The 141,712-nt window shown below is 43.4% G+C and overlaps 8 protein-coding genes across 8 annotated transcripts; 6 read left to right on the top strand and 2 right to left on the bottom strand.

Moving 5' to 3' along the window:
• Positions 1–4,003: 4,003 nt before the first annotated feature.
• Positions 4,004–18,942, top strand: LOC129346176 (keratin, type II cytoskeletal 6A-like). Its single transcript, XM_055003482.1, has 9 exons — positions 4,004–4,704; positions 6,505–6,719; positions 8,279–8,339; positions 8,891–8,986; positions 11,295–11,459; positions 12,566–12,691; positions 15,772–15,992; positions 17,069–17,103; positions 17,212–18,942. The coding sequence occupies exons 1-9, from the start codon at positions 4,120–4,122 to the stop codon at positions 17,571–17,573; spliced, it is 1,866 nt and encodes a 621-aa protein (XP_054859457.1). The 5' UTR covers positions 4,004–4,119; the 3' UTR covers positions 17,574–18,942.
• A 15,069-nt stretch (positions 18,943–34,011) lies between these two features.
• LOC129346010 (keratin, type II cytoskeletal 6A-like) lies at positions 34,012–48,110 on the top strand. The gene is made up of 9 exons (XM_055003258.1): positions 34,012–34,639; positions 37,805–38,019; positions 38,828–38,888; positions 39,646–39,741; positions 41,212–41,376; positions 42,914–43,039; positions 44,548–44,768; positions 46,532–46,566; positions 47,494–48,110. Exons 1-9 carry the CDS (start codon positions 34,088–34,090, stop codon positions 47,760–47,762), a joined length of 1,740 nt encoding a protein of 579 aa, XP_054859233.1. The 5' UTR covers positions 34,012–34,087; the 3' UTR covers positions 47,763–48,110.
• Positions 48,111–51,162: 3,052 nt separating this feature from the next.
• Positions 51,163–59,529, top strand: LOC129346419 (keratin, type II cytoskeletal 6B-like). The gene is made up of 7 exons (XM_055003771.1): positions 51,163–51,654; positions 52,730–52,944; positions 53,652–53,712; positions 54,700–54,795; positions 57,771–57,991; positions 58,537–58,571; positions 59,408–59,529. The coding sequence occupies exons 1-7, from the start codon at positions 51,163–51,165 to the stop codon at positions 59,527–59,529; spliced, it is 1,242 nt and encodes a 413-aa protein (XP_054859746.1).
• A 1,652-nt stretch (positions 59,530–61,181) lies between these two features.
• On the bottom strand, positions 61,182–69,726 carry ETAA1 (ETAA1 activator of ATR kinase). The gene is made up of 6 exons (XM_055003257.1): positions 69,581–69,726; positions 68,355–68,486; positions 67,354–67,430; positions 66,179–66,297; positions 63,976–65,945; positions 61,182–62,248 (listed from the first exon to the last, which is right to left on the bottom strand). Exons 1-6 carry the CDS (start codon positions 69,699–69,701, stop codon positions 62,136–62,138), a joined length of 2,532 nt encoding a protein of 843 aa, XP_054859232.1. The 5' UTR covers positions 69,702–69,726; the 3' UTR covers positions 61,182–62,135.
• Positions 69,727–71,130: 1,404 nt separating this feature from the next.
• On the top strand, positions 71,131–87,914 carry LOC129346011 (keratin, type II cytoskeletal 5-like). The gene is made up of 9 exons (XM_055003259.1): positions 71,131–71,630; positions 75,221–75,429; positions 78,064–78,124; positions 79,027–79,122; positions 79,730–79,894; positions 80,960–81,085; positions 84,108–84,328; positions 84,947–84,981; positions 87,090–87,914. Exons 1-9 carry the CDS (start codon positions 71,199–71,201, stop codon positions 87,332–87,334), a joined length of 1,590 nt encoding a protein of 529 aa, XP_054859234.1. The 5' UTR covers positions 71,131–71,198; the 3' UTR covers positions 87,335–87,914.
• Positions 87,915–94,739: 6,825 nt separating this feature from the next.
• Positions 94,740–104,645, top strand: LOC129346132 (keratin, type II cytoskeletal cochleal-like). Its single transcript, XM_055003426.1, has 9 exons — positions 94,740–95,210; positions 96,945–97,153; positions 99,292–99,352; positions 100,304–100,399; positions 101,074–101,238; positions 102,139–102,264; positions 102,976–103,204; positions 104,275–104,295; positions 104,392–104,645. Exons 1-9 carry the CDS (start codon positions 94,740–94,742, stop codon positions 104,643–104,645), a joined length of 1,632 nt encoding a protein of 543 aa, XP_054859401.1.
• A 3,290-nt stretch (positions 104,646–107,935) lies between these two features.
• LOC129346420 (keratin, type II cuticular Hb5-like) lies at positions 107,936–123,179 on the bottom strand. Its single transcript, XM_055003772.1, has 9 exons — positions 122,733–123,179; positions 119,326–119,534; positions 118,648–118,708; positions 117,584–117,679; positions 115,004–115,168; positions 113,281–113,406; positions 112,296–112,516; positions 110,011–110,042; positions 107,936–108,225 (listed from the first exon to the last, which is right to left on the bottom strand). The coding sequence occupies exons 1-9, from the start codon at positions 123,177–123,179 to the stop codon at positions 107,936–107,938; spliced, it is 1,647 nt and encodes a 548-aa protein (XP_054859747.1).
• Positions 123,180–127,952: 4,773 nt separating this feature from the next.
• On the top strand, positions 127,953–139,364 carry LOC129346421 (keratin, type II cuticular Hb5-like). Its single transcript, XM_055003773.1, has 9 exons — positions 127,953–128,432; positions 130,086–130,294; positions 130,926–130,986; positions 133,963–134,058; positions 135,695–135,859; positions 136,953–137,078; positions 138,201–138,421; positions 138,979–139,010; positions 139,099–139,364. Exons 1-9 carry the CDS (start codon positions 127,953–127,955, stop codon positions 139,362–139,364), a joined length of 1,656 nt encoding a protein of 551 aa, XP_054859748.1.
• Positions 139,365–141,712: the final 2,348 nt, after the last annotated feature.

Here is a 141,712-nt window from a genome sequence, read left to right on the forward strand (position 1 = left end):
AAATCTGCATGAAACGTTTAGCAATGTTAATTACCAAAAGATCAAAGTGATAAATCACATAATATGATTCCATTAAAATGATAGCAAAGATCTATTAAAATGATAAATATTAATTATACTCTGAAATAATAAAATTGTACTTACAGTACATACTGAACAAATACTTTTGTTTTTGGAGAGTGGCTTTTTTGGGAGAAGAACAATACAGAGCTTTATACATACATTTGTCCTTTATGAAAAATGATGCGGTTCTCAAAGCTCTGACATCTAGTGTATATTTAGGAGCTATAATGTACTTGTGGAGCTCTGAGGTACTATTCGGTTTTCCTCAGTCTCGCAATTCCTTTTAAGAGCTACTGGGAGGAGAGATGGACACGAACCGAAATATGAACCAAAATTAAGCATGAACCAGGCTGGTTCGTGGTTCGCAGACAGCGGTTCGTCAGATCCCATTTCTGACGAACCGCCACAAACCTTAGGCTGGTTCATTTGGTTCATTTTTTGGTTCATGACTGCAGACAACCTGGTGCCAATTTCCTAGGCACAGCTTCCTAGGCAACAGGGGATGGACTTCCTGTAGACCTTCTGCTGACCCGGAAGTGACCTTCTGCTGACCCAGAAATGATGATTTTCTGACCCGGATGTGACGTTTTCGTGATCCAAATGAACCGGTTTGCGAACCGGTTCATGAAAGTTTGTGGTTCGTGAAATTTGACGAACCATGAACCGCATGGTTCAGGTTTTTTCTGGTTCATGCCCATCGTTTCCTAGGAGTACATGGACCTGCCTTGCCCTCAAGGACTTCTTTTTTTATGCATTTCAGTGGAAGGGGAAAGCAGTGCAATTCTCCTTTTTCCAATAGGCTCTTTGAAAAACTCAGTAGCACCTATAAGACTAACAAAATTTGTGGTAGGGTATGAGCTTTCATGAGCCACAGCTCACTTCAGATGTGGCCCACGAAAGCTCATACCCTACCATCAATTTTGTTAGTTTTAGAGGTGCTCCTGGACTCTTGCTCTTTTCTACTGCTACAGACAGACTAACACAGCTACCCATCTTGATCTTGGAAAAAAAGTACGCATGCTCCTAAGCCCTGTGTGCACATGTGATATTTAAGTAGCGGTCAAGCGGCTATCTTGGTCAGTCTGCCTTACCACTGAGGCAAGGCCCTTCACAGCAGTTGAAAAAGCAGTAAGAATTTCAAACTAAGTTAGTGCACGCACTAACTGGTCAGATTTGATTCCAGTTTTTAATACATGTTGGCCTCTCCCACAATGGGTGAATAAATGGCTAGAAGGGACAGAAAGAGCCATTTGCAGAGAACACCCAAGAAGTAAGGGCCTTCCCAAGGTCGTTCAGTTTTTCAAGATTATAGCACCCCCTTGCTACAATCTAGGCTTGCCCATGCAACTGAAGTGTTGCTCCCAAAAATACTAATACACAATAACAGATATCATTCCTAAATGAGCCTCAGGTGCGAATGACTCACACTATTGGCAGCAGGCGGTGACAGGAATGCCTGGAAACGAAACAAATTGTGCAAACACCTTCAGATTTTTCCGATTGCTGCGCGAAAAGAATTTGGCCCTTGATTCAGGTTCTATCAAGTCTTTCGATAGATGGAGAAGGGGTGGGGGGAGAAGAAGCCTGCTAATCTATGAAAGAGATCGCTTTTCAACAATGAGACAATGCTGATGTTCCCACCATGCTAATGCCTTTCAGCTATTCAGTCTCTGGGCTTGTATCTCACAGGTCTGACGACGCAACTCTTACTCTTATTGCAAGGTTCTGCAATCCTATTCATTCCGCGCAGCCCTGCATAAAGCTGCAATGAAACCAGAGACATCAGCATCACGAAAACATGCTGAGGCAGTCAATTTTTTTGTTCCTCTATTTGAGTAGCGCAGAGCGGCTTTCATGGGACTCCAAGGTAGTTTTCCATCCAGACATTGAGCAAGTAGAGGTTTGTTTATCCTTGAACTAAAGAAGAGCACCAGATGCTTTTGAACTGTGCATGCAGCCACTTCATCGTAATCCATTAGAACTGAAGAAGCAGCTTCTATTCAAGATACATGAGCAGGCATCAGAATCCAAGTGCTGAATTATGCCATTGGCCACTTATTGGGAGTTCAGATACATTTCAAAGGGACCATATTTCTTAATTCAATATTATTTCCTTAAGGTCTTTCCATTATATATAAAAAAGGCTTATGATACACTTTGGGAAAGGACACAGATGTAATGATTTTTCACAACAGTTCCCTTGGACACTTAATGGTGCAATTTCCCAACTCTGTGCTCTGGGGTCATACTGCTAGCACTACTGTGGTTTAAGAATTAAATGTCCTTTTTTTTAAGAAAGGGAAGGGTTAAACTGAGCTCAGACTTAGTAAGTAGAAGATGTTGCTTGTTAAAAGTTAATTTTTCAGTAAGGTAGGGACCTTCTCCAAAACCAATTGCAAATCTTCTAAATAAAAAAAGGGTTTAAAAACTGTATATTTAACGGGCAATATTAATGTAAACATTGGAGGGGGTGTTCCAAGATGAATGTTTTCTTCTAAATTGCTTTGATAAAATAGCCTGGTTTTCTCCTTTAAAAAGTTACTTTTTTAAAAGTTCAAGGAAACAAACCACGATATGATCATGGGACAACACATTCTTGGAAATGGCTGATGCCAACCATTGAATTTGCTCTTCATTCTTTCTTAGCAAGTTTGTGAAGGATCAACCTTTCTGGGAAGAGAGTAAACCCGAATGACATTTGACCACTTTGGTCCCTCTTGCAGTATGCATGTCAGAGATGTTGTGCTGTTTTTTATACAGAGTAGTCCATTTAACCTACAGGTACAGAGTTGAAGAGTTCACAATGCAACATTCATGTTATGCTTAGTCCTGATCCTGATATAAAGTCCCTGTCCTACAAAGCTACGATTCAGAAGAAAAGTAATCTTACAACTGATTTGATCCTCAGTTTCTCCCCTCTCAAAATACCAGTTTATGAACCCAACTTTCATAGGCACCTTTATAAGCACTTATAAGCACTTGGAAATCTTAAGCAAAAGTAATTAATAAGTTACAGCTGTTACAGCTGAGCACTTGAGACTTCTAAAGGCAATGAAATCCAGTTGGATGGAGTGTTGGAACTAGATTCTCCTCTAAAGGAGAAACCATCTCCTGCTCTGAGTAACCTCTTTGCATAAGTAAGTGGACCTTAACAACATGTACTTTGCATGTGGAAGAACCTTGGTAAAATCTTCTGCATCTCAACCCAAAGGAGCTCAAGTCGATGGGCCAGGAAAGAACTTTCCTTGCTTGAGATCTTAGAGAGCTGCTGCTAGTTCAAGTAGAAAGTTACAACAGAAATCTCAATGGACTGAAGAGGCAGTTTCACACGCCCTGTCTAATTCATAGTGAAGTCAGCCATCTAGGAACTATGAAGCATACACAATAAAAGTTGATTATAGTAAATCACACAACAGAGACCAAATTGTTGCATATGGAAAACCCTTCGGACCCATCGCCCTGAAAAAGCCAAAAGAAGGGAACCAAGTTGTACAGAGGTCTGACTGCTTTAGCTCCTGTTCTGTCTGAGATCTCAGTAAAGACCTTGGATGGGTGGAATAATGAAATCCATATGATAACATCTTGAGGTGTTCAAATCTTACAATACTGTCTTCTCCGAACCATGTGCAAGTAGACTCTTACATGAACAGTTGAAAATCCCAAGTATGCAAACACTGTGGTTATAATCTCATTTCCCATTTTGTTGTAATTTATGGCACACCTTTCTAGAGAAAGGGAAAGTCCATATTCCTTCAGTACCTTCTTGCCTGTCTGCAGACAATGTCTCTCTACCCCTCCCCACCCCCTGTGCTTCTTACTGTCGAGTAGGCGTGTTTAATGAGACAAGTTGCTGCAAGGCACATCAGGCCTATGAAATCTCAGATTGCCTTGAATCTCTTGCCAGGATTTTTTCCTAAGCACATAAAAGGGGAGATTTCCCGCTCTTCGGCATCAGAGGGGTTTTGCCTCCTTCATTCTCTGCTCTTTCTCTGAAGCTCTGCTTTTAGCTGAAACTTTTCCTTGCCTTTTCCCTCCTCTCTGAACAACTCCACCACAATGAGTCGTATCTCCTACAGAACATCCTCTGCAGGAGGCAACAGGGGCTTCTCCTCTGGTTCTGCCATTGTTGGTGGTGGCGGCGGCGGTGGGAGATCGAGTTTTAGCTCATACTCTGTTTCTCGTGTCGGAGGAGCAAGAGCCGGAGGTGGCGGTGGCTATGGATTCGGTGGTGGCTTCGGCAGTCGAAGCATGTACAGCCTAGGTGGAAACAAACGAATTTCGTACGGTGGAGGTTTCCACCGAGCAGGTTTCGGTGGTGGATACGGCGCTGGTGCTGGGGCTGGCTTTGGATATGGAGGTGGCGCAGGTGGTGGCGCAGGTGGTGGTGCAGGTTTTGGTTTTGGTGGACCAGGGTTTGGAGTTCCTGGTGCTGGCTTTGCAGTGGGTGGTCCAGGTTTTGGTGGAAGACATGGACCAGGGTTTGCAATTTGCCCACCCGGTGGCATCCAAGAGGTGACTATCAACCAGAATCTCCTGCAACCACTCCACCTGGAGATTGACCCAGAGATTCAAAAAGTGCGCACACAAGAGAGGGAGCAGATCAAGACACTTAACAACAAATTTGCCTCTTTTATTGACAAGGTAAGTGCCTCGATTAATGCCTTTTGAATGTTCAAAGCTTTACTAAATCTGAGGGGACTCATCACATAGTCCTTCCAATACAGTGGCTCTTTGAGATGATTTATAACATGCCCAAAGTGTTTGGTCACCATGAGGCCAGATCATAAGTAGAGATGGGTAAGAATGGGCAGCTACTCCACTTTTCCTAAAGTAGTTATGCACATGCATTGTTTAGTTACTTCATCCTTTGTGGAAAGAATGGCTCTGTAACAGACAAGCATAGCATCTATCAGGAGGCCAACTGTGTGTCATCATGAACTTCTAGCCCATGAGTTATGACACTTTGAGGAAGATGCGTAGCTCAATGGTAGAGCATCTGTTTTGCACACACAAGGTACCAGATTCAATCTCAAGCATCTCCAGCTATAAGGATCAGGTAACGGGATACAGAAGATCTCTTACTGGGATCTTGGAAAGCCGCTGGCAGAATGCTTTGATAAACCAATGTTCAGACTCAATATAAGGCAGCTTCATGTGTTCATTGCCTGGAAAATAAGTGCCTTCCAGCAATATAGAAATGGGCATCTCTGTCTTATGGTATAATTGAAGGCACACAAGTTGCCACATAGACAGAAGAGAACACTGGACTTAGTTAATTATTTGTTAACACCTGTTTAAGAATGCAAAAAAAAAAGTCCATCTTCTTGCCTGATGTCCTTGAGCCATTTCTGTTTCCCCTGAGATTGTGGATTTTTAAAGCAAAGAGAAATTTCATAGCAGTAAAGCAGGGATATCCTTAAATCTCTGCTTCACAAATAGAGAAGCCAGAAACAAGTAGTTTATTTATTAAATGCACCTAAAGAAACAGGTACTCTGGTACTAGAAACTGTAATTGCTCCTAAGTTATCTGTTTGAATCAACAAAGTATGAGGTTTAGAAAATAGCATATTTTTTTGTCCCCTCAGAAAAGAGATCTTTTCCAATATGTGTGATAGTCCTTTATGATTTTTTGGCTATAACTTGCTATTAGTTTTAGTTTGCTAATAGTTTGGATGATGTTTTGCTACATGCTTGATATTCAAGGAAACCGTTGTGAGGGAGAGATTTAAAAATGCAATGCAGAACACGCAACAGAAAAAAAAATCATGCGTTTTAAAAGGCATGCACACCTCAGTCGGTTTCATTTCACTTGGGCAAAAGATTTCCTATTGTCTTTCTGACAAAATTTGAATGGGCGCCTGTTGTTGATGGTTGCCCTATTAGCTGTCAATATAATTATGTTGGTGTGTGTTTGCAGAAGATGTGGTAATAATGATTCAGTCCCAAAACAGAGATTGCTATTATAATTTAATTTTAATTAATTTAATTTATTATATTTATATTCCACCCTCCCCGCTTTTGCAGGCTCAGGGCGGATGTTCCTGAGAACTTTTCAAAATTCCAGCTATAACTTCGCTATCCATTCTCCTGCTTCCATTTCCTTCTCCTTCTATTACTTTTATCCCTTATTATACCCACTCTTATTATTTTTACAGACCTCCAATAGTACACATGGCACTTTGCAGAGGAACAGAAGCAAACGATAAGTCTCTGCCCCCAGGAGCTTGCAATCTAGATTGCAAACAGATGTATGTCAGCTTCCTTTCAGCTGGGGAATGAAAATTAAGGCTCCACAGAAGAGTTGTGCTCCTCATCTTTTCTCTCTCTCTCTCACTCTCTAACTCACTCACTCTCTCTCTCTCACACACACACACCTCACCCTACTGGACAGCATCCTTTTTGTTACTGTGTTACCAACTCTTTAACTACTCTCTCTTGCAGGTCCGATTCCTGGAGCAGCAGAATAAAGTCCTTGAGACTAAATGGGCGCTCTTACAAGAACAGGGATTAACAGTTCGACAAAATCACATGGAGCCCCTTTTTGAGAAATATATTAATAATCTTAGACATCAACTTGATAATCTAGTGGGTGAGAGGGGAAGGCTAGATTCTGAACTGCGAAACATGCAAGACATGGTGGAAGACTTCAAGAACAAGTAAGCATCTTCCGTCTCATGAATGGGAACATTTCATTCTATCCTATGTGCATTTCTTGCTGAATATACAGCCCAATCTTATATTTCATCAAAGTTCAATTGGACAGACTTCCAAGTAACAATAAATTGGACGCAGAGGGTGCATATATTAATTGGCTAGCACATTCTATCCATCTTGAAAGCAAGCAAAAATTTAAATATTTTGTTGATTGGTAGAAATCCTGTACACTTCCACTGTACCCTTTGATTTGGCAAAAAGTGAAGTTACCACTTTTTTGGACGGGGGTAATTGAACTTTAATCTTATCCTGCTTAAATTGATCCAAACAGACATGGTTAGGGCAATGCATCACTAATATGCATATTCAGATTGGTTTAAAATTACATAGGTCAGCAAATTATATCAAAGTTGTTCCTTGCATTTAACCAAACCGCTTTGCTGGCCAAGGTTTAGCAGAGGTCAAGTCTACGCTGCATGCTAGTGTACTTAAAACGTTAGAGAGACAGACATTTCCTAACTTCTGCTGATCACATGCAATACTGTGCAGAAATCCCTGTAGAGTCTTCCAAGCCCCACCCTAGCACTGTCTATCCAAAACTTTTTGAAACCCATTCGCTGGAAGGCAAACTGACTACAAAGGCTGGCGTCAAAAGAGCTTGCAAAGAACTTGCCAGCCACAAATCCTTCCAGTCTTTTTTTCTAGTGGATGCCAAAGCTGTCCTGCCTCCTTGATGGCTTGAACGGGCCTGAAGTCATGATATTTCATGACTGCATGCATCTAAAGCAACAAGTTCCTTTTGCCAAGCTTAGCTAAAGAAGCACGGATTAAATTAAATCCATGCCATGAGTTAGTACTACCTATCGAAACAATTGCAAATACAGGGTTGGATGCCGCCAGCTTTTTCACTCAATCTCACATAATTTCCCTCCTTACTACTGCCGCCATTTCACATGGTTTTTGTATATCTAGGTCTCATAATCCCCAGCATAGACCTTTTGGTGGTCAAAGGGGACCCCTTCCTCTTTCTTTCACATGCAGAAAAGCTGGTTGGATCCAACTCATAGCATTATATCAATGCCAACCAGTAACTGTAAGGAAGTGGTCTCAAAAGAGATGGGTCAGTAAAGAGATAGAGACCATTGACTTTACTACTATGTACTACCTGTTGCTTGAACAATGATCCTACTGGGTAGTTTCTATGTTGTTTAATATGTCAGTCTCAGAATTACTATGCTCCGTTTCAGCATTTTGTCAACTCTGTACGGGATTTCTGCTGACTTTAAATCTTTGCAAATTTGCATGTATATACGCTATTACATTGTTCATTGAAACTTCTTTGAAATTGACTGTACTGACTCACACAAGTGTAATCTGCCTTGCATCTCAATGAGAAAGGCGGACTATAAATAACAAAAATTAATTTTTAAAAAGAAAAGCTGGCTGAATTCCAACATACTGGCTGGATTCATTAGGCTGCCTTTATGCTCTTGCTTCTTTCTACGATAGATGCCTGTATGAAAACATACTGATACAGTCTTTCTTTTGGCTGTTCCAACAGATATGAAGAAGAGATTAACAGGCGTACAAGTGCAGAGAATGAATTCGTCGTGCTGAAAAAGGTAAGAATTGCTTTTGTAATAATTGCCTGCTTAATACTAAGTTAAATCAATTGCCCAGAAGCTGTGAGCCAAACTACAAGTGACGCCTGACACAGGTTGGACACTTGCCAGCTTCCCCCAAGTTTTGATGGGAAATGTAGGCAGCTTGGCGGAATGTTGGACAAGTGACAGTTGAAAAGTCCATTGGACAGCAGTCGGAGAGCCAAGCTGCAAGACCAGGATGCCTACATTTCCCATCAAAACTTGAGGGAAGCTGACAAGTGTCCAACCTGTGTAAGGCGTCACTTGTAGCTTGGCTCTGAGAGTTCTGAATTACTGATACTTTGCAGTGTCTCTGATGTACCGTGATATTTCTACTGCAGATGTTGGTGGTTATCCTTCTACTTTCTCACTGAGCTCTGACACTTAAGGAGCCAAGGAACTATCCAATGCTCATGTAGTTAAACCAAAGCTAACCAATATTTGGAATGCTGGATTCTTCAAGAGATGAAATGAATTGTTGGCTTTCTTAGGTTTCTGAGCGGAAATTATTTAACTCATGTTTTTTGCAGGATGTTGATGGTGCCTACATGAACAAGATTGAACTTGGAGGCAAATCAGACTCACTGAATGATGAAATTGAGTTCTTGAAAGCGCTATTTGATGCGGTAAGCCTCTTACCTCGGGTACCCTGAATTTTTATCCCTAGAGATGAAATTAACATATGAAGTCAGACCACTGATCCATTTAAGCCAGTAATGTATACTTTGATCTACAGTTTAGGTGGGTAGCTGTGTTGGTCCACAGTAGAACAGCAGGATTTGAGTCCAGTGGCACCTTAGAGATCAACAAGATTTTCAGAGTGTAAGCTTTCCACGGTCATAGCTCCCTTCTTCAGACACATGTCCAAAGAAGGGAGCTCTGAATCTTGAAAGCTTACATTCTGAAAATCTGATTGACAGCTCCTTTTATATGGACAGACAAAGGTCTTTGCCAGTCCTGTTAACTGGAAGTGTCATGGATTGAGCCTAGGGCATTCTACCTGCAAAGCTCAACCAGAGGGCAATGTCCTTCCACCAAGGAGTTCAGCGCAGTGTAGGGAGTTCTCTTCTGTATCCTTGCAACAACTCTGTGATTGTGGTTAGGCTCAGGGCCAAGCTACAAGTGACGAATGACACTTGAACAGCAAGTGTATTTCTCCCTGTTTACTTGCCTTCCACTTGCGCTCCACGCGATCCACTTGCCATTCAAGTGGCATTCATCAATTGTAGCTTGGCCCTAAGAGAGAATGACTGGGTCGTCACCCAATGAGGGCCAAGCTACAAGTGACGAATGACACTTGAACGGCAAGTGGATCGAGTGGAGAGCAAGTGGATGGCAAGTGAACAGGGAGAAATACACTTGCCGTTCAAGTGTCATTTGTCACTTGTAGTTTGGCCCTGAGTAAGCAGGGATCTGAACCCAGGGCTCCCTCATCCAAGGCCAACACTCTAAGGATTACACCACACCGGCTCTAAAGACTACACCACAACATGTGCTTATTCAAAATAAATATGGTACTTCTGTTCTGAAAATATGTTTCCTGGCAATGCTAAAGGGCAATGAGAGAATTTCATATCAAATCTGGTTTGTTGTTACTCTTTAGATTTTCTTCTATGGGAAATTTCAAATCATATTTTTCCCCTTTGGACATGCTACAATTCCCAATAGGTCCACCCCCCACCCTCCACCCACTTTCTACTTGAAGAGACATATGGATTTTGAAGGCAAGTAGAGACTTAATGACATCAATTATCACCTCCAGCTATTATTGGATCAAGACGAATAAAACTGTCTTTGAATAAAGTAACTTCTTTGAGACGATATCTAGTCTGAACTTGAGGGCTGCAAGTACTGGAAATTCCACCCTTTTCCTTGGCAGACTATCTAAATCTTATTAATCACTCCGATTGAGAAACATTTGCAATAAATTGAATCTGTTCATTTTGACTTTACCTTTCAGAGACTGAGTTACATAATCATAAAATTCAGCAGTAGCACCATGGAGACCATACAGACCAGACATGGAATGTCAGTAGACATTTAAGTTTTGTCAGTGTAGGAATTTAGTGTCAAATGGCATGAGTGTTGCAGCACGGGCCCCTTCCCTCCCACCATCTTTGTACAATGTCTTCCAAAGTGTCTGAATTGTAGGTTAGGTTGGAGATATCAAAAAAGCCAAGTTCTATGAACTATGCAATGACGTTGTTTCATGGTCACAAAAATGTGAGAAGTTAAAGATTCAAAGTGTGAGTGTTCCAACAAAAGGAAGGGAAGTCCCTCTGCACCTTCCATGCAAGCTTCAATAAAGATCAGAGGAAGAGTTTGGGAGGCTTACAATAGCACACACAGAGCTCCTTGAGTGACATCCATTTCTGAGAGAGAATGCAAATGTTTCAGAGGAACTGTAACCACTGGCTAGAGATGTGCAACAAAAGACTATTTAATCAAAGACATCAAAAGAAATTCAATAAGGCTTGAATGAGCTTCACAGCATGGGTGGGGATTGTCTAGTCTGTAGCGGTGTCGGCTCCATGTGTGGAAAGCAGCTTCCAACTCAAGCTCTCTTTTGTTGGATATAACAATGCATGCAACCGGTTCAGACAAGCCCTATACATTTTGCTTTTGAAATAGTACTTTGAAGGATAGCTTTACACTATGGAGTGTACCATTGATGAATTTTAAAACAACAATGTTAACTAACAACTTCCTAAACATCTTTTCCTCCATCTCCGAAGTCCCTACACAGAACAAAATCCATTGCATGAAAAGTTGACAGCATTTTCAGTCTAGAAGAACTTAGTTAAGATTTTCATTTCCCCAAGTCGTTTTCAGCAGTATGCTAAGCGGACGTAGCTTCAATGGTCTTCAAAGCGGCTACCTTTCTTCAATCTGTCCTATACATATTAACTCAATCAAATTTGGTCTTCCTTACAGGAATTATGTCAGATGCAGCAGCAGGTATCTGACACTTCTGTTGTGCTATCGATGGACAACAACCGAAGCCTGGACTTGAACAGCATCATAGCAGAAGTCAAAGCCCAGTATGAAGACATTGCCAACCGGAGCCGTAGCGAAGCTGAATCATGGTATCAAAGCAAGGTGAGTAGCTATGCCAATAAATTGGCAAGAGTCCTAGAGTTACCACCAACTTTCTAATAAAATGAAAATAGAGGGAAGAGTATTTGGTCATAAAAATCCCCCCCCCCCATTTCGCTCCTCTTCTTCCTTTCATTTGCACTGGAATTCCTGTAGATGCTCGCTTAGATCTTGTGTAACATTTCTGCGGTTTTGACAGCTATTTTTGCTTAATCCCCCCTCCCATGGCAGAATCCCAATCCCTGCAACTCATTCCTTTAGGAACAGCATTTTGAGCAATCTTTTGGCCTACAGGCAGAGGGCAGAGATAGGGAAGTCTCAGACATCTTTCCATGCCCAGAAAATATGGATGGATCCAAGATGGCAAATTTCCTCTGAACAGGAACTTGCAAATTTTCCTGGAAGGCTATCTAAACTAATCTAATCTAAGGAAGAATCCCTTCCCATTTCCACACAGTGATAGTTAGACCAGGAGAGAGGAGACAGCCCCATGCAACGCTTCTTCCAAATGGAAATGTTGGAATGCAGCATCTTGCCACTGTAGCAACTCCCAATGCTACAAAGAAGAGGAAGAGGCATTGCAAAATATGCGCAGAATGGCATTTGATCACACTGAATGTATTATATGTGGGTCTGAACCTTTGGAACTTTGGCCATTTCTGGCACTTGGGCATGACCAAGAAATAGAACCAAAGATGGGATTATGGCCGATAAAAATAAACAATTCGTTGTGTCAAAGGTCATCAGTGGCAGGGAGCAGGTTTACTACATGCACTAAAATTATTCATACTTTAACCCTCTTCCATATTAATTTAGTCCACTGGAGAAAATTACAGTTGCCAATTCTGGGTTGAGAAATTCCTGGAGCTTTGGGGTAAAGCCTGGGGAGGGTGGGATTTGGGTAGGGGAGGGACCTCAACATAGAGTCCCCCCTCCAAAGGTGCCATTTTCTCCATGGAAACTGACTTCTGCAGTCTGGAGATCAGTTGGCATCCTTAGAGAAAAGTCAAGGTATCTCTATGTCGGTGCCAGCTGAATTTCCTTTTCCCCATTATGATAACCATATGTCTTGAATTCTCGGCTGTTTTGTTGTTGTTCCTGAATATCAGTATGAAGAGCTGCAAGTCACTGCTGGGAGACACGGAGATGACCTCCGCAACACAAAGACAGAAATTTCTGAGCTTAACCGAATGATCCAGAGGCTGCGAAGTGAAATAGATGCCTTGAAGAAACAGGTACCAATGCAGACTTGTGTCTGGTTGTGTTGCGTTTTTCACATAGAGGCCTAGGACATGATATTGTGCGTTTCGTAGATGGACAATGCTTTCTTCCATACAATCACTTACAGCCATTTGTTTTGAAAGAATCAGGCATCTTCTTTCAAGGACAAAGAACAGCCGTACGTCAGACTAGAATAATCCCTTCTTATGAATACACTAGTTTACTATATGAGCAATGAAATACACATCTCCCTCCTCACCTAATATCATTTAATTCAGCTTGGTTTCATAATCTAAATCAGGTTTAATAATTATTTCTCCCACGTAACCAAGCTGTGTCTCTCAACCAGTCTGTAGTGCCGTGCTGAATAATCATCCAGATAGTATTATTCTCATTGCATAAGCGCCGCAGGGAAACTATGAAAAAGAATAGAATGAACCGCAATGGCTTGTCTTTCCAATACCTCCTGGGCATTGCAAATGAGATCAGAGATCTCCTTTATTCCCCCCTAGGTATTGCTCTGGTAGGTAATATATAAAAATGGTTCCCATCATGAAACTTTCACACAAAGTGATCTAGCTTCTGCAATCTCCCCTTTGATTATTAATAAAATGTTAATTTCTCCAAGGACAGGGAATAAACTTCTTTATCACATGATCAACAGACCTCAACAGGTCTTTAACTAATCGAGTCTTATTGCTCTAATAAAAGGTCAGCTCTCTTCATTCCCTAGAGATGTATAGCAAGGCTTCCTTTTCTGTTTGACCTTTGTTTAAGCAATCTGTTCCCCATTCTGAAAAAAAAAAGATGACTCCCATTCTCCAAAATTAGCTGACACTAAAACTATTGTAGTGTACGCTGCATTGTATATATTGTACGCTGACAAGGCAGTAATTCCGTCTCAGATCAGAAAGGGAGCCTCTAGCAGGGCTTGCAGAATTTGCAAAATGTTGCAGCAATATTTGGAAATTAATTGTGATAAAACTAAAGTTCTGTACAAGGAATATAAGCACCTGGAAAGAAGTTTCAATTGCATTGCACTAAACCCAGCTTTATAAATAGGGTTCCCCCTCCCCATGAAACCAAGCTTTGCCTGATAGTGCCAAAGATAATACAATTTTCATTGTACAAGTGCCACAGGACATCTATGCAAAAGGCTTCAGCAAGCCACAATTACTTGCCTTATAATGCCTCCCAGGCAGTACAAATGAAATCAGGGATCTCCTCCTCCACTTTTCCCTCGGTAATGCCAGGCAAGCAATATGCAAACTGGACCACACCCCGAAAAGTTCACTCAAGGAGACGCTGCTTCTTTAACTCCATCTTTGAATATTCTTGCCCACAACGTCATCATAAAGCAATACAGAAGGCATGAAATGCTGATGACGCTGAGAAAACAACTGCTTCCAATGCGATATTCGCTTTTGGAATAATTCCCATCACTCCACTGAGACAGAAATAGTCATGGGGGTACATTAAGGGACTTGTGCAAGCATAACATTTACACAGGGGAAATATGATCCCACAGGGTAGGTCTACTCACCGTGTATATATAGGTGATCCTTCTGAATGTGGGGAAAGAGAGCAACCCATATCTTAGACTGAGTCAGGCTACTGATCTATTAAGGCCAATCTTGTCTTCTTTGGCTGGCAACTGCTCTCCAGGATCTCGGACAGAGCTCTTTCACATCACCGACTACCTGAAACCATTTAACTGGTGATGCCAGACTGAGAGCCAAGCTACAAGTGACGCCTGACACAGGTTGGACACTTGTCAGCTTCCCTCAAGTTTTGATGGGAAATGTAGGCGTCCTGGTCTTGCAGCTGTAATGGAGAGCCAAGCTGTAAGACCAGGATGCCTACATTTCCCATCAAAACTTGAGGGAAGCCGACTAGTGTCCAACCCGTGTAAGGCGTCACTTGTAGGTTGGCTCTGAGCCTGGGGCCTTCTACATGTAAAGTCAAAGGCCCCAACTGTGCCACAAAGCCACATTTCTCCCTCTAAAAACAAATTTATTTGATTTATTTATTTTATTTGTATTTCTATTCTGCCCTCCTGCAAGCGGGCTCAGGGCGGATCACATCACTTAAAACACAATAAGCAGCAATAACCATACAATTACCCATACAATACATAAAATTCATAAAAACATTACAAAAATCTTTGTCAGGTTTATGATGATGATAAATAAATAAATACCAGGATGGCAGCCATCACTGTGGCTATTTGTTTCACTTTACTTGGAGAAAACCCATCGGCAATAACTGATGTCATTTTCAGGTGCAATTAAGCAAATTGCAAGACAACGCAAACCTGGCCCACCTGTGCAGGTGGAATACCCCCTTATGCAGTGGCAAACTCCTGTACAGCTTTTATGCCTCTGTATTAATGCTGGATTTTTCCCAGAATTATTTTTGATGATGGGAAAGAAGTATTCTTCCCCTCCAGCTTCATGTGAATTGCACTGCAACCATTTTATTTATTCATTTCTTTATTTATGTCATTTATACACCACTCTTCTCCCTAGAAGGAACCAAAGTCATTCTCCTCACATTCTTTTTAACTTCACAACAATCCTGTAAAGTAGGTTAGGCTGACGGTGTGTGACTGGCCCAATATCACCCAGCAAGTTTTCATGGCAGAGAGAGGATTTGAACCTGGGTCTCCTCGATCCTAGTACAACACTCAAACTACTACACTGTGCAGTCTAAGCCTTCACAGGATCCAGTCTGAAAGCATTGCCTGGGACCTAAAGTCAAACATTAAGTGGGATCCACCCTGTAGAAATGTGTTAATATAATCGGCAGAGTTGGGGGGAAAGAATCTTGATTTTTCCAGAGGTCAAAACCGCTGCCAGAAGCCTTGAATAACATTGGCTATTTAACAGAAGAGCAGGAATCACTCCATGAATGGTTTACCATTCCTCCTGATTGAGGCCAGTGAAAAGAAACTGGTATCTAACTGTAGGTTCCATTGCCTTAAAGGGAATCATTCCCAGTATCAGGAAAGAAAGGGGAAAGACCAGACAGCACTAATGATCTCAGAACCTGTTTGTTCGTTGCATGACGGCTCCTCCTCTGTCCTGGTTTGCAGTGTGCCCATCTCCAGGCAGCCATTGCGGAGGCTGAGGACCGTGGTGAACTGGCCCTCAAAGATGCAAGGCAGAAGCTGAACGAACTGGAGGAAGCCCTGCAGAAAACAAAGCAAGAACTGGCGAGGCAGCTCAAGGAATACCAGGAGCTGATGAACGTCAAGCTGGCTCTGGATATTGAGATTGCGACATACAGGAAGCTGCTGGAAGGAGAGGAGAGCAGGTGGGTTGAGGCTCAAGTGAAAACGGTCTTGATAGTTCAACGGTTGCTGAGCCCAGGGCCCTCTCAAGTCATTTCTCTTCTCATTTTCCAGCCCACAAATGTCCATGCCCTTCATTCACCTTCAGCAGAACCTGCTGTTCTGCTGTCTAATACTCTCCGTTCCTCTATATTTTCAATGGTCCTTCTTTACAGTAATCTGTGTAATTATATACTTTATGTACTTTGTCTTTCTTGAAGGATCGGACTCAAGGGCCCGACCCTACTATACACAAAAGTGCCCTCTTGGGCTGATCAGAAGGGATTTGGGGAGGGGGACTAGACCCAACACTGCAGCTGTCCCCTTCTAAACAGCTGGTTACTACGAGCTAAGCTACAAGAGACGAATTACACAAGGACATGCATGTGAAGGGAGTCTCAATGTTAGCTGGAAAGCTGAGTTCTAAAAGACAGACTGGAAGGCTTAGTCAATTTCCCCTCTCTACAGAGCCAGCAAAGATCCTTCCTCAGAGGGTTTGTTTATTTCCTCTTCACCTCCCCAAGGCTCTGTCAGTTTCACCTCCCCTTCTAGGAGGAGAAGAGGAAATTAACAAACCCTCCGAGGAACTATCTTTGCTGGCTCTGTAGAGAGGGGAAATTGACAGAGCCTTTCAATCTGCTTCCCGGCTAACACTACAACTCCATTCACATGTGCATCCTCGTGTAAGTCATCTCTTGTAGCTTAGCTCTACTTTTCTAGCAAGAATTTGTTCGTGCTGCCCTGGTCCCCCAGGACTGGGTAGAGAAACCCTTTTGCAGGGCATCCAATTGCATGTATGATTCTTCTTTTGGGAATCTGCATGTAGAAGCAAGCCCATTTCCATATACACATACATGACATTAGCAAAATTAAAACACATTTTCTTTAGAACTTTAAGAGAGTAACATGAACATGTGAAAGAGAATCCTATTTAACCGAGAGACAGATAACATTTCTGATTTCAAAATAGAGTCTTGATTACATTAAACATATGTTTTGAGAAGTTAAAGCATTTGCATAATTTTCTCCTGGTAATCCTTCCTTTCTTTCCTGCTTTTAGATTGTACAGTGGTGACAGCGGAAACGTGAGCGTCTGTAAGTAGCTGTTCTCTATTTTGCATTCTTTTTTTTAAAAAAAGATTCTCTGAAAATGATTATTCTTTTAGAGGGAACTTAACAGCTTTTTAAATATATGTTTTCCAGCTGTGGTCAGCTCCACCACTGGAGTCGGTTATGGAGGCGGAAGCGGCCTTGCCTTGGGAGGAGGTGGCCTAGGAGGAGGACACGGCATTGGTTTTGGAGGCGGCAGCGGCTACGGCATTGGTGGCGGCAGTGGCTACGGCGTTGGTGGCGGCAGCGGCTATGGCGTTGGTGGTGGCAGCTATAGCATAGGAGGGGGAAGCGGGTTCGGCACTGGGGCTGGTTATGGAAGTGGGGTTAGTGTAGGAGGTGGCAGCAGTTATAGCTCTGGAGGGGGACGTGTCTCCTCTGGTAGTGGAGGTGGAGGAAGCTCAAGCGTGAAAATCGTATCAAAAACTACTTCAACCAAGAAAACAGTCTATTAAAGGTTGACCCTCCCCCTCCCCGGTCCGAACGAGAGCACATTGCCATTTGCAAGTGAAACTCTCCAATCCAGTATGTAAATAGCTCTGCAAGGCTCCTCCCCTCTGACCTTTCACCTTTTCCGTATGAGACTGGCCATTGCATGGATCCAAATATTGGAACCCGGGTCTAGTGAGAGCATTCCATGAGCAGAAACAAACTTGCGGTTGTGGATCAGCTGTACCTAGTTGTGTACAGTGGGATAAACAACCACATCTTGTGAATCATGTTTAACATTTTTTAGAGAAAGGTTAAGTTCAGGAACATGAGGGGAGTCTGCAGTGGGAAAGGGAAATCAGTGGAAATTGCCAGTTTAGTCTCAATCCAACCAAGTCTTTAAACAAACCATGCAACCCACCCCTTCCAGGAAACCTTTGCTAACACTTAGGGCTCCTTCCAAGAGGATGATAGGGAGGAATTTTCCCTGTCTTCCACAACTAGCAAGTCGCTGCTGCTGTCTTTCTCTGGTCAACAACACAGCACAGACATCCTGATCCACGGGGCAGAAGGTAGAAGGAATATACTCCCAGTTCTTTGAATCTTCTAGTTGAATTACAATGCAATCTTAAGGAGATGGCTGTTGTGGATTTTCCAGGCTGTATTCGTAGTTTTTGATACCATCTTAAGGAGAGTTCTTCTAAGTCCACAATGAGTTTTGAAGGGTGCAACTCAATTTAGGATTGAGCTGTTAAGTTCTCTAAGACATAGCCCCTTGATAATTGATCACCTCTATCTGATCAATGGCTGTATTCCATGTGAAAGAGGTCCTAACTTGCTGGTTGCTGCTTGGTTAAAAAAATGCCCCCCTCCATTTTAGAAAGGCATATTATTGACTTTAGATTAATCATTAATCACTTTGGGTGACAATAGAATTTATGCCGATACTTAATTTTGTTACTGAATTAACAGCTTTCATATTTTTCACTTACTAGGCAATAGGTAGTGGTGGGAGTTTCCCCGTTGGCAGGCTTTAAGAACATGCTTTTGGAAATCTTTCTCCTGTTTGGGCATGTTCTTTGTCATTTCATTGAAGGCAGCATAAAGCTACAGCCCCATAAAATCATTACACCCTTGCCAAAAAGAACACCCGAGATAAGATCTGTTCCCATCTTGTGTTCCAGCACGCACAGGTATCATTTCCAATATAGGCAAAAAGAGGTTTGGTTCTTTCTTGGAGGGGAAAGCAAATGTGGAAAAGGTGATTGCTTCTGTTGCTTTTGTTTTCTCAACTGTAACACTGATTTTCTCATGCTTCATCCAAATGGGTATGGGACTTTGTCTTTCTACCATGCAAGGCTGCATGACAAATAAAAAGCAATTGTCATTTTTAAATGTGCTGTTTCCAGGTTTTTTTTTCTGGGAAAAGAGGTGGTGGAACTCTCAAGAGGGAAATGAGGAAGAAACACACGGGATTCTTTGAAACCATATTATTTTCAAGCACTATTGCCGAGTATTTTCAAGAGGTGCTGGACCTCCGTTCCACTGTGTTCCCCCTGAAAAAAAGCCCTTGCCGTTTCTATTGTTATGTTTTCTCTCTGAGGATAGTTTCAGGTAGGTAGCTATGTTGGTCTGAAGAAGGGAGCTTTGACTCTCAAAAGAGCATATCCTGAAAATCTTGTTCTCAAAATTAAACGGCCTGGATAGCTGACCCCAAAATGCAAGGCATTATAAAGGAAGCCAAACGGGCTGACCTCCAAACTACAGGAATCAGTTCCCCATAGGCTTGTCAGTCCTCCTGCCCACAAGCTCTGTTGCCTGCCTCCACTGTGGCAGCAGGAGAAAAATAAAATAAAAATATTGACATTGCTGACATCGCTGTATCACTTCCGAGTAAGCTACCCTTTGTCACCAACATCCCACACGTGCCCCTTGTCCCTGCTCCCAGGCCTGGCCGCTGTAGTTTCCTTGGAGAAAACAGCAGCTTCAAAGGGTGGACTCCATGGCATCGCATCTCTGTTGAGCTCCTTCTCTGCCCCAAACTCCACCGTTTCCAGACACTGGCCACAGTCTCTTGGAACGTCACAAGCTGGAGTCAGCATATCTCTAGCCAACAGAGTGGACACAATCAAAAGGAGAACTTCTGTAGCCAAACTTTGGTGTATGGAGGACTAAAAATGTATTTTTTTACTGTACTTTAATGTAGGAAGGAGTTTGTCCCTGGCGCAATTTTTTCTAAAAAATAAAATCCTCAGATTTTACCCTTCTTTTCTCCCTAATGGGGACCCAAAGTAGCTCACAACATTCTCCTCTTTTACATTTTATCCTCACAACAACCCTCTGAAGTAGAGCTGAGAGCATGTGACTGGCCCAAGGTCACCAAGTAAGCTTCCATGAATGAATGGTGTTTGAACCTGAGTAACCCTGAATAGTCCTGGTCTGATACTGTAACCACTACACCACACTAGTTCAATATGAGACATATTGAGACAACATGAGACATATTGAGATATATTGAGAGCCAGTTTCGTGTAGTTGTTAAGAGCAGCAGGACTCTAATCTGGAGAACCAGGTTTGATTCCCCACTCCTCCACTTGAAGCCAGCTGGGTGACCTTGGCTCAGTCACAACTCTCTCAGAGCTCTCTCAGCCTCACCCACCTCACAGGGTGATTGTTGTGTGGATAATAATAACACACTTTGTAAACTGCTCTGAGTGGATATTAGTTGTCGTGAAGGGCGGTATATAAATTGAATGTTGTTGTTGCTATATTGGGCAAATTCCCTTTCCTCCTCCCCATTTGAAAACTGTTTTGGCTGCTCCGTGAAGAGGAGGGTAGAGCTACAGCAGTCACTCACTGCAAGCAGAAAGAGCATATAACCAGAAGCCAACTGCAGGTGCTGACTGAAGTGCGCACGTGTGGCTTTTAGAGACCAGATGAACTGTACTGTGTGGGTGTCATCCAGCGAGTCCTTCCTTCTCCACAAGGAGTCCTACTTGACACTTTGGGGATTTGGTTTCATGTTGACATTTTCACTCTATGACACAGGCAAAAGAAATATCCAAGCCAAGTATGATGGGTGAGTAACTAGCAAAACAAAAGGAAACTCTGAAGGCTGAAGGGCTTTCAGGTGTTCTATCTGGGCAAGAAGAAAAGTAAGAAAGAAAAACAATCTTCCCACAGAAGGATGCAATGACTATTTTCTTAAAAGAAACCTGTTAGGCAAAATCATACAGGGTAGGAACCACACATCAATCATGCACAATGATTTGCAAATAAATGCTAGCATTTGAGTTAAGTGGATTTGGCTGCCTACCGCCTATTGCTGAAAGTTACTTGTGCTTGCAAAAATTCTAGTTGGGATGCAAGCCAATGCTTAACCGATAGCACAAGGTTTATGGTGAAGATAAAAGGGGAGAACCGTATAGCCTGCCTTGAGCTTTCCCAAGGGCCTCTATAAACCTGTTCATTCTTCCAGAAAAGAACCCACGTGGTTTCCTCCAGTTAGCTTCTGGTTATAACGTTTCCTTGTAGATTCCTCCTCTATCCAGTCTAGTTCTCTTTCAATTATAAGGCTGATTCTTCAAAATGGCTTTCCATTTGGAGGGCACTTATACTGACTGGGAGGTGGAATGGCATGTGTGTATATGCGCTGTCAAGTCACAATTGACAGATGGTGATGACCACAGCAAGGGGTAGTCAAGGCAAGTGAGAAGCAGAGGTGGTTCGCCAGTGCCTTCCTCTGCAGAGTCTTCCTTGGAAGTCAGTGGAATGGTATGGTATCCGATCTCAGAAGATAAGCCGAATTGGTACTTGGATGGAAGACCACTGGGGAAGACAGGGGCACTCTTCACAGGAAGGAAAAGGTAAACCACCTCTAGCCCTCACTTGCCTTAAAAAGTGACTTTCACCTTGATTGCACACACATAAGGTTGCAATTTGACAGTTATTTTTAAAGAATGTGGTCGAGGCCTCTTTCATGGGGCTTTTTGTTGAGGCTGTTTCTGGCATCTGATAATGTATTGAGTTTCTAAAAGAGGTGGGCATGAACAGAAATACAAACCAAAGTTTGTCACGAACCAGGCCATTTGTTTTTGTTCGTGAACCTGCAGTTCGTCAGAGGGCATTTCTGACGAACCGCAATGAACCGCAACAATTTTTAGGCTGGTTCGTTTGGTTTGTTTTTCAGTTAATCACTGCAGACAGCCTGGTGCCGATCAACCAGTTTCCTAGGCAATGGGGGAGAGGAATGGGCTTTCTATAGACCTTCTGCTGACCCGGAAGTGACATATTCATGAACCAAATGAACCGGTTCGCGAACCAGGCAATTTCACGCTGGTTCGTAGTTCAGGAAATGCTACGAACCACAAACCACAATGAACCACCATTTACTCTGTTCATGCCCCTCTCTAGTTTCTAAACAAAATGAATTTATTGATGGATGGCTGTATTTACTTGGATGGTTTTACATTATTTTTCTGCCACATTGACATTATGTTAGCTAACTTGAGTCTACAGAGAAAAGTGGGAGACACATATTTAAATAAACACATAGAGAGACAGATAAAGGCACACTTAATTACATTTGGCTATGTCACTCTTTTAATTACAGTTTTGAAACTGTGTAGAGTTGAGCCTGCTGAGCTGCTGCGGTCTATGCAGTCTATCTATGTGCACACCCCTTATTGATCCTCAGCTTCAAATATCTGCAAACAGGACAAAAAAAAAGGATAAACGGTAGCATTAAAGTATTTTTCAGATGAAGAACACTGGGTGTAGATGCTAAAACATTTTATAAGCTCTTAAGAAACAACAAATTCACAAGATTTGTCAGCCTCAGGGCAAGCAATCAATTTTGTCTCACGTGGAGAGGTTAGGGCCACTCCTTGGTAAGTTCAAAGGCACATTTTGAGATGCGAATAGCAATAGGTGATCAGGAAAATGAGATTAAAAATTACTAGTTCCATTCCAGGCAACTGTCATGACAGACAAAGGGCTGTGTTACTGTACAATCTGAAAGGGACATTGATATTATATATGAGACCACATAACATAGTACAGAAATATGCACTTGGGGAAAATGACTGGCTTTTTCTGGCAGAGTGAAATACAATTTCCTAAAGTGCCCAATGAGTCAAAACTGTTGCACCTTCACTTCAAAGGTATTAGAGAGTGTGACTGACAGGCCCCTCTGGGCTAGCGCAGGACTTTCACAACCCAGGTCATGGGAAAGCAATGGAAACTGTCAAGGATGTATATTGCAGAAGAGCAGCAAATAAATGGGAAAAGTATGACCTTTAGGGTTCTCAACCAATGGAGCGCATGTAGGACACAGAAACAGTCTAGGTGGAATGCAGGATTTTTATAAGAGTTACTAAGAATTCAGTCTCTCTCAGAGTCTCTCTACACGAGACCTCTTACACAGGGACTCTCAAGTGTAGGGAGACTTGATGTTTGCCGGGAAATATAGTTTAAGAAGACAGAGCCTTTCACCTCTCTATATGAGGGTAGTTTTAAAAGACAGAGCCGGCGGAGATCGCTCCTCAGAGGGTTTATTAATTCATCTTCACCTTCAGGAAGGCTCTGTCAATTTCACCCCTCCTTCCTGGAGGTGAAGATGAAATTAACAAACCCTCTGAGGAGCAATCTTTGTGGAAAGTGTGGGGCATGTAGCTATACCACAGCCACAATTTGAAGGAAGGGAGTCTGAAGAACTGGATCCTAGTGTAAAATGGAGCGTTCCTTACACATGTTGCAAACTTCACAGCAAACATGTTCAGATGCCAAACAGCACGCTTGAGAATATTCTTGGTGTCACTTAACAGAGATTTTGATCTGCCTTAACTGTCAAGAGGTCTTGCACCTGCTCTCCAACTTTGTAAATTTAAAACATAACAACAAGCTATGAGCATTCTATTTTTTTAAAAAAATTATGACTTGGGTAACCAGCAGTACAAACTTAAGCACAGTTATCCTTCTAAGCCCATTAATTTGAATGGACTTAGAAGTCCATTACTAACTTGACTTACTAACTAGACTTTGTATTGAAATGCAAGCCAGCTATCTCCCGTAAGCATTCTGTACTCTAATTGCACCTTGAAATATTTCTTTTTTAGTGAGGTGGTAGCCAAGTATGAAACCTTTAGACACTTCTTTCCATCCAAACACATATACTGTAGGTTCCACATGTTAATATCTGATTTGAGTCCTCCTACGAGTAGCAATAATGGCTTGGATGCACCAGAGCATTTTTATAGATGCATGGAACTGTCTTGCTCCACCCTGCTCCACTACAAAATGCCCCCCTCCCCGATGCTGTTCAGGAGGCCGTTCCCTCAGGAGCAACACTGAGGGTGCATTTCACACTGTAGTAGTAAAGGCAGGTAGCCCAATTCTACCTAAAGGCACCAAAGTTCCAATAAATATTGCTATCAGTGTTATGTGCCATCATGTTGCCTCTGACCTATGGTGACCCTATGAATGAAAGACCTCCCAAACATCCCATCATTAACAGACTTGCTCAGATCCTGCAAACTGGAGGATGGGGCTTCTTTGATTGAGTTCAGCCATCTCATTTTAGGTCTTCCTCTTTTCCTCCTGCCTTCCACTTTTCCTAGCATTATTGACTTTTCCAGAGAATCTTGTCTTCTCTTGATGTGACCAAAGTACGATAGCTTTAGTCTTGTCATTTTAGCTTCTAAGGAGGATTCAGGCTTGATTTGATCTAGTCCCCACTTATATGTCTTTCTGGCTGCCCATGGTATCTGCAAAACTCTCCTCCAGCACCACATTTCAAATGCATCCATTTTCTTCCTGTCAGCTTTCTTCACTGTCCCTCTTTCACATCCATACATAGTAATGGGGGATGCCATAGTTTGGATTATTTTGATCTTGGTTCCCAGATTCTCTTGATCTTGCTTCTGATCTTGCTATCAAATTCCAAACCAAAAGAAAAAAGAGAGTTTTATTTCTTCTTCATTTCAGGTCTCTGTGCCTAAGACCTTAAGGACTTTGGTCTGAGAATGCAGGCAGGTATTGGCCATTGACAGGAGAATTTGCTCAAAGCAACATGCTTGCACTGTGTGTTTTATACAGCGAACAGTGTTCAGCAACCAGCAGTTTCTAAGACAATCCAGGGTGTTAGCCGTACATCATCAGTCACTCCCAAACTTGTAACTACATCTCGCAAATAGTTGTGCCTTCTGTCATTCGATTTCCCTTACAATTCCTGTCTGATTAATGGGTGCCACATCAAGCCTCCCCTTCACAAAAGGTTGAATAGAAAGTTTGCTTACCTTTTTAAAGCCTGATCAAAATAAATTGTTCTCTTTATTGCTCAGTGATGGTGTATGGAAAAAAAGTCTTTGCCTCCTTCTGTGTTTATAATAAGAAATGGAAAGAGCCCCTATGTTCAGCGCAAATAGCTCAAATAAACAAACCATTACCACTGCAAACATTATCCATCAGTTTATCCGTTTCAAAACCTTGATTAACCACTTCCCAACTGTTGCTAGATGCTACTTTCCTTCTAGTCAGGAGTCCAGGTAAATTTTGACACAACCAAAGAGATTTTGAAAGAGTGAATTCATGGTTCTTTGCTAATGAGGGAAAAATAATGATGTTAACAGTTAGGGACCATAGACTTCATCACTATATTGCCTTACGTATTATCAGCTGCTTTAAATATGTACTCCTCTGTACCACCCACACTCCATGTTGTCTAATGTTAGTCCTAGAATAGATTGTTCTGCTTCAGTATTTTTACTGCTTTGTATTGGATTCTTGCTAATACTATGTCTTTTAAGCTTGTAACTATTTACCCTATGGCATTGTTTATGGAAATGTCCTTGATACTGTATGGAAATGTCCTTGATACGGATTGTATCAATGCAAAAGGTGGACTATAAATGACATCAATAAATAAATAAAAATAAAATAATGATTTTTAGCCCTCCCTCCCCACGAATGGGCTCAGGGTGGGTTACATCAAAAATAAATACAATTTAAACATCACAATAAAACCAACAATCATAATACCCATTAGTGATAGCAATAGCAATAGCAAACACAACTGTGCTTATATACCACTCTTCTAGACTGATTAATGCCCCACTCAGAGCGGTGAACAAGTGAGTATTATTATTATCCCCACAGTGCAGCTGGGGAGCTGGGGCTGAGAGGAGGGGCTGACCCAAGGCCACCTACTGAGCTCATGACAGGAGTGGGATTCGAACCAGCAGAGGGCTGATTTGCAGCCGCACCACTTAACCACTGTGCTACAGCAGCTCACAAAAATAAAATATACCGTCTGCAATCCCCAACAGCCCCACCTTTTCTATTTTATCTTCACAACAACCCTGTGAGGTAGGCTGTCTGTGACAAGCTTTCACGGCAGAACGGGGATTCAAACCTGCATCTCCCAGGTCCTAATCCAACACTCTATCTAATACACCCCATTGGCAAGGACAGAGAAGCAAGGGCAGATTTAGACAAGATAAGGTCCCAAGCTTGATCAAATTTAAGAGTCCTCACAGCATTGTCCTCAACATGGTAATTTTGAGTAATTTTTTAAAATTATTGTTTAGAGGCCCTTCATAATCTGAGGCCCTAAACTGTAGTTTATTTAGCCTGTGCTAAACCCAGCTTTCCACAGAGCTGTGAACCCAATTTTCCACAGAGGCATCAGATGGTCCCAGCGGATGGCAATGGGTGGCAGTGAGCATGGGACAAAAGAAGAAAGAAACCTTCAGGGCGCCAGAGTTTGTGATGCCTCCACGTCCAACCCCCAGGTTTATGCCTACCCCTGCACTTACCTGTACTGTCCATTTACCCACTTTTTAACCTCGAGAATCAGCATTAGGAATATGTCTACAAACTGCAGAAGAAGCAGGTTTCACTGCAAGTCTCAGCAGGCAGCTATTTTTGGCTCCATTGTTCCACTGCAGAGAGGAAAAAATATGCAAAGAGGAGAGAAAGTATCTGTCGCAAGGGTATATAATTATGCGATTTGGTGAGCTTTTTTAAAAAGACTCCCCCCAAAAAGTGTATAGGGTTAGGAGGCTGGATGGGAAGGGTGGGACACAAAACCTCAAAGCCCACATACCTGGGGTGAGCCCAGTTAATCCTAACCACAAAGGCATGCAGGAGCAAGAAGGGATTTCACTTCCTTACCTCCCCATGATCCCTCGAAAGCTCAGGGCAGCTTATGTGGCCTCTCATCCAGGTGCTACTTAGCAGCAACAGTTTGTTAACCTCATGCACTTCTAGGCCATGCACTGCATAATTCAGACATTTCCAAGGCTTTCCAGGCGAAGGAAACCCCCCACCCAGCCCTTCACATGGCTGCTCTCTTGCTCTCACCACTGCCCTCTCACTCACCATTGCACTGTCTCTGCTGCGGCTGCCTGTGGCCAAATATTCCGGCCCAGCAGAGTTAGGTTCCTCGGATCCAATCTGGGATTCTCTAATGTGATCTGGCATAGATTGCACACCCCTACAGAAAACCCAAGGGCATCCAAGCAAGTTGCTTCAATGGAATAACATACTCATTTATGGAAGGACCAGGGCTCATTTCGAGGGGGAACGCGCAGGAATGCAGTTCCAGCAGTTCCCCAAAGAGGCCACATGCCAGGTGGCCTCGCTCACCTGACTCTCGGCCATTTGGGGCCTGTTTCAGCCTGGATCGGGCCTCTGACGGGTGGTGGATCACTCTCTTGATCAGCAGCGGCCTGATCTTGACCATTTTGGGCCCCTTTTCGGCCATTTTCAGCCCCTTTTTGGCCAGGATTGGGTCCAAAACAGCCAGGGTAGGTGATGCCAGGGGGTTTGGCACATGCAAATCAGGTATGCTAATGACACACTTCCGGTGATGTTAAGGGGCATGGCATATGGTAATGAGTTATGCTAATGAGTTCCTCCAGCTCTTTTTCTATGAAATGACCCCTGGGAAGGACTCATGAATTCTGCAAATTCCCCTTCCCATTGCAGACCCCTCTTTGCTCCCTGAGCTGTTCCTGAGACTTTGCTGACAGGAACAAACTGGGGTGAGCTACAGCCAAAGGAGGTTGTGGGAAAGTCCTGCTTGACAATGTTTGTAGACAATTCAATACATGCACCATTGCCAGCAAAATCAAAACAACAACAGCAACAAAGAAATGAGCCATGTTATGTACATGTAAAGAAATAAAAAGTATATTGAAAACAAGACAAGTTAATTTCTCTAGGGAGAAATTCAGACAAAGAAAATTGCAGAAGCATAGAGATGAAGCATAGTAAGTAAACTAAGAGGTTAGGCCCAAAGCTTTGTGAAAGGGAAGCCCCGCTGTATGAGCAAGCATAGCATTGAATGAAGCTGTTAGCATTACACTATTTTCATTCTTGTAATCTGCCAAAGCCCAGAAAGATGAACAATAGGATTGCTGTTGGTATGTGTCTAGGAAGGAGACAGCTTGTATAAACAGATTTGGCATGATTCACCATTTCCTTGAACAACCTGGGAAGCTGATGTATTGCACATGCATCTTTTAAAAAGGTGACCCCCACCCACCCTCTACTAGGCACATCCTGGATTATCTGTTCTTTAGGTATTTCAGTTTCCAAATTGCCAGGAATCCAAATGTAAAGAAGTCTTTAATGCTAAGATGAAGCCAAGCTATCAAAGGTTATGATGTTTGCATTGCTGGCAATTTCAGGCAAACAACCTTGCCTGCAGTTTAAGTGCAAGGGCCAGGGCTTTTTTTCAGCTGGAACGCGGTGGAACGGAGTTCCGGAACCTCTTGGAAATAGACACATGGCTGGTGGCCCCGCCCCCTGATCGCCAGACAGAGGGGAGTTTAGATTGCCCTCTGCACCACTGGAGCAGCATGGAGGGCAATCTAAACTCCCCTCTGTCTGGAGCTCAGGGGGCAGGGCCACCAGCCATGTGATCATTTTCGCCTAAGGCGATTTAAACTTTTAAAAACTCCCCCCGTGTTCCAGCTGACCCAAAGTGATGTCATTGGTCCTGGGAACATGTGTGCGCAAAGTGTGGTACCAGGGGCACCACCTCCCGCCAAGAGTTGCTCCCTGTGCTTGCAACCCACTGAGTTCCACCACCTCTTTTCCCAGAAAAAAAGCCCCAATGTTACCTATATATACTTCCTTCTCTATGGCAAAAAAGAGGCCACATCAATCAACAATATAAACCTCCCACAGACACTCAAAGGAATGACAGTGAAATCCTAAGCAGAGTTACTCTATAGAGATGGGCACGAACTGAAATACTAACCAAAGTTTGTTATGAACCGGGCCATTTTTTGGTTCACAAACTGGCAGTTCATTGGAGGGCATTTCTGATGACCCATGACAAACTACTATGATTTTTAGAGTGGTTTGTTTGGCTCATTTTTCGGTTCGTCACTGCAGACAGCCTGGCGTTGATCAATCTGTTCCCTAGGCAATGGGGGGGATGAGCTTTATGCAGACCTTCTGCAGCCCTGGAAGTGACGTACTCATGAACCAAACAAATGGGTTTGCGAACCAGGCAATTTCATTTCGGTTCATAGTTTGTGATGTGAGACAAACCATGAACCACTAGAAAACACCATTTTCCCGGTTCGTACCCATCTGTATCACTCCAGCCTAAGCCCATTGAAAGCAGTGGGCTTAGACTGGAGTAATTCTGTTTAGGATTTCACTGTAAGTCTCCAAGATTTGTTGATCAATCAGTTTCTCCCTTTCGAAGATTCTTAATACTTTTTCAAGACTTTTAAGAGGGTTTGGGATTGTCAAGATAACTGGGAACAGAAAGCTAGGGTTGCAAGGTTAGACTTGGTAAATGAAATAAATTGCTTAAAGACTATTTGTCCAGGGGCAACTCCAGGTTTATGGGAATCCTGAGAAAAGTGAATTTTGATGCTCCTCCCTAGCATACCACTACTCCTATCACCTCCTCCTCCACCACCCATCATCTTCTTCTTGACAGGTATGGGAACAGTGATAGATGATAGGGCCCTCCTGAAGCTCTCAGGATTTGGTAGCTGCCCCATAATGTCAGCCTCTGACATCAGCCCACTCCCAAGTCATTAGGCAGCACATTTTGTTTTTAAAACACATGCTAACACTTATTAAAACAGCAGACAGTAGACATTATCTTGGAAGACGGACTCCGCCTGAGCAGAAGACAGGAGCTGATGTGACTCAGGGGTGCATCATTTTTTTTTTAAAGTGTGTATTTTTCTTCCACGCTACTTTTTTTCAAATGCAAAATTAAGCAGATTGGATCAATTAATTGACCGAATTATCCCTTAAAACTCATATGATTAATCAACTAAGATTTCTTAGATTCCTGAGAGTCAGTTGTTATATAGAAATTGGAATATTGGATTAGAATTAGGAAACACATCATGAAACGCACTGGGGCTAAATCCACACTTACCCGGCACAGCTCTAAGCAGGCGGAGTGAGAGCGTCTTTCTGGCGCGTTTTATGACATCGCACCACGAGAGCGGCATGATGGTCCGATGACGTCATAAATCATGCCAGAAAGACTCTCTCACTCTGCCTGCTTAGCGCTGTGCCGGTAAGTGTGGATTCGCCGTGGGTGACCTTGGCTCAGATTTCCTCTTAATCTAACCTACTTCCAAAGGGTTGTTTTGAGATAAAGTGGAGCGGAGGACAACCCAACAAAGGACCCATCAGGGCTCTCAGGGCCAAGTTCAATTTGGAGGGGGGGTTGACAACTTGACAAGTTAAAAAAAAAACTACGCAAGCTATGTGTGTTAGAAATAAATTCTATTAAAACTAGCAACGGCAACAGTTGATCAGGCTCTCTTGTCCCTAGTGCCAAATTTAAGACAATTTCAAGCCAGGAAGGAGACAAGATTCCAGGGCTCTTCAGAAACAAGCGGCAGCTTTTATTTATTACAAAATATGCAACACACATACACACTCACCCGAATGACTGGCCAGGAGAGAGCTTATGAAAGATCTCTCGTAAGAATCCAAATGGCTGATTGATCAGGAGAGAATATCTTGGAGGGATATTCAGAAATGTCTAGCTTTTATACTCCTTACTTCTTTTTCTCCATCTCTGCCTTCTTGTCAAAGAGGGTCTTGCCATGTGGTCTTGCCTTATATAGTCTTCCGGTCATCAGTTCAGGCCCTGTGGCTCAAAGGTGTGACCTTGCCTCCTGGCCTAGTGACCCAGTTGGGTGATCTTAATTAGAGATAGGCATGAATCGGGGGAAAAACAAACCATGTGGTTCGTGGTTCGTCAAATTTCACGAACCATGAACTTTCACAAACCTGCCCCTGGTTCACAAACTGGTTTGTCTGGTTCATGAAAATGTCACATCCAGGTCAGAAAATCATCACTTCTGGGTCAGCAGAAGGTCTGCAAGAAGTCCATCCCCTGTTGCCTACGAAACTGATTGATTGGCACCAGTCTGTCTGCAGTGACGAACCAAAAAATGAACCAAACGAACCAGCCTAAAGTTCATGTTGGTTCGTCAGAAATGGGATCTGACAAACTGCTGGTTCGCAAACCATGAACCGACCTGGTTCGTGCTTAATTTTGGTTCGTATTTTGGTTTGTGCCCATCTCTAACCTTGACTCGTAGTTGTTTTGTTTGTTGACCTGCATCTTGCTCATGTTCTTTAAGACCCCCTTCCAGCAGGGAGCTGACAATGGCATTTTTTAGTCACTAGAGTAAAGGTCATCTGGAGACCTTTTTGCTGCTGGTATCTTTTACTCTTTTCATCCCATGCCTTCTTTTAGCCTCGCACACTCAGCGCACACTGACACTCTCATCCTTTCTCCCATTAATTCTCTCGTGTCTACACCTGGACAAGATTGAGTGGGGGAGGGCAGGTACATAGAAATATTTCTCAAGCTGCCAGCTGCTCTTTATTCATTGTGAAATCTTCCACTCAGCTCACAAGAAGCTAAATCAAATGGACAGCCTATGCCACCCACTCCATATTGGAAAAATTCCATCCAAACTTGTGCTTTTACATGTTTCACAACTTCTGGCCTGTTAGCTAATAGTGGGCCAAAATTTTATATTTGACACATGGACAGCTAGTAGAAAGGTGCCTCAGGAAAGAACAGCCACAGCGACAACAGCCCATTGGAGAGGAGCATTCACGTCTCCCTCCTTCATTACTTTTCCTTTCCAGTGACATCTGTGAGTGCTTACACCTTTTTTTTTTAAAGGTCAGCAATGATAGGTGTGTATTTTGCAAGCACACAAAATGCTGTCATCTAATAGGGTTGGAAATGTTCTTCAGCTTTGTTAAATTACAGTTTGAACACCATGGACCAAGCAAACTCCCTAATAGACACACAATTCCCTTACATAATTTTACCTCCTGTCAACTTATAGGTGTGCATTGTAACACAGAGATGCTGAGTTGGCAGGATGCTCCTAAAAGAATATAATTTGGCCTGTTGGATCAGACCAAAGTTTTGCTTAGTCCAGGGTCCTGTTTGCTCACAGTGGTCATCAACAGGGCTTTTTTTCAGCAGGAACGCGGTGGAACAGAATTCTGGAACCTCTTGAAAATGGTCACATGGCCGGTGGCCCCGCCCCCTGATCTCCAGACAGAGGGGAGTTTAGATTGCCCTCTGCACCACTGGAGCAGCACGGAGGGCAATCTGAACTCCTCTCTGTCTGGAGATCAGGGGGCGGGGCCACCAGCCATGTGACCATTTTCTCTGAGGGCAACCCACTGAGTTCCACCACCTTTTTCCCCAGAAAAAAAGCCCAGGTCATCAACCAGATGGAAACACACAAGCAGAGCATGGAAGCAATATCCATTGTCCAAGAACTGGGAAAACTTTTCCTCTGTGATTTTTTTCCTACTCCCTTTTAAAGCCATCTAAATGTGTGACCACCAGCACAGCTTCTGGCTGTGGATGCCATAAACAAATTACGTGAGGGCTGTCTGTTGTTCGTGTTTTGTGCACAGGCGGACAAATCCAAACTGTGTACTGAGAAAACTCAAACTTGCTTTCAGAACGACTCCTGAACACTAAGCAAAAACGAAGACGAAACATTTCAAAATTCTAAGCATTTTCCAAGTTGGCAGTCCAGATTTTGAATTATGACATAGCAATTAGGGTTCCCAGTTCCCTTTACCTTATCAACAGAAAGGGGGGGGGGCGGCACTTACTTTTTTGATATGCTCATGCCCGTGGTGCGATGACATCACTTCCAGGAGTGACATCATCATGCAGACCCCAGGAGTACTCCCAGGTGGCCTGTTCCTACGCCTTTCCTCCCCACCAGCTAGGTGAGTGTTGTCTACTGAAAAAGCCATCAGATATCACCAATGATATTTGTTATTCAGTATTTATTGGATATTTGTATAGCCAGAGGGCTGGATGCAACAATTTGCTCACATAAGGATCACAAATCTTCCCCTACTTCCCTCTCCCCCACAGATAGGTGATTCCCACAGTTACGGGAAGTAATAGTCATATAGCATAGAGGGCTGCAGTGAGGAGAGGAAAGAGGGTGAAATCACTGATGGAAAAGGCTGTCAGGGTAATTGAACCTCTTCCTTCTCCATGCAGGAATTACTGAACATGGGCCCCACAATCCCGCAGTGCACTGCGACAGAACCATTGACCCAACCCGGAGAATGCCTGGAATATGCATGCTATAAAAATGTACTGAGGATGGGGATGTAGTGTTAAATTTAAGAGTGATCATCAGTATTGTCTTGTTCAATTGGAATAAGCTCCTTTTTTGCATGCCTTATTATGAATTTAACTTCCAGTTTGTAGAATAGGTTTGTAAATAGGAGTGTTTGGGTAGCTAAAGGAGGGCGATGAGACTAGGCTATTTCCATGATAAATCTGATGGATCCCTCTAGGAACATGATTTCAGTGGCCATTTTAAGCTTGCCTTTGAAGGGGAGACAAGAAAATTGCACTCCTCAGGAGGAAATCTTTGCACCTGTAGAAAAATGCAGGCCTTTGGGTTCTTGGATTGATGTTTGAAAGCGATTGTGTCAGTGCCTGTGTGTGAAAACACATTACGGGGACTACAACATTTCCTGGATCCCCTTTAGATTTGTGCATTGGTTATTCTGCATGTCCGTCCTTGCCTCGAATTTTTTGGGAGGAGATTGGGCAACAGGGCACCTGGTTTCACAGGAAAGCCTATCTACCTTCTCGTTTGCCAGTGAGAGTACAAATTGAACTCATTAACATCGTCTTCAGAGGCCAGGGAAGGTGATAATTATTTCAAAATGGTATAGTAATGCTTGCTTAGAAATGAAATTGGTACAGTCGTTCAGATTCCCCCCCCCCCTCTTTTTGAGATGGGTGTGTATGTCTGGGTGATGTCACCATTCCAGTAGCCTCAGGCATGCCCAGCCCCGTTAATCACAACGATGATCCACAATGTTCACAACCAATCCCACTTCCTCAAGAATATAAATAAAAGAAGAGCCCTTAAGTCCTGCAGAATACAAATACACTGGTCTGCTTCCATTGTGTGCTCTCTCTCCCCTTCTGCATTTTCATTCTTTCATTTGCTGCCTTTCTCCAAAAATGGCTTATCAATCCTCTGTAAAGATTCAGAAGAAAGGCTTCAGCAATTCCTCTGCCATCATTCCTAACTCGTGCCGCACCAGTTTCAGCTCCAGCACTATGTCCAGAAGTGGAGGTTGTGGTGTTGGTGCTGGTTTGGGTAGAGTTGGTGGAGGTGGCGGCGGCGGCTTCGGCAGCCGAAGCCTCTACAGTCTAGGTGGATCTAAAAGGATCTCTGCTGGTGGTGGTGGTTCCTGTTTCGGCAGTGGCGTTGGTGGTGGATATGGGTTTGGTGGCAGCTATGGGTTTGGTGGTGGTGCTGGTGGCGGATATGGGTTTGGAAGTGCCGTAGGTGGGGGAAACTATGGCTTTGTCGGAACTGGTTTCGGCGGAGGCAGAAGCGGTGCTGGTTTCCCAGCTTGCCCACCTGGTGGAATCCAAGAAGTGACTATCAATCAGAACTTGTTGGCGCCTCTCAACCTGGAGATTGACCCCAACATCCAGAGAGTCCGTAAAGAGGAGGGGGAGCAGATCAAGACACTCAACAACAAATTTGCCTCCTTCATAGATAAGGTGAGTAATAAATGCTTTCTCTTATGTCACTAGCATGAAGAGTTGAGGATGCAATCGGATGTGTCCTGCTACAACTCCTACAGGGTCACCTGCTGCTGTTCATATTAAACTGTGGGCCCAAGTAACATGTTCAGTACATGAATTCCAACATCTTATTAGTTCTGTTCCTATGCCTCTATAATGCCCGTATGTTGCAGGTGAACCATATCTTGACATGGGAATAAAGTGACTGAAAAAGTTTATACAGCACTTACCAAATGTTACTTTTTTTTAAAAAAATTGAAAGCGGGTTTTGAATGTTTCTGTTTGGAAAGAATTGGAGTATTCTGAAAGAAGAAAAATTAGAAGGTTACTGAAATGTCTCAGAGGTACGTGACACATCCTTTCAATTGTTTAACTTCAGTGTGGCAGGCTAGTTTTCAAGGCAAATGACCAGGAACTATGAAGTCATTTGGCAACAGCTCTAACCCAGCAGTTAATACAGACATTATCTGAGTACAGCTCAGAGGTCTTATTTACAGGTGATACATTGCAAGGTTGGAGGAAGAGAGGAGTCATGACTCATAAGTAGTAGTGACGGAAACAGGAGGGTCAGGTAGCAGCATTGAGAGAATATGCTTGTGCAATTCAAAATTTCATTCATTCATTCATTCATTCGTTCGTTCGTTCGTTCGTTCGTGTCCATAATTTGCCTCAGTACAAAGTCCAGGGGCAGGCAACAAGATAATAATTGTAATAATAATAACTGCGCTTATATACTGCTCTTCTAGACAGATTAGTGCCTCACCCAGAGTGGTGAACAAGTTAGCGTTATTATTATCCCCACAATACAGCTGGGGAACTGGGGCTGAGTGGAGTGGCTGACCCAAGGCCACCTACTGAGCTCATGACAGTAGTGGGATATTAAAAACCAGCTTTTAACTGTTTTGTTCTGTGCGTGTTTATTTGGAAGTAAATATGCAGAGGATTGCAGTCTAAAAATCCTGCTCAGAATTTAAATTAAGATCTATTGAATAGTCCCAATAGCGAGATGACTTTCAGTTGTCTGTCAGCTTAACTCACGTCCCAACAGCCCTGATGAATTAAAGATGTTCTTTTAAACTTCACTATACTTGGTAGAATTTCATAGGTGCGTTAGTAGCTCAAGAATACTTCCTTAACACTCTTCCTGTATGAGCATTTAGCAAATCGTATAGATAAGAATGGGCTCTTGATTAGACCTGCACTTCTTTTGCTATTAATTAAAATCATTATGAAAATAGGGTGTTTCATTATTATTATAATTATATGAATGTGAAACAAATTCCCCATCTAAACAGCATATGTGGAAAAAATACTTTTCCCCCCTTTCCTTCTTTTCCATTTTCTGCAGGCTTGCCTTTCTCTGACTCTGTTGCTTTCACTTTTCCAAGGAAGCTAGCCTTTTCCTAATAAGGACATAAGCTGCTTTCCTTAAGGGGAGGGAAGAGAGAAAGGCCATTGGCTTTCTTGAAACAATGCCTTTTGGAATTAATAAACAGGGACAAAAGAAATGAAATGAAATCCCATGCACAAAATGCAGCATTAAAAATTCCTGCAGGAGCTTAAAAACAGCCTAAACGCAATGCACCTTAAAACAGGTCACAGGAAATAGTTCTCAGGCCAAAGCATACTAAACAATAGATTTAACAGACCAACCATTCAGTTCAAAGCCTAGGTTAAAAGAAATGATTTCAGTTAGCCTGGTGCCAGCAGGAAACTGGAGGGCGTATTCACTCACTCAGGGCCAAGCTACACATGACGAATGACACTTGAATGGCAAGTGGATTGAGTGGAGGGCAAGTGAACAGGGAGAAATACACTTGCCATTCAAGTGTCATTCGTCATGTGTAGCTTGGCCCTCAGGGTCAGGTGACTTCTATGGTCCTGTCTAGAGGTATTTTGGACCATGCACAGGTTCTTCTACTAGCTGGTCAAGGCTGTTGCATACAGCCAGACCTTTGCTAGACTTTTCAGTGCCGGAGCAACTTTTCTGGATGGGCCATCCACTTATCCATTAGGCCTTTCTGCCTGGTAAAGCAGTGTTATGTTGTGGCACAAGCAGTTTTCTTTTAGACAGAGAAGAAAGAGGTTTGTGTTTAAATGCCTACGCTTGATTTCAGATTTGTTTCAGCTCTGTTACAGATTACTGTGATCAAAACCTTATTACATTGTTTGATCAGATGTCCTGTGCTCTTGATTGTATGTGACTTACAATAGATAATCCACCTTGAGCCTCATTGAGAAAGTGGGATTAAAGATAGATAGATAGATAGATAGATAGATAGATAGATAGATAGATAGATAGATAGATAGATAGATAGATAGATAGATAGATAGATAGATAGATAGATAGATAGATAGATAGATAGATAGATAGATAGATAGATAGATAGATAGATAGATAGATAGATAGATGTCGGCATGGAGACTCTCTATGCAATGTGAAGGGTACACACGATAAGCAATGCTAGGCTGTAGTCTATGCTTGAAGCTATCATGTAAAATATTTATTTTACCTAAAATATTTATAAACCCACATTCCTTCCAAATAACTGGGACACAAGGCAGGTGATAGCAATAAAATTAATGTATTCTAAGAACAGCAGAATTAAAACAACCAGCAGGGGGAAAAACCCTGTCTCATCTCAATGACCAATAGCTCTACTACAGTTACAAAGTTGTTGTACAACCCCTCCAAAATTGCAATGGAGACATAAATCTTTTAATTTCCTGGAGGGAGGGGGGGTCCACAACATAGAAGAAGAAGCCCACAAATGGGCAGCAGCAGAATGTATCCTTGATGGCATCGGGAGGGACTACAAAAAAACATTGCTGAGCTGGGTGGAGCATCTTCCTTTCCTCCACCTGAAGGCCATAAGATGATTCGCATGAAGTTTTTCCTTTTCTGTCTCACATTGTTCCATAATTTAGCTCAGCACTGAGTCTATTCCTGCTGAACTCCAATTTATCTAAGAGAATTTTTAAAATTAATTCCAGAATTGAAAAACATGCAGTTTACTACTACAACTTCCCCTTCCTTGTTTATGTACAGGGATGCTCATGGATGCCTTGATAAAACACTACAAAAAAGCAATTTTCTTGTGATCATGGGATTAGTAACATTTTAGATCTTTTTGCTTCCAGGTGCGTTTCCTTGAACAACAGAATAAAGTATTAGAAACCAAGTGGGCGCTTCTTCAGGAACAAGGACAGAAAACTGTCAGAAATGACATTGAACCTTTCTTTGAGGTTTACATCAACAACCTCAGGAAACAGCTGAATAACTTGGAGAATGACAGAGGGAAGCTGGCTGGAGACTTGAATAGCATGCAAAACCATGTGGAGGACTACAAGAACAAGTAAATCTCTCTCTTACTGTTTTCTTCTTCTTCCTCTGTACTTCTTTTCCATTTCTGCATGGGTTCTAAAAACAGTTTAGGGGGAAAAACAGCAAATGGCTGTTTTATTTATCACAACTTGCCCACTACTCAAAATGACAGTCAGTTCATGTGTAATGTCTATCGGGACCGCCTCTCCCTGTACGTTCCCTGGAGATTGCTCCGATCAGCGAATAAACATTTACTTGTGGTCCCCGGCCCTAAGGAAGCCCGCCTCGCTTCAATCAGGGCCAGGGCCTTTTCAGTCCTGGCCCCAGCCTGGTGGAACGCTCTGTCAATGGAAACCCGGGCCCAGCAGGACATATTATCGTTCCGCCGGGCCTGTAAGACAGAGCTGTTCCGCCAGGCGTTTGGTGATTGAAGGGGGCGGTGCCATGTCGGCCTCCCACCTTTGGGGTGGGGAAGGTTCTCCCCACCACTGCACTTTGTTAATTTGTTTTATTATTTGTATATTGATTTTAGTTTTTGTTTTTATCTATTTTAACTGTTCACCGCCCAGAGCCCCTGGGGATAGGCGGTATATAAATTGAATAAATAAAATAAAATAAAAATAAAGTCACATATCACCAACCTCGAAAGTCCCTGTCCAGGAATGCCCCAAGTCACCTACCCTCTTGTGATACTAACATTAAAGGTTAGCCATCACCTTTAGTTCCACCATCCAAAGAATAAGATGGGAAACAGCAACTCAACCAAAACTCCTTTGAGAGAGGCCACCTACGCTCACTTACTTGCTAACCCTCCCCCCCTTTGTTTCTCTTCCTAATAGATATGAAGATGAGATCAACAGGCGTACAACTGCCGAGAATGATTTTGTAACCCTTAAGAAGGTGAGTGTCTCTGGTCACCCCCAATTCTGTTCACTGTTTTTCAGGAGCGATAATTTCACGGGAGATCTTTCTTTAAGGCAGTGTTAGTGTGGGAGCATCTGTCCCCCAAATAGTTTATATCTTTGCAAAGAAAACGACAGGTTCACAAAATAGTGGGGTATTGCTGTTGTCAAGAAGTGATTGGTTATGCAAGTGTCCATCTTTTAGCGGGGGGGGGGAGGTAAGGTTCTATCAGCACTTTTACTCTTAAACATTCCAGAGTAGGAAAACTCAGCTTCTAAGCTATTTCAAAATTTTGAAACAATGATCAAAACATGGGGAAGGTGCCACTTATGATTAGTGATGTCATAAGTATTGTGCAATAGATGCCTGGAATGGTTGTAAAATAGAAGAGTCCAGTAGCACCTTTAAGACTAACCAACTTTACTGTAGCATAAGCTTTCGAGAATCACAGCTCTCTTCATCAGATGCATGTGACGCATCTGACGAAGAGAACTGTGATTCTCGAAAGCTTATGCTACAGTAAAGTTGGTTAGTCTTAAAGGTGCTACTGGACTCTTTTCCATTTTGTTATTTTGCTATTACAGACTAACATGGCTAACTCCTCTGGATCTATGAAATGGTTGTGTACCTGCATTCCCCATAGAGCACACTAACTGAAAAACTAACACTAATTAATGCATAAAATGGGTCACTCTTTCTCCATTATACCTTCTTCCTTTGTTTCTGATCATCAACAATAAATTGCCCTTTTTAGGATGTGGATGCTGCCTACATGAACAAAATAGAACTTGATGCCAAGGCAGATTCCTTGAAGGATGAGCTCTGCTTTTTGAGAGCCCTGTATGAACAGGTAAGGAGGACCCGTCCAATTCTTTTTCATTTTGGTTCTGTGCCATATCGTTAGAATGTATAGACTGAGCAAAAGACGAGCTGGCCATGAGAATTATTGGCTTGTATCTAGCCACTGCACTCTGCAAAATTTTCTTTTCCTCTAGGCTTGGAGCCTTCCTCCCATAGAAGTGGCTTTTCTGTTACAGGAGGAACCAGTTCTGTTGGAAGAAGGCTCCATAGGCAAGAGGAAGACTTCAAACTTTGCTGAACAGTATGGTAGGATACAAGCTCTTATTCTGCCGTGGAGAGCTGTCGGGTATTATTTAGGGTTCGCTGGACAGCGCCAAGAAAGGTGTCGATTTAGAGTTATCAATTGACTATAGTTGTCTCCCAACTATAGGCAGATTTTGCCTGGGTTAAATTTGCTTGGGTAAGTAAATGCAAAAGAAGCAAAGTGGAGAGAACTAGCAATATTTTGCACACCAACAGTGCTGCCGCTGGGTTTCTGCTACCATGGAATCTGAGACTATTTTGGAGGTTCCAGCTCAAGCAAAATTTCTGGAGAACTTCAAAGGGAATTAAGAATTTCAAAAAGATGCTTTGGCCATGAAGCTTCACACGTTCAGCATGGTGGTTAATAAATACTGATATTACATGAAAAATTAATTGATCTTCCCAAACATATCAGAGCAATAACACCCACCTTTGTAAATGTGTAGGATAAGCAATGTAAAATGCAAAAATAAATGTACATATTCAGGGTGATGCCCATTCTATCAGTCAAATGAAATACTTCATAAATGGAATTCAGCATCCTGCAGATATCATAGTGCCAGTTTCTCTTTCGAGAGGGAGAAAAGCTGGAATTTCAACAAGACAGGAAATTAACTGTTGGATTTCCAATAGTTACAGTGTGAGGTTTAAGTGTCCCGTCAGCTCCTTCATTCCATTTCCTATCATTGGTACTGTTTTATTATTCTGCTCCCAGCAGTCCACGTAGTTCCTGTCATCATCATATATTTTTTCTTTATCCATTTCCCTGACATCTTATAAAAACTCCAAATTCTTTCAAAACAAAAATCTTAGAAGCAGAATACATTATACAGAATTATCAAGTAAATGCAAGTTTACTAACTTTGTATGATTTGATACGATTGAGAGAAACTGTTGTTGTGTTCAGAATGTTTCTAGAGGATATAATGCAGGGATTTTTTTCAGCTGGAATGTGGTGGAATGGAGTTCCGGCACCTCTGAAAACGATCACATGGCCAGTGGCCCCGCCCCCTGATCACCAGACAGAGGGGAGTTTAGATTGCCCTCCGCGATTTAAATGGCGATTTAAACTTTAAAAAACTCCCCCCTTGTTCCAGCTGACCCAAAGTGATGTCATTGTGCAGTCCGGGGAGCTGAGTTCCACCACCTCTTTTCCCAGAAAAAAAGCCCTGATATAATGTATTTTTCTAATGGGATATTCCTGTCTCATCTTCAGGAACTTGCACAAATGCAGGCCCAAATCACCGACACTTCTGTGGTTCTGTCCATGGACAACAACCGCAACTTGGACCTTGATAGCATCATTGCTGAAGTCAAAAGTCAATATGAAGAGATTGCAAACAGGAGCAGAGATGAGGCTGAGTCTTGGTACCAAAGCAAGGTAAATCACCATGAAATAAGAAGAAAACTCTAGAATTCATTTCTAAAGAAGCTCCAAGAGGCTAGCAGGATTGCCAGAGGGCCACGTTGCACCCAAGCGGCAAGGCTGAGGCAGAGGGCAAACCACCTGGAAGTGGCAGATGCAAGAATTGCTAGGAGGACAGAAAGGGGAGGAGCAGAGGAGAGGCTTAGCATTATGCCATCTGCCCCTTGCAGTTGTCACTCACTACCATTCCTGGATGGTGGCAGAGGAAAGATGTTTTCCCCTCCTTCCTAGGTACCAGCTGCTGCTGGGCATCAGTGTCACATCTTGGTGAGACAATTTTAGGGCATAGGGCCAAATCCTCTGGCTTCACCCTGGGTGGCAGGGACCACCAGGGCATGCCTGGACAGGTGCCACACCTCCTGCCCTTCCATGGTGCTCAGCAGGCAGCCTGCAGATGCATACCATCCAGTGGTGAGGGGCCATTTGATACAGTAGAACCATTGCTCTTATGCTGTGCCAATGATCCGACGGCTGTAATCAATAAAGTTGTGACCCATTTAGATCAACCAATGGTGTATTCCTTGCCGGGGAGCACTTAGCCTACACGGATGCAATTCTATCATTTATTTAAATTTTTAGGAGTGCAGTAAATCTTAGCCTGGTCCATATGTTGGTACAATGGTGGCTGCTGTGGTAACAGGTAGCTTGTCTGCATAGTGTGGCTGGTTCCCACACAAGTTGTACACCACCACTGCCTTTCTGAGAAACTCAATATTAATTAAGGAAACAACATTAAATAATACATTGGGCGCAGAGATGAATTAAAGAAGAGAAAGGCATTATCAGGGACAGGTCTATTTCAGAGGTTTAAGATGTCTCAGTGGCCAGGAAGAAACAGTTCTTTCTGCTGAGGGCAGGCCAGCTCAGCTGGTGATAAATACAGCCTACCAGCCACGGACTGCAGTCTGCTTCATGCTCCACAAGGCAGTCCCAGGGCAGCAGTAACGTGGCATATTTTTTGAGCTTCTGACGGGCTTGCGGGTTGCATCCACTGTGATAGTCACAGGTTAGGGAGACCCGCCTTCCAGAGCCCAGTGCCAAATCTTCAGCACCAAAAATCGAAGGTCATCATTTCTCCTTCTCCTTAACTATATTCACGGTTGTGCAGTCATTGCAGAGTATCTTACTCCTGTGTGTTATGCCATGACCACTTCTGCTTGTGTTCAATAACACCAGTGCGGCTGGTTTGGTAGATCAAATAACAAGTTATAAATGTTTTAAAATTTAGAAACTTTGCTGATAAAAATTTACAGAATATTTTTGCTCTGTTGTTGAATATTATGGAGTTTCACTTTTCTACCTCCAGTATACTGAATACTTCACTAGTTCAAAAAAAAAAGAAAAGAAAAAGGAGAAGCATATGCCCTCATACTGGATCCTATGCTGTTTAAAAGGATTATTATACATACTGAGTTAAAAGAGTAATTTTTTTCTCTGAATAAAATAAATATTAACATTTTGATGGCGTTTTTATCCCCCTTGCATATATCAGTATGAAGAGCTCCAGGCTTCTGCTGGAAGACACGGAGATGACCTCCGCAATACGAAGCATGAGATTGCTGAAATCAACCGACAAATCCAGAGACTGCGGGCTGAGATTGACAACGTGAAGAAGCAGGTAAGAGTCTCACGAAAATGCTCGTGTAAAAATACGTCTAGCGTTAGGCAAGAAAGCAAACTATTCTTCCGTCATTCATACTACACCATGGAGCTGAGCCCATCCATGGACAACAACTGTAGACAGGACCAAATGTTGTGGATAGTCCACTTTATATGCACTAGAGCCCCCACTTTTTTATAGCAGCTCCTCCCTCAGGTGAGAGAGACACCATGTTTAAAAGTTTTTAGGAGGACTTGCCAGGCCATTTTATTTACTAGAGTTTTGATAGGGTGTAATCTGAAGGCTTTTCCTTAGAGAAGGGGGTAAACTGGGATTTGACTGTACTTCCTATGTTTTTAAACTTGACACTGTAAGCCACCTGGACCCACAAGGGAGAGGAGGCATAGTAAAAAATATTTTGATTCTATCAGCTGTGACTGAAGCACCATCTTTCTCCTTCCTTAGACGTGGCTGATCTGGCCACAACGATCCGTACTTTTATAACCTTATGGCTGGATTACTGTAACATGCTGTGTATTGGGCTGCCCTTGAAGACAACTGGAAGCTGCAACTGATCCAACCTGGTTATTTTCAGGGGCAGCCAATGGAGAAAAATATTGTTTATTTTGAAACATTTACACTCACCTGATGGGGTATACAAGATCGTATTTATCATTTAGAGTTTCCATTCCATCCTTCATCTCAGTCATAGAGTTGTATCGCCCCAAGAACCATACAACAGCATCGCCGTTCGGACCATGGTTCGAATATTACCATCAGCACTGTTGATATTCTGATGACAGAAAAATTTAGTTGTGTGGTTCTCTTCACACAGAAGTGCAATATGAAGGGAGAGATGGGAAGGTTGCCCGTTGTTGTCCCACCATAGATACAAGTAAAACCATTGGTTATATTTTTTTATATAGCATTCTGAAAATGATGCTTTTTGGAGTAACAAACACAAGACTGGTCCCTTTCCCAAGGCATTTGCAATGCAATCAGATGTAATTGACATGTTATATCCATAAAATTTAGCTATCTTAACAGTATAAGATGAATGAATGAATGAATGAATGAATGAATGAATGGATGGATGGATTTATTTCGGTCCACAACCAGCTTTAAACTAATAAAATAAGACATTCTCTTATTTGGTAAGTATTATATAAGTTAAAACTTCAGTTAAAATAATACAAATATAAATATTATCAAATCTAATTAGCATACAGTATAAGATATATAAGGTTATTCTCTGTTGTGTGCAATGTTCAGCCGTGGAGTGCATACTGATATCATTCATAGAATGTGACTGCTCATATCTCTCTCATTTGCCGCCTGTTGTGTTAGCTTAACCTTGATATGTTTAATTGGCTCTGATAATATGACCTTGTATCTGTAATTCATTCTCAGTTATATCGTAACTCCTATGAAACATCAATAGGATATGCTGTAAATCTTAGAATCAAAAATAAAAATTGGAAAAAATGTAATAAGACACTTCTCTCCCCCCCCCCCTGCCCTTATAGTGTGCCAACCTGCAGGCATCCATTGCGGAGGCAGAAGAGCGCGGGGAGCTGGCCCTCAAGGATGCAAGGCAGAAACTGGCAGAGCTGGAAGATGCTCTTCAGAGAGCCAAACAGGACATGGCTCGGCAGATGAAGGACTACCAGGATTTGATGAACACCAAACTATCTCTGGATATCGAGATCGCCACCTACAGGAAACTTCTGGAAGGAGAGGAATGCAGGTCAGTGACACAGTCTTAGAAACTGGGTTCGTGCTTGTACTCCTTTTTAGCTAACTCAGAACAACTAGTGTTTCTGGCTTCTATATTCCTAGTCACTGCAGTACATTAAAATCCCATTTTTACATTACATCTTCCCCATTCTGATTCTGGCAGTAAAAGGATCTGCTACGAAGGGCCATATAAACCCATGGCTGGACCCCTTGGCTTTCAGGTATCTCAGACCACCACCTTTTTTCTTTGATTGCCCTTGGCCATGTGTTCTGCACATATGGCCTATATGCAGGTCTCTCCGATTATTTATCTAAAGTAGGTAAAGGTAAAGGTAGTCCCTTGTGCAAGCACCGAGTCATTACTGACCCATGGGGGGACGTCGCATCACGTTTTCTTGGCAGACTTTTTATGGGGTGGTTTGCCATTGCCTTCCCCGTCATCGACACTTTACCCCCAGGAAACTGGGGACTAATTTTACCAACCTTGGAAGGATGGAAGGCCAAGTCAACCTTGAGCCGGCTACCTGAACCTGGCTTCTGCCAGGATCGAACTCAGGTCGTGAGCAGAGCTTGGGCTGCAGTACTGCCACTTACCACTCTGCGCCACGGGGCTCTATTTAGCTATTTATCTAAAATAGCCTATGTATAAGGCACCTGGACTATTTTAATGACTGTTTTAAGATTATTGATTTTATAGTTGATGATTAATTTATTGTATTTTATGGATGTTGTGAGCCACCCTGAGCCTATTCGTGGGGAGGGTGGGGTATAAATCAAATAAATAAATAAATGGCCCCTCCAGCACTTCGATCTGTCACCTTTCATAACTCTGAAAACTGGAATAGAGATATGGACAAGGCACACAATATTGCAGAGTGGTAATGTTTATAAATACAAATACAGTATGAGAGTATATATATGGATACATAAATATGTACAAGTCTTGCTACGGCGCAGAGTGCCAAATGCCTTTAACCATCAGCACTCTAGGGCACAGGTGACAGCGCCACTGAAATAAAATATTGACGTGCCCCTAGTCTCTTTGTGGCCCCTAGGCTTCAGCCTGGTCGGCCTTATGAATGATACGGCCCTGCTGTCATGGAGTTCAAACGAAGGAGGACTTGTGCTCCGGAAGCTATGAAGCACTGGGGAAAACTGTTCCCACAAAAACACACTTCGCGGAATGGTGTTGTGGAAAACACAAGCTCCAACAACCTTGCCAATGAACCCTGTGCACGAGATAACTGAAAAGGGGTGGGATATAAGAAATTGATTCTACATTGTGGTTAGCAGAAAAATTCTCATAGGAGCTCAGTCCAGATGCCATAGTTCCATCTAGCCAATTCTAGCTCTTTTCCACTTTGTCCAAAAGGCGAGGGCTCCATTTTTCCAACATGCAGGTTCCTGCTTTGCGGCTGCAGCCATGCAGTTCTCTTTAGCACTGACCAATAATTCAGATAACTTGAATGGTTTTTTCCTTAGGGAAAAGATCCAGTGCAAACGACTTTGCGGTCTATGAAGGCCATGTCAGGCATTCATTCAAGAGTTTCAGGTTACTAACTGAAGAGTCTACTATGGACTGATAGAATTTGATAGAAGGCCAGATAAACATATATGTACCACACAACTGCCTATCTAAGGAGGAATTCAGGCTCTGCCAAATGAACTAGGGCTGCCCTCTGCTATTTTGGCTAATTGGTTAAAGACAGTGCTATCCCTTTTGAACCATCGTCAGATGTTTGAATTCTCATCTCCCTGTTTTTTTCCTGGCAGGTTGGGAAATGATCAAGCCAACTCAGTCAACATCTGTAAGTATCTTGCGCAATATTCCTGTTTGGGGGCTCACATCTATGCAAGAAGGTTTCCTTGGTCCTGCTTGCATGGACCGAAGGGTACTGCCACTGTCCCATATTGTCACACGTTTCCCCCATCCATAGATGTCTTATATGTGGCCCAGAGGGCCAAGGGGAAAAGGAATCCAGAGCAAACCAAGCTGAGCAGCTCCTGCCAAGTCACAAGACAAACAAGCCTATATGAAGAATAAAATTTGTGGTGGGGTATTGGCTTTCATGAGCCACAGCTCACTTGGTATCTGAAGAAGTGAGCTGTGACTCAGGAAAGCTCATACCCTACCACAAATGATGTTAGTCTTATAGGTGATACTGGTCTCTTACTCTTTCCTACTGCTACAGACAGACTAACTGAAGAAGTGAGCTGTGGCTCATGAAAGCTCCTACCCTACCACAAATTGTGTTTGTCTTATAGGTGCTACTGGGCTCTTGCTCTTTCCCCCCTTTTAAAGCTATCTGTGCTTGCAGTGATCACTATGGGTCAAGCTACAAGTGACGAATGACACTTGCCTGGCAAGTGAACAGACTCACGTGTATTCCTCCCTGTTCACTTGCCATTCACTTGCGCTCCACTTGATCAAGTGAACTGGGAAGAATACACGTGAGTCTGTTCACTTGCCAGGCAAGTGTCATTCGTCACTTGTAGCTTGACCCTACATCAGCTGTCAGTGAATTCCACAATTTAATTTCACTAGTGCTGATTGCAGAGCTGCACTGATGCATAGCCTAACTCATGAGGCCGCCCTGGTTCAAGGGCCCACGTGCCTGACCTTACCCCTCTGTTTGCCTAGCATAGCAGGCCATGGGATCTTTCTCCTCCCATTCACTGATTTCACTCCACTGAGGGGCGAATTCTCAACGAGCCGTGTCCTTTTCTTTCCCCAGCGGTTGTGTCTTCGACTATGGGACGCAGTGGAGTTGCTGGCGGCAGTCTAGGCTATGGAGGTGGAAACAGCTTCGGCCTGGGAGGTGGAAGCGGATTCGGTGCTGGAGCAGGGTGCATGGGCCTTGGGAGTGGACTTGGTATGGGAGGAGGCAGTTTCAGTTCTGGGAGTGGAAGAGGCATCGGCGGAGGGGTGAGCCTTGGCGGTGGCAGCTGCTCTAGTGTGAAATTTGTCTCAACCTCCTCTTCTCAAAGAAGCAGCAGAAAGTAAAGTGCAAACTCCTTCAGCCTCTTCAAAAGAAATCTCCGCTGGTCTCTGGTGCTGAACTGGATCTCACCAACGTCTGTCATGCTACAAACAAACTTCTGCTACTACGGTGTTAAGAGCTTGTTTCGTCATACATGGCAAAACCCCAAACTCTGCTTTATGGACATTCCACTGAGCTCTGCTTTGATCACATTTTGCCCAAATATGCAACCTGTCCTCCTTTATTTTCCTCAGAATACATCCAGAATTTGTATAAACCAGACTACTGTTTGTTCTTGCTTAAGTTGTTTGGAGCCCCCCCTTCACTTTTTGTTTATTATTGTGTCCAATAAAAATGCATATTGTAATGTATAGTCTTGGCTGGTTATTTTGACACCTTCAGTCCAGTAAAGCTGCTATAGCACAGCACAGAGAAAGAGGCAGTTCTGCAGATATGAGAGGCCAACACCACGCAGGATTTGTATGTGATGGCAAAAATCTTGAACTGAGCTTGGTAACTAATGGGGTAGTCAATGAACTACATACATGCTCCACCTAGATCCTGCTAGTAATTAAGCTTTGGTGTTCTGCACCAGCTGGAATCTGAGTTGACTTTAAGAGAAGACCTATGTAGAGTGCACTACACGAGTCTAATCTCAATATTAACGTGGCACAAATCCAGGCAGCCAGATCAGCCACATCAATGCTGGGGGCCATCTTCTAGGCTGCGTTGAGCTATGCAGCTGCATTTACTTGCTTCAATAGCAGCCGTGCTGGATCTGTACAACCCCTAGGCTCTGAACCAAGCCACCCTCCCTGGAGCTTCATATTCCAAGGATGTGTTTGGAATTCTAAAATCCCTTGAAGCATTTGGGAATCCAGGAGCCATAAGTCTCTGCAGGTGGACCAGTGTAACGGTCCCCCCCTTTTTGGGGGGGGAAGGCTCTGTCAATTTCTCTTCTCTTCAGAGCCAGGGAGATCCCTGCTCTGAAGGTTTGTTAATTTCCTCTTTGCCTATGAAGGCTCTGTCAGTTTCACCTCCCCTTCTAAGAGGAGAAGAGGAAATAAACAAACCTTCTGAGCAGCCATCTCCCTCCTTCTGTACAAATTGACAAAGCCTTCTGATCTGGTGTGGGCCTGACACTATTTGAGAGAGGCCTAGGGCTGCCAAGGAAGCTATGGAATCCTGGGTTGGTTCGGATGAGGAGCATTCAGCATGGATGTTGAAGTCACTTAGAACAATCAGTCTGTGTGTCTTGACAAGTCGAAGCTTTATCACTGAGCCACAATCCCTCCACTCTGCTGTGGAAGCTCACTGAGAGCGGAACTACAAGTGACAAAAGGCACAGATTGGACACTTGTCAGCTTCCCTCAAGTTTTGATGGGAAATGTAGGCAGCTTGGCGGAATGTTGGACAAGTGACAGTTGAAAAGTCCGTTGGACAGCAGTCGGAGAGCCAAGCCACAAGACCAGGATGCCTACGTTTCCAATCAAAACTTGAGGGAAGCTGACAAGTGTCCAATCTGTGCCTTTTGTCACTTGTGGTCCCGCTCTGAGTGATCTTGGGCCAATCGCACACCCTCAGCCTAATCTACCTCACAGAGTTATTGTGAAGATAAAATGCAGACAAGGAGAATGACACCCAAGGTCACCCAGTCAAATGAGGTATATACGAAGTAACTACATAATAAATTTAGCTGAAGATGGGGTCAGAAAAAGGTAGGTTGGAGGTGGGTGGAAAGGGGAGAAGGAATGGGCTGAGTGAACAGCTCATGTCTGATCAACATCTTCAAAATGGTAAGATTGTCACACACATTCATGGTGAAATGTGTGGTAAAGCTACTCTGAAAGACAACATACAGAAACAAAAGTAAGAAAAAGTGATTTCGTCCCCAATTGAACTGGGAAAAGATATGTTTAATCTGTAGGAGGTCTTTCCTTCATAGGGTCGCCATAGGTCAGAGGCAACTTGACGGCACGTAACACAATCTGTAGGAATCTCTCTCTCTTAGATGTTTTATTTAGTTCTGTAGAATTGTTTTTGCAAGAAAGAGCGGGTGACTGGGAAGAGAACGAGATTGAGTCATTTGCCAGTTATAAGAACTCTCTGCACTTCTGAGAATCCAAAAGGCAGTTCCTCCCCCAGGCCTTAGGCTATTCTCAACAGAAGCAAGAGTGGAGCTTTCTGTGGGGGCTTTAGCAAAAACAAGTGAGTGAATGCAGCCCTCCTTATTTTGGGAGGATCTGGGAGACCCAGGTTCGAATCCGGCTTTGTTGTGGAAGCTTACTGGGTGACTTCAGGCCAGTCACACACTCTTGGCCTAATCTATCTCACAGCGTTGTTGTAAGGATAAAATGGCAAAAAGGAAAATTATGCTTTGATTCCATATGGGGTATATATAAAGTAAATAAATGATAAATATAGTGGAAGATGGGGGCAGAGAAAAGTAGGTTTGTTAGTAGGTGGAAGAGGGAGAAGGAAACTAGGAAAGTTGAGGATATGGGGACAGCAGGAGGAGAGGGAGAGGAAATAGTGTAGGGACTAGGGTACGGGGGAAATGAGATGCCCCCACAAGTCTTTAGACATCCCCCTCTATGTAACTGGGCCCAACGTGGCTGGCACCACACAACTTGGCTCAGCCCTGTGGCTAGCACCATGCAACTGGGCCAGACTTTTTCCAGGGAGAGGCTGCCTGGGGAAAGGAAAGCTGAAGACAGGAGAGCAAATAAAGGTAAGTTGGCTAAGAAGGAGAGGAAAGCAGGAAAGGCGGACCGGCTATGGGGGCTTTCAGGAAAGGGAAAGAAGAAATTGTAGGAAAGGGGGAAAAGAGATGTCGCTGTAAGTGCTTGTGGGTCCCCACCTTGTTATATCTAATTCTAAATATTCTCCCCATAATAGGACTGCCAAGCACTCACCAGGGGCAAAGGAAGCCCTGTCCTGGGCTGGCTTCCATTTTCACCACCACTCAGAGTAATGGTGAATTTTTTTTAAAAAAAATGGCAGTTGATCCAATGGCATGGCTGAGTTTTACCACAGAATTTGTTGAGGTAAGAAATTAGAGATGGAAAATGTGTAGTGAGACCACATTCTTCATGGGCTTCAGTGAGTTTAATAATAAAACACTTCCGTCTTGCCTGACAGCTAAAGTACAGGTAGAACTCATTAACATTGCTAGTTCCCAGGAGAGGTAATTGTTCTTACCGAATGTCAGTAATTAGCAAATAAAATTGCTTATTTGTGTTTTTTGGTACAGTGTGTGTGGCTGGACTTGAATACCCAGCCCATTAAATAAGATGAGCCACATCATTCACAGCCAACCCTGCTTCTTCAATAATGCATATAAAATAACAGCTCTCGTCCTGGACAACGTGCACACCTTCTACTCTGTGTTCTTTCTCCTTCTGCGTCTTCAGTCTAGCTAAAATGGCTTACCAAACCACTGTAAAGACCCAGAGGAAAATCTTGAGTAATTTTTCTGTTGTTGTTCCTAACTCTTGTCGCACTGGCTTCAGTTCCAACTCTGCTTCTGGAGGATGTGGGTCTGGATCGGATTTGGGTAGGGTTGTTCGTGGCCGTGGCTTTGGCAGCCAAAGCCTCTATAATCTAGATGGATCTCAGAGAGTTCATGGCAGAGCTTTTGGAGCCTGTTTTGGTAGTCATGTTGGTAACAGATATGAGTCTACTGGTGGCATGGGGGCTGGAAACTTTGGGTTAGTTGGATCTGGTTTTGGTGGTGGCAAGCGGGCTCTTGGTTTCCCAGTTCAGCCACTTGGTGGAGTCCAAGAAGTATCTATCAATCAGACTCTACTGGCACCTCTCAACTTGGAGATTGACCCAAACATACAGGAAGTTCGTAAAGAGGAGAAGGAGCAGCGCAAGACACTCAACAACAAATTTGCCTCCTTTATAGATAAGGTGAGGAAGGACATTTCAAATACTTTCTCTTTTTATTTCAATGGCAGACATAGCTTAAGATGGCAGCAGATAATTCCTGCTGCAACTCCTATCATTGTTTCAGCTACTGGTATGAAAAATGAAAAAAATGAAATGGAAATACACCCAGAAATCACTGTTTTGTTTTTATTAAACAGCTTCTGGTACGATGAACTAAATCCATGAAACCAAATTGTAATAATCCCCTTCCACCAAAAAGGTTTTGTGTTTCATTTTGGTTCATATCTTGCAGCAGTGGTGGCAGCAGCGGGCAGGCCCTGGGCCTGCCTGGCAGCATCTTGTTTTCCTTAAGGGCATTCACCAATTGGATCCCAAGGGGAGAGAAACTTTACATTATTAATTAAGTCTGTTGGTAGGAAGGAGTAATGTGTGTGACATTGTTGTGTTGTGTGCTAATGTGTGAGACAGTGTTGGAAATGTCAGAACATGAATGCAACATTTTTTCATAAGTGGTGGACTTGCAAGGAAATAAGAAAACATTGGATAAAGATACATGAAGAGAACTCAGTGGATCAATGGTTTAGAGGGAGCACTGTGTTCTGTGTGATTTTGGTGCCATTAAGTGCAAACACAGCTGCCCCAAAGAGCCTGGAGGCCCTTGCTGTAAAAATATGAAACTCATGATAACAAAAAAATACAAATGGATTAGATCCAAGCTGGCAATGCCCCTGCCGAAAAAAAGCCCAATAATGGTACATAGTTCATTTGGAACCCATGGCTTCAAAACTGAAATGGATTTTTTTTCCAGTGCACACTCCTAGTAGCAGCTACTAGTGTTTGTACTGAGGTTCCTCAAAACACTCTTACATAATTAAACATGACTAGGATACCCATTGCACAGAAGTCTTATTTTGCCACATTACATTACTTCTTTCCTATGTGTGATAGAAACCTGCATGGAACCACAGTGGCTTCCATACAATCTACAACTTGTCTACAAACAACTGTGTTAGCATCCCACGTTTAGGCTTAAGACTGCACTGGGATTTGTCTTTCACAATATGTTATGTTACATTCTGGATCTTTGCTTTTCCAGGTTCGTTTCCTTGACCAACAGAATAAAGTGTTGGAAATGAAATGGACGCTGCTTCAGGAACAAGGCCAGAAAATCTCAAGAAACAACGTCAAGACCCTTTTTGATGCGTACATCGGCAATCTCAGGGACAACCTGAAAACCCTGAAAAAAGACAACGGGAGGATGGTTGGAGAGCTGAACCAGATGCAAGGCACTGTTAAAGACTACAAGAACCAGTAAATTCTTTCTTTCCTGCTTGCTGTAACTTCCCAGGCCTATATTGCTTCAGAAACCCAGTCCCCACAAGCAAATTATTGACAGCTGTTTCGGAAACAAGCACGTGGAGGCAGATCCATGTTGCAGCGGTGGTTCGCAAGAAACGCCTGCCTTAGCGATGCTGCCCAGATTCATAATTCTTTGGTTCAGAATATGAACCTCAAGGACAAATAATCCTCATTTTCAATATGAGGCAAGCATTATGGCTCCTAAATTCTTCTCCAACTCAGATGTTAATTTGAGAGCGGAACTACAAGTGACAAAAGGCACAGGTTGGACACTTGTCAGCTTCCCTCCAGTTTTGATGGGAAATGTAGGCAGCTTGGCGGAATGTTGGATGAGTGACAGTTGAAAAGTCCATTGGACAGCAGTCGGAGAGCCAAGCTGCAAGACCAGGACGCCTACATTTCCCATCCAAACTTGAGGGAAGCTGACAAGTGTCCAACCTGTGCCTTTTGTCACTTGTAGCTTGGCCATGAGTCAAAGTAGAACTTCTTCCTCCCGTTCCCATCTATTTATCTGGCGGCGGCTGTTGTTGCTGGTGAATGGGGTGATCTTCTAGAGGAATCTCTTGGATCAAGCCATTCTAAAATTCTTTCAGTAATGTGGTCTGGTCTCTCTCATTTAGCTAACAAACCTTGTTTCTCTTCCTGGACTGCCATGACAGATATGAAGATGAGATCAACAAACATGCAACTGCAGCGAGTGAGTTTGTAACCCTCAAGACTGTGAGTATCTCTAGATAGGAAGGGGATTGCTTTTCTGTGAATGGTCTCCCTACTCCTGCTCACTATTTTTCACTACTTTTTTTTTTAATAAGTGATTTTTTGTGCTAATTTTAGAGGGTAGGAACACATACCCCATAGCAGGAGAAAAGAGCAAGAGTCCAGTAGCACCTAGAAGACTAACAACATTTGTGGTAGGGTAGGAACTTTCGTGAGCCACAGCTCACTTCTTCAGATAGTTCAGATTCTTCAAGTATCTGAAGAAGTGAGCTGTGTGGCTCATGAAAGCTCCTACCCTTACACAAATTTTGTTAGTCATATAGGTGCTACAGGACTCTTGCTCTTCTCTACTGCTACAGACAGACTGCCCTGACTAGATAGCCCAGTTGAGCTTGATCTTGTTAGATCTCAAAAGCTAAGCGGGGTCAGCCTTGGTTAGTAATGGGATGGGAAACTTCCAATGAAGACCAGGGTTGCAGAGGCAGGCAATGGCAAACTACCTCTAGTAGTCTCTTGCCATGAAAACCCCACCAGGGGTTGCCATAAGTCAGCTATGAGGGCACTCCCCACCACACAGACAGACTAACGCAGCTACCCATCTTGATCTACATACCCTATAAACATCTAAGTTTAAATTATATCTATATAAAGAAAGTAAAAATTACTCCAGTTATCAGGTCATTGGGCATTTTAAAATGTAAGTGGTCCTCCTATGCTTGACTGTTACAGCTTGGAACCGTCTTCCGAATATTTTTTAAATTAAAAAATGTTAAAATGCTCACAAAGAGGGGATGGTATCACTCTTTCTTAGAGAAGACACAGACACTAGCCAATACACGCCCATGACATTCAAGTCATCACAACCCATATGGCAATTACTCAATACAGAATAAATTTGAATGGACATGCATACCAAATCACCCTGCCTTCCCCTATCTTGTTCCTCTGCTCTGACCTTTTTGATTTTTTTTAAACGTTTGATTTTTTTAGGATACGGATGCTGCCCACATAGTAAATGCGGATCTACAAGCCAACATAATGTCTTTGGAGGAGGAGATCAACTTCCTCAGATCCATTTTTGAGCTTGTAAGAATTCCTATTCCTTTACATCTTCTTAGCTATTCTGCCAAGATCAGTTTTGAAGTCTTTTGTGAGTAAAATCAAGAGTTCTATGGGATAGATGCAAAGTGATCCATTGACTGACATTGTCTTCCAAATACAGATTGGTGTCACCAACTTTTCCATAAAAATAAAGGGTTGGGAGATTTACTTGGAAGCTTCTTATAGTGAAAAAAATTCAAGGAACTTAAAGAACATTGAGTATGGCACCTTCAACTTGTCTTTTCCTGTGAAGATCTCAAAGTATGCTAATAGAGATAAAAGTTTTTAAAATATGAACATCTGATATCATGAATACTGAAAAACCAAAGCCCAATATTACATAAATTATTTGGGAGGTAGAGCATCTTTTTGCAGGTCTCATGTTGAATTTCTGGTGTCTCCACTTAAAAGGATTAAGAGTATGATCTAAAAGACCTTTATATGAAATCCTGGAGAACTACCACCAGTCAGATTAGACAATATTAACCTCAGTAGAACAATGGTCTGACCTGATATAATCAGTTTCATGTGTTGTCCATGCATATTAAATGCATAACTCAGTTTTGCATCACATCCAAAAACCAATAGCATAGTAGCCCTTCCTAACCTCCTCAGGAAGGCTGGTCCACCACATAGGGGTCACTACTGAATAAGTTCAGGATCAAGTAGACGCAGTTCTAACCAGCCTGCAAGATAAGACCTGTAACAAACTTTGATCCACAAAGCAGAGTGTCACAGTGGGAGAAGTGGGCCTGTAGATAATAGGCTATAGGCCACACACAGCTTTACAGACGATAACCAGCCCCCTGAATTGATATCAGAAATAAACTGGTAACCAACAAAGTGTTTTCAAAACAGGTGCAATATATTGTGGTTTGCTCCAGCTAGTTAGGAAGCGGCCAAATTTTGCATTCGCTGAAATTTCTGAGTTGTCTTTAAAGGCAGAGCATACAATAGTCCATCTTCAAGGTTACTGTGGCATAAATCTGTGTGGCCGAATGGGCCCAGCCAAGGTAGGGAGCAAGTTTCCATGTTAGGTAGAAGAAGGTATCATTAGCAGCTAAGTTAACTTCTTTCTCCAATGAGAATGCTGGATCCAACATAAAAGGATTTTCAAAACGCTAACACAATTTCTCAAAGGAATTCTGGATATTCCTATACCAAACCTATAGCCCCAAATTTCAGAGATATTCTGATTTATAGTTTCACCTTTTGAAGATCTTATCCAATGTAGCAGTCCTGAATTTCATAATTGATCTCCCCAATATCTTGTTTTTGTGTTTGTGTGTCATCATCACTAAGGTTTGAAAGCTTGTAAGACTATGTTGTTGCCTAGCAATGACCACTGAGATCAACTTGTTTCTTAAATTTACAGGTGCTGTGGTTATTTGGGGGGTGGGGGGAGGGTTAACCCACCATTTAAAAAAAATAGATTTCTGCAAACCTGAAGCATTTATCATGATTGTAGAAATAACTTGACTTGTCTCTTCATGGCTCCAGTCTCTGGATTTAAATATCCACAGATTTGGCCATGTTGACAATTAGATATATTGATGACGATATCTGACACTTAAATTATCTTCAGGAAACTAGTCAACTGGAAAGGCCTATCACTGATACTTCTGTGGTTCTTCTTATGCCCCAATGCACACAGCAACCTTTATTGTTCCCGTGTTCGGATGCCCCTTTCTCAAAGCAGTTACAGCTGTAGGATATAAAGATAACATTCAATACAAAAAGTTCATGCATAATAAATAGTATTAATTATTAAAAAGTTATGCTTGACTAAGCTGATTGTGTTTCCGCAAGTCTTGAATGAATTATATGAATCTTAGACCTTTGGTGGTCTCTTTTTCAATAGTTCACGCCGTTTAAGATTGTTTCAATTTATTGTTGTTTGCATATATTGTAAATATCTTTATTTACTCTGGGAGCAGCTTTGTTTGGAGCTGATGTAGCTAGCTGCTGCATTTAGAGTAATATTAACAAATTTAATAAAGTTGTGCATTTCACTTTTCATATATTTGAGTCATTACATTTTACTGGGTTGCAGTAAGTTGGTCATGGTTTGGTATTTAGATAGTGTTTTCTGTGTCTCTCTTGATTATCTGGTTACTATAGATTTAGGCAGTGCTTTTTTGTTTTTAAAAAAGGTACCCGTAAACCAGTACTAATGAGAACAGTCACAAAAAAGCCCTGGATTTCTGTGTGACCTTTGATTGTTGTCTATTACTGATATAGCATCATCAATGTTTTTCAAACAATTATATGCGCCCTACTTCTCTTGAGTGGTGAGAAGTTTCAGGGCTACCACTTGGCTTGATTTCCCTTGGAAGACATGGCGCTGGTGGGTTATGGGATCTACGTAGTATTTGCTTTATTTAAAAATATGCAAGTCAAGCACAGGTGGAAGGGCAGAGGCATAAAAGAAAGCAGATCCTTCCAAGGGAGATCCAGCATCATCTAGATTGTTTGTATTGAAATCTATGACTGTTTCTTTCTCTCTCCCAGAATCTAAAGTGCTGCCTTTTCTTCTCACAGCCCCATCCACTAGCTAGGCAGGAATTTCAGAGATGTATCCTATTTCTATCCTACCACTCCACTGAGCAACGTTTATTCATTTATTAAAGTATTTACACCCCAACTTTCCATTTGGCACAAGTTTGAAGTCTTTCTCCAGGCTTTCTTCTGTTGGAGGAAAAAACTACATTTAAGTTAGAGGAAGGCTACTTAGAGGAAGGTTGTACCCACCTCACCACCTCCGGCCTGGACGGGCACTTTGCCAGAACCATTCCCCAGCATTTAAAGGCCACTGAGATGTCCACAGCCACGTGACATTCCTTTCGTCATAGGACAGCCTGAGCCACGCTGATCAGAATCCAAGCTGCAGCAATACCCTAACCGAGAGACATGTCCCTAAAATGGAGATCCATCCATGCATTTTTTTTTCCTTTTCATAGTACGCCAACTTGCAGGCAGCCACTACAGAGGCAGAAGAGCGCGGGGAGCTGGCCCTCAAGGACGCAGGGCAGAAACTGGCAGAGCTGGAAGAAGCTCTTCGAAGGGCCAAAAAGGACACAGCCAGACAGATAACGGACTACCAGGATTTGATGAACAATAAGCTGGGCCTAGATATCGAGATTGCCACCTACAGCAAGCTTCTGGAAGGAGAGGAAAATAGGTTGGTGAGACACAGTCTTAGCCACTGGACTCAGTATCCTCTAGGCAGTACTTATTGATGAATGCCATCGCCAGCTGGTCCTACTCCTCCGATTGCTTGCTCCCCACCCAGGAGATTCCCCTGGATCTGTTTGTAGAAACATCTTTCCTTTCCGTACTTGATCCACTGCAAGTTTTTAAATTCTCACTCTGAGGCCAAGTTTAGGATTAGATTCTGGGCCGCTCATATGTTCTCACAAGTTGTGAGGACATAACGGAGGAGAACAATGCAAGTTACTGGGGAGAAAGGCTGGCTAAAATTAAGTAAATAAATAAGGTTTCCTTGAGGGGAATTATGGGGTACAAGAATCCACACACTGAGTATTAAAGAATCCATATTGTTATAGGGTATATGGATAAAACTGATTAACAGGCCATAACTTCACCTCACGGTCTATGAAGACTGCAACTTTTCGGCTGCAGTAGAATGCTTTGACACTTATTTTAAAATATGTCCTATTTAAAATTTGCACTTGGTTTCCACTTCTCTGTTATGTTTCCTGATAGGTTGTCTAATGATGGAGTGGTTGCCGTCAACATCCGTAAGTATCCTGAATATTCCTGTTCAGGGAATCACAGCTTCATATTAAGCAAGGTGGGTTTCCAAGGCCTGTTTACATAGAGAGGCTGGACTTCTCATCACTCATCCCAACAGACTTCCTCTCGACCCAAACATGAAGCAGCCGTATTGATGCAACAACACGGCTTCTGCACTGAAGCATTATTCTCGTTTAGCTGCACTAGTGCAACGGTGTGTGATTCAACGACTCTTACACCCAACCCTTTTCCTCTTTTTGCCTTACCTAGTGGACCGTAGGACATTTAACCACCCATTCATGTATTTTAACCAGTTAAGGAGTGAATTCATAATGAGCTGCGTAATTTTATTTCCACAGAAGTAAAGTCTTCAAGTGCAGGGCACCAAAGTGCTTCCGGAAGTTCTGGGAGCGGAAGAGGCATCAGAGATCTGAGCCTTAGAGGTGACAGCGGTTCTAGTGCAAAATTTGCTCCTTCTGACAGAAGCTACAGGAAATAAAAGCCCGAATTCCCTCCGCCTCATATAAAAACAAAATTCATGATTTGCCCAGCCCCAAGGCTAACCAGTTACTCCAGAATTCTGCAGACTTTACAAAGGATACAGCCCGAGTCTGTCTCCGGTCTTTAACAACCCTCCATCATGCGTTTCATGCAATCAAATAAAAGTAATTCTAGGCATATATAAAGTGTAGTATGTGAATCATCTCTCAGCTCCTGTCAGTCACAGTACCTATTTGAACAGCTTTTGCAAAGCACAGTTTCATCATACTCGGAAATGAATAAAACACTGCTTTTCCATTGATCCATTAAGAGTCTGCGCAACGTATTTCTGTCATTTTAGAACCATCCAGCACAGATATACCCTTGTCTGCCCAGTTTCCTCCAGCCCCAGAAGAATCTTTCCGAATGTTAAAAAGGGAAGTCTGTGTGCTTCCTGACAAAAGATTCAGCTCCCGCAAATGAAGGGGAAACGACGGGTGCTAAAATCCACCCTAGACGATACTGAGGATACATGATCAGAACCACCTTGGAGAAATTTTGGAACAAAAATCCAGGAGCAGGAACCTTGATAGCAATCAAATCCGTAACACTTGGGGAGGAAGAGCTCTCTCAAGCTGCTATTAACTCTGGTAGGGAAAAATGAAGGTACCAATAAAGCTAAGGCATCTTGTGCACAAAAAGAAGTCTGTGGCTCCAATCAATAGTTATGCAGATTTTTACTTCTGTACATTGTTTTTGTTTGTTTGTTTGGTTTAAAAAAATAAATTTAAAAGTTGCAAAAAAAAAAAAAAATAGTTATGCAGATAATGGGGGAGATAACAGGCCCGCTGCTCTACTGGTAAAAATCGGTGAGAGGGTCTCCTGTGATCACACACAAAAAAAGGCTGTGCTGGGAGAAAAGGAACCTGTATGGACAAAAGCCACTTAGGATGGGGCTGTAATAAGGAGGGGAAATTGACATACTTGAGCAAGAAAATTCAGCTGGATGCAACCCGCTGACATACAACTGCAGGCAGCGCAGAAGTCACTCCGTTACAAAAAATACCGCACTGAAGCAGCGTTGTATATTTCTACAATCTAACAGGCTGCTGTGAAATTATATACATACTGTCCACCAGGTTATTAAATATGCTGCTTGATGTCCACGGCCTTACAAACCCAAAACGTATGTTCAACAGTCAATGCACAATTTGGACTGGAACAAATGTGAAAGGGTTTAAACTAAGCCTACCCACTCACCCCTAAACACTTCTAGGATCTTGTAAATGCAGAGGTGGGGGGGGGGGGGGAGAGTTGTAAAAAAATTGGTCTGGAACCACTGCCCTACTCTATTCCCTCCACCCCATTTTAAAGACTAAACTATGTCAAGAGTTTTTGATCAAAGACCCACAACGTAACTTGGTCCTACAGACTTCTTGCCTGTTAACAAAGCCAGCAGGGAAACTGCACCTCTTAAGTTGTGGCCATGGGATATAATCGAGCCAGTGCGTTTTCATTCATTTCCAGAGCTCACATACACTTGTTTGCAGAATGGGAAAACGACGGGTGTCTATGACCTAAGAGAGTGGCCTGTAGGGACAGAAATGAGTCTCATATCTAAAAATTTGAAAACCACAAACTGGTAAAAAGGGGAGGACGCCTGTGAACCACTCAAAACTACGGCCTATGAAATCAAGGAATTTCCAGTCATTTATTTCGCCCCTTGGCAATAGCCCCTGCAGGTAATGTCTTGTTACCTTTGGAGGGTTTAAGCTACCCCCTTGTCAAAGGTTAGGGAACAATTACGTATTTCTGCGTTTTAATTCACATCCTTTTTCCCCATTAGGTAGGAGCAATAGTATGCACTTGTAGAATATGAGCACTCTGCTCAGCTTCTCTTGAACCCGGAGCAAGGCTCCCCCAAACCTGCAACACACCTCTGCAGGTTGCTGAGAGCAGCTCAGCTCCAGTCCACTGAGGCCTCTGCTCCTCCTCAAGCTAGCAAGAACGCTACAAGACCCAACTAACCTTTGCTTGCATAAAGGGAAGTCAAATCACACAAGCAAGAAGTGGTGCTGAGCAAGGCGGCGAGGGTCCCTTCCGACGGTCTAATTGTGGATTAGAGGAAAATACTGTTGTATAAGAAGCTGCAATTTTAATCATGATTTACAAAATGCACATTACTTACAGAGAAACCCTAGGAAATTCTGCTATGGCATTTACAAAACCAAAAGCCTTGTTCAGCACTGCTGATGTTCCAAAATTAAAAAAAGGGTCCAAGCTGTGAACGGCGGTTGCGGTTCGATATGCTAGCCTTGGGGCTGCCTGTTACAAAGTTTGGAATAGGTTTATCGAGATCTGATAGAATACACATCAGTACACAGGATATGGGTTGCAAAACTGCGGCAGGCAACTTCTTAACGGTCAAGAGCTGGGCTACCTTCCAAACCTACTAGTCCATTACAAAAAAAATCTTGAGAACTTTCATGCAGCCTCAAATAAAAACTGACAACAGTATTATCATTGATAGGGGGCAGTCGGGTGTCCACTGCACTGTTACTCCAAGTCACAAAACAGTGAAACCAGGCCTTGGACTCGACAAAGGATGTTTGCAGAAAGGAAGATTTTCATCATTCCTCTCTCCCACTGCAAATTTTCAAATACCCCTCCCCGCTGCTCCCAGCATTTTCAAATTTTCAAATACCCCTCCCCGCTGCTCCCAGCATTATTTCATGGGTATTTTGGGGTGCACTGGAAGGGGGAAGGAGGGGAGCAGTGCTCTGTGGACAGAAGTCCCTTGCATCTGCGGAAATCCTATGTCGTTTCAAAGCCATTTGCTAGACCCGTTTCCCTGAGAACAGGGTTACCGTTCACAGCTGTAAACAATAGTGTTTCCAAATAAAAAACAACCTTAAAAAAAAAACCAGCTTCTTGCTTAATAGGTCAATACTGTTATTTCCCAGAAGCAGCAAGACAGGCACCGGGGAAGCATCACAGATGCAAGTGCAAAACCCCTAAGGCCCATTTCGAGTCTTCATCCGGATTCTTATGTCAACGAGTATTCCAGATCCAACTCAGACAGACTGTACTCAGGTGGGTGCTGTGCTTTTCAGCAAGGCCTGCATTTTATATTTTCTTCGTTCAAGAGCTTCTTGCTTTTTCCTTGCAATTTCTTCCTGAGAACACTTCCTACTTTTCTGTTCTGTAAAAGAGGATGTGCACATTAGCAGCCTTACATGGTGCAAATTCTACGGCTTAGAACAAGGAGCCTTCATAGCCTGAAGACAAACAGGCTTACTTGCCTACGACAAGAAGGCTAATATATTAGCTTTATCTATGACATTTTATCCCATCTTCATTCCAAAGAGGTTAGAGCAAGTATACATAGTCCTCCCATTACCTTCATAATCATTCTGAAATCATCCTGAAAGCCTGCATAAACCTAGTTTCTTCTAGGAATATGGATCTTTAAAATTAGTATCCAGATTTCTGTGCATATTCTGTAAAAAGGATAGATAGCCTTTTGGGGTAAGTAACCTATTACGTCCAAGTACAAAAAGCCCACCAGTGTCTACCTATAAAGATGCTGGGTCAGCCAATGAAAGGAGAGAGGACAGGCAGGGAAGGTTTGCACCTGGCGATAGGCACTGGGAGCAAGCCTGGGCTGAGGTAAAGAAAATGGTGCCAATGTAGGCAGGACCTGAAAAAAAGCACACCCTCCCATCCACATGCGGTCCAAAGGCGCTTTTGGCCGTGACCTTTCCAGAAAGGTCATGTTTAATTGAGGTTTGGGAAAAATAAGAGAAAAGCAGGAGATAACAGAACCAGCCAAAAAGGCCTGTTATACAGACGGTTTCAAAAACAGCACTGTCGAAAGGAAGCCAAGGCAGAGCAAAACCTCTGTGTGGAAATGGCATGGAAGGCAGCCTCAAGCAGAAGCCGTTTCCATCACCTTCCCCCACACCCCGGCCACACTAGGATTGCTTGAGCGGGGGACCTGTGCCGTGCACCGAGCAAAATGGGTCTCGTGTGCGGCTGTCTGGCAAATGTGCTGTGCACTGCCACCTTTTCTTAAAAGTATACACTGCATTGTGCAAATGGCACACAAAAGTTGGGCAACACTGTCCCGCTTTGTAACACATTGTTCGCAGAAAAAGGTATGAAAAAGCACAGCATGTAAACAGCAGCATGCAAGTTCCACTGATTTAGTTTTCAGACCCCAAAGCTGAACTGAAGATGAAAAACCCTAGGTGTCCAGTTTATCCCACCCTTTTCTGCAGGCTCATGCGTGTGTTGTCCTCCTCAACACCACACACACAACCTACTATGTGGCTTCCCAAATTTGGGGAGAGCCGGGGGTCAGCGACACAGTACCTGTTTTGCACGCACAAGGCCCCACGTTCGATCTCCACTTAAAACAAGCAGGAAGCAGGTGATGTGAAAGACCCTCACCTAAGACCCTGGAGGGCTGCAGCCAGTCCAAGCAGACAATGCTGACCTTGGCAGGCTAATGACCCGGTATAAGGCAAGACCCGTCATATAACAGGATTAAGAGAAAAAAAAAAACCCCGAGGATTTGGAGAAATATACCTAGAAACGTTAAATCAATCCTGACAAGTTGTCCAATGCTTTCATTTGATGAAGTCAAAACTCATCCATTTGATCTTAAAAAACAAACCCAAAATGCAAAATAGCAGAGTCCAGTAGCACCTTTAAGACTAATCAACTTTACTGTAGCATAAGCTTTCGAGAACCACAGCTCTCTTCGTCAGATGCATCTGACGAAGAAAGAGCTGTGGCATTTGAAAGCTTGTGCTACAATAAAGTTGGTTAGTCTTCAAGGTGCTACTGGACTCGTTACTATTTTGCAACTACAGACTAACACGGCAAACTCCTCGGGATCTATGACTGTAGTGCTAAGAAACCTACCTGTTCCTGAGTATGCAAAAGAATCCGAGAGGTGCCTCTTAAAGGTGGGCTTTGGGTTAGTTTGTACTGCTGTGTGTAAAAGGATGTTTGGTCCATTCTTGCTTTCTCCTAAAGCCGCAGGGGCTCCACCAAGGCTGCTCGTGGTGATACTACTACGATCCAAAGTGACAGCTTGGGAACTACTTGTCTTTCTGAACATATATTTTGATTTTTCATTAGATGCTTGATTACTACTACTGTTCTGTAGCTTCCCCATCTTACATGTCACATTCTGACACTGGTTGCTATTATTAGTGTTTAGGTATGTGTTTGCAAGGGGGACTGAGCCACTTCCAGAAGCCAAGCTTTTGTCAGGCACCAAATCCGACCCAAACAGTTCCCCTGGAATGCTCACATTTTTAAATGGCGCACAACTGCGCTGAACGCAGGGGTCTGCAGAATTCTCACTCTTCAGTAATGCTGTAGCTGTAAGCGGAGCATTCAAAGAGAACGTTTTCCTGCCCATGTGGCTCTTTTGGGGCTGTGGGCGATGAGCTAGTCCTTGCTTAGGTATCGGAAGACCAGGATCTGTCTCCAACTTGGCAGCACTCACTACCATCAACGTAGCTTTCACATTCTCTTTTGCAACATCTTGGCTCTGAGTATTTCTCTCCACATCATCACATACCCGATACAGCAAGTCGTCGTCTTCGCAGTCTGCACCCCAAAGACCATCCGATTCGCAAAACGAGTCTAAAACTTCATCCGAGATTCGGGGCCCATTCCAGTCGCCAAACGATGAAATGAGTTTCTCGGGCCCTGCCTGAAGGCAAGCCAATTCCTTCTGGTCATTAAGCTTTGATTTAGCAAAAGGGGCAGAGGGTTCACTGGAAATAGTGGGCATATTCCTTCTGGACTTCCCAACCAGTGGTTGAGAGAGATTAGCACGCACTGAAACGGAAGGTTTTTTTCCAAGAATGCTGGCACTTTTAAGCCGGGTAAACCCTTCCGTCACACTTTGAGTTTCAGCTTTCACAGGAACGGAATTACACCCGGAAATGTTGTTTTGGCTGCTTTTTGAAACGGAACTTATTGCATCGTTTCTCAAATGGAAACCACTCTGCTGAGAAACAGCCCTTGTCGCCCCAAACTCATGGATTTGCTTTTGTAGAGAGAGTGAAGCTGAAACATCATTAGAGGGTTTCAGAAAGGCACAATGAGCAGAGTTAGGTTTGTCAGAATGTGGCGCTCTCTCTTTGGTTTTGCAGCTTCCACCAGGCAAAGCACCGAGGGAAACGTTTTGTGGAACACTGATCAGTTCTGGGTTCTGGGTAATCTGCATTACAAACGAATCGTCAGACAGCAAGTCGGCACCCCAGTCCTCGTCACTGACGACATTACTGGAGACAGCCGGTTCTGTCTTGGAAGCAACCGTACTTGGAATGGTTTGTTCAAGCACCATTTTAGTTTTTTCAGCTGGAATGGGTACTCTACAGGTTGAAGCAGGGACTGAACCTTGTCTCTGATCTGCATCTATGGCCACAGATCCATATATACCTGCCGTCTCCTCTGTGACGAGCTCTTCCGGCAGAAAGGCATTTTGGCTGTCGTGAAAGTCGCCGATTGATGAATTTGGGCTTAACCGGCCACTGCATTTCTGGGGAGAGCAATCAAAGAGGGCATTCAATGCTATTTCTGCATCAAGATCTATGGGCTTCTGACTGCTGCGTTCACAGTGCTCAGTTGTCTCAGCATTCTCCTTAGCTACTCCAAACTGCAAGGCAGCACCAATCTGAGGGCGTTGTCCAAGGAACTGTTGGTTTCCCGCCTGTGTGTTGCCTTGATGTTCAACTGACACCTTTGACTCTGACGGAAGGTGGACAGCGTTAAGGCAGGAGGCATCTTGCTCCTGGATGGCCTCTGTTAGGTTTTTATCGAACTCCTTGGCCAGTTTCATAAGCTCCTCCTCTTTGTGTTTCAGATGAAGACCTCTACATGAAACATCAGCAGGGGAAGGGAGGGGAAAAAAGGTTAGGAACGAAGGTCTCTTGAAAGCAGCTTACTTACAGGTTTTATAGTTACTGAAGGATGTGTACTTTTCCCCAGTGCGATTCAAATAAGGCACCAATTTTCCCTGGTGCTGGTTAAACAAGATTCCAAAATGATATTCTTCTTTTCTGCAAGTCTATTGCTGGTTTTGAAAGATGTATATTCCCCCACATACCTTGCATTATTTACTTTTGTTCTAGGTCGCCCTTTTGCTATTCCAGGAGTACAGGGAATGGCGTCGTCACCGATCCACATCCCAAGAAGTGAACCTTCATGGCAGGAAGGTTTTTCCTCCTGAAGAATGACAGAAGTTGACACTTGTGAACACCACAAGAGAGTTATAAAGAAACGTACAGAACTTGTTGCGCTAAAGGTGGGGTTTACAAACTTCTCTGCCAGTCTTATATAGCATATCACATTGGCGTTTTCACAAGCGATTTGAACAGGCATGTCAAATGGTAAGCCACAAACTGATGGATCTTAACATTAACAGAAATTTGTTTAAAATTGGATTTGTACTAAATGAACCTAAGATATAATTCTCAGTGCCTCTTTTGAAACTTTTCTCGATATCCATGTGATGAGGCTGAGAAAATCTAGCGGTACTCCCCATTCTAAGATTTATGTGTTGGGTTGCCAGACTCAGCTGATGGGGATGCCCCACAGCAGCCTTAGGACTATCCACAAACCAGTTTTAAATGACATTTTATGTCCAGCAAGATATTAGTTGATCAACTGCGAGAAACAGCAGGCCCATTAATTTAATTGTTCCATCTCTCAGGTTACACACATAAGTTATAAAACATAACCAAGCTGAAAAATTCACATGGCACAATGAAACAAAAGCGAGTTGCATCCAGTTGAATAATGTTTACTCCTAAGTAACTTCAAAGAATCCTCAGGAGCATTCTATCAGAAATGGCTCTGAAAGCTTTTGCCCTCACGGAATATGCTGACCATTTCACTAAACTGTACATTTTATGTTGCATTTAACAGAGAAGTCTTTGCAACACCGTGATGTGCAAAGACACCCTTAAAAGAGCAAGAGAAGACTACACAGAGATGGTGACATTTTCCAAACAAAGAGTCTCCAGCACTTCTATGAATTACGTGTGATATTCCATCTTACAGGAATGCAACACAAACTTTAAAACTTCACAAGAAAAACAGGACATTAAATTATCACAAATGTAGCCGGTGGAAAGCAAGAAAGTCAGTACTCTGATCACAGACAATATGCATTATGAACAGGGGAAGAGAGCTATTAAATAATTTGTATTATATAATACATCTTACAAGCCTCAAGAGTTATTGTGGAAGGAACTGCTCCCCCACACTGACCATAGTTACCTGAGGCGCAATCCGATCAACAATTTCTGAAATTTCAACTGTAGATCGACCAGCTGCCTGCTTCTTTCTTCCACTACCTAAAACAGAAAAGTCTTTCTAGCAACTGCCAAACACAACAGGCATTTCCCAGACCCAGTTCAGCAAAATGGGTAAGCATATTTATTTTAACAGAATTCCTAGCCTTAGGGAACAATTCTTTTTTTTTTTTACTTTTATTGCAGTTAAACCATTACAACATACAAACTTACACATATAACCAAAACATTAACCAGTACAAAACTATTTTGATACAGGAGGGAGTTAAGCACATACAGTTAGAACTATATAATTCAACAAAACTTATAAGCTATAATGTAAAGCTTCTAGAGAGAGTTATTGTTTGGAGTAATTTTGATCTAAGCTGGATGTTATTTTTATCAACATATTCAAAAAATGGAAGCCATTTTTCCATGAACTTGGAGTTCGCAGGAAACTGTTCAGCTATGTAAAGGTCATTATGAGTTTTTCCATTATGAAGTGATTCCACACTTTTTCAAACCATGAATCCATGGAGGGTGCATGATCTTTCTTCCAAACCAACGCTATCTCATTTTTTGCTACTATGAAAAGAGTTGCAATCAATTCTTTTCTAATCATAGGTATTGCTAAGTCTTCCCACTGATTTAAAAAAATGATTTTGGGATCCAGAGGGACCTCATACCCTGTAATTGTTCTGATTGATTCAATCACTTTCTCCCAATAACTTTTTATAAAAGCGCAACCCCACCAACAATGGGCAAAGCCTTAGGGAGCAATTCTAAACAACTCTACTCAGAAGTAAGTCTCATTCAATGGAGGTAACACCCTGAAAGGTGTCCTTAGGATTGCAGCCCTACAGTAAAGAAAATTTAAACCTTCTACTATAGCATTGGCATTTTTTAAAAACACACTTTTTACCATACATTTCCAAATAATTACTTGCTGAAGGACAAAGTTTATATTATGATATATTATCAACTTACCTAATTTATGTGCAATTGGAGAGTGAGGATCCCAGAAGATCTCTTGTTGTATGTCAGCTTCATTAGCAGGAGAACTGAATGTTGGTAGGCAGGCTCTAGATGGTCTCTTTGGAGTCTTATAAGAACATATTTCTACACAAAGATGAAAAGGATTTTGCTTCCAAAAATATGAGCAAGAATGCTTAACAGCAAACAATAAACTAGTTGTATGAACTAATTTTATCAGTTATGGTTTCACAGTCGTGTTTATTGTATCATCCCAGGAGCACTGTGGGAGAGATGATACATAAATTATTCGAAATAAACAAACAAGTACACATGAGAAATGACCACTTGATGACATTCAACATGGGGTATGATTTTTATCGGAGGTTTTATTGGGCTGGAACCGAAGCTGCTGCAACAGGAACAATGTTAAGACAACAGCAATGTTCGCAGCAACAAAACAAAACCAGGGATGTCCAAGAGTGTGAATGTGGGTTACTGCGTACAGATGAGAAGCTGCTTGTTCAGTGCAATCCTAAACAGCTAAGCAGCAGTCTAAGCCCATTGACTAAAGCAGAGCAACGGCTGCCTTATGCAGTGTAATCCTATGCAGAGTTACTCCAGTCTAAGTGCATTGACTTCAATAGGCTTAGACTGGAGTAACTCTGCATAGGACTGAACTGTTTGTTTTGGAAATAGCCTGCAGCGTCCTACGGCTGCCTTATGCAGTGCAAGCCTGTAGAGTTACTCTTAATCTAAACCCCTTCACTTCCAGGAGCTCAGACTGCAGCAACTCTGCACAGCATTGCACTGTTTTGCAAATAGCATGCCCTGCAGCGTCCTGCGGCTGCCTTATGCAGTGCAAGCCTGCAGAGTTACTCTAATCTAAACCCAATGACTTCCAGGAGTTTAGACTGCAGCAACTCTGCCTAGGATTGCACCGATGGAGAAGGAGGGTTCCGTTAGGAGCACCTTTCCGGCGGGGAGAGAGGAGGGGCAGCAGGTGGGGAGATGCCACGCTGAGACAAAAGGGTTGCCAACCTCCAGGGGGTGGCTTGAGTAGCGGGAGAGGACCCCCCCCCTCGTGGGCGTGGCAGAGAAAAGGTAACGGCTTCCATTGCTAAGGCTGCGACCTTCCCCGCGCCGCTTCTCGCGGCCTCTAATCCCGGGCCGCGACCGGAGCAGACTTGGGGGCAGAACCGGGAGTGGGACGGGGGGGGGGGAGAGAAGCGGCCCCTCACCCTCCGTTTTCCCCGGGGGGCTCCCTCTATCTCGGGCCTTCCGCCGGCCGCTCCGCTTCGCGGGGCTCTTCGGCCGGAGCTTCTCCTCAGGCGCCGCCGCCCGCCGCCGTTTACTCGCCATCCGCCGCCCCTTCCAGTCAGCCCGCTCGGCGCGCCTCCATTTTGCCCCACCGCGCCAGGCAGACGCTGATTGGCCGAGGCCGGCTCTCGGCGAGCGCTGATTGGTCGCTTTAAGGAAAAGGAACGGCGCGCCGGCGCTGAGGGGAAGGAGGTGCTTCTGCAATAGCCCAGAGAAAGAGCACAAGAGCCCAGTAGCATCTCTGAGGCTAACAGAGTTTGTGGCAGGGTGTGAGCTTTCATGAGCCACAGCTCACTTCTTCAGATAGAAAAGAGCAAGAGTCCAGTAGCACTTGTAAGGCTAAATTTGTGTTAGCGTATGCGCTTTTGTGAATCACAGCTCACTTCTTCAGATACCAGTAGAAAACAGCAAGAGTCCAGTAGCACCTCCAATGCTAACAGAGGTAATGGTAGGGTGTGAACTTTGGTGAGCCACAGCTCACTTCCTCACATGCAGCTTGCATGTGAGTCCATCTGTCCTTAATGTCTTGGAGTGATTGCAGATTTTGCAGATTCTCCACTCTCCAAGACAGAAGGACAGATGGACTCACATGCAAGCTGCATCTGAAGAAGTGAACTGTGGCTCACCAAAGCTCACACCCTACCACTAATTTTGTTAGTCTTAATGATCTCAAGACCTGAGTAGACCTGCTTAGGAGTGCACACTCAGGACTGATTTAAACATAATGTTAGATGAGGAAGAAGTCGCCATCTCTCCTTCCACTAGATATGTTCCCAAACAGAATATACTTAGATCTCCTTCTTTTTCTCACTTCCACAGTCCTTGACGATATGAATCCTTGAAGACGGTGATTGGCAGTAATAGTTTTGGGGAACCCTAGATCCAATGACTCATACAGGTCCCATTCCATGCAATTTTCCATAAAGCCAGAACTATCTAGCAGCAGTCTGAAGAACACCCCTTGTTCCTACAGACAAACTTGAATTAATGTGTTCTCACTTGTGAATCTGTTTAATGTTGGGTGTTGTACCTGGATGACGGTGGAATAAGGAACACACACCCCAAGAATGTATGAGAAACATTGCCAACGGTGCTGCCTCAGCGGCATTACTGTGGGCAGTTCCATTCCCATCAGGTTCAAAAAAGACCGTTGATTATACGAGTTAAAAGCAAGGCCTTAGGGAATCTCCGGCATTGTTAAAAGTCTCTTCTTTTTTTCCCCCCACAAAAAGTATAGGGTTTGAAAATTCCACTTGGTTTTACATGTCTGCAAGTTGCCAGGACATTACGTTAGGTACATTCTGGGTCAACCCAGTGATTAAAGGGATGGAAAAGACGGGCTTCTGCCAGGCATACCAAACTGATTAATTCAGCCCAAAGACCTGTGGCCAAACCCACCTCCCAAGACAGATAAAAAGCAGGAAACGGGCACATTTCCCAGAGGATCCTTTCACGTTTGTGGTCCAGGAATCTTGCCTTATCTCTTTCTCTCCCTCCCTCTTTCTCTCTCGCTCCATTTCTCCATTGTGCTCAGAGGCAATGGCTCAAAAATCAGTTAGAGTCACTAGGAATTTTAGTGCTTCTTCAGCTGTTATGCCAGGAAGCCGAACTGGCTATAGCACTGTTTCAGTATCCCGGGGAGGTGGTGCAGGCTTTGGACGCGTCGGAGGGGGCTTTGGCAGCAGAAGCCTCCACGGTTTAGGAGCAAGTAAAAGAATTTCTGTTGGTGGCTTTCGTACTGCCAGATCCGGATATGGCTACGGCTTGGGTCATGGAGGAGTTGGGTACAGAATCGTCAGTGGGTATGGTGGCTATGGAGCAGGAGCTGGTGGCATCCATGAAGTTACTGTCAACCCAAGCCTCCTGGCCCCTCTTAACTTGGAGATAGACCCAACCATCCAGAAAGTTCGCAAGGAGGAGAAGGAACAGATTAAGACTCTCAACAACAAATTTGCTTCCTTCATTGACAAGGTAAGATGCCTCCTGTTGCCATTTTTAAAAATTTCCACTACTCTGATACCTGTTCTTTCCACTTCCTGTTCTAATAATATAAAAAGGTAAAGGTGCAAGCACCGAGTCATTACTGACCCATGGAGGGACGTTGCATCATGACATTTTCTTGGCAGACTTTTTGTTACGGGGTGGTTTGCCATTGCCTTCCCCAGTCCTCTACACTTTACCCCCAGGAAACTGGGTACTCATTTTACCGACCTCGGAAGGATGGACGGCTGAGTCAACCTTGAGCTGCCTACCTGAATCCGGCTTCCGCCGGGATCGAACTCAGGTCGTGAGCAGAGCTTGGACTGCAATACTGCAGCTTACCACTCTGCGCCACGGGGCTCTTTGATAATATAGGCTAGCTATAAATTCTAGCCTTTTATTCCCTCTTCCTCTAACAGTCACCTTTTCTATAACCATTTCACAGATAAAAACTGGGATACAGTCATCTACTGGCAACATCTCTATTTTCACACTAAGGATCACTGAACTCTCCCCCCTTCACATATTGCTTAAGGCAATATGTTGCACCCATTTACTCCAGAAGCACCCAGCCTCCAAAGAAAACCCTTTTAAAGCAAGCTGATTGATATAGTTTGCTTAAGTTATTTTTGTTGTAGATTGTTTACTTTTACTGTAGATCTAGTTGTGCTTCAGATTATGTGAAACGTTTTGAACAGACGCTATGTAAGGAAGGGAAGGGAAGGGAAGGGAAGGGGTGAACTGGCATTTTGTGCCCCTGTACATGCACCTAGACCCTGACTTGGATAGTCCAGGTGAGCCTGATCTCGTCCGATCTCAGAAACTAAGCAGGGTCATCCTTGGTTAGTAATTGGATGGGAGACCTCCAACAGAGACTAGGGTTGCAGAGCTAGGCAATGGCAAACCACCTCTGTTAGTCTTTTGCCATGGAAAACCCCACCAGGGGGCGCCATAAGTCAACTCTGCCTTGAGGGCACTCTCCACTACCACACATGCACTTAGAGGCAAAAGAAGCCCACAATATTCCCACCAACCAAAGAGTTAATTTCCAGAGACCCAGGGGAGCAAGCTGAGGCCTGAATAGTGCTAGTGAATATGAGAGGACACTAACAACATTTAAGGTTGCCTGGAGAAAATATCCTTTTAGGAGACCCGTAATGCGTGGGACTGGGGAGCTGTCAATAACATCACCTGGTGAAGAACAGCCTATTAAGCCTGTATTAAAGGGATGGTATTTTCCTTCAGTCCAGCTGGGAACCACAGCAATATTTTTAACAAGTATCTTCAAATGCAAAATAGGGACCCTGATTTACTAGAAACTAGCATGTCAAAGTGTGGAGGGCCAATAGGGACAGATGGAGCGCTTGCCTCCCGTGATGCTGTTTAGCAATTCAACATGGGCCATAATCCAAAGAGCCATCTAAGGTTACGCTCAGAGGAATTCTTAACTTTTCACTCTTAACAGCAGATCTTCCTGTGTTTATCACACTGGGAAGGGGGCGTGGCTTCGTGGCAGGGCACCCGTTTTCTGTGCAGAAGGTCTCTGAGATTGCCAGTCAGAAATGACAGCAAGGGTGAAGTTGTTGGGAAAGAACTTTCTCTGCTTGAGGCCCTGGAGAGCTGCTGCCAACCTGATCCAGCAGCTAGATGGACCCATGGGTTTGACAATGCAGTAGGCTACTGGATAGCAGAAATTTGAAAACAAGGAGAAATCGGATACCAACTAAATCAATCATGGAATTCCCCTGAGCTTCAAAAAACCCCAAACTATCCCCAAAAGTTTGTCATCTGGCAAAAAGGACATACTGTTTGAAAACTATAAATCCCAATTTTTCTCAGATGCACGAAGAGAACTGTGATTCTCAAAAGCTTATGCTACAATAAAGTTGGTTAGTCTTAAAGGTGCTACTGGACTCTTTTTGATTTTGCTACTACAGACTAACACGGCTAACTCCTCTGGATCTATTGTCATTATTGTTGTTATTAACTTCATTTATAGCCCGTCTTTCTCACTGAGACTCAAGGCGGATTGCAAAATACAAAAAGCAATTAAGTCAGACCCTAATAAACAATGCAGTGGGACTAGGATTCTGTGTGTACCTCAAGTCGGACTCGCAATAGATTTACCAGGAAGAGGGTTTCCATGCAAGTGAGAAGCAGAGATGGTTTGCCGTGGCCCGTTGCCTTCCTCTGCAGACTTCCTTGGTGGTCACCCATCCAAGATCTGATGAGATCCAGCTATAGCATGCCTCCTTCCTTCCCAGGACTAGGATTATGGAACTGGAAAACAAAATGATTGCAAAAACTGTCAGGAGAATATAACATTTTACAAGGACCTCCGAATTACCTTGTTTCTATTTACTGACCAGAAAAGAAGAAGAAAAATGGCAAAAGACATTAGGATCTTTGAAGCAAGTTGTTTGTAACCCTCAGAGCCTTGCATGCAGCAGCCATAGTGGCAGTAAATGCATATAACTCAGCTAAAACATGTGCTGTCTAGGTAACTGGGTCTTCGATGCATTCAGAGCTCATTTGAGGCAGAAATGTTCAACCTCTAAGCACACGCACAAAATAAATTCTCTGTCAATAGAGACTTATTTCTTCACCCACAATACATTAAGCAGTTACAAAATTATTGAGGTAAATTTGCTTCCTTGTTCTTTTTTCCTATTAAAATACAATGTTTTCTCTCAAGCCAGCTAAGGATTTCAAAGCTATGCAGAAATTTGAAGGGGGGACTTTCCACTCATCATTCATGCTTTTAACCACTGTTCGTGCTTCATACAATGTTTGATCTTGAGTCCAGCCATCTCGTTTTAGGTCTTCCTCTTTTCATACCGCCTTCCACTTTTCCTAGCATTATTGACTTTTCCAGAGAATCTTGTCTTCTCATGATGTGGCCAAAGTATGACAGCCTCAGTCTTGTCATTTTAGCTTCTAGGGAGAATTCAGGCTTGATTTGATCTAATACCCCCTTATTTGTCTTTTTGGCTGTCCATGGTATCTGAATCCTCCAGCACCACATTTCAGGATATTATAACTCTACCTCTTGACTACAGGTGCTACCTGCTCATACCTGGAAGCCTCTCTGTTTCCTTGAGGGCTAGAGACTTGCTTTTTAAAAAAAGGCAAATCTTGATTAGATTGAGCATCTGAGTATGTGTAAAAGTTCCCATGCGTGTTATGAAAGGAAACTGACATGGTTAGATGTACATGTCTAAGGACCACATTTCCCCAAAGCACTACCCCATCATTCCATTTGGCTGCCCGTTCTAATGGTCTTACACTTTCTCAGTTATCTGATGCTTAGTCACTAGTTACAGATGTTTATGTCAAGGTTTGCTTATCCCTATACATTTTCCATGTAAAATGCTTGCTAGCCAATTCATTGCAATCTGTTTAAAAGGGAGGCGAAAGAAGGCGGGAGAGTGGTGTTAGTAATAAGTTTGTAATAATTGTCAGTTGCCTAGTGAAATGCAAACATGCCAATGTTTTGCAAACATTATTAAATGACATAATATGCTTAATACAAATTGCAAAAATGCAAATTACATAATATGCTTAATGTTGGATGAATTCAGGTTCGTTTCCTGGAGCAACAGAACAAAGTGCTAGAGACTAAATGGAGCCTCTTACAAGAGCAAAAAACGACCCGGCACAACATTGAGCCCCTATTTGAGGCGTACATCAATAATCTTGGAAGGCAGCTGGACAACCATGTGGGAGAGAAACAACGATTAGACTCAGAACTGAAGAATATGCAGGATGCCGTGGAGGACTTCAGGATCAGGCAAGCTTTCAGGGGCGGGGAAGTAATCCACTTTATTTCGAATGTTTCTCTATTCCGTGAAATGGCTAAAATAAGATGCAATTTTCAGTTTAAGATTAAAATACAAAATGGATTGAAACAAAGGAAGGTGATGCTCCTAAAAACAAGGACACGGGTGAGGAATTAAAACAGCCGGGGAGGAGAATCCAGCATTGTCTCCCATCAGAAGGTTGAAAAGGAAACATTGATCTTTGTACTGAAGATGCAGAAGAATAGTTTGTGGCGGGTGTTCTCTAACCTGGGTCCCACCACAAAAAAGGCTCAGTAGTCTTATTTACCTGGCTTCTAGAGGCAAGGAAACACAAAGCAGTGCTTGAATATCAGAGGGTCTATCCCTCTTACCTTTTCAATGGCCCTCATTACTGCTGTTAGAAGGCTAGAGAGGGGACATAATTTAGTTAAGGGGCCCCATATATACTTTCACCCATTTCCATCTAAAGTGCAGCTGCATGGAGGGGAGGAATTCTTCCTTCCTTCCTTCCTTCCTTCCTTCCTTTTTCACCTACAGCAAAATTCAAGTTGAAGGCGAAGGTCTGAGATGGGAGTTTAATGAGAATTTCAACCAAAAGCAAGTTTTGAGTCTAGTAGCACCTCAAAGGCCAACAAAATTTCCGGGGGAATATACTTTCAAGAGTCAAAGCTCCTTTCATCAGAACTTTGATTCTTGAAAGCTTATAACCTGGGGATCTTGATGGTCTTGTAGGTGCTCCTGGACTCAGATCTTGTTTTTTCTGTTTCAGACCAACACAGATGCCCACCTGGAACGTTTTCAATGGCTTTTCTCATGGCGGATGCTTCTAAAAATTAAGTAAAATTCCCCAGCTGTCCATTAAAGAATCCCACCTTGATGAAAATCCCAATGGGAGTTGTCTGTCCTGTGACTTCAGGTCCTCTGATGTCACTAAGATGGCATTTATCAGGTTCTCCTCTGGGTGTGGCATTAATGAGTTCTACCTTCAGTCCCATCCAGTGCTTCCAACATGAGAAGAAAGGCACAAGGGAGATCATAAAGATGTTCTTTCACACAAGGTAGAAAATTATAGGAGCATTAAAAGCAACTACCTTTCATGAGACTGGCAGGTGGCCTTTTCCACTGCTTGGCTCCAGGGATCTTGGGCGAGTCATGCATGCCTACCCAATGAGAGAACTGTTTTTGCCACATCTTCTGGCAGCAATTGAAAAGCCAAAAGAAAGAGGACTTGCTTTGGCCTATCCTCATAGTCAATAAAACTAGTCTGGGCATTTAATATAACATAAGAGGGCATTAAAAGCCAAAAACATCTCAAGTTCCTATTGCTCTATTTTAAGAGGTGTTATTGTCCATATCTTATTTCAATCACAGCAGGCTGTTGCAATGTCTATGTTGTTTATATAAATAATTTGAAGAGAAATTCTCGCAAGAAACCACAGAGTTCTTGAGCTGCCCAGTTCTAGCAACCTTGGGCTCTTTTGTACACTCGACTTATTCCTGATTGTATTAGCAGTTAATCCCCAAGCGTTGGAATCAGTTTTGGTACATGGGGAAACCCAGAGCAACAGTGGCTATGTGCTTTTCAAACCACTCTGCTTTTTCTGGAGCCAAAAGTGGCCAACATTACTTATAAGAATGTGCCTTACGGCCAAACGAATGACACAGGTTGGACACTTGTCAGCTTCCCCCAAGTTTTGATGGGAAATGTAGGCAACTTGGCGGAATGTTGGACAAGTGACAGTTGAAAAGTCCGTTGGACAGCAGTTGGAGAGCCAAGCTGCAAGACCAGGATGCCGACATTTCCCATCAAAACTTGAGGGAAGCTGACAAGTGTCCAAACTGTATCAGGCGTCACTTGTTGCTTGGCCCTGAGTGATGGATAAATGCACTGTGAAAAGTGTCATGTATGGTTCCCATTGCTGCTTTTTCTAGTCTGGGTGATTTTTCTGGGTGATTCCGCACACATTGAATAATGCACTTCCAATCCTCTTTATAGATCATTTGGAACGGATTTTTTTGTGTGCAGAACAAATAATCCACCTCAAACGATTGAAAGTGCATTATCCAATGTGTGCGGAATCAGCCAATATTTGGCAGGAGTTATTCATTGGGCCAGAGCTGCTATTTTATCTTTGACCTGGTAAAAGACCTGGAATTTGTCTTTTACATGATAGATTAAGACAAGAGAGGTTATCTTGGACCTGATGCTGAGAACCATATACTCGAGCAAGCCCCTCCAACACAGATTTGCTTACAAAGAGCTCGTACTAATATGTTCTGCTAATTAGCTCTTTTTAAAAGAAGCAAAATAGTGTAAAAGTTGAACTTAAATAGGGTGAAACTTAATATTATTGCCTACAAAATCACCAGTGATTGTAGCTTGCCGAGTGACCTTACGAGGGTCACTCTCTCTCAGCCTAACCTTGTCTCACAAGATAGGCAGCCCTGTTCATCTGTCCTGTAGCAGTGGAAAAGAGCAAGAGTCCAGTAGCACCTTTAAGACTAACAAAATTAGTGGCAGGGTGTGAGCATTCGTGAGCCACACCACACTTCTTGAGCCCGTTCTTGGGCTCATCTTTCCAGGTTTCTAATGAAGTCTTCCATTTCCCTTTTCTCCTTAACAGGTATGAAGAAGAAATCAACAGGCGCACTGCTGCAGAGAATGAGTTTGTGGTGCTCAAGAAGGTGAGTTCTTTCAGTGTTTTGGGGGGTGAGAAATCCAACAATATTCTTACCTATCACATCATCTTCTAAGTAGTCCAAAGAGTTTATTGTGTATAGCCATAGGCCGTCACAATTTACCAAACAGATCTTCTAAGTAAACTAAGTAAGTGTGGTGCAGGGCATGATGTAAGAGCCAAGCCCTGTGCCTAAAATGCTGTATTTTAATATTTATATCCACCAATTGAGAAATGTTATTGTATATGGATTATGTTTATTTATAATGTTTTATTGTTTTTAAACTGCATGTTACAAATTGCATGCTGTTACACTGCCCTGAGCCCGTCTGACGGGGAGGGTGGTCTAGAAAAGCAAAAAAAAAATAAATAAAATAAAAACTTGCAACAGGACCCCAGCACATTTCAGAAGATGCTGAGCAATGTTCTAGCGGTGCCCACTGCATGAAATGAAAGCATAATTTAGAACAGTGCTTTTATTCTTTAAATAAAAGAGGTGCTGCTACCCATGCTATTTGCTGTCTTGGGGGCACAACCCCACAGCCTGGCAGAGGTGCCATTACTGCAGAAAGAGGCGCCGGTACTGCATATCGGCGCATACCACATGAAAGAAAGAGCCCGGATTTAGAACCAGAGATTTAACCTTGGACCTTCTTCATGCAAAGCAGGTGGGAGGATGCAATTTTTAAGGAATGCGTTCATCCATTTCCACTGTTTTAACTGAAGAACGGCATGTAGAGTTCCCTGGAACACAATTTTAAAGCTGGAATGAGAACAGTCCATTCTGCTCAGGCACCTCAGGTCTCCTGGACAATCACAGATGATCAAAGAAGTTTGTGCTATTGATTGGCCTCTGCATATGCTGCAATGTCTGATTATTGATCTTTTTGCTCCTTCTTCCTTTTCCAGGATGTGGATGCTGCCTACTTGAACAAGGTTGAGCTGGAGACCAAAGTGGATTGCCTCACTGATGAGATCAATTTCCTGAAAGCTCTCTATGATGCAGTAAGTTTAATACTTCACGTTTCTCCCCTTTAGCGTTGTTGCAGGCTAAACTTGTATCTTGACCTCCCACTAGAAAAGGGCACAAATCGAAATACGAACCAAAGTTCGTGATGAACCAAGCTGGTTCGTGATTCGCGAACCAGCAGTTCGACAGAGCCCATTTCTGACGAACCACCACAAACTTTAGGCTGGTTCGTTTGGTTCATTTTTTGGTTTGTCACTGCAGACAGCCTGGCACTGATCAGTTTCCTAGGCAACAGGACTTCCTGCAGACCTTCTGCTGACCCAGAAGGGGCCTTCTACTGGCCTAAAAGTGACCTTCTGCTGACCCAGAAGTGACCGTTTGCTGACCTGGATGTGATGTTTTCACGAACCAAACGAACCGGTTCGCAAACCAGGGCAGGTTTGTGAAAGTTCATGATCTGTGGTTCATGAAATGCGATGAACCATGAACCACACTGTTCGGTTTTTTTATGGTTTGTGCCCATCTCTACCTCCCACCTCTTCCAGTACTTCCTTTCTAGTAAGTAGCAACATTTCTTCTTTGTGGACATAAGTTTGGTAGAACTTGACATTCCAATATCTTTCAACCTCCTTTTTTATTTAGGAAATAGCTCAACTGCAGTCACAAATTTCTGACACCTCTGTCGTTCTCCAAATGGACAACAGCCGAAACCTGGACCTCGATAGCATCATTGCTGAGGTCAAAGCTCAGTATGAAGACATTGCCAATAGAAGCAGGGCTGAGGCAGAATCCTGGTATCAAAGCAAGGTAAGAAGGATCGATGTTGTTAGATGCTGAGCAAAGATAAACTTGAAAGAAGAAGAATGCAACTCTGGAGACATGGTTGGATTTGGTTTGGGGTAATAACACAGCATCTTCCATGGGAAATGGTTGTTATTGCGGTGCCACATAATGGGAAATATTAATTTTCTGCCAATTTTTGTGGATTATTATCAAAATGTAAAATAAAACAGAAGTTACCTTAGAGACTAACAGAATCTGTTCCAGCTTTTGTGAGTCACTTCATCAGATTCTGGAATAAATTTAGTTTGTCCCTAAGATGCCACTGGAATTCTGCTTTATTTTGCTGCTACAGACCCACACAGCTACCCATCTAGAATTATCATCAACATGTAAGTATTCACACACACTCAACTCTATCCAGGCCAGTGTGGTGTAGCAGTTAGACTGTTGGACTATGACTGGAGATACCTGGGTTCAAATCCATATCCATGTAACTCATTGAGTGACCTTAGGCCAGCCTCTCTGTTGCAGCCGACCTACCTCACAGGGTTGTTGTGAGGATGAACTAGGAGGATAGGGGGAAAACTTTATGCTGCCCTGAGCTCCTCAGAAGAAAGATGAGATAAAAATGTGATTGGTAGATAAAAACTTAAACATCTCCTCAAGCACTGTCCAACAAAGATCAACAATTAAATTTAGCAGTAGGGATGAAGCAATAACAGCCTTTTTTTCTTTTCAATTTGTATTTTGTTGTTCTCATTTTCAGATCACCTCATTTTTTTTACTCTCCTTGATAAGTTCTCTTTCTTTTATGGCATTTATATAGCATTTCAACATAGTATGAAATTTATACGCAACTGATGCAGAAATATTATAGAAAGTGTGTTAAATGTTGATGATGTGAAACTAAGGATTCACAAGTTTGCTTTTTTTCTCAAAGGATAGCTAGTTGAGATGTGAATTGCTTCAATGACGAGATCAATGGTGATATTTGAATCCAACCAGATAGCTTTTGAAACTTGGTTTCATTCCAGTTTAGGAATTCAGTTGCATTCACCTTGTTGGACTTATCTCCCTCACCTCTCTCAGTATGAAGAGTTGCAGCTCACAGCTGGCCGACATGGAGATGACTTGCGCAACACGAAAACTGAGATTTCAGAGATGAACCGCATGATTCAAAGACTCCACTCTGAGATTGACAATGTGAAAAAACAGGTAAGAGTTCTCATTGCATTTCACCTAAACTAAGTCTCCGTATTCCGATTTTGAGATACTTGTCTGAGCAACTGAGAGAAACGAAAAAGAGTATGGAATATGGGGAGAAGTCTGCTCCTGTATTATTATTGTTGTTATTGTTGTTAACAACAATAACAACATTCGGTTTATATGCTGCCCTTCAGGACAACTTAATGGCCACTCAGAGCGGTTTACAAAATATGTCATTATTATCCCCACAACAAAACACTCTGTGAGGTGGGTGGGGCTGAGAGAGCTCTGAGAGAGCTGTGACTGACCCAAGGTCACCCAGCTGGCTTCAAGTGGAGGACTGTGGAATCAAACCCTGCTCTCTAGATTGGACTCCTGCGCTCTTAACCACTACACCAAACTATTAATTAGAATTAAAACACATTCATAATAAAACTAGACCAAATGAAAAAGGCAGGACTATAGCTTTCAAAATACAATTGATTTTTTTAAAGAACAAATTTTCTAATATATTTTCTTAAAATGATTAATTCGGAATTTTGTTGAGAATTAAATGAGAAGATCAAGATGGACTTAAATACAACACTGAGAGCTAATGTACAAGAGATGAATTACATGAAGAAGCTCACGTGAAGAGAGTCGCAATGTTAGCCAGGAAACTGAGTTTTAAAAAACAGATTGGAAGGCTCCGTTGATTTTCATCTCTATAGCGCCAGCAAAGATTGCTCCTCAGAGAGTTTATTTCCTCTTCACTTCCTAGAAGGGGAGGTGAAACTGTCAGAGCTGTTTCAAGTCATTAGGAGAGCCAGTTTGGTGTAGTGGTTAAGAGCGTGGGACTCTTATCTGGAGAGCTGGGTTTGATTCCCCACTTCTCCACCTGAAGCCAGCTGGGCGACCTTGGGTCAGTCGCAGCTCTCTCAGAGCTCTCTCAGCCCCACCCACCTCACAGGGTGATTGTTGTGGGGATAATATTAACATACATTGTAAACTGCTCTGAGTGGGCATTAAGTTGTCCTGAAGGGTGGTGTATAAATCGAATGTTATTATGTTATTATTATTTGCTGTGAGAAGAATGCATGTGGATAGTTCATGCAATCTGTTTTAGTGTTTTCAAGACACAGATTTATTTTTAAGAACATAAGAACATAAGCAAAGCCATGTTGGATCAGGCCAGTGGCCCATCCAGTCCAACATTCTGTCACACACAGTGGCTAGAAATCCAGTGCCATCTAAAGGACTGTCAGTGAGGCCAGGACACCAGAAGCCCTCCCACTGCCTTCCTTCCAGCACCAAGACAACAGAGCACCACCTCCCCACAAAGAGAATACCATCTATCTCCTGTGGCTAATAGCCACTGATGGACCTCTGCTCCATATATTTGTCCAGTCCCCTCTTGAAGCTGGCAATGCTTGTAGCTGCCACCACCTCCTGTGGCAACGAATTCCATGTGTTTATCACCCTTTGTGTAAAGTAGTATTTTCTTCTATCTGTTTTAACCCGACTGCTCAATAATTTCATAGAGTGCCCATGAGTTCTTGTATTGTGAGAAAGGGAGAAAAACACATCTTTCTCTACCTTCTCTAACCCGTGCATTATCTTGTAAACCTCTATCATGTCTCCCCTCAGTCGTCTTTTCTCCAGGCTAAAGAGCCCCAAGCGCCTCAATCTTTCCTCATAGGGAAAGTGTTCCAACCCTTTAATCATTTTAGTTGCCCTTCTCTGTACTTTTTCCAGTGCTATGATATCTTTTTTAAGGTGTGGCGACCAGAACTGTACACAGTACTCCAAATGAGGCCTCACCATCGATTTATACAGAGGCATTATGATACCGGCTGATTTGTTTTCAATCCCTTTCCTAATAACCCCTAGCATAGCATTAGCTTTTTTTATGGCAGTCGCACACTGTGCTGACGTTTTTAGTGAGTTATCTATCATGACTCCAAGATCTCTCTCTTGGTCAGTCTCCGCCAGTTCAGACCCCATCAACTTGTATTTATATTTTGGATTTTTGGTTCCAATGTGCATTACTTTGCACTTGGCTACATTGAACCTCATTTGCCACATGGATGCCCACTCTTCTAGCCTCGACAGATCCCTTTGGAGTGCCTCACAATCCTCTCTGGCTTTCACCACCCTGAACAATTTCGTGTCATCTGCAAATTTAGCCACTTCACTGCTTAATCCCAATTCCAAATCATTAATAAACAAGTTAAAAAGCATTGGACCCAATACCGACCCCTGTGGCACCCCACTGCTCACCACCCTCCACTGTGAGAAGTGCCCGTTTATACTCACTCTCTGTTTCCTATTAATTAGCCAGTTTTCGATCCACAAGAGGACTTGGCCCTTTATCCCATAGCTACTGAGCTTACTTAGGAGCCTTTGATGAGGAACTTTGTCAAAAGCTTTCTGGAAGTCAAGATAAACAATATCTATCGGGTCTCCCTTGTCCACTTGTTTGTTCACTCCCTCAAAGAACTCTAACAGATTGGTGAGACAAGATCTTCCCTTACAGAACCCATGCTGAGTTTTCCTCATCAGCTTTTGGTCATCAATGTGCCCACTAATTTTATTTTTGATAATAGTTTCCACCAACTTACCCGGTATTGACGTCAGGCTGACTGGCCTGTAATTTCCCGGATCTCCCCTGGAACCTTTTTTAAAGATGGGGACAACATTAGCTACCTTCCAGTCCTCAGGAACAGATGCAGAGTTTAATGACAGATTACATATTTTTGTGAGGAGATCTACAAGTTCACACTTGAGTTCTTTCAGAACTCTTGGATGTATGCCATCTGGGCCCGGTGATTTATCAGTTTTTAAATTATCTAGCAGTCGCATAACCTCCTCTCTCGTCACCTCAATGTGACTCAGGTCTTTCAAAACCCCTCCCAAAGTCAGTGCTTGTCTCTCTCCCCCCGGCCTCTGCTTTCCTGATACATGGGGTCCAGATATTCTACTTGGGACACCAAGGCCTGAGCTTGCTTTTCAAAAAAGCCCATTAGAAAAATCTCATCTCCTTCTTTTACAGTGTGCCAGCCTTCAGACAGCCATTGCTGATGCGGAGCAGCGGGGCGAGCTTGCCCTTAAAGATGCCAGGATAAAGCTGGCCGAACTGGAAGAGGCTCTATTGAAGGCCAAGGCTGACATGGCCCGTCAGCTGAGGGAGTACCAGGAGCTGATGAATGTCAAACTAGCCCTAGATATTGAGATTGCCACGTACAGGAAGCTGTTGGAAGGAGAGGAGAGCAGGTGGGTGGAGCGTAAGATCTTGTGCTGAATAAAATATCCTGTTCTGTGTTGTGTAGGGTTGCCAGGTACTTATACCATCCCAGAGGGAGCGGGGGGATGGGGGGAACGAGACCTGGCGCTTATCTCATGACAGAGGTGAGATCTTCTTCGGCCCCAAATTGGCCCCAAACAAAGTGCAGGAACGCTCCTACGGCTGGTGCAATGACATCACTTCCCAACGTGACCCGTTGGGAGCACTCGCATGGCACACATTCCTGAGATGCCTGCCAGTGGCGGGCAACCTCTGGGAGCTTGCCACCTTTCGCCACTGGCGGGTCAGCGGGCAAGGTGGCAAACTCCCAAGAGTTTGCCCTCCACTGGTGGGTGCCTGGGAACCCTAGTGTCATGAAATCACTTCAGGGAAGGATGTTGGCTATTCCACAATATCATTTTAATGCGGGAGCAATGCCTTGAAGACGTAGATAAAGACTGTTAATGCTTCCAGTGTTGTTCAGGCATTCTAATGATAATCAGTTATGCCATTATTAGATATGCCATTATTAGTGCTTCTGAACCACCACTACCCCGTCTCTAGCTTTTAGTTCTAACAATAACATCCCTTCTTGTCTCCTTTAATAGGCTGGCTGGAGAGGGTGTTGGTGCAGTAAATATATGTAAGTAATAACCAACTGAATCACAGAAACTCAATGCGATCAAGTTATGAGCCTGTGAACTAGCACTACATAGGTTTTATATCAATGCAGTTGCACAAGGATGTGCAAAACCCACTTGTGAAATTTTCCTGTTCATAGCAATTTTTATGTCAACTCAGACATTTTTCCTCAGAGTGAGTAGATAGTGGTTGCTTGCTTCTACACCTTCGTTCTAAATTTTGCTTTAAGCCTACACTGAAATGCTCTCAGAACTTTTGGTAATCCAAGCAGAATTCTTGTGAGATTCATTCAGATAATTCACTGGAGGAAGAATACTTAAATCTGCTTTGTGTTTTCACTTCAGGTGAATTTTCACTGGCGATTCTAACTTCCAGAGATTCCCTGTGAATAAATACATTGCTTGCTGGATCAGGCCCAAGGTCCATCTAATCAAACTCTCTTGTTTTCTAAGGGTGAAAATTCACAGGTCATCATCATAGAAGTAAATAGGAGCAAGCAATCCTGATATAGTTTATTTTTATATTTTTGTCAATGATTTTCGATCCTTGCTTTTTGGCTGTTGGTTTTGTAGATTCATGTGAACCGTGTACAGATGGATAGTTTTTATATGCAATTTGCACTTTATTTGTACGTCATATATCATGTTTACATAGAATATAGGTATAATGCTGAGTTGCTAATTCACTTAAGCTGCCAAGATGAGAAAATCAGCTTAGGTGGAAGCTGCCCTCCCCTGGCATCCGGTAGTCAGATTTATATTATATTGGATATTCCATTCCTACCTTTTATGGCTAAAAGCCATCAACAACAGTCGTATCCTCCACAAACTTCTCAAATCTGTTTTTACAAACATACTTTGTGGTATCTGGGGCCTGACCAGAGCTATCTATTTCTGATGAACTGGCCAGGAAAAATAATAAAAAGAATACAATATGAAAGAATGTTATCATGGAATTGAAAATACTTCAGAACGCTGTTTGGGGTTAAGCATGTTGGACCTTGCCCTATGCAATGAGAGGGTAATTGTACAGCCTTCCAAGCTGGGAGAGGTTGCAGTGGGGGCTTTTTAGCCCTAAAAGGACAAGTGGTACCATTACCTGAACCAAGAATCTGCTACTAGAAGGAATGCTAGATGCACCCTCCCCCCAAGGTTTACATTCTGTTCCTTTCCGAAGTGCAAGTGATGGATCACAGGACTTGCAGCCAGCTTATAAAGTAGGGTCAGGAAAGGAAAAGTAAAGGAGGGGGTTAAAAAACTGTGCAATGGAAACAGCTTAACTTTGGGATCAATGCTGTAAGGGGTACCGGCTTTACCGCTTGACCAATAGAATACTCTGCAGTGGATAATGCACAAGCTGGTGAGCTGGCAGTGCACACCCACAGTTGTGTGTAGGATTCAGCTTTTAGGTCTCAGCTAGATGATGTGTGTGAGACGAGTCAGGTTGGGGGGTCCCCAACTGCAGTCAGTCACGGGGAGCTTCTCAACGGGCCACCAGGGCTCCTCGTGGCTGTTTTGGCTGAGGACAATGGCACGGGAGGGAAAGCTGAAGCCCCTTCTTCCCTCCATGCCATGCTCATCAGCTGAATCCTGGCAACATTGATTCCCTGATGTGTGACACAAGTTGGGTTGGAGGACCCCAACTTGACTCATCTTTCACATATCATCAGGTTGAGCCCTTAGTATGCTGGTAAGTGCTGGGGTAATGAAGCTTGTCAGCTCATTTAAATGTGGGACTGTACATGTGGCATCCGGTGCATACAGTCCACTCATCACGGGTTGTGGGCTAAGATACACAAGTTTTTTTCCAAGCGGACACCAGGCATGCACTGAGGTGATCCTCCAAGCTACACAGGCACCTGTGTTCCATTGAACTTGGATGAAACATGCATAGTATTGCCTTCTCCAATTACTTACAAGTTTAGTAACTTGTAGTGAATGTAGGCTCCAAAAGAGAGGAATGAAACAAACTTGCTAGTGCTCCATCCTTGCTTCCAAAGTTGGTGAGATGCATCTCCTATCACCATAAGTCGGCTTATGTTTTTAGTAAGTTCTGACTTCCTTCTGTTGCTCCACAAACTTCTGAATCCTTCCTGTTATCTCTTTGCAGCGGTGGTCCACTCCTCCGGAGGAATGAACTATGGTGGTGGAAGTGCTGTTGGCCTTGGGACAGGGATGGGCCTCGCAGGCGGAACCAGCCTCGGCTATGGAGGCGGCCTCAGCGTCGGCGGAAGCAGCTTCAGCTCCAGCAGTGGGCGGGGGTTAGTTGGGAGCATGGGCTCAGCCAGGGGAGCCACTTCCAGTATGAAAATTGTATCCAAAACCTCCACCTCCAGAAAGAGTTACCAGAGCTAAAAACTTCAGCTAAGATCCGGGCTGCCCCTGGGGTGGAGTGGGCAATGTAGATGTGATGTCATCAGACAAATGGGTTAGAACTGGTTTGTCACTAAATTCCATAAAGTCTGTAGGATGCGGGATGTGATTTAAATGGGAGGGTGAGCAGGGAGACTGAACTGTTCCTCCCATCCACGCTTTTCTTCCTGAAACCACTTCTCCTTGGATAGGTGGTTTCCCCCCGCCCCTCCCTATTGGAGTTCCAAGACCGGAAGCAAACTCTGCCAAGAAAAAATGGTGCAGGGGAGAAGTGGTTTCTGAGAGGGGAAGGTGCCAAAGCGAGAAGGGTTGCATCCTCTTGCTCCCAAGTGCTGCCCTTTCAATATTCCTCCCTCCATTTTTATAAGAATCTGACACAACCTCTATCCGACATACCAGGCATGTTGCCGTCACATCTAACTTGCCCCTCCACCCATACCTGCAGACTTTGTACGTCTCCTCACAAGTCCAAAGGAGTTAGCCATGTTAATCGGCAGTAGCAAAATAGCAGAGTCCAGTAGCACCTTTAAGACTAACCCACTTTATTGTAGCATAAGCTTTCGAGAGGCACAGCTCTCTTCATCAGATGCATCTGACAAAGAGAGCTGTGGCTCTCAAAAGCTTATGCTACAATAAAGTTGGTTAAAGGAGCTACTGGACTCTTTGCTACCTCCTCACAAGTGATTCCCATAATCTGCATATGCTGATCAAGATCCTGTATGAATACTGCCAGCATCTCTCCATGGACCAAATGTAAGACTTAAAACTCCAGATTCAAAGCCCTGCTCAGTTATGTACATGCCAAATCTCAGTTCACCAAACTGCAAAATGGAAGCAATTCTGACCTACTTCACAAAGTTGTTACCATTAGGTTCTGCGAGATAAGGATTATTGTTATCTTGTAATTATAATGAAAAACTAGCAGCTCTTCAATTGTGAACTCTATTCCTGCTATATTTTAGGCTCTTTCCATTTACAGCTATGCCAGGGAGACCAAGGCATGTACCGATCCGATTATATAAAAGGCAAGCCGTATTGGTGATGACTCACCTTTTATCCTGGTGCGCCTCCAGAGGGCGCTGCTGCGGCAGGAAGGCCAGGCGAGGTGGTCCTTCCCTCTGGAGGGCACTCCGTTTTCTAGAGCCCGTTTTTTAAAAAACGAGCTTGGTTGCTAGTCATTCATAAAAGATCTTTTGAGTGGTGTGCATGCACAAGGGAATAATCCTGCATGCGACTTCTCAGATGGTCTCTGAATTACCAGTTGCACTCTTCTAATTCATAGCTGTGCCACAGAACTGTGTGGACGTACAATTCATATAAGATATCGGTGACTATATGCAGACACACTGGGAACTAATGAGAACGCATGAAACTGCCTTATCTGCCCATCAAGATCCGTTGTTGTCTTCTCTGACCGCAGCAGCTCTTCAGGATCGCATCTGATTCTTTTACTTGAAGATGCCCCGCAGATGTTTCACCACCAAACCACAATACCGCCTATGTTTGGTGTCTTGTGAGCATCACCTCATGTCTACAAAAGGAATCAGGTCTTCAGCAAAGAGTTGGCATAACATATTAGCTAAGAGATTTCCTGACAAATCAAGACGTTCCTGATTCGAATCCTTCCTCTACCGTGAGCTCTCGTCAGGTGGCATTAGGTAAACTGCCCCCTTTTCAACCTCATCTGTAATATAGTGATTGTAGTATCGCTTTACGTTACAGGGTTGTTGTAGGGGTAACAGAAAGACAATACATGTGAAGTGCTTTGGATATTCTGTAAAGTCTATACAAGGATTATCACCTGCCTCTGATGCTGTTCTACCATCTCCCCATTTTTCTGCTGTTTAGCAAAACTAACCATATAAAAAAACCCAGATCAATACTTTTCATATCTCACATCATCTTTGCAATATAGGATGTAATAAAAATACATTTATTATTAAGTGGCAATAATTGCTACAAGCCAAAGTCGAGCACATTTCAGTGGGAGACTTCTGGTGCAGTCCTAAGCAAGTTACTCCAGTCTAAGCTGATTGATTTCAGTGGGCTTAGAGGGGCATAACTCTGTTTAGGATTACACTGTAAATCTAGTCACTTCAGTGGCTTAGAAGGTGTAACCCTGTTTAAGATAGCACTGTTATGGTATATATAGCCAACGAAACTTAAAAGTGCGTAATTTTGGTAGAATCATGCCCAGTATAAGAAGATATTCCATGTCATGAAGGAAATTGTATTTGCTGACACTTATTCTTTTTTTCCCATGTGGAATAATTTCCTGGAAAAAGGAATAAAATAAAAAGTTGCATGGGTATTTGAAATAGAAAAGAGTCCAGTAGCACCTTCAAGACTAACCAACTTTACTGTAGCATAAGCTTTCGAGAACCACAGCTCTCTTCATCAGATGCATCATCAGCTTTCGAGAGCCACAGCTCTCTTCATCAGATGGGTATTTGAGTCCTTCAAAGTACTGGATCTATTAATATTTTTCTCAAAAGTTCTTTAGTTTCAGAAAACAAGCCTACAAATCCCATTCTGGTCTCACAAACAGATTTGTAGAACATACTTGTAATTTTAGGACAATCTCTGTTGTCTTTACAAGCTGTAAAAACACACTTCAAATGTTTTTAAAAGCGAAAATGTTTTGAGACTCAGGAACAAGATTGGGAGGGAGTTGTATGTTACCATTTCGAAATAAAAATATTAGGATTATTTTGTGTTGTGTGTGTGTTTCTTTTAATTCTTCAAACCTATACCTTACTTTTTTCCTTCTGTAATCTCCAGAAGAACTGGCCAGCTGATTTTACCAGTATATTATGCAAAGACTTATACTGGACAGAGAAACAGTCAAAACCAGAACTTTCTCATTCATGGTTATCACATAGCAGAATTACTTCTTGGAATCCAGTTGTCATCTTAATGTTTTGGCTCCATGCTTCTTAAAAAACTATTTCTGTTCTGATAAGAGACAAAGAAATACAGTTGGTCTGTCATGAGACTGTCCAGTTACTTTATGATCATCTTGGAGTCTTTCAGAATTCAAGTAATTTCCATAATAAAATGGCAGTCAACCCAAGATGGGTATGTTTATTGCGGCTTTGGGATGTAAGCAGAATTCTGACCAGGGCTGGCCAGTTGACCAGAGGTCAACTTTGTATCCATGCACACTAAGGCTTTACTTGTCAATTAGTTCTCCATATAGTTCTCTGAGTATGTGCAGAGTGCCTTTTCCTGCACCAACAAAGAGCCAACTTGCCACTCAATGCATCTGAGATTAGAGTTGTTAAGAGGCATTGTTTTAATTCTTCTCTGCCCAGTCTCTCCTTGAAGTCCACAATCCATTTCCTTTCCTCTTTTTAAGGAATTTGAAATCTGTTTTAAAATCAATTCTATTTTGATCTAAAGAGGAATTCAAAGAGAAGAGGGGCAGAAAGGGAGGTTTTAAAAAGGTACAGGTAGTCTGTGCAAGCACCGAGTCATTACTGAACCATGGGAGGACGTCACAATGTTTTCTTGGCAGACTTTTTGTTACGGGATGGTTTGCCATTGCCTTCCGCAGTCATCCACACTTAACCCCCGGGAAACTGGATACTCATTTTGCCGACATTCAGAGGCAGACAGTGTCTTCCCAACCCTCCCTCTCCTCCTAACAGAGCACCCTGTGGAGTGTAACATCAAAAACCCTGTAAAGGCTGAAGTTAGAAAAAGGTGCATAGAGGTATAACAGAAAACTACAAAGAGAAAAGAAAGAGAAATTTTTCTTTTGAAACAGAAAAATTAGAGGAATCCATGGCTATATCTTTAAAAAGTGGTTTTTGGAAGAAGAAATTCGCCTTCCATTCTCAGCACATTATAGAAATTAAGAGTTGTCTGTGTCCCCCCTATTTATTATTCCTGGAGCATGAACCCTGAATAAGATACATTAACACATCAACAGAAAAAAACCCAGAAGCAATGAAATCTTTAGAAACCATGCTACTAACAGTCTGATCCTATGTTAGGTAAGGAATACATACAAGAAGGCCGGCAGCAGCACAACATTGGGATCATAGGGTTGCTCACCCTTTGGATACCTGCTCCAGAGTCCAGACAGTGCAGTGTTGCTGATTAAAGGTAATGTGTCAGACCTCATTCAAGCCAGGTGTGAAGGAGCACAAAAGCAGAATTCCCCTCCCTGCAATCCCAGAACCAGTGCCACAAAGCCAAGTGCTAAGCCCCATAGGGTAGGATCTCACAAAGGGTTTCTTCAGATGGAGTTGGGTTGCCAGTCCTCCCCTCTAACAGCAGACTTTCAGTCCCTCCTTCATGCTGTTCTTGGGTGGGGGGGTTCCCTGTCAACTAGGAGCAGCATTTGTGGATGCACCGGAAATGAGGAGGCATGACAGTCACGTTCTACTGAATAGATCCAAAGGAGTTAGCCGTAGTCTGTAGTTGCAAAATAGTAAAGAGTCCAGTAGCACCTTTAAGACTAACCCACTTTATTGTAGCATACGCTTTCAAGAACTACAGCTGCATCTGATGATGAGAGCTGTGGTTCTTGAAAGCTTATGCTACAATGAAGTGGTTTAGTCTTAAAGGTGCTACTGGACTCTCTACTGTTCTCCTGAATGAAATCCAGTCCATTGTTCAAACAGATTGCAGAGAATTCATTAGCATCTCCCCATTCTATCTTCCAGGGTACTCAGTGATACATCAGCATAGGCCTGGGTGGAGAAGCGGCATCACTGTAGTCTATAAGGACTCTATCCCCTTAGTATGGTCTCCATCAAGAACACTACTGGTTATGAGGTTATGCACTTAATGTTGGGACTGAGAGCCGAACCACACGATACAAATTACACGCAAATGACACGAAAACTTACTTACACGTGTTCCAATGTGGTTTTCAACTACACGCTCCAGGACTGCAGGACCTCCATCGAACCCGTGTTCACGGTGGCACGGGTTTTCTCCGCGTACCTCCAAGATATCCCATCATGCATCTCCACTTTGCACAGATAGGAAGCGGAAGATAAAGGAAATAAGGACACTCTGCATTGCCGATTTACTGATCGTGACCATGTACACGCGCTGTCACGGCTACACTGGAGCAGAAAATTTTGAATGTGAGCCTGGACCAGGACACGTGCTCATCGATAGAATGCTGGACACGGGCATTTGGGGTAAGACAGGACTCCTGACACTCGCTCAGTCTCGTGTAATTCGTATTGTGTGGTTCGACTCTGAGAGACAGGACAGGGATTCTTTTCATGAACCACCCACTCTTGTCCTGTTTCTCCTGCTGCTAGATGGGTTTGTTTGAAGGCCCCTCTTCCTTTACTCTTGCATTCATCTCCATGGTGAGACCGTTTCCAGCCTTCCAGCTAGAGTCCCCATCCCTCGGCTTCAGTCCCTAGTGGTGCTTCCTAGGGAACACTGGGGAGAGCGGGGAAGGGATGACAGTTATTTGTTTCGGTGGTGAATCTAGAACTCAAAAGCAGAAGGGAAGTGAGGGGAGCCACTCTTAATTTTGAATCTGCCTTGGATCAATTGGTTGTTTGTGTGTATTTATAAAGCCACCCAAACCTGCTAAGTTGCATAAAGCAGCTAAAAGGTAACGTACGTCTGCCATAGGCATACAGTCGGCTAAAGATGGAGAATAAGGAAGGGAGCCGTAAGCCAAAACTGCTTACGGGATGTTTTCAAGAAGCAAAAAGTGGTGGTTTACTGTCAGTCAGATGTCCTGCATGAGCCAAAGGCCATGGTGTCTCAAAAAGGAAAATGCAATTTGCCATGCACAAATACATAGACATCTCCCTGCCTGAGCTAACAGAAGTGGTCTCAGGGGTGATGTTGAGGCTCCTTAGACTAGTTGTCCTGGGGGACTTGAACATTCATGCTGAAAGTGTCTTGTCAGGAGTGGCTCAGGAGGATTTCATGGCCTCCACAATCACCATGGGCCTGTTTTAGATGATAACTGTCCCTACACATTGCACAGGTCACACTCTTAATCAGGTATTTTGTTTGGGGCAGGAAGAATATGATCTGAGGGTAGAAAAATTGACTACTATTCCATTGTCATAGACAGATCACTATTTGCTCAGGTTTAGACTTAGGGCCAAGCTAGAAGTGGCAAATTACACTTGAATGGCAAGTGAACAGACTCACATGTATTCCTCCCTGTTCACTTGTGCTCCACTTGCACACCACTCGATCACATAGTGGAGCGCAGGTGGAGCACAAGTGAACAGGGAGGAATACATGTGAGTCTGTTCACTTGCCATTCAAGTGTAATTCGTCACTTCTAGCTTGGCCCTTACAGGGATACCAAGTCTCGGCAGGGGTGGGGGATCTATGAGAATGATCTTTTCCCTCAGCCAGATGGATCTGGATGGTTTTCTGAGGACTCTAGGGGATTTTCCTGTTGATATAACTGGTGCTCCTGTTGAGCAGAACAAGTGATGACGAGCTGATTCAGAGCGAGTAAGAGCCCCGTGGCGCAGAGTGGTAAGCTGCAGTACTGCAGCCCAAGATCTGCTCACGACCTGAGTTCGATCCTGCCAGAAGCCAGGTTCAGGTAACCTGCTCAAGGTAAACTCAGCCTTCCATCCTTCCGAGGTTGGTAAAATGAGAACTCAGTTTCCTAGGGGTAAAGTGTAGATGACTGGAGAAGGCAATGGCAAACCATCCTGTAAAAAGTCTGCCAAGAAAACGCTGTGACGTCCTCCCATGGTTCAGTAATGATGTGGTGCTTGCACAGGGGACTACCTTTACCTTTTTAACCTTTACTGCAGTTGATCAGAACATGCAGTTCTGACCTTTTATGAGATTGGTAGGTAAACTCTGAGTAAATAACTAGAGGGTCAGGCTCCATATTTCAATCAGCACACCTGGATTTGGGTTCTGACCATGTGTTTTAGCAGCCGTCAGAGATTCTCGGTCCCAAAGCTTAATCAACAACATATTGCTTCTTTCCCACATATAAAATGAAGCAATAGCCCTTTCCTACCTTGAAATGTGCTGGGCACATCAAAAGAATCCTTTTTTTGCCTTTCTCTTTTAATCATCGCTATTAAAAAGGGAGGTTTGCAAGAATAGTTTTTATGGAACTGGATTTCCCGGCCCTTAAATCAGAAGTTATGGTTAGAAGTGCTTTTAAGTATAGCCCAAGTCTCTGTTCAGCAAAACAAATAAGCAAGGTGGTGTTACTCAATAGCCCAAGCTAATAAATAGAATTTAAACAGCTGTTTGGCCAATCAGACAGCTAAGGGTCGCTCATCGGATGAATAAAAAGGTGGAGTTCTAATTCTGGTTTCAGAGAGAAGCGATCACCTGTGGACACTCTCCTGTCTGCTCCAGCACTGAGAATCTGAAGCCACATTATTGTCCTTTCCACTGTCTTTCAGCCACGATGTCTACCCGATCCTATCATGTCGGTTCTAGGGGTGGTACTTCAATCAAGAATTACAGTTCAAGCTCAGCTGTTGTACCAAGGAACATGAAACGCTACAGCGCTGTCAGCACCATCTCGTACAAAGCGGGCAGCGGCATGGGTCCCAAAGGGTTAGGTTTCGGCAGCAGGAGTCTTTGTGGAGTTGCCTCCTGCAGGCCCAAAATTGCCGTCGGTAGTTATCGGCCGTCAAGATACGGATATGCTTTGGGAGCTACTGGTCTTGGACACAGCTATGGTTCTTCTAGCTTTGGTTACAGAGTTGGTGGAACTGGTGGCCCTTGCCCACCTGGTATCACACCTGTCACAGTTAATCCTCACCTTCTCCAACCACTCCACCTGGACATTGATCCCAATGTCCAAATGGTGAAACAGCAAGAGAAAGAGCAGATGAAGACCCTTAACAACAAATTTGCTTCATTTATTGACAAGGTGAGTTGTGAAGTCATATAGGGTTTGTTTGTAATAACGTGAGATATTTCTATGAAGAAACTGGAAGTAGCAATGTGTCTACATACCTTTAACATATTCCAAGGGGGAGAAAAGTAGATGTCTGTGAAAGTACACATAGCATGTAAGCTTTAACATGATTTTTTTGATAAACGTCATTCTTTAATGGTCGTAGATCCGGAGGAGTTAGCTGTGTTAGTTTGTAGTTGCAAAATAGTAAAGAGTCCGGTAGCACCTTTGAGACAAACCAACTTTATTGTAGCATAAGCTGTCGAGAACCACAGCTCTCTTCATCAAATGCATCTGACAAAGAGAGCTGTGGTTTTCGAAAGCTTATGCTACAATAAAGTTGGTTAGTCTTAAAGATGCTACTGGATTCTTTAATGAAGGGCCTTGCTACAATGAAAGTCACTTTTGTGTTGTTACAGAGTCTGTTGCATCATTTTTAGAACATATGAAGTGTCCTTATTTAATCTGGTCTATCTCACTTGATATCATCCATTCTGATTGGCCCTGGTCTCAGAAAGGGAAAGGGTTTTCTCACATCTGCTTCCAGAGATTTTGGAATTAAAGATGCCAGGAAATAAAGCTTGGACTTTCAACACTCCCTCCTTTTCACTGAACAATAATTCCACCCTTCTAATTTATAAGATTTCACCATGCTGTCTCATGGGGTGTGTGTGTGTGTGACAATTGTACACATCACAGATGATCGCTCTAGCAACCCCAAATTGGGGAGATGAATTTGTTAACTGGTGGAAACGAGCAAGAGTCCAGAAGCAGCTATAAGACTAACAAAATTAGTGGTAGGGTATGAGCTTTCATGAGCCACAGCTCACTTCTTCAGGATATCTGAAAGGTATCACAAAAGCTCATACCTTACCACTAATTTTGTTAGTCTTTTAGGTGCTACTGGACTCTTACTCTTTTCTGTTGCTACAGACAGACTAACATGGCTACCCATCTTGATCTGTCTTGTTAACTGGTGGCAGCAGTTTCTAGCAGCCATAGTTTCTGGCAATTAATTTGTTTGTTTTCCCTAGTGACCTTCTGAGAAAATAATGTGTATTTGGAGTGACCAAAGAACTGGGGACAATGTGATTCTTCCACCCATGTGGAATGCAAATTTATATAACTATGTGTAGTATGGCTGAGAAACTGAACTGGGGACTTTTATCATGCAAAGCATATGTGTTACAGCTGAGATGTGCTCCCAATTACTATGATTTTCAGCATTTTTAAATTCTTCTCACACTAGCAAAGAGATTATATCCTACATAAGAGGGAGAAAACTGGCATTCTGTCAGCCAAATTGGTATATTTGGAGCACATCTTGAAATGCCACTCTAAGAACTGACAGATGTTTTCTAATAACTTTCGCATCATGTATGAAATGTTATGAGTTTTCTGTACAAAAACAACCCTGAGCAGTGGGGGATGGCAGTGCAGAAAACATGAACTACAGATGACAGACATTACAGATGGGCTAAACTGGTCATTCCCTCTTCCTAGTTAAAAGTGGGAATTGTAATTCTGTAATGAGAGACTAGGGCTCTCTCAACAAACTTCTTAGCGTATCACCAAACTACGGTTTCTAGGATTCTTCAGGGGAAAGACACAGGAGGGAATATGGGAGGATGTGATCTTTCAGAGGTTTAGGCTTTAATTTATTTTGATCATATGAAGCTAATTTTTTTCTGGGGTGGGGGGAGCTAGGTCCGGTTCTTGGAACAACAGAACAAGGTGTTGGAGACGAAATGGAACTTACTGCAAGAACAGAAAAGGGTCAGGAGCAACATAGACCCCCTGTTTGACAGCTTCATAAGTAACCTGAAGAGGCAGCTGGAAGGACACGGATGTGACCGAAGTAAGCTGGAAACAGACTTGACCAATGCAAGGGATGTTTTAGAAGATTACAGGAGAAAGTAAGTGGAGAGCTAGATCTAAACTACTGGATGCTAGTTCAATATAGTTCTGTTTATGCTGCATGACATTCATTTGAAAAAGAGTTACTGGCGTACAAAGATCCAGAGTGCATCTGACGAAGTGCATCTGACGAAGAGAGCTGTGGTTCTCGAAAGCTTACGCTACAACAAAGTGGGCTAGTCTTAAAGGTGCTACTGGACTCTTTACTGGAGTTCAAAGAGTAATCTATGAATCAATTTTTCAGAATATGCAGCACTTAAGAGGATGGATGATAGGAAGTTGATTGAACTAAATGAAATCCCTGCCCCCCAAGTCTTGTCACAGCATCTGTTTACACTTTGCTTATGTAAGAGTTGTTTTATCCTTGGGAGGGATGAGGTGATACAAGGGGAAAGAGTGACGCTGCAGATATGTGCCTGACAAAAACATCATCTAATCAGAATAGCTAACTCATCTTCCTACAAAACAGAATTGTCCCAAACTTGCATTTCCACTTTCCACCATGGCTTTTGGAAGGCTTTAAGATTCTATAAAAGTACAGATCTTCTTCATGTAAGTTACTTTTTATGCTCGCACTGTGCCTGCCACTTTCTAGGAAGTGGCTAAGGCATTGCTTGCACATGCTGTAAGGCAGGATGGGGAAGATACAAGCAAGTGTGCACATTTGTGTATAAAGCAGAGGGGTCTGTTTTGAAGCTTGAAACATCAAGCCAGACCCCAGTTTGGGAAGTCAACCAAGGTGGGAGGAAAATGCTGAAAGAAGTGGAATGTAGAAAGGTAAGATGAAGAAGGTGGCAAGGTGAAGCCCTCTTCACATTAATGCCAAGGAAGGAAGGAAGGAAGGAAGGAAGGAAGGAAGGAAGGAAGGAAGGAAGGAAGGAAGGAAGGAAGGAAGGAAGGAAGGAAGACGCCCATTTGAGATTTCCAAGAAAGGGTAAAGCTCGCTCACACTTCATTTCATGCCAGCCTGAATCTGTGGTATAAGCAGGGCTGTTTTTCAGCTGGAACATGGTGGAATGGAGTTCCAGCACCTCTTGAAAATGGTCACATGGCTGGTGGCCCCACCCCCTGATCACCAAACAGAGGGGAGTTTAGATTGCCCTTTGTGCTGCTCCACGCCACTCCAGCGGCATGGAGGGCAATCTAAACTCCCCTCTGTCTGTTGATCAGGAGGCAAGGACACCGGCCATGTGACCATTTCCGCTGAGGGGGATTTAAACTTTTAAAAACTCCCGCCTTGTTCCAGCTGACCCCAAGTGATGTCATTGTGCAGTCCTGAGAGTGTGTGCACACTTTGTGCTCGCGCACGTGGTACCAGGGGCACCACCTCCTGCCAGGCGTTGCCCCCTGTGCTGGCAACCCACTGAGTTCCACCACCTCTTTTCCCAGGAAAAAAGCCCTGGGTATAATGGAGAATTTATATTCCCTACAGAACAGAATTTCTTTCTACTTTATGCTCCATCCCCATCAGCAAGTGAGGGAAGTTAAAACCAGAATCTTTTCCTGTTGAACCTAACAGAAAGTGTTATTAAGTGGATTTCCTAACACAATGAGATGTAATTCAGATGTGAAATAACCCAATACATGTTGTTAATGGAATGTATCAAGACATCCAGCTTCCCCTGTGTGCTCCTGCGTTATTCCAGGAATGATGTCACTCCTGGTGTGATGCAGAAGTAATGGTTCATGCTGGGGGGCTGATTGAGTGAAAATGAGCCCCAAATTTAGTCTTTGGGGCCGATTTTCACATAATTGGCCCATGGCACAACCCATTTCTTCCATGCAACTCCCCCCCCCCCACATCCCCTCATCCCCCAGTTTTGACACGCAGGGGCCTGGCAACCCTAGCGATACCTTGTTTGGGGCCTTGAATTAGTCTTTGGCCTTGTCTCTTCCATTGGCTGTTTTTACTACAGAGATGTTAAGGGCTGAAGGATCGAGGTTCCTAAACCAGGAGAAAGCATCTGGATTATCCACAGCCATATTTCCAGTCCTGTACAAAACACTAGACGCTAATAGTATGGAGAAAAAGTTATGTTGGGCTACAAAAACATTGCCAAGGATTGCTGCCTTGTTCTAAATTCAGAATATTTTTACAGCCTAAGAATAGTTACAAAACGATTTGCCTTCTCACCAGGTATGAAGAGGAATGCAACCGGCGAACATGTGCCGAGAATGAATTTGTAACACTTAAAAAGGTGAGTTGCGCAGAGGTGCACAGCTGGGAAAACTAAACCCATTCTGATGTAGGCATCCTCCATTTACTATTTGTTTTTCTAAAAGTGGGACTGTTTAGGTTCATATGAAATGTTACTAATGCTGGAATTCTCACCCAGTTTTAGATCCAGAGGAGTTAGCTGCGTTAGTCTGTAGTTGCAAAATTGTAAAGAGTTAGTCTTAAAGGTGCTACAGGATTCTTTACTGCCTTCCAGTTTTGACATTATTAAAGCTGTGATGGACTCTGTTGTGAAAGATTTGGACCCTGTGCAGAGTTTGTAGAAAATTCCAGTCTACTCTGTAGCCAATGTATCCACTGTGGCCACATTTCACCTTGTTGGGTTCAGGGACACAGCACAGGGCCTGTTGGACCGGAGCTGAAATGGAAATACCGTGGCAATTCCAAGAAGGCAGTCAAAGACTGCAGAAAAGTTGTAAAGGCACATACTTAGGAAACATTTAAAAAGCCACAGAGAAAAAGATAGAATTATCCACATGCATAGGGAGATGTGGTAGGTTGGTAGAATGGTTTCCACACTTCCCACAGCCAGTAGAGGATCACATTTTGGAAAAGTCTCCTATGTTAAAAAAAAATCCCCTCCAAAGAGCAAACTAGTGCAGAAAGCAGGGAGAGGATGGAAAAACCTTGCTGTGCTAAGTTTCTACTGGCATGAGGTCTTTTTTTTAAATGCAAAGAAATATTCTGTGATGGGATTTACCACCTTCTGTTTGGAGTGGTACAGTTCATTCCTCCACCTCAGGGCTGTGCCAGCTCACGTGTGAATGAGGCCTGAACAAATAGAGCTATCTGACTATAAAGGACCTCTTGCCCTTTTGCACAAAGGAACAGAATTCTCTATCAGTGGATGACTGTCATCTAATAGATAGAAGTGCCTTGGCTTACCATTTGTGTGTTTCCCTCCCTAAACTAGGATGTTGACTGTATATATATGAACAAGGCGGACTTGGAGGCCAAAGTAGAGAGCTTAATTGAGGAGATCACCTTCTTGAGATGTTTGTACGAAGCGGTAATGTTACTTTCTTATTCTGCAATAAGTCGTGCATTTTATTTCATTTTTAAAAAAATCCACATTGCTATTTAAAACAGGAAGAGAAAATACAGCGATAAAGTGAAAGAAGAACCCATATGGTTATTTTGGCATATGTCCTGCTAGCTGTTCTCGCTTGCAAAGTCCAAATCAGTAAAAGTGAAAAGAATATGAACAAGGCATTCAAACCTTTATACTCCTCAAAGAGGAGTATATCCATCTATAACATTTTTACCCCACCTTTCTTACAAGGAGCTCTGGGAAGCATACATGGCTCTCCCTTCCCTTAATTGATCCTTGCAATAACCTCTCAAGGCTACATGGGGGTGGGGTGGAATTTGAACTCAGATCTAGGGTTGTCAATCTCCAGGTTGGGCCTGGAGATTTCCCAGAATTAGAACTGATCTCCAAAAGAAAGAGATCATTTCCCCGGAAAGAATGACTGCTATGGAGACTGGACTATATGCCATTATATTGTACTGAGGTTCCTCTCCTTCCCAAACCATACCGTCCCCAGGTTCCAAATCTCCAGGAATTTCCTAACCCAGAGTTGGCAACCCTACTCAGAGCTCCCCAAGCCAATGCTTTAACCACTATACCGCCGTTGCCGAGCTTTATGAAAACGAGCAATGAATTTTATTTGGTTCCTGCAGGAATTGCAGGAACTCCAGGCCTGCATCTCGGATACTTCGGTGATTGTGCAAATGGACAATAGTCGAGGCCTAGATTTGGATGACATCATCGCTGACGTCAGAGCCCAGTATGAAGACATTGCAAACAGGAGCCGCTATGAGGCAGAGTCGTGGTACCAGTGCAAGGTGAGAGTTCCTAGCAAGAAAAGGATCACTAATTAGAGATGGGCATGAACTGGAAAAAAACCAAACCATGTGGTTCGTGGTTCATCAAATTTCACGAACCATGAACCATGAACTTTCATGAACCTGCCCCTGGTTCGCGAACCGGTTCATTTGGTTTGTGAAAACGTCACATTCAGGTCAGAAAATCATCACTTCCGGGTCAGCAGAAGGTCACTTCTGGGCCAGCAGAAGTTCACTTCTGGGGCAGCAGAAGGTCTGCAGGAAGTCCATCTCCTGTTGCCTAGGAAACTGATTGATTGGTACCAGGCTGTCTGCAGTGACCAACTAAAAAACGAACCAAAAGAACCAGCCTAAAAGTTCGTGGCGGTTCGTCAGAAATGGGATCTGATGAACCGTGGTTCGCGAACCATGAACCGGCCTGGTTCATGCTTAATTTTGGTTCGTATTTCGGTTTGTGCCCATCTTTATTGCTAATCCCTGTAGGATCTATGGCATACTGATCTCATCAGGGAAGCAAAGATTTAAAAATGAAGGGGAACTCTGGGGCAAAAATGTTGTCTAACATAAAAATAGGAACAAAAGACGGTGGTCATTATTAATGTTGCTTAAGCTAGTAAGAAAGAAAAAAGTCACCTGTTGTGCTAATCAGATTTATACCATCTGAAGAAAACAGCTTAAACTTCTGTGTACATTAATTAAAAACAAAATCCCAGATCAATGAAGCCTATGTTTTGCACCAAAAACAGATGTACACACACATCGCTGTGCAATGTCTAATTGCATCACCCCAATCACATTAGAGCAATTTTAGCAAACTCTACATTATCTGCGTTAAAGAGTGGCTCGGATAAATTAAAACACTGACCATCTCAGACATTATTACAATGTTTTCTTTCTAAGTATGAAGAGATGAGGGCAACAGCTGGCAAGCACTGCGATAACCTACGGGACACAAAAAACGAGATCCTGGAGTTGAACCGTGTGATTCAGAGACTGAAAGCCGAAATTGACAATGCCAAAGGCCAGGTAACTTTGGGTAAACAGCGTGGTTGGATGTGAATGCCTGTTGCAGTTACAATGATTATTAGTGGGGAACCCACAAGAACTCGGGGGCTCTTATATATCCCCTTCTACCGTAGCATGCTAGAATCCTAGCATTTAAAACAATTACTTAAAAACATTCACCACTTGAAATTAACAGCATAAAATGGCAGTCTCTGTTAACTGAACCTAAGCATTTGAAATATGATTGTAATGTTCTAATGGGCATTTATAAAAGATGCTACTGTAGATAGAAAAATGCAGGGCTTTTTTTCAGCAGGAACGCAGTGGAACAGAGTTCCAGCACCTCTTGAAAATGGTCACATGGCCAGTGGCCCTGCCCCCTGATCTCCAGAGGGGAGTTTAGATTGCCCTCCGCGCCACTGCACAGAGGGCAATCAAACTCCCCTCTGTCTGGAGATCAGGGGGCGGGGCCACCGGCCATGTGACCTTTTTGCTGAGGGCGATGTAAACTTTTAAAAACTCCCCCCTTGTTCCAGCTGACCCAAAGTGACATCATTGTGCAGTCCTGAGTTCCACCACTGAGTTCCACCACCTCTTTTCCCAGAAAAAAGCCCTGGAAAAATGTAACCACCCTTGTGTGCCACACAGCCTTGGGTATTTAGGATGGGCACCATACTATCAAATTTAACCATGGTAGTTTCTATTGTTGGGCATTGGGTTTCGCCTCTGCAGCGCAGCAAACTGGAAGCTGCTGTAGCTGAAGCTGAGGAACGTGGAGAGATGGCCATCAAAGATGCTAAATGTAAGCTGACAGAGCTAGAAGATGCCCTAATCAAGGCCAAGGCAGACATGGCTCGACAGCTGAGAGAGTACCAGGAGCTGATGAATGTCAAGCTGGCCTTGGATATTGAGATCGCCACCTACAGGAAGCTGCTGGAAGGAGAAGAAAGCAGGTACGCTCGTTGAGAACCCCAATGAGTTTTTTCATCATGTGAGTCAGAATTATTATTTTAGAGTTATTATTTATAACAGTACTGATGTGGCCATTTTGGGTTGTGTCATTGATTGTATCTTGGATGTTCTTTTTTTGTTAACATTGGGTAGTGGGTTTGTTTGTTTTGGTTTGTTGTATTTTTTATACTTGTAATAAATTAAGGGGGGGAAATCGTGTGGGTCAGAGCAGCATGTTGTTCATTTTATGGCCATCATGGTGGTGGTGGAGAGTGCCCTCAAGTCATAGCTGACTTATGGCAACCCCTGGGTGGGGTTTTCATGGCAAGGGACTAACAGAGGTGGTTTGCCACTGCCTGCCTCTGCAACCCTGGTCTTTGTTGGAAGTCTCCCATCCAAATACTAACCAAGGCCGACCCTGCTTAGCTCTGAGATCTGACAAGATCAGGCTCACCTGGGTCAGGTGAACTTCATCCAGGTCAGGGCATGGCCATCATGAGGCTATTTCAAATCACAATATGTGGTGGCCATGTGATGAGCTATTTGTATGTCACATCTTCCTAGATGGGCAGCGGTCATCATTTCAGATTGTATGTGACACAATGGAAACAGAAGACTTTTCTTCAAACTTCTCTGATAGTTCAGTCCTCTTCCTAGATAAGTATTTAATGCACCCCTTCACAGTCCCGGCCAGAGCAAGGCATCCCATTCTCATTGACCCAGAGACAATTCACATTGAAGCCGTGATCAGGGCACATCTTTATTTCTGGTTGGTTTTCATTTCTAAAGACTGCAGTAGAAAGCACTGAGTGCCTCCATTCCCTTTGGAGATAAGTAATTACAGAGCACAAGGGTAGGAAAAAGGCAAAAAAGTTCATAGTAAGGTAGGAACAGGGGCAATAAAGTTCACACTTCCCGTGTATCCCTGGAGGAAGGGTTATATGACTACAAATCCCATGAATCTGTGTTTTTAAAGGTGCAGACCCCATTATCTAGCATTCTCTAAGGCTTATACACAAGCTTTCTTACCATGCTATAACAACGCATTTCTGTTTCATCTGAACAGGTTGTGTGGAGAAGGTGTCTGTCCTGTGAATATCTGTAAGTCCTTGCATTCGTTTTGTTATGAAATCTGTGGCAACGTTTCTTATTTAGATTCCATTTGATGAACCTGAATTCTTTTTCTTGTTATTGCAGCAGTGTGTCGAACACAGGGAGGAGTTGTGTGCGATCCAGACCCCTGTATTGGAGGGGGATATGCTTGTAGCAGCAGGACCCTCATCAGAGGGGGAGGGGGAGTGTGTGGCACCAACACTGGAAGAAGCATTGTAACAAATGGTGGAGAATTGGGGCCCCCTTGCCTGCCAGTCGGAGCATACAGTGCCGGAAGCACAAAAGGCTCCAATGTCAAGTTTATGTCAACTTCCACATCTTTTAGAACAAAATATTAAAAAGAAGGATTCTAAAGGGTAATTCTGTGCTTCAGCAGGGACAGCTGCAGCGTTCTAGAAGAGTACTTACGGCCACTTCTCATGCTACGTTCTGTATTCAGGTGTGCATACCTGAGTACAAAATTCATGCAGATTATGTCAAATCCAAGTGATACATGCCTATATTGCTATTTTTTCTTTCCAGCTGTTTGTACATGGGGACCCAAGGCTTTCCTCATTGCTATCAATGAATTCCTAGTTAACAGTACGTTAGAACATATCCAATAGTCCCCTACAATTCCACGTGGCAGATCAAGGTTGACAATGGCCGTTTCCACACATCGTTAAAGGAACGGTTCACTCATCATATGTGGGCGACTTTTCCACTTCACTCCAGACGTCTGTGTTTTCAAAATGGTTGCAGGCTGTTTGGCTTCTGTTTTTTCAGCACCTTTTCTGGAACAGCACTTACCCGAAAAGGCACTGAAAAAACAGAAGCCAAACAGCCTGCAACCATTTTGAAAACACAGACGTCTGGAGTGTAGTGGAAAAGCCCACCTGTGTTCGGTGAGTGAACCGTCCCTTTAAGGACGAGCAGAAATGGCCAATGATAGGCAAGGTTTTTTTAATGGAACCTTGTCTACCATTAAAAATCTTATTTTTGAGGAATCCTTGATATTCTTGTAAGCGCCCTTTTTATTCTCTGGAACAGTGATTGAAAATTACTGCTGTCTATAATAAGGGAATTGACTGCATGGGAAGTGTTTAGAAGGGATGTTTACTCATTCAAATTTCTCTCTAGATTTTGAGGTGGTCTTTTTCCAAAGTGGAACTCGAGGAACTGTGCAAAAAAAAAAAATCTTGACATGTACAGATGTATCAATATTCTTTTTGTGGGGTAGTTCAGCAATGTGGATCACGTCTGCATCGAAAAAGTGCTTTTCTGCAGTGTATTATCTGTTCATGTGGGTGCATCAGTAATATCCAAAACAATAAAGGATTGGAAAGGGGGGAATTCCTCATCTCTTAATGTTCAGCATGATGAATCCCAAGAGGTATAGCGGAAGTACATACATGGGCTAACAGGTGTGAAAATCTGTCATTTCTCAACTCTTACAATACTAGCAAGTAGCGCTGATTTGCAACTGCAAAAGCTCACCGTTTATAAAGCGCAAAGTTCAAGCAGAGGAAGTTACCCTCATTAATCGTTTTCTGCCTCTGTTCTTGCGGGTTTGCCTGTCTGTTTGGTTATGTTCTGTATTTTCTAATAAACCTATACAGCAGTTAGCCTGTAGTATGGTGAATCTCTGCTCTTTGAAAAGACACACACTTCCGAACAGTCAAACCTCCTTTTACAGTGTCATTCTTAGGGAGTAATACAAACCCTGGAATCTATTTCCAGTGGAGAATGCTTGTGTTGTGACCATAGTACTATAAAAAGACAAAATCAGGAAAAAGTGAAATAACTATAAATATGAGACTAAATATGACAAAGTGCTTTTCCTATAAACACATAAGACATGGCAAAGGGCTTTAACCATGTAAATTTAGGGTTAAGTAGCATGGCTTCTTGATAGCTTTCAACTTTTTAGTGAAAGAATTTATAATTTCTACACATTCCCTTATATTTATCAATTTGAGGGAACTGTTAGTTTGAGGCCCTGCCCTACAATCACAGGTCCCTAGTTTATTCTAAAACAAGGCTGAGAGACTGCCATACAAGATATTTTAGTTCTTTCTATTAAAGTTGTTTTAAGTTCTTAAGAGCCCCGTGGCACAGAGTGGTAAGCTGCAGTACTGCAGCCCAAGCTCTGGTCATGACCTGAGTTCGATCCCGGCAGAAGCTAGCTTCAGGTAGCCGGCTCAAGGTTGACTCAGCCTTCCATCCTTCCAAGGTTGGTAAAATGAGTGCCAGTTTCCTGGGGGTAAAGTGTGGATGACTGGGGAAGGCAGTGGCAAACCACCCCGTAACAGAAGTCTGCCAAGAAAACGGCGAGATGCAATGTCCCTCCATAGGTCAGTAATGACTCGGTGCATGCACAGGGTCCTTTACCTTTAAGTTCTTTCTTGTTCTGGCAGCCTGTGGACCTAGAAATGTTCCAAGTTCCAGTTCCATCCATACTTAGGGCCAAAAAACACACTATGTTTTTTAAAAGGTGGGTTCTGGTTCCCAACATGAAGTATTCTGAACACATACAGCTCCAAAGTTATGCAAATAACTCCACCAGGGCTGTCTGGGCATGGAGAAATAGTATGAGAGCTAGGTGTGCCTCCTAAGGTTGCCAGCTCTGGGTTGGGAAATTCCTGTAGATTTGGGGGCTGGAGCCTGGAGAGGGTAAGATTTGAAGAAGAGAGGGGCTTCAGTAGGGTATAGTGCCATACAATCCACCCTCCAAAGCTGCCATTTTCTCCAGGCAAACTGATCTCTGTCAGCTGGAGATCAGTTGGAATTCTGGGAGCTCTCCAGCCACCACCTGGAGGCTGGCAACCCTAGTGTCTCCCCCTGTGGGCCAAACTACAAGTGACGAATAACACAGGTTGGACACTTGTCAGCTTCCCTCAAGTTTTGATGGGAAATGTAGGCAGCTTGGTGGAATATTGGACAAGTGACAGTTGAAAAGTCCGTTGGGCAGCAGTCGGAGAGCCAAGCTGCAAGACCAGGACGCCTACATTTCCCATCAAATCTTGAGGGAAGCTGACAAGTGTCCAACCTGTGTCATTCATCATTTGTAGCTTGGCCTACAGTTCCAAGCCAAATTAGGCCTGTACAGGTTTTAAAAATGGTGGCAGAGAATGTGAGTTAGGAGTGACCTGTACTTTGGCCCTGAGAAGAACCAATACACATGCTGCAAAAAGGTTTAACTTCCCATTTCTGCACATTAAGTCTCTGTTAAAAGGACAGGACATTTTTCTCCTGGCCAGCTGGCAACTCTAGATTGGGCAACACTGTTGTGGGAAGGAGCTGTGTCGTCAACTCCAGCAACATGACCGTGGGCTTCCAACATTACGAGAACAGCACAGGAAAGAGACGTGCTTTTGTGGCTCTCCATTTTTGAGGTAAAGTCAATGAGCGCCCTCCATCTCACAGGCCAACGGGCCTTAAACATCCCAACTTTATAAGAGAACTGAGACAGTAATTTCAATCAAAACATCTCCTCAGAAGACATTTTTATTTTGTGGATTTGTTTTGACCCCCATGTCCCACAGCTTCAATATTTGACCTCTGGTTATTGCTTGACAGCATGAGGAGACATCACCTGTTAACAGGCAGAGACACATTTTCATTTCATCCCACAGCAACTTCCTTGTTTTCAACATGGAGGGCCACATGAGTAAGCAGAGGACACGAAGCGCAGTGTGGTGGTATGAGTACTTCCACCACTGAAACCATGTTGAACATCATGTTTGTCTGGATGAGAGGAGCTCCTGATGTCCTGATGGATGCTCTTTGCGCTCTTCATGGCAGGGCTTCCACCACAAGTGGCTCTAGAGTTTCCATCAGTCCCTGTATCTCTGTGGCTGCTTCCACATGGAGAAGGGTAGGCAGGTACTTTGTGGGAGGCACCATCACAAACTATAGCCCCCTCACTTCTCCGGACACCTAGCAAGAAAGAGAACCACACATTTTTTTCAGTTCATAGGGAAATCAAACTCAGGACCAAGCTACACATGACGAATGACACTTGAAGGGCAAGTGGATTGAGTGGAGGGCAAGTGAACAGGGAGAAATACACTTGCTGTTCAAGTGTCATTCGTCATGTGTAGCTTGGCCCTCAGTTTCCCACCAGACTAAGAACCAGATCAGAACCTCCTGTGCTTTCAGTACTTTACTAGTGCTCTGACCAAGCTAAATGACATAAAGTGATGAACTCATGCGTGCTATATCTATCCAAGACAATTATTCAAAGCAGTAGGTAAGAATAGATACTCCATGATCAGAGGCAGCGTATCTGTAAGATTTTTTTTAAAGGAATTTTATTTAAAAAACAACAACAACAGAAAGTACATAAAAAGCTTAGATAATATACATATAGTATAGTAAAAGAAAAAGATAATGGATACAGGAGATGCCTTTCTTGTTTATGATTTATGAGCTCTCAGTATCTCCTGGAAGTAGGGTGCCCCACTATATGAAAGTACGACATGTACACAACAATTGCATATGAACTCATTTTTAGATATTTGGAAATCTTTTATAGATGCTTATGTGTTGAGCTCCCACTACCGTGGTCATATTTTTATTTCTATTTTGTGTGAGGTTTGTTTTAATTTTTAAAGATAAAAAAGACTGGCTGGAGCTTTGCTTTTTAAACAGGCTGCTCTTAAGCTTAGGAGCTAGAAAAGCAGGCGCCTGATTTGTGGTGGCTTCACATTCGCAAGCCACCTTGTGATATGGATTAACAGAGATCCAGGTGACCACTCAATAAAAGAAATCTTTTAACTGCTGAATCATAATAACACCAATTCATTGATGTAAGGTGGCTTAATTTTATATGGGCATATAAGTAACAATCTGAAGGACAATTCATTCTTCGCTTTTGGATGGGAGCATATATGAATTATAGCTAGCCCCACAACAGCAGGATTCGAGTCCAGTGGCACCTTAGAGACCAACAAAATTTTCAGGGTATAGTAAGAGCTCTCTTCTTCAGGTAACTGAAGAAGGCAGCTCTAATTCTTGAAAGTTTATCATAACTCAGAAAATCCACCTAAAAGCTACCACCAAAGAAAGCATTCCCTTATATGAGGGCCAAGCTACACATGACGAATGACACTTGAATGGCAAGTGTATTTCTCCCTGTTCACTTGCCCTCCACTCAATCCACTTGCCATTCAAGTGTCATTTGTCATGTGTAGCTTGGCCCTGAGAGAGCCTCAGGAAATGCTTTACTCAGGTATTCCCAGGTCCCTGCAATTTTGGCATGTACATGCATTGATATTTTTTAAAATGATGACACTCAGCCGCCCTGAGCCCATCTGTGGGGAGGGTGGGGTATAAATCGAATAAAATAAATAAATAATAAATAATTGAGATTCAGCTCTAGAACAGATCATAGATCCAGAGGAGTTAGCCCTGTTAGTCTGTAGTAGAAAATTAGAAAAGAGTCCAGTAGCACCTTTAAGATTAACCAACTTCACTGTAGCATAAGCTTTCCAGAATCATGCATCTGACAAAGAGTAAAGTTGGTTAGTCTTTAAGGTGCTACTGGACTCTTTTCTATTTAGCTCTAGAAGGGATATGCAAAGGATGCAATTCCAAGGATGTGTGGTCTGGGGTGCATCTGTGTGTTTGGATATATCCTGACTGCACTTCCACCACAACCCTACTATCCGGATATGCCCCAGTAAATCTTATTGAATTGAGAGCATTTCTCATTGTACTCACAGATGTTCACCGCACACTTGCCTTCCTTCAACCTAGTGGAAAATGGATGAAAGAAAATCTCAGATCTTTGGTTACAACACCATCAGCTGACTCAAATTACTCTCTACTTGTTCATCACTGGGCAACTCCACTTCTTTTCAAATGTTCTCTGATTACAGGGGACAGGGATCGCAGTGGCAAGATCTGTCCCAGCCTACAAGCATTCCTTTGAATAAGAGTATAGAGCCGATCCAGGTGACCAGGGACCAGGATCGAGGATTCCCAAATGCTTGGAGAGAGAGATACACGTGTACATATGTGCAGTTGAATCCATCACAGCATTTCTGTGGATGCAAGGACTTTTGTCTACAGAGCATGATGTTTAAAGTCCCCCTCAAAATCCTTTTTCCGAGGAGTCCCCTCTCCCCCAAGGAGTAAGATGTCAGAAGGCATTTTGAGCCGCTGCATAAAACGTAAAAGTCACATTCTCCAGGTGAAAGTGCTTGAGGCTATGGTAATACAACCTATAGGCTTTTCACACTCGATCAAATTAGCATGTGCTAGTTCAGGGTACAGCTTGTCACTGGGAGTCCCCCGCCACAGGAGTCATTCTGCATGCCTGAAAAAGGCTCTTCACTCAGGGCCAAACTATAAGTGACGCCTGACACAGGTTGGACACTGGTCAGCTTCCCTCAAGTTCTGATGGGAAATGTGGGCCTCCTGGTCCTGCAGCTTGGCTCTCCGACTGCTGCCCAACGGACTTTTCAACTGTCACTTCTCCAACATTCTGCCAAGCTGCCTACATTTCCCATCAAAACCTGAGGGAAGCTGACAAGGGTCCAACCTGTGTCAGGCGTCACTTGTAGCTTGGCCCTTAAATAATGTCTGTGCAGAAAAACATTTGACTTTAGTGGTTACACAAGTTCTGTCTGTGACACAAGCAACTCATCTCTTGATGCTCCAGTCAACATATGCTGAATATACCTTTATCAAGTGGCTCTTGCAGCTTCATTAAAAGTGCATTTTAAAACGCTGGAGCATTCTTGTGGGTCAAAATGTAATGCACAAACCACACATTAAAAAAAAAACCCACGATCAAATTAGAGATGAAATGTATGTGAAATATAAGACTTGAATTCATGTTTCCCAGTTCCAAGTCTGAATTTTTACAGAATTTGAAATTGTGCTATTTTATACTTCAACATACAAGCTTGGATGCGGCCTAAAATGTCCATGGATTGAAAGATTTTCATCCACAGAAGCAAGATTTCCCTTCTTCCTCATCCCACTATAATCCAGTGCCTCACCAAACACTGCTCCTGACGGATGGGGAAATCTGCAAAAATCATAACCCCACCCCCACTCCATGCATGCATAGAAATTTTAGTCAGGATCCAACCAGTTTCAAAGTGGAATTTTGGAATGAATTCCATGTTTGGGCAGGACTTTCCTTCAAAATATACACCAACAATCTCCGTAAGGTGGTGGTGGTGGAGGAGGAGAGTGCCCTCAAGTCATAGCTGACGTATGGCAATGCCTAGCGGGGTTTTCATGGCAAAAGACTAACGAGGTGGTTTGCCATTGCCTGCCTATGCAAATCTAGTCTTTATTTAAGGTCTCCCATCCAATTACTCACCAAGGCTGACCCTGTTTAGCTTCTGGGTAGAGATGGGCACGAACCAGAAAAAAAACGAACCATGTACTTCATGGTTTGTCAGATTTCACGAACCATGAATCATGAACTTTCACGAACCTGCCCCTGGTTCGTGAACCGGTTCATTTGGTTCGTGAAAACATCACATCCGGGTCAGAAAATCATCAATTCCGGGGCAGCAGAAGGTCACTTCAGGGCCAGCAGAAGGTTTGCAGGAAATTCATCCCGTTGCCTAGGAAACTGATTGATTGGCACCAGGCTGCCTGCAGTGACGAACCAAAAACGAACCAAATGAACCAGCCTAAAAGTCCGTGGTGGTTCATCAGAAATGGGATCTGATGAACCATGGTTCACGAACCACGAACCGGCCTGGTTCGTGCTTAATTTTGGTTCATATTTCGGTTCGTGCCCATCTCTACTTCTGAGATCTGATGAGATCAGGCTCACTGGGTCACGGTTCTCCATAAGGTATTTATTTCAAAATTCAAATGTCAGCAATAAAGCATCCAAAGTTTCAAACTTGGCAAAGTTATCAAATACCGGAACTTGTGCAAATGTCATTTCTAATTCTAACATACCAATACTGTTCTGCTCATAGTTTGCAAACACCATTGTCTTAAAGGATTTCTCAACAAGTGTTGATTACACTCACCTGCATTCCTCTCCTTCCAGCAGTTTCCTGTATGTGGCAATCTCAATATCCAGGGCCATCTTGACATTCATCAGGTCCTGGTACTCCCGCAGTTGGCAGGCCATATCCTGCTTGGCCTTGTGCAGGGCCTCCTCCAGGTCAGCCAGTTTGCACTTGGCATCTTTCACCGCCATCGCCCCACGCTCCTCAGCTGAGGCCACCTCCTCTTCCAGTTTGCAACGCTGCAAGCACAAGATTTTTTTTCATATGCTTTTCTTGGAGTGGGCAGGATGTGATTCAAATTAATTTAAATTCTACAATTGAGGAACAATGTTCTCCTGCAGTGCACCATCAATGTGCTTTCAGAATAGTTCCAAAGTCCTTATCCACAAGCAGAAAAGCACATATGTGAGAGGGAGAGTTGCCAGTCACCTGCTCAGAGTGGGGCATCCCTCACCCCCAGCAAATGCCCTCCATCATTACTTACCTGGCCAGCAGAGGGTGGTGGTATGGGAACTGGCCAACAATGTGCACTCCAACCAGGAGGCATGCAGCCAAAATGGGCACATATGCACCCATGCTGCTGGAAAATAACATCATTTCTTGCACAATGTGGAATTGACATGTCACAGCAGGGGCTGATTCTCTAAACATCGGCCCCCGGTGTGACCCAGCATTTTTGCATTGCGCTGGAAATGATGTCATTTTTAGTGACATAGGAGCACGTGGGGTAAATATGGGAAATTCATTCTAAGCTCAGAGATTTTCAGATGGAACAAATTGAATAGTTTTGATGTAGTCACATAAGTTTCATGTAATTGGTCCTATATAATGTAGCCAAGAGGAAATGGTTATTATGCTTTCGTTGGTACCTATGAATCTGCTCTGATGCTACTTTCAAAATGTGTGCCAGAGTTTCTGAGGAAATGCTCCTTTATTTGCATTTGATATTTTGGTTTGTTGTCCAGCATCTCCAGCAACCCAAAGACCAGTCCATTTATCTCACCTGAGATTTAATATTTGCAATTTCTGACTCCAGCGTGTGAGCAACACGAGTCATAGCCTGAAGTTCTTCTTTGACATGATGCAGATCATCACAGTGTTTGGCTGCCATTGTCTTGAGCGCTTGATACTACCATGAGAACCAAAACAGACTTGTTCAGTAAATGACTGTGTCACATCTCTCTCTCTCTCTCTCTCTCTCTCTCTCTGTTTGTCTGTCTGTCAGTCTTATCCCACCCTTCTTCCCCAGGGCACATGAAATATATTGTACTTCTCCTCTATAACAGCCTAGAGAAATAGATCATACTGCCCCTATATCACCTGCTGAGTTTCATGGCTGAGGATTTGAACTCCTATTTCAGTTCCTTTGTCCAATGTTCTAACCCAGTGGTCCCCAATGGAGTACCTGTGGCCACCGTGAGCCTGCCAACACCTTTCTTGTTGCCCACCAAGTATTTTTTTTAAAATGTGGGCAGGGCTAGGTGGGCTTCTGATTGTCTGTGCACTTGTGCAGATTAAAAGGCATCCTGTGAAACAGAGCTTCTCCCTGAAACGTTGAATAGTCACAATGACCGTAACACATAATCTCATCTCACTCCCTGATATTTTGTGATTGGCTCCAGCTCCTCTGGCAGCCATTTTGTGGGTCTGCCTCTTAGAGCAACTATTCAGTTGTTGCACCCTGTTAAGGGATTTTTAGGAGCCCTCTTCTAGAATCTATGTATGAGCACATTCAAGCAAAGACACACACACACACGAGAGACAAATTTGCCTCCGTGGCAGATTCTTTCTCTCTGGCTTCTGTGATTGAACTACAGGTCAGCTCAATCTTGCAGGGAGGCAAGAAAGTTCCTTTTAATTATAAACATTTTCCATTGTTTTCACTTCGCAACTAAGATTTTAACCTTGAATATCAAAAAGAGTCCAGTAGCACCTTTAAGACTAACCAATTTTATTGTAGCATAAGCTTTCAAGAATCAAGTTCTCTTCGTCAGATGCCTGATACAGATACTGGCCAAATACTGTATTTGGCCAGTATCTGTATCAGGCATCTGATGAAGAGAACTTGATTCTCGAAAGCTTATGCTACAATAAAATTGGTTAGTCTTAAAGGTGCTACTGGACTCTTTTTGATTTTGCTACCACAGACTAACACGGCTAACTCCTCTGCATCTATAACCTTGAATATGTTACTTCCCAGAAGAATTTCAAACTCATGACAAAAGTATGATTTCAGCATTGAATTGTTTATATTAAAGTGAGATCTGATTGTTCTGTCAATCAAGCTTCTTGGGTGTCATATATCCTGGGAAATGTAATTCTGATGAGATTTTTATAATAATCTCTTGATCTTTCATTCTGTAAACAATTAGCAATTATCCTGTAAACAATTAGCATTAAGGGTATATAAGATTCTCTGATGTGACTGGTCTTTACACATATGAACCTAAAGAGTGGTGATATGTGTCATGGGCTTATTCTATAAATGATAAACCCATATTTCTTTAAAGATCACTGCTTTTGGTGTCTTAATTCTGTGTGAAGTTATTGACTGAAGGAGGGCTTGAATTGACATGCGGAGTACTCTGAAGATGTATCCCCTTTCATACCCACCACCCTGTGTGAGAATTCCAAAGTTTTCCATGGGCTCAGAAAGGTTGGGGACCCCTGCACTAATTTCTGGCTCCCAACAAAGGTGATAAGGAGCAATCTGCCCAGTTGTTTACCTTGCACTGGAACCAAGCCTCAGCCTCAGCTCGGCCTTTGAACACAATGCCCTCATATTGATGCTGGAACTCCTCAATGGTGTGACCCATGTCTAAGCCTCGACTGTTGTTCATTTGCACCATGACGCATGTGTTGGAAATAGAATCCTGGAGCTCACAAATTTCCTGGAAAGGGGCACAAGGCAAGACAACCATTTATAATTGTGCTTCATGTAGAATCATGGTGCTGCGAGGCACCAAAAGGCCATCTCTCCTCAGAGGGCAGTCTATTTAGTTTAACTTTATGGCTTCTGAGCCAAATGTATATGGTTCTTCAAAGAAAGAAAGAAAGAAAGAAAGAAAGAAAGAAAGAAAGAAAGAAAGAAAGAAAGAAAGAAAGAAAGAAAGAAAGAAAGAAAGAAAGAAAGAAAGAAAGAAAGAAAGAAAGAAAGAAAGAAAGAAAATGAAATCATTGTTACTTATTGGAGACCTGACATGTGCCACTTCCTAATAAAGGGCTCCCAACAGCAGAGTTTGGGCTGCAAAACTGTGTGGCATCTTAATCATCGTGGCAATTATCATTAAAATTTAGCTATATGTTTTCAGTGAGGCAAATGGGCTTTCTGATACAGGCTCTTTGTTGATCTCTTGCTCTGGATTTTAAGAGTTTGGTTCTTTATTTATAAAATGCTGCTTATCCCACATCAAGACCACATTGTATCTCAGAGCCGAAGTCTGCAAAGTGTCCTACCTAAATTTGAATGCTGATGGAGGACCAGCACTGATAGAGCATGTACATCATTTCCAAATGATGGATAAGGAGGAGATGAAGTTCTCTTTCCTGTGCAAGAGGAGCAGGTTATGGGATGGCATCTCATAAGAAGCTAAAGTGGGCTCCCCTTGCCCTCCAGCGTGCCTCTGTGTTTTGTCATGCTTTGTATCTCTGTGTCTCAATAGTTCTGTGGCCCAAGGGACCCTTGGTGTTCACCAGTGTTTTCTAGCATCTACTTCCAATCAAAAAGCCAATCCTGGATTTTGTTCACCTTATTAGAGCAGCAGATGTTTCAGAATAACCCACGAGTCACTGCCATTGGGTCTGTAGTAGAGATGGGCACGAACCGGAAAAAAACCGAACTGTGCAGTTCATGGATTGTCATGTTTCATGTGAACCACGAAATTTCACAAACTTGCCCCGGTTCACGAACCAGTTCGTTTGGTTCACTTCCAGGTCAGCAGAAGGTCTGCAGAAAGCCCATCCCCCCCATTGCCTAGGAAACTGTTTGATTGTTGCCAGGCTATTTGCAGTGACAAAACAAAAAACAAACCAAACAAACTAAAGTTCAGGCCAGTCCATTAGAAATGGGGTCTGATGAACCACTGTTTCGCAAACCACAAACCACCCTGGTTTGTGCCCATCTCTAGTCTGCAGGGAACACCCATTCAGAAACAGCTGTCCCCATTGTAGAATAATACTTGTCTTGGAACCGCCTAACATTTTGTGAAAATTTTCAACATGGGCTCCAGGCCCCCATGTCTGCCATTTTGTGATTGGTCCCATCTTCCATGCCAACTTCTGTGCAGTGATACCTACTACCTGTTCTCAAAATTCCAAAAATGCCCACAGGTTCAACATGAGTGGCCTCTTCCATGGGGTATCTTAAGACATTCAACAATCCAGGTTTGCCTAGGCCCCCATTAATGACTGCTCACCATTTGTAGTGAGAGACTGGTCACTGAATGCCCGAGAGATGTCTCTATTTAAAGGATGGGCCAGCCATGATACAGAGTACTTAGTATGAAGTACAGAGGTACCTTGTGGTGGAAGAGGAGTCTACACTGTAGTAGTATTTATTGTAATGGTCATTAGACCAGCTATACATAATAAAATCAGAACACAGAGCAAGATAAAATACATTGTTTAGAATTCATATACTTCAAATAAAATATCCAATCACGTATCCTAATACACCAATATAGAGATAAGCTTAATAAAATCCTGACTGAATTTTATTTCACTGTATTCCCCTGATATGAAAGCGGTATTAGGCAGAAGTCTTTAAAACTTAATCAGGGTGAGAGGAATCCCTTGTGGCCATTCCAGTATTTGATGGTCTGTTTTGTTGCGCAATCACCTGGGCGCAAAACGTAGCTGTCATCCTAGTGCCAGCTGGATTTTTGTCAGCCAATAGCTTTGCCAAGGATATGTTATCGGGTATCCCCTCCGATCCAGATAACAAGGCAAGAATTGTCAAGTCTCTAATCCTTTTATGGAGGGGACAGCGAAAAAACATGTGTCCCAGTGTTTCCACCTCTCCAAGGGGACACCCGCAAATCCTTTGAGCATGCAGTCACTTCTTATATCTCCCTTCCGTTACCTTGGATGGCATGGCATCACATCTTGCTAGAGTGAAAGCCCTCCTACAGGGAGGGAATTCTAAATTTTTTAGATATTGGGCCATCTTACAAGAAGTCTCTCAAATCACTCAGGCTGTAAGAGTACAACTGGAACCCTCAGCAAGACAATGCTTTGTTTTGTTATTTTAAACATTTTCACAAGAACTGTAGAACTGACTTCTTTGTAATAGCTTGAAGTCTTATTACCTGTCCATAGATACGTCTCAAGAAGTTGATTTGTTTCACGTGACTTTCCACTTTAGCTTCCAGATCTGCTTTGTGTGTAAAGGCACAATCCAAATCCTGCATTAAGTGGGACAAGGAATGTTGTTATTATTCTTGGGACAGGAAATGTAAAGAGAGAAAGGAGACAAACGTGGGTGGACACAAAAGAACATACAGTACAGCCACCACCTCCATTTTCTTTAACCACAGCAAATTTTAGAGGTCCCCTTTGATGAAAAATGTGAGAGGAATTTCAAGGGAAAACAAAAGAAATTTGATAAGATCCGAGAAATTTCTAAGGGGGTTTCCCATTTCCCAGTAGCCCTTTTCTCGTGTTATGTCTTACAACATATAAGGGGAGAAGATGCAACATGTTATCCTCCCAACAGACACACTCATACAATGGTCTAAAAAAGAACCACACACATTTTCAGCCTTAGTACACACATATCAGAAGAACCAAAACTGAACAGTCACACATTGTCCCTTCAGACAAAATATCCATAATATGTACTGGGAAGATCACATATAATGACAAGTTCTCCCCATAATGTGTGGTAAAAGGTGTAGGCTGTCATCAGATATTAGCTGAATGCAAACTGAGGAATTCCTCTTGAGATGAAAGAAAGCCAAAAGGGGTAGCAAAAATTTTGGCAAGGATTATGCATTTTCCATAACTCAGCCAAAAACATTAATTCCGGGGGGGGGGGGGGGGTACAGACAGCCAAAAAAAAAAAAGGTCCATTTTGTTTGAGATACAATATGGAAATCTTCCGAATACTTGGAAAGAAAAATAAACCCACTTTGTATCAGTAGTGTGAAGAGGCCTGCTATCTGGACACAATACCAGTTTAATAAGTCTTGCAGTGCGATCCTAAACAGATTTACACCCTTCTAAATCTACTGAAGTCAATAAAGCCTAGAGAGGTGTGGCTCTATTTAGAATTACACTGATAATCTGAGGGGGAAAGCCAACTTCTTTTGATTTCTTCTTGACCTTAAAAACAGTATTTTCAAACATCAGCATCAAAAACGAAATAACTCACCTTTTTAAGTAATACAAACTCATTCTCTGTAGACGTTCGTTTATTGCATTCTTCTTCATACCTGATCAGGTAAGGGAAAAGATTTTTTTTTAATCCATACAAGACATCAAATAAGCATCATATACAAGAGGACATGATTGATCTATACTTTTAAACAAAAATTTAAAATGATTTATCACAAGAAAAACACAAGACTCTTTCTTTCTGAATATATTGTGCAAATTAAGCATATTTACATGTATATAGATGCATATTTGGAATTATTTCTTGTGTTCTGCCAGGGTGAATGGAAAAGAGGTCTGCAGACTGCAGAAGCTCCATAAACCAGCACATGATATTTAAATGATATATGGTTATTGTACTCTCTAGACAATCTTTGTAATGGGTACCTTAATTTTCCTTTAGTGCAATTTGTATTCCTGTTCCTTTTTTGTTTTGTATCCTTTCTATTGTTTAGAAAATTATATATTTTTAAAAGGCCCTGGCCAGTATGAATATGATTATAAAAGTGCATGAGGAGGAAGTTCTTAGCATTAGAATAACATACTCTGCAATGGAGGATTGCTCTGCAATGGAAATCAGTATCACATAAATTGAAGGAAGGACCCAATCCATTATTCAAAACTTGATAGCTTCAGTACGCTGAAGATACATATGTAAAGTTTCCCTCGAGCTCACCTCTTTTTATGGCCCTCCAAAACTTGTTCTAAAGAATTACGTTCAGCCTTCAGCTTGTCCCTCTCCAATTCGAGACATTCCATCTCTTTCTTCAGCAAGTTGATGTGCTCATTGAAGAGGGGCTCCATGTTACTTTTGCAACGTTTCTTTTCTTTTACGAAGTCCCACTTGGTCTTCAGCATCAGATTGTGTTGCTCCAGTAATCGGACCTGAACCCCAAAAGGAAAACATCCATTGGATCTAGTTTTTGTTAACAAGCTACCACGTGGGGCAAAACTTTACCAAATCCACAAACGTCTACTAAAGTGACCCATGAGGATCTTCCATGGCTTCATTCTCTGGTGTTGCTATAATGTTTATAAAGACTTGGCCCCATGTAGATACCAAGGCCAATCACATCTTCCTTTTCAACCAGGAAGAGACAGTGACCCGGTTGCCAATTGGGTATGCCAATACAGTGTTGTACTTTTCACAGTTACCGCTAGAGATAAGATTTCCCTTGTTCCATGTCTTTATTATTACACTCTGTCTTAACTTGGGTTTTGTAAGGATAATTTCTATTCCAGAAGTAGAGCATAGGCAGGCCATTTGCATCTCCCCACATGTGCTCCTGCAAAGTGACTGAATGCTACAAGGGATTAAACAAGAGATCTTCTGCATGCAAAGTCCACCCTCTAGCATGGTAAGCGTGCATCACAAACAATTTCCAACATGGATATAAGTTAGAGATCTGTGTAGACTAAGCATATACCAAGTATACAAGCATACAAAGTATATACTTATACTTGTATACTTATATACAAAGTATATAAGTATATACAAAGATCCATGTATCTATTTTTTTACTGCATGTGTGTCTATTTTTCCATAACTGACAACAGTATTCCAATATATCTGTGATGAGCATACACTCAGGTGCCCTTTAGAGTTTGTACATTGACATGGGAGCTGATTTACTATTTACACCCTGCTAAAATAAAGGCGAAGAGCCCCGTGGCGCAGAGTGGTAAGCTGCAGTACTGCAGCCCAAGCTCTGCTCACGACCTGAGTTCAATCCTGGCGGAAGCCAGGTTCAAATAGCTTGTTCAAGGTTGACTCAGCCTTCAATTCTTCCGAGGTTGGTAAAATGAGTACCTGGTTTCCTGGGGGTATGACTGGGGAAGGCAATGGCAAACCATCCCATAAAAAGTATGTCAAGAAAAAGTCGTGATGCGACATCCCCCATGGGTCAGCAATGACTTGGTGCTTGCACAGGGTTTTAAAATAGAGGCTAGGATCCAGTGATCTGAAAGATCTTTTGCAACATCTAGCACATTCATCTCTACATATTATAGCACCCAGAAAGTGGTTGCACAAGATCTTGTGCTAGTAGAAACACAAGCAAGGATGCAATAAGTTCAAGCAGGTACCACAATCTTTTTCTTATATTTCTGCTTGTGCAAGAATTCTAGTGCAAGCAGAAATTTTGCACTGGATCCAACCCAATATTTCTAACCTGCAGCCACATGGATGGGGCTAAGGGTATGGCCTTTCCCACAAAATCTCCACTACACCAAAAGGAAGGGTGCGGATTAGTTGGGGAAAGTTCTCTCAGTTGGCCCTGCCCATTTGGTTCTGGGTCTTTACAGAACGGCTGTTAGTTAAACCCATGATAAATCACTTTCCATACCCCTGATAACGCGCAAAAGGCACCATAGCAGAGTAGATAAGATGTGCATGTTTCACCCACAGTAGTGTTGCACAAATAATGCAGATCTCTTTGGTGGTGGTTATGCTCCTGTTGGGAACTGTTGTGCACGAAGTAGGTTCAAAGATCGTTCATATTCATTTCAAAGAAGCTTCATATCCAGAATTTGTGAAGAGGTTTGCGAAGGCTCCTGAAGACCGTTAGATGACTCCATGATTTGCCTTAAGTAAAAATGCTTTGGGAGGATGAGTATCTGTATGTCCGTTTTCCTGCTGCAAGTCCAGGAAGGGACATCAAGGCCATTTCCATACACGTTGAATAACACACTTTCAATGCACTTTCGCAATCCTTTTGAAGTGGATTTTTTGTTCCACACATGGAAAATCAGTTTCAAATGTTCACTAAAGAGTATTGAAAGTGGATTATCCAACGTGTGTGGAAGCAGCCCAGGTATGCTGGTCAACTATCCACAGAGTAAGTGTAGGAAGTCCACAGTCATTCACATAGGCATCCTAGTGAATTTCACAGTTCCCAACTAGAGATCCCCCATTTCGTTTTTTTTCTTTTCCCATTGCACAAATCGAACCCTTGAATAGTTTCATGCCAATTTCTACTTTGTGATGCCATTTTTCCCTTAGTTAATTTATGCAGTTCTTAACATTCTTCTTGTCCTATCCAAGTAGCAACTGAGGGCCAAGCTACATATGACAAATGACAATTGAACAGCAAGTGTATTTCTCCCTGTTCACTTGCCCTCCAATCAATCCACTTGCCGTTCAAGTGTCATTCGTCATGTGTAGCTTGGCCCTGAGTGTAAACATGCCATAAAAGGAACAAATGAATTGAGAGCCCCCGTGGCAATCAAGGACAAACTAAGAGTATCTCTACACGTTACTAAGTACCTAGGGATTCTCAAGTGAACCCCATTTTGTGTGTCCCCCTTCCAATTTTCCATGCACTCGATCACACAGTCACATTTCAATTTGCTCCGTGTCATGTATTTGATACCAGTTCCTCTTCAACTGCTAAAAGTATCCATTTCCCCCACACTCATTCATTGAACTGTAGATCTTGACACTTTCTCACACCTTAAAGAAATGCAAATTGGCAATTCAAAGGAGCCTACAGTACTTGTTCTCTCAGCAAAAACAGAGCGGGATTGGTGCTTGCCCTCCAAAATCACTTGCAGATGCGGTCACACAAAGAGAGGTCCTGTGAAAGCGGCATTCACATGCATTGAGCAAGAACAGCCTGCACGTGCGTTGAGGGCTAGATATACAATCCTGCCCTTGAGCATCCCTAGGTACTTTGTAACAAGTAGAGAGACTCTAACTCACAACAGCATATGAAACCAAACCAAAAGAAAAAGACCATCCCTGCATCAGGAAGTAGAGAGGGAGGGGAAAGGCAAGAGACTGAAGAAATTGCTGTAAGACATGGACCACTGTCTGGAGAAGCCAAATTCCTGGGAACAGCCCAGCAAGACCTTGATTGACATTATCAAAAGTCATTTGTCCAGCCATGACAGTACATCAACACTGGTCTTCACAAGCACATGGCCAAGCAAGTTGGCCCATCCATCAGAGTTGTATGGCTGGGCTTTTACTGGGCACATAAGATTTTCCGTGAGCAGTCGTTCATTTATATTCCTCTGTAGATCTTCTATATTCCTCTGATCTACGATATTCCCTTGTGAATCTCCCCACTCACCCAGACTCACCTTGTCAATGAAAGTGGCCAGTTTGCTATTGAGGGTCTGAAGCTCATTCTTCGCCTGGCACTTCACCGCTAAGGCTGTGCTGTCAAGGTGCAGGTTGAGAGGTTGCAGCAGCGACTCATTGCAAGACACAGGCGCTATGCGCAGTGTACCAGGAGCAACGGGTCCAGCATTCCTGTAGCTATATTCAGCGCCACAGCAGCTATATGCAATGCCGACACCGCTGTGATGCCCGTTTGCAGGGAGGCTGTTGGCAAGTCTTGGTCCACAGGAGCCGACACTCCTACTGCTGAAGCCTCCTGCTCGTCCATAACATATTCCAATGCCTACAGGACAGCAAACAGTGTTGTCTGGATTTGACTGGCCTACATTTTGAGGCCAAACTTCTGAACAGGAGCTGTGGTTTTTTGAATCCCAGACAGAGCTAGCGTGACAAGATTGGCAAGACATCGCTTCCTGGAGGAGCGGAACGCAAGCAGATGAAAGGAATTGTGAAAAGAGTGGCTTGCGGGGGACGGGGGACAGGAAGAAGAAGATGCTAAAGTCTTGTGGGTTTAAGTAGGGCATATGGTCCTTTATATCCCTTTTGGAAAGCTGGGCTTGGCTTCCTCCTGGTGGGGGAATAGCAATTTCGTGCCATTTATGAGCTGGGAGTTTTCAGCAATTGGCTTCTCATGCATTGACCTCAATAGCCAGGCAAAACACAGCTGCCCTTCTGAGTATCCAAGCAAGGAGGTTCTTATGAAGTTGTTGGATAGAATGCACCCATGGAACAACGCCACCAATATGACACCTGGGCCGAGATGGGACTCAAGCCATTCGTAGGGCCTCCTATAAAATATATGTCTCATCTTCGGTCTATGGCCTAATTATAGCATCTGTAGCCTGGCTCATTGTTGGGGAGGACATTTTGGAATAAGGGATCCTGAGATTTAGCTGTATAAGCCACGGAAACTTTTGTGAAAACGTTGTTACCATCAGAAGCACATTCCTCAGTGGGAGATGCCTCGTGATGCTTAACGAACAGGTTGGTGTTTGGAAACGTCTGGCTCACTGATGACCGCCTCTGTGCTGGCAATAATTTAAGTGTCCAGTACCTTGTGATCCAAATACTTCAGCCTTGCATCTTCCCTGCCACCCCATTTTTATTTACTAGTAAAACGGATGATTATAGCATTGGTTGCTGCTTCTGTTGCCGCCCTTTGGAGGGCCTTTTTAACTGTCATTAAAGGCTCCCTTCTAAAAAAAGGTAAAGCTAGTAAAAAAATTCTTCTGTGTGTTGTCTCTCTGAATACGACACTGTCAGCAGCTATATTTTAGTGTTTCTTTTGGAAGGAATGGATAAATTGTTACGGCAGGGCCAATACAATATAAAACCAAGGCCTATTCATGATGATTCTTGGTCCAGGAATTAAAAATTTCCATTGTATAGGACCTTTCTGTACTGACTTGCAGGCACATATAAGGTTCACCAAAAACTATTTTTATTGGTTGTGTGGTGTTTATCTGGAGGCTGTCTATAGGTTTAACCATTAAAGAAGTGTTTAGAATTTGTTTAAGGGCATATGGGCGATCTGCCCTGAGCTGCAAATCCATACAGTTTATATATGACATTTCAATATCAAAACATTATTTTTCTTGCATGGCTGACAAAATTCTATATATGGGATGGGCTCAGGGAGAGAGGCCAATGTTACAAGTTTGTTTCTAGCCCAATTCAGACTATGGGCCAAGCTACACATGACGAATGACACTTGAACGGCAAGTGTATTTCTCCCTGTTCACTTGCCCTCCACTCAATCCACTTGCCATTCAAGTGTCATTCGTCATGTGTAGCTTGGCCCTATATCTGCATTACAAACACAAAATGAGAAGCAAAGGACGTGCATGCCGAACTCAGGGCCAAGCTACACATGACGAATGACACTTGAACGGCAAGTGGATTGAGTGGAGGGCAAGTGAACAGGGAGAAATACACTTGCTGTTCAACTGTCATTCGTCATGTGTAGCTTGGCCCTCAGACAAGTGAGTCTTTATCCAGGTCTCTAGTCCAATACGCAGCAGGCATGATTAAGGAATTTAGAACATGACAAACAAGGGATGGTCTCATTTTCACCTCCCCCACTATTTCCTCTTTCCCTCCCCCTGGCAGCCCCAATATCCCCTCCCTTTTCCCATTTCCTTCTCTTCTTCCTATCCATGGGTCCTGTTGAAAACTATATTAAGATAATATTAACAATAAATAAATAAATAATTAAAATTTAGACTAAAGAGTGTTGTGCAACTTCAAATTTAACATGTAGCATTAGCTTTTGAGGTAGGCCTCCCATTTAACCACCCAGGGCAGAGAATTACCTGCACCCAGCTCCAATTTCTGCCTGTGAGGAACTGAAGAGCAGGAGAAAAAATGATCTCCACATAGTGACACTCTAGGATCTCTCTTAGTCTTTGTGGTAAATTCCATAGAGACTAAAGGAGACAAGCTACAGCCTCACCCAGAAATGAAATCTCATACTCCCCAAACTCTTCCCTTTCCAGACACTGCCTCACAAATCTCCCAACATTTGCTGCTGGGAACTCTGTTTTGAGGGCTAGAGCTCATTTCATCACATTGAGGAACAGGTCATCTAAGTGGTTAAGTATAGATACTGGTATAAATACATATGCACATGCATGTGTGTGAACCTGGGCAGATTGTAAGGGGAAAACAGAAGCGGTTGCATCTGTGCTGTGGCCGATCACCACCTTGGGATCAGGTAGCAATTTTCCGCAGGCCTCGTTTGGCTAGTAGGGATCCTGGAGGTGTTTCACCATCTTCTGGGCATGGAGCAGAGGTCACTGGGGCAGTCGGGGGGGGGATTGTTGTGAAGTTCCTGCATTGTGCAGGGGGTTGGACTAGATGGCCCTAGAGGTCCCTTCCAACTCTATGAGTCTATGATTCTATGAGTCTATACACATCCCCAGACAGAAGAGGAGAATTACAGCCAAAGGTCAAGCAATGCAAACAATAACCATAGGTACATCACAATGTGGAAAAAAGTGCATACAAGATCCTTTTAGTATGGGTGGTATACTCCCAGATGGTGATGATAAGCAGAAATAGGAGTATGGTTAATCTAATAAACATATCAAGCTGCCTTCGACTGAGACCATTTATTGTCTGCTTTGACTAACAGCAGCCCTCTAGGTTCACAGGTGGAGTTCTTTCACAACATCCACTACCTAACCCTTGAAAAGGAGATGCTGTGGACTGAACATGCAACCTGGTGCCTGTGAAGCATGTGCTCTACCACTGAGCCCCAGGCCGTCCTTTGCAATTTGTAGTGAGCTAGAAATTCCTTGGATCCCATAAGACCTCTTTAATGTGCTATACGCCTGTGTAGCTTCTGGATTGCGACATCCGGGTTGCAAAAAAATACATCTGGAAAGCATTTAGAAGACACTCTAGAAAAACAAGTTTGTATTCTACAGATGTGGAATACTGAGGCTAAGGCTGATACCAAAGGCCAAACTGTGGGAAGTTATAACATAGGCAGCAGAGAAGGTAGCTCCAGAAAACTCAAGACAGCCCGTGGGGTGTAGTGCTTAGAATATCAGACTAGGATCTAGGAAACCGAGGTTCAAATCCTCGCTCTGCCATAGTCACTTGCTAGGTAACCTTGGGCCAGTCACATGCTCACAGTCTAACCTAATTCACAGGGCTATTTGGAGGATAAAACAAGAACGGGTGAACGTTGTAAGCCGCTTTGGTAGGGTTGCCAACCCTAGCTGGTACCTTGTTGAGAGAATTTGGGGGGAGGGGACAAGCTCTTTGGTGTCATGCCAATGTAAAACACCACTTCCATTGCAGTACCAGAAGTAATGTCATCAAATTGAAATGACAGGCTAGGATTCACCCCAGACTCTATGGTTATACTATAGAGTTTGGGTGAATTCTAGAGTGTTACACATTCATGTGATGACATCACTGCCAGTATGAAACCAGAAGTGATATCATCACATTAGCTGAATACAATGATGGCACTTCCAGTTTTGTGCTGGAACTGATGTTGCATGCCAGCACAGCACTGAATCCCCCCTCTTTCCCCACCACTGCCCTGTCAAGCGGCAGTGCAGAACAGCGAGCCAAGCTGGGAGGCCTGACTTTAGGCTTACCATCCCTTCATCTGGGGGAGAACCCCCACTCTCAACTACCACCACCCCATGCCCGCTCACCAGGATGGCAGGGGGGAAATGCACAGGGGAGAGGAAGCACGTGCATGCGCTTCTGTGCTCTCCCATCATGCCAGTAATGGAGGAGCTACAGGGTGCACTGAAGCCAAGTAAAAATCACCCATTTGGAGGCGATGAAGCCTTTCCTACCTCCACACAGCCTTTTCCCTTCCCCCAAACCATTTTGAAGGTAAGCGCAGTCACATGTTAAACTCAAGTTGACTTGGGGTTTTCTCCCAATCACACATGAGTTTTGAAGCACGTGCAACCAGACCCTAATTCAACTCTGTGCAGAGACATTTCATGATTGCAAAGCATTCTGTGGTAGCAGGGGGAGAATTTTGCATTTTGAGCCTCCCATATCCGTTTTGATTTTGATTTTCACGCCATTTTCTGTTTCCTTGCGCAGATTTCTTCCCATAAATTGTATAAATCTTTCCAGCATTCTTTTTGTATCAGTAGGTTCGCACCGAACAATCAACAACTTAACACCATACAAATTTGCATATAAAAATCAAATAACAGACAAACACAATGCAAACAAACCTACAAAATCAGTTGCAAAAGCATTGAATCAAAAAACCATTGACAAAGGGATATCCGCTCATTCTTATTGTAGCACAAAGATGACACCAGAATAAAAATAGAACCCTTTTCCCTGGTACTCATCTGTATAAAGATTCCCAGCCTTTAGAATTTAACCACGGACTCCTTTCACCAGAGGAGACTGCAAAATAATTTTGTAGGTTGGGCATTCTGAACAATAATGGGTAACATGCCTGGTATCTTTTATAGACTCAATGAGCCACACTTTCTCTTTTTTATTAAGCGAAGAACTCCAAGCTCATAAATGCTAGAATTTTTTCAGATCTCCCCATTAAGAGGTAGCCAAGCCAAGCTCCCCAAAGAGATATAAAGGCCACACTCGTTCCAGAAAGAACCAGATGGTTTGCTCTGGCCCTTCCTGCCGTTTCTGTCTCTTTTCTTTCAAGTGTCCTTTGCTAAGAAGTCATGTCTTGTCCGTCAAGTCCTGGAAGCGGCGCCACTAATTTTACTTCCTGCTCAGCTGTCCTGCCACCAACTGGAAGCAAAGCCAGTGTCGGTTCTCCTTGCCCTAGTAAAACAGGCAGCTCTGGGTTTAAGGGAGCTGGTTACTTTAGTAGCCGCAGCCTGTCCTGCTACAACTACAAAGGATCTAGGGCCGCACTCGGTAGCTGCCATGCTGCTAGATACGGATATGGCTCTCGGAGGGGCAGTTCTGGATTGGGCTACTCGGGCACTGGATATGGTTTTGGCTCCCACGGTTCTTATGGGTTTCGACGTAGTGGAGCCAATTTCTCGGGCACCCCCTTCATCACGCCTGTCACTTGCAATGAGACTCTGCTTCAACCACTCAATCTGGAACTCAACTCTTCGGCCCAAGCCCTGAAATGCCAGGAGAAGAATGAACTTCAGTGCCTGAACAGCAAGTTTGCTTGTTTCATTGATAAGGTGAGTCAATGGCAGAATATCATTAATGGGTAACACCGATTTCTCCCATGCAAACTGAGTTTGGGAAGGTATGATTTGCACTGAAAAGCAGGAACCAACCAAAGATTGAAGAGTTCATGTGGAGTAGTACTTCAAATGTCAGACTCGTCGTGTCCAGAAGAGCCGGATTGAAACCCCCATTGGGTGACTTTGGGCCAGTCTCTCTCTCTCTTTCCACCTAACGTTGCACAGTTATTGTTGTGAGGGTAAAATAGAGGATGCCGGCCCTATATAATTAAAGTCAAATCTTTGAACTAGGAAAAAAATAGACCAGGCTTCGCAAGCGAATGATGGATCAGGAAATGTAGACATTTTTGTCCTTGCCATAAGAGGACATCAGCAGCAGCCTCTTCAGAAGATACTGAAGCTGGCAGAAGAGCTTGCTGGAAGAAAGGTGGTGCCCTGCAGTTGTTTCATTGTGGAGATATTTGTGCAAAAACTTTTTTGATTCCTTTCACTTAACTGGTTGCAGAGTTGCCAGGTGCAAAGGTATACCGTCCAGCTCTTCCATTATCAAGGCGGTAAGGTAGTTAGGCAAGTAGCTATGAAGGACTCTGGGCCAAGCTACAAGTGACAAATGACACTTGAATGGCAAGTGTATTTCTCCCTGTTCACTTGCCCTCCACTCAATCCACTTGCCAGGCAAGTGTCTTTCGTCATGTGTAGCTTGGCCCCCAGGTAGGCCTTGTGCGTTTTTCTTTGTTTATTACGAATAAAGTTAGAGTGTGTTCACTTAAGAAGACCCTCAGCATATTCCTCAGTGAATGCAGCATTTAGGGTGGCCAGATTCCCTTTCCCTCCTCCTGGATGTCCTTGTGCATGCACAAAGCACATGTGCACTCCCGACACGGTGTGATGACGTCACTTCCGGGAGTGACATCATCACACAGGCCCGGAGAATGCTCCTGGGCTTTGCACTGGGCTTTGCACTTTGTCACGCTGCACTGGGAGTGCGCCCCAGGAGAACCGTTCCCACCTTTCCCCCCACTGGCCAGTTGAGTGGTGGCGGGAGGAGGAGGCTGGTAGGGGGGATTCCCCCACTCCCTCTGGGGGACTGACAACCCTAGCAGCACTTAATAGAAATATCAGGAATGCCCAAGCTTATTTGTTTTGCATCATTTCAGATCCCCAGATCCCCATTTCAGATTAAACAGCTCTGATCAGTTTAAAACCAAAAACAGTAATCTTTTTAACCCCCATCCTGCTCTAGTTTGGGAAATTTCTGGAGATTTGTGAGTGGGTGCCTGAGGAGGGTAGAGTTTGGAGAGGGGAGGAAGGTCAGCATACCCTTCCAAGCTGCCCTTTCCCCTTGGAAAACCAATAGCTGTAGCCTGGAGGTCAGGTGTAATTTTGGGAGGCCTCACGTGCTTGTTATGCGTGGCTCACTTACCACTTTTGCGTTGCACTTAAAGTAGCAATTTGGGTCAAATCGCTACACTCCATCCAGACGAGTGATCTATTTTTGGAGGGTGCACCGTGTGGCATTATATCCCACTGAGACACCTCCTCTCCCCAAATCTTGCCTGCCCCAAGCTACGTCCCTTAAATCTCCAGGAATTTCCCAACCTGGAGCAGGCAACCCTATTTTGATCACCGTTACTGTTGTTCATTTAGGTCCGATTCCTTGAGCAGCACAACCTGATGCTGAAGACCAAGTGGGACTTCTTGAAAGAAAAGAAACGGCAAAAAAGTAACATGGAGCCCCTTTTTAATGAACACATCAGTAGTCTGAGGAAGGAACTGGAAAGCCTAGAGTGGGAAAGGTCCCAGCTGCAGGCAGAAATGAACAGCTGGCGAGAAACCATGGAAGGGAGCAAGAAAAGGTAGGTGAGCCCGAGGGCCAGATGGAACAATATGCTGTGTACTCTGAAGAGGAGGGGGGCGCCCCAGCACAAAATTTGATATGGAGTTCTGCCTCTGACAGTAATTGGCCGAGGTAGTCATATGGCACAGAAGGGCTCGGTGGACCATCAAGAGCAGCTCAGATTTTACAGGAGGGCAGGAGAAGCAGAAGAAGATGGCACCTTAGTTCTGTGGCCCCTTAGTTCTCGCGCTTAGTTCTCGTGGCCCCTTCTTACATGCCCAGGGTAAGGCCAATCACAACCTTGGGGTCAGGTAGCAATTTCCCCCAGGCCAATTTGGCCTGATGGAGTTTTGCCACCTTCTGGACATAAAGTAAGGGTCACTGTGTGGGCGGGGGGAGGTATTTGGGAATTTCCTGCATTTTGCAGGGGAGTTGGACTAGATGACCCTAGAAGTCCCTTCCAACCCTGTGATTCTATGATTCTATGAAGCTGGGGAATGAGAAAATGACTGTGGTGGGTAGGGGCAAACAGAATGATGGGCTGTATATTCCGTCAAAGAGTAGAGAAATTAGAAGATGTTGATCTCCTTTCTATTCTACAAGATAATACACTAGCTAATATTCAAAACCTTTCTTTCTCATCTCTCCAGGTTTGAAGAGGAATGCAACAGAAGGACATCCGCTGAAAATGAGTATGTGGCACTTAAAAAGGCAAGTAGCAGACCAGGGGGCTCCCAAACCTCCTGCTGTGGTGGGATGTCTCCCTCTGATAGGCCTTGCTTCTCCAAGCAGCAGCAGCAGAAAACGTTTGGTGTTGTGCATGCTGCAATTTCACTCCTAGAGAAAACTAGAGTTACCATTGAGTTTCTGGTGATTTCTAGAGCTACCTGATGTCACTTCCAGGTTTTGCCCGGAAGTGACATCATGGCACATGACACCCATGTTCCCTCCCTACAAGTTCCCACTGGTTACCAGGCACAGCTTGATAGATTTACCGAGGGCCAAAAGTCAAATGGGGTGTAGCATTTCATGGCATTAATACTTCATTTGGAAATCTTCGCAATTAAGGTTTCATAAAGTTTGAAGTAGGGCTTAGGGTTGCCAGCTCCAGGTTGGGAAATTCCTGGAGATTTGGGGAGTGGAGCCTGAAGAGGGTGAGATTTGGGGAGGGGAAGGACCTCATTAGGGTACAATGCCATATATTGCCCTCCAAAGCAGTCATTTTCCCCAGGGGAACTTACCTCTGTGGCCTGGAGATCAGCTGGAATGATCAGCTGTGGCCTGGAGATCAGCTGGAATGATCAGCTGTGGCCTGGAGATCAGCTGGAATGATCAGCTGTGGCCTGGAGATCAGCTGGAATGATCAGCTGTGGCCTGGAGATCAGCTGGAATGATCAGCTGTGGCCTGGAGATCAGCTGGAATGATCAGCTGTGGCCTGGAGATCAGCTGGAATGATCAGCTGTGGCCTGGAGATCAGCTGGAATGATCAGCTGTGGCCTGGAGATCAGCTGGAATGATCAGCTGTGGCCTGGAGATCAGCTGGAATGATCAGCTGTGGCCTGGAGATCAGCTGGAATGATCAGCTGTGGCCTGGAGATCAGCTGGAATGATCAGCTGTGGCCTGGAGATCAGCTGGAATGATCAGCTGTGGCCTGGAGATCAGCTGGAATGATCAGCTGTGGCCTGGAGATCAGCTGGAATGATCAGCTGTGGCCTGGAGATCAGCTGGAATGATCAGCTGTGGCCTGGAGATCAGCTGGAATGATCAGCTGTGGCCTGGAGATCAGCTGGAATGATCAGCTGTGGCCTGGAGATCAGCTGGAATGATCAGCTGTGGCCTGGAGATCAGCTGGAATGATCAGCTGTGGCCTGGAGATCAGCTGGAATGATCAGCTGTGGCCTGGAGATCAGCTGGAATGATCAGCTGTGGCCTGGAGATCAGCTGGAATGATCAGCTGTGGCCTGGAGATCAGCTGGAATGATCAGCTGTGGCCTGGAGATCACCGCCTGGAGGCTACGGAAAAGAGAGCTGGACCAGCAAGGGAACCAGCAAAATCGAAATTACTCAAATGTGTATATTCTTAGGATGCATGTGAAAATATTTTCAGTACAATACTCTGCACAATATATAAATACAAAATAAATCACTTCAGTACAATGGAAGGCGTGTATATCAAGTATTCACATCAGACCGTATCCCCTCAACCCAGTCCCAGTCCCTCAGTCAGGTGGAGATGCTTGCTCTTCGAAACTGTATTATGAACGTGATTGTTTTCCACTCTGTGGCCTGGAGATCAGCTGGAACGCCAGGAGATCTCCAGCCACTGCCTGGAGGCTGGCAACCATGGTAGGACTGCAAGCCGAAAAGACTGAAGAGTCTTGTCTGAGCAGGCAGAACATAGCAGGCTGAGAAAGCAAGCTGTGAGATGTCTAGTTCAAACCTTGCCTCTCTTGAGGCTTGCCATCCCCTCACCTGCCACCCTCTTGTCTCGCTCACCTGGCTGTTGTGGGGGGGAAGTTTCGTTTCATTTCGTTTCGTTTTTTTAGGGGGAGAATTGCATATGCTCGCTCCTATACTCTCCCATTGGGCAGGAAAATGATGGCTAATGATGGCCACACCAGAGGCAGAGCCAGGCAGGGTGAACGAGGGGCCAATTACTGCAAGCCAGGTGATCGGCTGAGTCCGAAACATGGCTTGAGGCCACAACTAGGTTTGTGGGCCCTTTAACACCCAACCTGTCATATAGTTGACGGGCAGCTGGTCCTGCAGAGCAAACAGGAATAGGCCCCTGAGGGCTTGGCCACCCCCCCCCCCCCGGATGGAGGCCTGCCCCATTGGAGGAGCCAAGGCAGCATATTAAGCCTGTGCCTTTCTAAGATGGAGAAAGCAGGCATATGAGGGCTTGCAAGACCTTCAATTCTGACCCAGCAAAGAGAAATGCTAGTCAGTAGGAGTCTCTCTACACATTACTAAGTACCTAGGGATGCTCAAGTGTACCTCATTTCACGTGTCCTCCCTCCAACTGCCCATGCACTCAATCACACAGTCATACTTCAATCGGCTCCGTGTCATGTGTTTGAGCAGTTCCTCCTCAACTGCTAAAAGCATCCCTGTTTTCCCCACATCTATTCATTGAAATGTAGACCTTGACACTTTCTCACACCTTAAAGAAATGGAAATTGGCAGTTCAAAGGAGCCTACAGTACTTGTTCTTGCAGCAAAAACAGAGCTGAATTGGTGCTTTGACCTCTGGAATCAGTTGTAGATGCAGTCACACAAAGGGAGCTCCCGTGAAAGTGGCATTTATGTGCACAGAGCAAGAACAGCCTGCATGTGAATTGAGGATGTAGAGTCCTGCACTTGAGCATTCCTAGATACTTAGTAACATGTAGAGAGACACTAGGTTACTTGGCATTCCTAGTCTGTGGTTTCATGGTAGATTGGATTGAGGGGTTTTTTGGTTTGTTTTGCATGTTTGTTTGACTGATTAGATTTTGGTGTCGCTTAGATTTCAGAGGTCAATTTGTCATCATCATTCACCTTTGAGTCCCCAAAAGAACATTCCAAGTTGGAATTCTGGGAACTTTTAAGTCCAGATTTGACCATTTCAGATTTGGCGGATTCATTGGAAGTTGTTCTTTGGTGAAATTCTGTTTTAGAACTCTACCATTTTTCTTCCCCCTAGAAAGTGGATTGTGTTTTCATGGACAAGTCAGAGAAAGAAGCCAAGGTGGAGGCCCTGATACGAGACATCTGCTTTTGCAGATCTACTTTTGAGGAGGTAACAGTTGTTCCATTCAGTAATGTTGCTTGCCCATCATCATGCTCAAGACATTTCGCCTGTTTGCCTTACAGATGGTTCTAGAAAAGGCAGGCAGGTCCTAAGTATAATTTCTCTTGCATGAGAGTCTGGTACATATTTGTAATATGCCCTCTCTCCCATCTTATCTCCTATACACAATCCAAGGAGCTCTGCCATAATTGTTTCATACCATATTCTTTAATGTAAATAAAATGTACAAAGGTAATAAGTTACTCCTGAGATGCTAATGGGTTGATATAAAAAGATGCAGTACACCAACACATTTGTATATGTGGTCATTCAGTGGAGGACCTCATTACATCCTGGCTTGCCCTCTGTACGCAGAACCTAGAAATAAATTCCTAGCTAAGATCTTATTGGCCTTACATCCCCTGTCTGATTCTGATAAGATTGTTGCGATGCTTTCAGACAAGGATTCTTTCATTTCATTAAGACTGGTGCTTTTTGCTTTAGCTGCTAGGAAGATTAGAGCAAAGGAATTAGCCATTGACTCAATGTGATTGATCTTAGAAGGTTTTATTAATTTTAAAGTCTTTTAGCAGGGTGTTTTAGGTGGTTCTGAACTGTTTGATCACCTGACTATTTGATAATGTATTATTATGATATTTGAGAGTGTTTTGATATTGTGAAGGCCAATAGCCATATGCAATAAAACGAATCTACATCTAATAAGTTACTCAAAGATGAGGTTACAATAAGTTTGATGTACTGGTCAAGAGCAGCAGGACTGTAATCTGAAGAACCGAGTTCGATTCCCCACTCTTCCACTTGAAGCCAGTTGGGTGACGTAGGGTCAGTCACAACTCTCTCAGAGCTCTCTGAGCCCCACCCACCTCACAGGGTGATTGTTGTGGGGATAATAATAACACACTTTGTAAACAGCTGTGGGTGGGCATTAAGTTGTCCTGAAGGGTGGTATATAAATCAAATGCTATTGTTGTTACAAAAGACGTGGCCTTATTTTATTTCAATATTCCAAAAAGAGATAAAAGGAACCAATTTTCCATGAAGTTAGCAGAATAATGAATTTACAGTGCTCCCCTTATGTGTCCATAAGTTAATTCTGTAGGAAAAGCTATGTTCCAAATGTGTCGGATACATTCCAAACCAGATATAACCTTTTTTGCTTTCCAGAAAACTGCTATACCTAGGCTGATTCCGCACACATTGGATAATGCACTTTCAATGCACTTTATCAATTGTTTGAGGTGGATTTTTTGTTCTGCACACAAAAAAATCTGTTTCAAATGATCTATAAAGAGGATTGGAAGTGCATTATCCAACGTGTGCGGAATCACTCCTAGTCTAGCAGTTACAATGAAAATGACCGCCCGTTCTAAATATCTGTGGCCAACAGTTCCTTTCAAATGACGTAGATCACTTTTCATTAGAGTGCAGAGGACCTGATAATCAAATATTTTACATACCCCCAACTCTACAGTAAAACTGTTGGTGTGACTTCATTCTTCATCCTTGCTCTCTCCCACTGATTGACAGTGGCCGGCAGCCCCACACCCAACTCAAACGGCATGATGAAAAAACAAAACGAAGCCAACTGTGTTGAATTAAATACATTCTATGGTAACTTTTGCAGGAAATTAGTGAGCTGCAGTCACGCATCTCAGACACGTGTGTCACAGTGAAAATGGATAACAGCCGAGCCCTGGACGTGGCGTGCATTGTTGAAGAGTTCCGGTGTCGTTATGAAGACATCGCCTCCCGGAGCCGAGCTGAGGCAGAGGCTTGGTGCCACTGCCAGGTACAAACGTTCTCTCATTCGTGTCTCCTGTCTTGAATTTTGCTTAGGCACAGAATGTGTTTTGTTTCACTGAGCTGTGGACTAAGGCCAGAACGCTTTACTCACATCCTATATTTATCTCCTTTCTGAAGAAATCAACCCAACATCATTGTTTTGAAAAACCTCTGCACCTATAAGACAGGCTGATTCTGCACACGTTGGATAATGCACTTTCAATGCACTTTATCAATCGTTTGAGGTGGATTTTTTGTTCCGCACACGAAAAAATCCATTCCAAATGATCTCTAAAGAGGATTGGAAGTGCATTATCCAACGTGTGCGGAATCACTGTTATACTTCCAGGGCACTGTCACCTAAAGTGGTCTTTCCACACCAAATTATTCCCTTCTCTCTTTTATATAGCGATAGTTTAGAAAGTCCTATTGAGCAGGTACACATGCTCCCACAGTAGTCGTTTATGGCCCCTAATATTGTGTTCCCATGGGTCAGTGGATCCTCAGGAATATCGTGAAATCAAAGTAGTGGGCTGCAGGAAGAGAGGGGGATCAGTGAAAATTGTTCTCCCCCACTTCCTCAAGCACAAGAGCTTATTGTGAGTGGAGAGGGAGCTTAGCATTGAAGCCTTAGTCTTTGTTTGAGCAGGACTTTGACCATCTCCACTTCCTGACCCATACCCCAGGACTCAACGTCAGGGAGGAACTCATCTCCCAGAGTTCTTCTGTACTCTACATGCTTTGCACATGTGTGGACCTAGCTTATATCCCCAGCTTCTCCAAGGGAAATATCTTGGGCAGTAGGCCTAGGAGAGTCACCAGTGTCTGATAGAGAACCACCACCTGTTGTTGCTGCTGTAGCACAGTGGTTAAGTGGTCCGGCTGCAAATCGCCACTCTACTTGTTCAAATCCCACTACTGCCATGAGCTCAGTAGGTGGCCTTGGGTGAGCCCCTCCTCTCAGCCCCAGCTCCCCAGCTGTATTGTGGGGATAATAATAACACTCACTTGTTCACCACTCTGGGTGAGACACTAATCTGTCTAGAAGAGCAGCATAGAAGCGCTATTGTTGTTGCTGTTGTTTCCATCCATCACTGTAGTATCAAGAGCTGAGGACAACTGCTGCCAAACACTGTGACAACCTACGCAATGTCAAGGATGAACTTAGTGATCTAACCCGGGTTGTTCACAGAACGGAAGCAGAAATCGCTAACGTCAAAGCCCAGGTGAGCATTGAGCGTAAATGCATCACTTTTGTTGAAGTGTTTGTCTATGGAAATATAATGGGCAAACAGGTGTGTCCCAGAACATCAAGTTACTACGTAAGGGCTATTTGGTAACCATTGGCATCCATTGTAAATAATAAGGTGGCACATCACCATAAATGTTGTACTGTATGGGTAGACTGGTCCCTGCCCCTTGGCTCATTGTAACAGAGTGAGCTCCTCCTTTTCCAGCCTGTGCTCAGTACTATTTATGGCTGAGCAGAGGGAGAAAGCAACTGTCCTTGCTATTGTAGGTTTTTGTGTTTGGGGAGGAAGGTTCATATGGGAGCATTAGAACATGCAGTCCCTTACCAGCAACCTGAAGTGGGCCAGTCCAAGTAACACATTGCCAGCTGATTTTGCAAATTAGGCCTGAGTTCTTTCTTGGCTGTGGGAAAAATCTGTGCATGGCAGTTTCTAGTCTGTGATGACCCAGTTCAGATTATGTTAGCAGTAAATGAGATGGACTATTGGCCTATGTGCCCTGTTTGTCGGCAACTGTGTGAGACATGATGTTAAACTAGATAAACTTAAGTTTTCCAACACTGCCTAGACAAATGCTAGAAGATTTGGAGGTCAATGCCTTGGGAGGGTGGAGTTTGAGAAGGAAAAGATGTCATTTCCAGTTGATGCTCTAGTAATTTCCCCAAATTGCTATGGTGACAATCATAGAGATTAGGGAAATTTCTTAGAGTGACAGTATGGAGGCCATTTTTCCCTTCTGCTCATAGTTTTTCACTGGCAGGAGACTGGAGCTGGGGTGGGGAATTCCCCACTGGACCCAGCCGTATGGGCAGTTGGGAAACCTAGTTGGACTACTGGTCTGATCCAGCAGGGATCTTACGTTCTTAAGCTTCCAGTACTTCACAATACATGCAGAAAATTGAAGCTTGTGAATGGCATGGGGTGCACATTATGGACGTGCCACATGTTTGGTGTATTCCAATGCTTTCCCCGTGGCTAGTCATATGAATATGAACGGAGTATCAAAGGAGAGTGGAAGCCTCCTCGTAGTTTGTGCTTGCGGCTGAATATTTGCTCCTTTGCCTTGCACCTTCCCTCTGTGTTCCTCTGCCTTTACAGCGTTGCAAACTGGAAGAAGAGGTGGCTGCAGCTGAGGAACGTGGGGAGATGGCGGTGAAAGATGCCAAGTGCAAACTGGCTGACCTGGAGGAGGCCCTGCACAAGGCCAAGCAGGATATGGCCTGCCAGCTCCGGGAATATCAGGAGCTGATGAACCTCAAGCTGGCCCTGGATATTGAGATTGCGACATACAGGAAGCTGCTGGAAGGAGAGGAATGCAGGTGAAAGCATGAGGCCCTGTGCGGTCAGTGAAAGAAGGGCTGTTGAAATGTGCCCAGGACAGCAAAATCAAAAAATTTGGTGAAACAAATGAACAATCTTTGCTCAATGGAGTGGTAGGATGTGGATAGGATTTACCCCATTATTTCCACCCCCCCAGCAGCATGTACTCATAGGTATACTGCCTCTGAATATGGAGGCTTCAGCAAGCTGTTATGGCTAATAGTGCTTGATAGACCTGTTCTCCACAAACTGGCAACTAAGGGGATAGGATGGGGTTAAATGAAGGAATAAGGGTCCTCGGGGGGGGGGTATGATGGGTTGGGAATTATGATATTCTCTGAAAATATCATATAGATGTAGATAGAAAATATCATATAGATATGATATAGATATAGAATAGGACATATTTTCCCTGCTTACAAGCTCGATGTAACATTTCCACCTGCGAGAAGTGAATTTCCAAACCTGTATTAAGGCACATATATTCTTAACTGTATGAACTGAGTCCTGGTATACAGCTAATGAGACCTTTTCATCTCTGTTTAATTCCAAGCAGGATGGGCGAAGGAGAATGTGCTGTGAATATCTGTAAGTACCTCTTCAGAAATGTTGTGATTAACTTTCTTGGTTTCATGAAACCTTTTCATCACATGGTCCTTTTGATGTCTATACACAGCTGTGCAAAGGAGTCAGGGTGCCGTTGTGTGCAACACTGACACCGTCTGTGGGCCTGCAAGAGGAGGAGCCATTCTCACCAACGGGAATGACGCTTGCCACTCTGGAAGTTTCAAAAGAGGCATTCCAGCAGGCTGCGTCCCTTTTGTAGAGCCGGGTCACCTTTGTGGAGACATGTGCAGCCCTCATGGATTCAGCACCAGAAATGTAAAGGGCGGCAATGTTAGGTTTGTACCCGCAGCTGTTCCCTGTGGATCAAGAGGCTAAAACTAAATTACAGCCTTCGGTATATCATCTGAGATACCGGAAATTGTATCAGATATTGTTGACTCGGCATGTTTATCCTGACTCAGCAGTTCTTGTTGTTCAGGGGAATCTCTGGGGCGTTCCAGCCACAAATACTTGCTCCCTAATCTCAGGTCATTTTCAGTTCACAGTCTGTTTGCAGTGTAATCTGAACATCAAGCATATTTTACATATCCCGCATGTTGACTGCATTATTCTTTCAGTGGTCATGTATTCAGAGCCAAAACAGAAATGAGCCCCCCCCCCCCTCCAAACCCCTGAAAAATTGCCCTTTTTGGTTTTTTTATTTTTGCTCAACTCTGATTAGACCCCTTGATTAAGAATGCAACTCACAGATATTAAGACGACATTATTTCAGGGGAAATGATAGCAAAAACAAGCTTGAACTCCTAGAAAGACTTAATTTGCTAACTGTGCATCTGGCTGATGATAAAAAACACTGCTTGCTTTTGTGCAGAAAGTAGCATGAAAAAACTCTCTCTTATCTACGAATACTTTGAGGTCCTAACTACTGATTACACAGTCCTTGCATTGAGTCTGGATCTACCGCAAGAACTGCCAGGAAGAGAATGAGGGTGGAGACAGGGTGGTGGCCATAGACAATGTCATGTTGTGATTTCTGGGAAACCAAGAAGCAATGTCATCCCTCTCTGGGTATTCCAGAAAACTCTATGGCAAAACCACAGAGTTTTCAGCATTCCCTAGAGAGGATTGGAATCACTTCTGGTTTTTCCTCAGACATGATGTCAGTCCTCTCTAGGCCTCGTCAAAAATTATGATTTTACCATAGATTTTTACAACAGTTCATAGAGTGATATGATACCATGCCCAGTCTATTCCTAGAAGTGATGATGTCACACTGTCACTGACAATGTTTTTAAAAAAGGATTTTTCTCCTGCCAGCTACTGGAGTATCAATGGGCAATGCCCACAGAGCAGGAAATCTCCTACCCCAGTAGACATATGGGAACCCTAACTTTCAAGCAGATGTGCCATAGGGGGACACCATTTGGATTGCAGTCATGGCCTGTGAAGAATAAGTGCTTCAGCCTTCTTCTTTTGTCCTGACCTGAAATGGCTCCAATTAGGAAACCTACATAAACTTCATCCCTATATGTGGAGCCCTGCCCTCTCCATGGGGTATATAATAGGTCCTAGGCTGGGGCTGTTTCAACATGGGAAAATTGCATGGGGGGGATGTTTAAAGGCCCCTATCTATTACATGCCTGGAAACCAAGTCCCCCAGTAAGGAACCCGCAGCGCACATCTTATAGAAAGCTTTCATAGTGGACTCAGACACAACTCAAGGACTGCGTAATATGTATTGGGACCTTGAGCTTCCTCCTTCCCTGTTTATCTCCTTCCCAAACTGGATTTTGTCCTGGAAGACCTCTTGTTTAGATAATGTATGGATAAAAACATGTATGAATAAAGACTTCCCTTACTGGACCAGACTAAGATCCATCTCAACCAACATTCATGTCTTCAAGAATGAGCAGATAGGTGTTTCTGGGGTCTAAAGAAATTGTAGGGAGGGGATTATGTCCTTGCTCTCTTTCTCCTCATCTGTACTATTCAGAGGAACCCACAGGAATGGGAATTTCCCTCAGGGATATTGAGCTACCTTCCTACCTGCCATGGCAGTGTGGTATAGCCCATTTTGTCAGATCTCGGAAGCTAAGCAGGTCTGGTACTTGGATGGGTGACTACCAAGAAAGAATCTGCAGAGGAAAGCAATAACAAACCACCTCTGCTTCTCACTTGCTGGGATTACCTTAAATCGATTGTGATTTGATGGCACACACACACACACAAAATCAAAAATTGTCATATTAGGGACAGTGGTGAATAGACCAGTCCTTGGTGAATGGGAAAGAGGGCTTATGTATCTGCCAAGTTATATTTGAATGAATGACATTTAGCCTTGCATGACAATTAGCAAAGATTTGCCAATGAGAAAATGGGAGTTATTTCAGCCTCGTGCATTTCATTCTTTAACCTTGTGGCGGGTTGCTTTTTTAATATTTAACGGACACACTCTTGTATTTGAAGATCTGTTTTCAATAAACTGATGTAGCTGAGCAAAGACTCGAGTCGGATGGGCTTTAACTATGCAGCAGATAATGAAATCTTTCAATCTATGAATCAAGTCGCTGACATATGTGTAATTTGGATATCTGCTGACCGCAACATCAAATAATGTCATGTATGTGAATGTGGAGTGCTGCCCCAGTCACATGTAGCTATCAGCATTGAGAAACAGCGGGTAACGAAGGAGCTCACTAGTTGGGGGGGGGGTCACTGCTGCA

Source organism: Eublepharis macularius, chromosome 19, assembly GCF_028583425.1.
Source record: "Eublepharis macularius isolate TG4126 chromosome 19, MPM_Emac_v1.0, whole genome shotgun sequence".
Lineage (NCBI taxonomy): Eukaryota > Metazoa > Chordata > Lepidosauria > Squamata > Eublepharidae > Eublepharis > Eublepharis macularius.

What these genes read in the sequence shown, in the direction of transcription:
- ETAA1 (XM_055003257.1), bottom strand. Translation starts at nt 69,701, where the DNA reads ATGGCGAGTAAACGGCGGCGGGCGGCGGCGCCTGAGGAGAAGCTCCGG. An exon ending in CCCCCCGGGGAAAACGGAGG is followed by an intron (nt 68,487 to 69,580) that starts GTGAGGGGCCGC and finishes ATCTTTGTGTAG; the next exon opens with AAATATGTTCTTATAAGACT. An exon ending in TCCAATTGCACATAAATTAG is followed by an intron (nt 67,431 to 68,354) that starts GTAAGTTGATAA and finishes TTTCTGTTTTAG; the next exon opens with GTAGTGGAAGAAAGAAGCAG.
- LOC129346011 (XM_055003259.1), top strand. Translation starts at nt 71,199, where the DNA reads ATGGCTCAAAAATCAGTTAGAGTCACTAGGAATTTTAGTGCTTCTTCA. An exon ending in TTGACAATGTGAAAAAACAG is followed by an intron (nt 81,086 to 84,107) that starts GTAAGAGTTCTC and finishes CTTCTTTTACAG; the next exon opens with TGTGCCAGCCTTCAGACAGC. An exon ending in TGTTGGTGCAGTAAATATAT is followed by an intron (nt 84,982 to 87,089) that starts GTAAGTAATAAC and finishes ATCTCTTTGCAG; the next exon opens with CGGTGGTCCACTCCTCCGGA.
- LOC129346176 (XM_055003482.1), top strand. Translation starts at nt 4,120, where the DNA reads ATGAGTCGTATCTCCTACAGAACATCCTCTGCAGGAGGCAACAGGGGC. An exon ending in TTGCCTCTTTTATTGACAAG is followed by an intron (nt 4,705 to 6,504) that starts GTAAGTGCCTCG and finishes TCTCTCTTGCAG; the next exon opens with GTCCGATTCCTGGAGCAGCA. An exon ending in AATTCGTCGTGCTGAAAAAG is followed by an intron (nt 8,340 to 8,890) that starts GTAAGAATTGCT and finishes TGTTTTTTGCAG; the next exon opens with GATGTTGATGGTGCCTACAT.
- LOC129346132 (XM_055003426.1), top strand. Translation starts at nt 94,740, where the DNA reads ATGTCTACCCGATCCTATCATGTCGGTTCTAGGGGTGGTACTTCAATC. An exon ending in AGTCGTGGTACCAGTGCAAG is followed by an intron (nt 101,239 to 102,138) that starts GTGAGAGTTCCT and finishes TTTCTTTCTAAG; the next exon opens with TATGAAGAGATGAGGGCAAC. An exon ending in TTGACAATGCCAAAGGCCAG is followed by an intron (nt 102,265 to 102,975) that starts GTAACTTTGGGT and finishes TCGCCTCTGCAG; the next exon opens with CGCAGCAAACTGGAAGCTGC.
- LOC129346421 (XM_055003773.1), top strand. Translation starts at nt 127,953, where the DNA reads ATGTCTTGTCCGTCAAGTCCTGGAAGCGGCGCCACTAATTTTACTTCC. An exon ending in ATGGAAGGGAGCAAGAAAAG is followed by an intron (nt 130,295 to 130,925) that starts GTAGGTGAGCCC and finishes TCATCTCTCCAG; the next exon opens with GTTTGAAGAGGAATGCAACA. An exon ending in AGTATGTGGCACTTAAAAAG is followed by an intron (nt 130,987 to 133,962) that starts GCAAGTAGCAGA and finishes TCTTCCCCCTAG; the next exon opens with AAAGTGGATTGTGTTTTCAT.
- LOC129346419 (XM_055003771.1), top strand. Translation starts at nt 51,163, where the DNA reads ATGGCTTACCAAACCACTGTAAAGACCCAGAGGAAAATCTTGAGTAAT. An exon ending in AGTTTGTAACCCTCAAGACT is followed by an intron (nt 53,713 to 54,699) that starts GTGAGTATCTCT and finishes TGATTTTTTTAG; the next exon opens with GATACGGATGCTGCCCACAT. An exon ending in AGTGGTTGCCGTCAACATCC is followed by an intron (nt 58,572 to 59,407) that starts GTAAGTATCCTG and finishes CTGTCATTTTAG; the next exon opens with AACCATCCAGCACAGATATA.
- LOC129346420 (XM_055003772.1), bottom strand. Translation starts at nt 123,179, where the DNA reads ATGTCTTGCCAATCTTGTCACGCTAGCTCTGTCTGGGATTCAAAAAAC. An exon ending in AGGCTTGGTTCCAGTGCAAG is followed by an intron (nt 113,407 to 115,003) that starts GTAAACAACTGG and finishes TTCTCATGGTAG; the next exon opens with TATCAAGCGCTCAAGACAAT. An exon ending in CAAGTGTGCGGTGAACATCT is followed by an intron (nt 108,226 to 110,010) that starts GTGAGTACAATG and finishes CTTTCTTGCTAG; the next exon opens with GTGTCCGGAGAAGTGAGGGG.
- LOC129346010 (XM_055003258.1), top strand. Translation starts at nt 34,088, where the DNA reads ATGGCTTATCAATCCTCTGTAAAGATTCAGAAGAAAGGCTTCAGCAAT. An exon ending in GTGGAGGACTACAAGAACAA is followed by an intron (nt 38,020 to 38,827) that starts GTAAATCTCTCT and finishes TCTTCCTAATAG; the next exon opens with ATATGAAGATGAGATCAACA. An exon ending in ATTTTGTAACCCTTAAGAAG is followed by an intron (nt 38,889 to 39,645) that starts GTGAGTGTCTCT and finishes TGCCCTTTTTAG; the next exon opens with GATGTGGATGCTGCCTACAT.